At 38.5% G+C, this 144179-nt stretch overlaps 2 protein-coding genes and 1 non-coding gene across 4 annotated transcripts; 2 read left to right on the top strand and 1 right to left on the bottom strand.

The window, feature by feature from the left end:
- The first annotated feature begins 5738 nt into the window (after positions 1–5738).
- On the top strand, positions 5739–16854 carry ZNF770 (zinc finger protein 770). 2 transcript variants are annotated; one of them, XM_053593787.1, is made up of 3 exons: positions 5789–5865; positions 9766–9872; positions 11715–16854. In XM_053593787.1, the coding sequence occupies exon 3, from the start codon at positions 11771–11773 to the stop codon at positions 13817–13819; it is 2049 nt and encodes a 682-aa protein (XP_053449762.1). In that variant the 5' UTR covers positions 5789–5865; positions 9766–9872; positions 11715–11770; the 3' UTR covers positions 13820–16854. The 2 variants fall into 2 exon arrangements, with proteins under 2 accessions (XP_053449761.1, XP_053449762.1); XM_053593786.1 differs by lacking the exon at positions 9766–9872 and having other exon boundaries at positions 5739–5865.
- A 6203-nt stretch (positions 16855–23057) lies between these two features.
- Positions 23058–133793, top strand: AQR (aquarius intron-binding spliceosomal factor). The gene is made up of 35 exons (XM_053593785.1): positions 23058–23321; positions 30199–30255; positions 33201–33241; positions 39170–39205; positions 44299–44419; positions 46413–46553; positions 49241–49309; positions 50729–50829; positions 52505–52581; positions 55545–55609; positions 56567–56683; positions 57170–57283; positions 58873–58976; positions 61022–61124; positions 64355–64475; positions 71731–71872; positions 77326–77504; positions 81975–82142; positions 83489–83658; positions 87877–88118; positions 91847–91993; positions 92565–92634; positions 96369–96479; positions 100419–100528; positions 103793–103928; positions 106466–106675; positions 108844–108981; positions 116374–116445; positions 117727–117914; positions 118786–118957; positions 120787–120957; positions 123060–123145; positions 127627–127801; positions 130228–130341; positions 133180–133793. The coding sequence occupies exons 1-35, from the start codon at positions 23247–23249 to the stop codon at positions 133513–133515; spliced, it is 4479 nt and encodes a 1492-aa protein (XP_053449760.1). The 5' UTR covers positions 23058–23246; the 3' UTR covers positions 133516–133793.
- A 2865-nt stretch (positions 133794–136658) lies between these two features.
- Positions 136659–136796, bottom strand: LOC128589495 (small nucleolar RNA SNORA2/SNORA34 family). The gene has a single exon (XR_008381061.1). It is a non-coding gene; the product is annotated as a small nucleolar RNA SNORA2/SNORA34 family (small nucleolar RNA).
- Positions 136797–144179: the final 7383 nt, after the last annotated feature.

The raw sequence follows: 144179 nt of genomic DNA, 5'->3' as shown, positions 1-144179 counted from the left end.
CAAGGGGAGGAAAAGAGAAGACTTTGTTCAGTATTAGAAATGATGGCACCGGGTGGCACCTGTGGCTCAAGGAGTAGGGTGCCAGCCCCATATACCCAGGGTGGCCGGTTCGAACCTGGCCCCGGCCAAACTGCAACAACAATAAAAAAACAAAACATTTTGGGTGGTGCCTGTGGCTCAGTGAGTAGGGCTCCGGCCAAATATACCGAGGGTGGCGGGTTCAAACCCAGCCCCGGCTGAACTGCAACCAAAAAATAGCCAGGCGTTGTGGCGGGCGCCTGTAGTCCCAGCTACTCGGGAGGCTGAGGCAGGAGAATCGCAAAAGCCCATGAGCTGGAGGTTGCTGTGAGTCCTGTGACATCATGGCACTCTACCAAGGGTGGTAAAGTGAGACTCTGTCTCTACAAAAAAAAAAAAAAAAAAGAAATGAGGGCACCAGTGTGAAGAGCTGGTGGTAAGGAAAAAAGTTCAGCCACCTAACCATTGGACAGGTAGGTTCCTTACTTTGTGTCTGACAACACAACATAAAAAGCTCTGGGACCTTAAAAGAAACCATAACTTCTAAGTATTTGCCTAATGGGTATGGATCCATAACAACTAACATTTACCCCTGGAAACTAGCAGCCGCCAGAGACAGATTGAAAACTCACAGGACTACTTAGGAATGGGGCCTGAGAAGGGAATGCCTGGATCTCTCCTGGCTCTTGTGAGGAAGAGTGGTTTTTTTTTTTGGTAGATTGTTCTTGTGAGAAGAACTCTATCACCATCCTCTAGAAATTGATCCAGAAACAGGAGGTCACAATGTCAAGCTCACCTGATCCATAAGCAAAAAGCTTGATAGATAATACGGTACCTCCCTCCCTCTGACCAACCTTGACTTCTAGTTTACAGGAGTCAGAGGTCTGTTCAATGGAAAAAAAGAGGTTAATGACTGCAGGGTGAACAAGCCTGGGTCAAATTCTTATGCTGGGAATCCTGTTTGCTTTCTAAGTAATTCTGGCTCCCCAGTGCTACCGAATTTGTTTTGTTTTGTTTTTTTCTGAGACAGTCTCACTCTGTTGCCCTGAGTGGAGTGCCATGGCATCATAGCTCACTGCAACCTCAAACTCTTAGGTTTGAGCAATCAACCCTCTTGCCTCAGCTTCCCCAGTAGCTGGGACTACAGGTGCCTGCCAAAATGCCCTGCTCATTTTTCTATTTTTAGTAGAGATGGGGTCTCTCTGTGGCTCAGGCTGGTCTCTAATCCCTGTGCTCAGGCGATCCACCTGCCTAGGCCTCACAGAGTGCTAGGATTATAGGCTTGAGCCACTGCCTTAGGCCTAGTGCTACTGAATTTGAATCAACACATTGGGATTGTGGTAGGGCGGGACAATGCAATTACCTAACTAGACCCAGGAATCCAAAAGGTATTATCACCAACCAAGCTTTTGAGATTTCCAGAAATCCTTTAGCAGAATGGAGTTGGAGGTGGTCTAGTTGCCCTAAGTGAAATAGTGCAGCTGTGTAGTGGTTTCGACCCATTCCCCACACCCTCACTCCTCTCATCTCTCCCACCCCTATGCCCTGATGATTTTAGAAACTGTGTGGTGATACGCAAAAGCCAAACATATTTCTCTCCAGCGAAGTACTGTATATGATAGGAAGGAGAGGGTTTTATTCACCAAACATCCTCTTAGAAAGGAAGAGCTGTCCATGGGAGAAATTCTTCCATAATTGTTTAGGGGGAGAAACTGACACCGAAAGGGTGCAGATTGGGGGTGGTGCCTGTGGCTCAGTGGGTAGGGCTCTGGCCCCATATACCAAGGGTGGCACATTCAAACCCAGCCCCGGCTAAACTGCAACAAAAAAAAAAATAGCTGGGCATTGTGGCGGGCGCCTGGAGTCCCAGCTACCTGGGAGGCTGAGGCAAGAGAATCTCCTAAGCCCAAGAGCTGGAGGTTGCTCACAAAGGGTGCAGATTTTGGTGTACTATCTGCCCCAGGCAAGTGAATGGTTTTGTTTGCTCCACAGACAGAGGGAGGAAAGGTGAAAGATAAAGGAGAACAGATGGAAGCAGAAGTGAGTTCTCTGTCAGCCTGTCACTTGAGGGCAGGAAATGTCTTTAACAGCATTAAAACTCAGTTTGAAATTTCTGCTTTTAGGCCAGGCCCAGTGGATCTTGCCTCTAATGGAAGCAAAGGCAGGTGGATAGCCTGACCTCAGGAGTTAGAGACCAGCCTGAGCCAGAGTGAGACCCTGTCTCTAAAGACTAGCCAGGTGTTGTGGCAGACACCTGTAGTCCCAGCTACTTGGGAGGCTGAGGCAAGAGAAACGCTTAAGCCTAAGAGTTTGAGGTTGCTGTGGGCTGTGACACCACAGCACTCTACTGAGGGTGACAAAGTGAGACTCTGTCTCCAAAAAAATAAATAAAAAATAAAAGACAGGGATTTTTGACTGAAATTTATCTGCTACTCTATTCATGTGCCTAGAATGGGACTTGGCACACAAGAAGTGTGCTTAATATACAGGATAGATGGATGGATGGACAGCAGATTGAAGCCCCCAGGCAGATTTAGCTGTTCCTCCTCCCTGTATGTACATTATCATATTGTACTTGTCTCTTGCGTCTGAGCTAATTAAGATCCAAGGCCTTGCTCCTTCATCTTTACATAAGTAGTAATGAATTCTTTGTTTTTTTTTTTGAGACAGAACCTCAAGCTGTCACACTGGGTAGAGTGCTGTGGCATCACAGCTCACAGCAACCTCCAACTCTTGGACTTAAGTGATTCTCTTGCCTCAGCCTCCCAAGTAGCTGGGACTACAGGCGCGTGCCACAACGCCTGGCTATTTTTTGGTTGCAGTCATCATTGTTGTTTGGTGGGCCAAGGCTGGATTCGAACCTGACAGTTCAGGTATACATGGCTGGTACCTTAGCTGCTTGAGCCACAGGCCTAGCCGAGTAGTAGTGAATTCTTGGTGCTTGGAACATGATATATCATTGAACACATGAATGACTATGACCCCATTTTACTAGAGGAGGAAACTGAGGTTTAAAGAGATTACATAACTTCTTCCCTTTTGGGGGAGGGGACAGAGTCTCACTCTGTTGTCCCAGTCTAGAGTGCCATGGCATAATAGCTCACAGAAACTTTAAACTCCTGGGCACATGTGATGCTCCTGCCTTAGCCTCCCAAGTAGCTGGGACTAAAGGTGCCTCACCACAATGGCTGGCTAGTTTTTCTAGTTTTAGTAGAGATGGGGTCTTGCTCTTGCTCAGGCTGGTCTCCAACTCTTCAGCTCAAACAATCTACCTGCCTCAGCCTCCCAGAGTACTAGGATTACAGGCATGACCCACCTCGCCGGCTCACCAGGTAAATAACTTCTCAGGATACAACTAGTAACTTGCAGAGGTAAGACCTAAACCAAACATATGTTATGTGCCTCTTTATTATTCCTTGTCACACTCCTTTTCTTTTTTCTTTCATCCTACCACCTCTGCTTACCATGTTTAGTCTTGCCCCCACATTTTCTATTTATCCATATTTTATCCACTACTAAATACTACTTCAAATCTTAACCAATTCAAATCTTCAAATCTTAATGACTCTTATTAACATTAATTTTTCCCTTTTTTCCCAAAAGTTTTCTGACATAATTCTCAGGGGAAATAGGAGAGGTTATGAAGTGGAGTATATGGTTTTGAGGAATAGCTTATCCAAATCCTAACTGCATTTTATACTCCACATTCAGACTCTTGGTGCAAAGGCCTATTTGTTTCGCAGATAATGGACAAAGAATCAATACTACCCTCCATTGATCCACCATTTCAGGTAGTGTTCTCTCATGATCTTCTAAGGATTATGCAGTTAGTGATGGATGCAATTGTTTGCATGCTTTAGTTGAACTGAGTTCCTCAGGAAAAGCTGCAGAATGGAGTTATTTATTTATTTATTTGAGACAGAGTCTTACTTTGTAGCCCTGGGTAGAGTGTCATGGCGTCACAGCTCACAGCAACCTTAAACTCTTGGGGTCAAGCTATCCCCTTGCCTCAGCCTCCTGAGTAGCTGGGACTACAGGCACCTGCTACAATGCCAGGCTATTTTTAGAGATGAGGTCTTGCACTGGCTCAGGCTGTTCTGGAACCTGTGAGCTCAGTCAATCTGAACCTGAACAATCTACTCCCAGAGTGTGAGGATTACAGGCGTGAGCCACTGTGCCCAGCTGCTTCACCTTTTTGGTAGAGGAGAATACAGTAACATCAGAAAGTGTTGATTTTTTGTTATCAATGATCCTTGGAAACCAATGCAAAAAGTTGCCTTGGCCTCCCAAGTAGCTAGGAGTACAGATGCCTGCCACAAGGCCAGCTATTTTTGGAGACCGGGGTCTGGCTCTTGCTCAGGCTGGTCTGGTCTTTAACCCCATGAGCTCAGGCAATCCACCCACCTCTGCCTCCCAGAGTGCTAGGATTACAGGCTAAGCCACCTGGCCCAGATTGCTCTTATTTCCTCCTCTCTCAATGTGAGACAATTACCTTCAGAACCTGCAAAAATCAACAAGAAATTTCCAATGCCTTATAGTTAAAATCGTTAGTAGGCACCCTAGCAGTAGTAAATACTTTATTCAGTAACAATGTGCCACTTTAGTCTGTAACTGTACATTTGGCCCTAAATTATGTCTACATAAAATGTTGAAATGTCTATAATGGGGAAGTAGTTAGGTGTAATAACCAAACCTAAAAGTTTACACTGTACATTTGGCCCTAAATTATGTCTACAGAAAATGTTGAAATGTCTGTAATGTGGGAAGTAGTTAGGTGTAATAACCAAACCTAAAAGGTGTAAACTTTTACATTAAAAGGTGTAAACTTTTAGGTTTGGTTATTACACTGTGTTCAAACTCCATCACTATCATTTATCATCTGTGCGACATTAAGTTCTTTAACGTCTCTGAGTCTTGTTTGCTTCATATTAAAAGAGGACCCTATCACTTCATAAAGTAATAATATTTAACATAAAAACATTAATTAATAGTGATAATAGCTCTTAAAGGGCCTACTTCACTAGAAATTGGTTGAACACGTCACATACTTTTTTTTTTTTTTTTTTTTTGTGACTTTTTTTTGGCCGGGGCTGGGTTTGAACCCGCCACCTCCGGCATATAGGACCGGCGCCCTACTCCTTGAGCCACAGGCGCCGCCCCCATTTTATCTAATTGTAAGAACAGTCTGAAGAAATTTAAGATACTAAGCACAGAGTTTCGTGAATTGTATACAACCAACATAAATCGAATGAATGAGGCAGGGAGAGGTTAGTTACCATGGTCCGCAGCTGGCAGGCCACTTGTAGAACTCAGACTGGAGCCCGGTCAAGTCTGAGCACAAAGCCCATGACGCTGACTTCTACACTGTATCCACCTTGGCAATGTACAAAACGCGGAGTACAGTCCCGGCACAGCCCTCTACGTTAGAGAGGAATGCCCAGTGGGCTTTAAACCAACTCGCTAGTTTCCAGTCCGCTTTGAACCCTCTGGTCCAGGGTACAGCGTCTCTCTAAGGGAGGTTTAGGTGTGAAATGGAAATGGCACGCGTCTCCATTTCTCTATTTTCTTTTCCCTTGCAATTACCGGATGTGTGGCCTAGGGTTCGGGGTGGGGGTGGGGCACGCTTCTGGGGTCTCCGCCCCTGGGACCCGCGGGCCAAGAGGAGGCGACAACGGCCCTGAGATGCATGAGGAGCCTGTTTCCAGCCGGACTGCGTCTCCGGGAGCTCCCGCGCGCCGCGCCTGCGCGCTCAGCACGTCGCCGCGCCGGCCTTGCGGACGTGTGCTGGCTCCTTTCGCGGTGTCTGGGCCTTGAGATGCGCAGTTCCCAGGCCTTTTCCACCTCCAGGTGCGTAAAAAGGGCTTTAAAAACCTAGGTGTGAGGTGGAGTGATCCCTGGAGAGGGTCGGGGCCTGCCTAGATACCGCCTAGGACACCGGGACCCAGAACGGGGCTCTCCGACCTCAGCTACTGAGCTCCTTTTCCTTTCACACTTCTCGGCTCTTGAGTGTGTGTAACCGGCAGCAGGAATCTCTGAGGAACGCGCCCAAGGGAGGCTTTTTCCTTACTGTGTGTCGTATCACATACGGCATTTTTTTTTCTTGGTTGCGGCCAAACCAGTTTTCCCCCTTGCCCATCCTTTCATGGGGTGGGATTTTGCAATCTGTGGATTCTGCTCGACCACTAAATGTTTATTGGTAGTGGGCAGTTGGGGTGAGGACTAAATGTCCTTTGTCCAGTGTAGTTGCACTGGGAGCGAGAGATGAGTGTTCAAGGCCAAGAAAGTGTGGGCCGGGGTGAGTGGGGCAGAAGTTAGGAAGAGAAAAGGCTCTGACTAATGCCAACAGGGATTATTCCCAACTGAAAGTTGCCAGTGTTTCTCTCAAGTCTCTCATTTCCTGCACATTTACTTCGGTGATATCCTCATTTCGTTTTAATGGTATTATTCAAGACTAGAAAATTAACAGCTTTTCAGTCTTGAGGCAGCTTTAAATTTCAACGAGGTCAGTTTATACAGTCTTCCAGTGGAATGTGTCTTGCTCTTGTCAAGGTAACTTCCGGATTGAACCATTGGCGGATCTACTTTTTTTTTAAATTTCAGTTTAACATAAAAATATTACACAATCATGAGGGTTTTTTTTTTTTAAGTTATCGACGAAAATGGTCAGTGGGGAGGGCAGACAGTTGAAATGGGCTTTCGAGCTCTGTGTGCACTCGTGTATGCAAGTACGTGCGAGAACGCACTTGTAGAGGCGAGGATCCCTAACCTGACACTTAGAAATAGGAGATGAGATCACCACTTGCACCAGTGGTTTTAACAATATAGGGCTCCCAGTAAGTACTTTCCCACCTGGTGGAAGGCAGGTGACAATAGTATCGAGTCTTAGTGCTAGTGATGGTTGATCAGCCACAGTTTGGTTTTTGCACGGGAGAGGTAAGGAAGCCAATCCTTGTTTTGTGTGTGTGTGTGTGTGTGCGCGCGCGCGCGCGCGCGCCTGTTTTGTTTTGTTCTGTTTTTTTTGTTTGTTGAGATAGAGTCTCAGATGGTTGTCCAGGCCAGAGTGTAGTGGCATGGTCATACCTCACTGCAACTTCAAACTCCTGGGCTCAAGCCATCATCCTGCCTCCTGAGTAGCTGGGCCAAGCACAAGCCACCACGCCCTGCTAATTTTTTTTTTCTTTCTTTTTTTTAAATTTAGTAGAGACAGGGTTTCACTCTTGCTTAGGCTGTTCTCAAATTCCTGAGCTCTAGTTATCCTCCCGCTTCAGCCTACCAAAGTGCTAGGATTACAGGGGAGCCACCACCTGGCCAAATCCCTGTTATAATCAGAGGTAGTTGTCTGGTGTGGTTCTAGCATGTGACTTTTTTAGGCATCTTACACAAAAACATTTATTAAAGGGAAGGAGAAGTGTACAAAAAGAATTGAGGAGTTAGGCTCCAGATCCTACTGTGTGATCATTTTCAATCCTGATCTTAAATACTTTAGTAGACTTTGCTTGGCTGCCTTCATGGGGGAAGCTGCCCTGGCACACCAGATTTGGTATATGGCCAGTGCACTGCAGTTTTCTGGAGGAAGTTGCAGTCGGAGACTAACCCTTTCCTGCTTGCCATGCTTATATTATAACTTCTTTCTTGGAGGCCCTCCTATCACGACCTTGAGGCACTTTTTTCTTTATTTTTGACTCCGGTCCTTTCCACTCCTATACTTTACTCCTTCCTCTCCTGTTCTAAGGGTCTGTAGTAGCAGGAGCCTTTTGTTGGGAGTCCCTCTGCCATGAGGGGATTTCCTCATAGCACTAACTGCATCCACCTGACCCTCACCTTGTGTCCTTCTGTTTAAAGGAAGGACTGTAATTCCTAAAATAACCAGTGCCTCTTTTTACTGCTTGCTTGCACTGTTGCAGTAAGTGAACAAAGACTTACATTACTTTTAGTTTGGCTCAGTGTCCTGATTGACTACCTGGGCACCTAATTTTTCTGTGGGAATTAAATAGCTGAGTTCTTGGCAGTTCACTGGCTTCATGACTTAATTTTAATCCTTATGACTTGTTCTTTTGTGAGCATGTATAGGGATTTAGGAGGTTGATCCCTTGTAATTTCTCAGTATAGTGAAAATGCATATTCATAGCACCAACAGCTGGTTGTTGCTAAGTTGGAAATCTGGATTTTATGTTCTATTTTATAAATTAATATAGTGGCTTGTAGTCACAGTATTTTCATTTTGCATTGGATTGTGTAATATTTTCCATTTGGCCTCTTATGTGGGGGTTTTTTAATTAAATATTTTGGAATAATATGGGTCAAGTGAAGAAAACTGGACATTGTTGCTTTCTTTGGTAATCTTTACAGCCTTTATAGATTACTTGGGCAATTTGAATAAAGTGATTGATTTGTTGTAGCTCCCTTTGTCTAATCTTATGTAAAGAGATATGTTAAAAACAGCTTTCACAAATATTTTTGCCTCTTCCTACTGAAGTTTCACAATCAGTATTTATCCTTGGTACATGCTATGTACTCTGATACTATTTTGTTAAAATTATGATCATGATCCACCTGGTTCACTTCACATGGTGATAAAGTAGCTAGTAAAAGATATTTATTTTCTCAGTAATTATTTTTCTGTTTCTGATTAACATTGCTGAAGAGAACCACACTGGGTATGTTTGTGTTCAAGGTGTCTCCTAGAAGACACCTTGAACACAAATATGTTGGATGCTTGCCAAATCAGCTGACCAAAGAACTCTTGAGTTTCTGATAGTTCTCTCTCAACCACAAGATACATTGGAGAGGTCCACTATGGCATTTAAAAAAAAAGATTTTTATTTATTTATTTTTGAGATAGGATCTCACCATGTCGCCCTTGGTACAGTGCCCTGGCATCAAAGCTCACAGCAACCTCAAACTCTTGGGCTTAAGCGATTCTCTTGCCTCAGCCTCCTGAGTAGCTAGCTACAGGCGCTGGCCACAACACCTGGCTATTTTTTTGTCACAGTTATTGTTTTAGCTGGCATGGGCTGGGTTTGAACCTCCAGCCTCTGGCCTGCGCCCTACCCGCTGAGCTACCGGCACTGCTCCACTTTGGCATTTTTTTTTTTTTTGTAGAGACAGAGTCTCACTTTACTGCCCTTGGTAGAGTGCCGTGGCGTCACATGGCTCACAGCAGCCTCCAGCTCTTGGGCTTACGTGATTCTCTTGCCTCAGCCTCCCGAGCAGCCGGGACTACAGGCGCCCGCCACAATGCCCGGCTATTTTTTGGTTGCAGTTTGGCCGGGGCTGGGTTTGAACCCGCCACCCTCGGTATATGGGGCCGGCGCCCTACTCACTGAGCCACAGGCGCTGCCCGCACTTTGGCATTTTTTAAACAATCTCTGACTCCCTTATTTAAGGGCAAAGCAGTAGTGGAAGAATAATACAACAAAAATTGGCTTCTTTGATGAAAGAGAAGATAGGGTATAAGGTAGTTGAAAGTACCTGTTAAATTTTTGGTGTGTGTCTTACAGACATACCTAGGGAAGGCGTTATTATCATTGTATTAATTCTAAGACTAAAATGATTCTTTTATTACATTGCTTGACAAGTGAATCACACTGAACTTTGAATTACTTAGTAATAGATAAGTATGTAAGTGATCAATTTGTCAAACTTATTGCCTCTGTACTTGTCTTTTAGGAATTACATAGCAAAGTAGAAAGGAGAATAGAAAGAGTTGACCTAAATAATACCTTGCATTTATGTATTGTTTTGTAGTTTTCCAACAAATTCATATGCATTTATCTGCATTGATTCTCAAAACTTGATGTGGTAGACAGTCCAGGAGATGTTTTCCCCATTTTACTGATGAGAAGAAATTGAAAGTAAGTAGTGTTGGCGGCGCCTGTGGCTCAGTCGGTAGGGCGCCGGCCCCATATACCGAGGGTGGCGGGTTCAAACCCAGCCCCGGCCAAACTGCAACCAAAAAATAGCCGGGCGTTGTGGCGGGCGCCTGTGGTCCCAGCTACTCGGGAGGCTGAGGCAAGAGAATCGCTTAAGCCCAGGAGTTGGAGGTTGCTGTGAGCTGTGTGAGGCCACGGCACTCTACCGAGGGCCATAAAGTGAGACTCTGTCTCTACAAAAAAAAAAAAAAAAAAAAAAAAGAAAGTAAGTAGTGTTAATATTGTGGATAAGGACTCCAACATTGATAAGTGAAACATTCTGTTCTTGGAGAATGTTGAAATGTGCTATAATTGGATGCAGCTATGCCTTATTTTTAGTATTTTAATTCTTACACACTTTATCTTTCTAGCCCTTTTTTTTTTTTTTTTTTTTTCAGTTTTTGTCCAGGGCTGGGTTTGAACCCACCACTTCCGGCATATGGGACCGGCGCCCTACCCTTTGAGCCACAGGCGCCGCCCTCTAGCCCATTTTTAAGAAACAACAAGGCAGGCTGGGTGTAGTGGCTCATACCTGTAATCCCAGCACTCTGGGAGGCTGAGGTGGGTGTATTGCCTGAGCTCATGGGTTCTAGACCAGCCTGAGACAGAGTGAAACCTCATCTCTGAAAATAGCCAGGTGTTATGGTGAGTGCCTATAGTCCTAGCTACCTGGGAGGCTGAGGCAAGAGAATTGCTTGAGCCTAAGAGTTTGAAGTTGCTGTAAGCCGTGATGCTGTGGCACTCTACCCAGAGTGACAAAGTGAAATTCTGTCTCCAACAACAACAAAAAGAAATGACGAGGCAACAAAATTTTTTTTTTTTTTTTGACACAGAATCTCACTTCGTTGCCCTTGGTAGAGTGCCCTGGTGTCATAACTTGTGGTGTCATAACTTGCCTCAGCCTCCCGAGTAACTGGGACACCTGCCATAACACTGGTTATTTTAAAGGTCGGGTCTCACTTTGGCTCAGGCTGGTCTAGAATTTGTGAGCTCAGGCAATCCACCCACCTCGGCCTCCCAAAGTGCTGGGATAATAGGCATGAGCCACTGTTTCTGGCCTAGGGCAACAAAATATAAATTTACTTAATATTGTGAGATACGAGAATTAGAATTAAAAGATCTATTTAATGTTAAGAAATTCAACTCCGGGTGGTGCCCATGGCACAGTGAGTAGGGCACCGGCCTCATATACTGAGGGTGGCGGGTTCGAACCTGGCCCGGGCCAAACTGCAACAGAAAAATAGCCACGTGTTGGGGCGGGCGCCTGTAGTCCCAGCTACTCAGGAGGCTGAGGCAAGAGAATCATCTAAGCCCAAGAGCTGGAGGTTGCTGTAAGCTGTGATGCCACAGCACTCTACCAAGGTGACAAAATGAGACTCTGTCTCTTAAAAAAAGAAATTCAACTCCATCTTTTCAATGTAGCATCTCAGAAAATAGTTTAAAAATTAAATAGATGATTAGATAATCCTTTTAAAGACTCATCTGTGTATGAGTGAAGTTTTATGATTCTAAAGTATTCCTCTATAAATGATTAAGTTACTGGTAAACAGGAAAAATAGGAAAAGTTCAGTCTCCTTTACTCTTTTTTTTTTTTTTTTTTTTTTTTTTGCAGCTTTTGGCCGGGGCTGGGTTTGAACCCACCACCTCGGTGTATGGGGCCTGCGCACTACTCCTTGAGCCACAGGCGCCGCCCTACTCTTAAGATCTTTATCTGAAGGACAACTTATTTCTTTTGATATGAATAAAGAATTTTAAAATTAATTCATTTTTATTTTTAATTTTTAGACATCTGTGGAGTATAAGAACACCATGGAGCCCATCAGAGTTTATCACTGAAGAATATGATGGCTGAAAGCAGTTTTGATAGGCTAAAGATTCAACAGTGTGTGGGAGCCAACAAATTACCCAGAAACAGGCCATATATTTGCAATATTTGCTTCAAGCACTTTGAAACACCATCAAAATTAGCAAGGCATTATCTCATTCATACTGGTCAAAAGCCATTTGAATGCGATCTGTGTCATAAAACCTTTAGACAGCTAGTTCATCTGGACAGACATCAGCTAACTCACAATATGCCTTTTAAATGTAATGTTTGTCAGCGCCATTTTAAAAATTTGAAGCCATTTGTGAAGCACCAACAACTTCACAATGAACCCTATCAGAATGATGTTAAACAGACACGAAGATTGCTGGAGGCCAAGCAAGAAAAGCCAGTGTATGGAGCATATAATACTTTTGCCACAGAGGAGAGATGGGCATTACACCCATGCGCTAAGTCTGATCCCACATATAGCACTACGAAGAGAGGAAAGAGTATTCATGCATGTACACTCTGTAGCAAGATGTTTCCATCACAGTCAAAACTTGATAGGCATATACTTACTCATACTGGTCAGAGGCCTTTTAAATGTGTCCTGTGTAGTAAATCTTTCCGACAGTCAACTCATTTAAAAATCCATCAACTCACTCATTCAGAAGAAAGACCTTTTCAATGTTGTTTTTGTCAAAAAGGATTTAAGATTCAAAGCAAACTTCTGAAGCATAAACAAATCCATACAAGGAGTAAGACTTTTCAGACTCTCTCATTAAAGGTGAAGAGTCCAGAATCGTGCTCCCTGCCTAATAAATTAAATTCAAATCAAGATGGTTTTGAAAATGGCAATATGGATGAATCTGAGGAAAATAATCCACTTGATGTCCACTCTATTTATATTGTTCCTTTTCAATGTCCAGAGTGTGAAGAGTGTTTTGAATCAGAGCAGATTCTCAATGAGCACAAGTGTTTCCCTTCTGCCAGAGGTGGCAAAATTCCAAAAAGACTGAAAAGAAGCTACAACTATAAAACAATTCTTAAAAAAATCCTGGACAAGCTTAAACGTGCTAGAGGTAAAAAATTAGATAAATTTCAATCTGAGAAGAAAGTATTTAAAAACAGTTTCTTGAAAAATCGTGATCTTTCTGGTGAGCAGAACTCTGAACAGACCCAAAGGACATTTATGGGCTCTCTTGGCAAAAATGGAACATATAAGACAGTTGGCAATAAAAAGAAGAAAGCACTGACTTTGCCATTTTCTTGGCAAAGGCAATTCCAGAGCCAAAACATGGGAAAAAATTTAAAAGGTATTCTTACAACAGAAAACATGCTAACCATGGATAATTCAGTAAATAATAAGGACTTACCAAGCTGTGGTTCACCAGGTGAGGAATTCTTTAGTAACTGTGAGGTACTTCAGTGTGGGTTTTCAGTTCCAAGTGAAAACATACATACTGGACATAAGATATGTCCTTGTGACAAATGTGAGAAAGTATTTCCTTCTGTATCCAAACTACAAAGACACTATTTAATTCATACTGGACAAAGGCCTTTTGGCTGTAATGTTTGTGGGAAGTCTTTTAGACAGGCAGCTCACTTAAAAAGACATACACAAACTCATGTTGAAAAGAATCCTTATAGATCTCTTTTCCAATCAGAATTTGGAAATATGAACAAACTTTGCATTCATTCATGTGATAATGTTAACTGTAATGCTTCTCATCAGGTCTCAGAGACAGACCAAACATCAGAAGGAGGTGTTAAGGCAGAATCCCAGGGTTTCGTTCTTGGAACCCACTGCAGTCTTTCAGAGCAGAGCCATCATTGTTACAGTTATGCAGGGCATCAGGAGCGAACTGAGGATGGCCTCCTTTACTATTGCAGCGTTTGTTCTAAAAGTTTCCGATCCCCCTCTAAACTGGAAAGACACTATCTAATTCATGCAGGTCAGAAACCATTTGAATGTTCAGTTTGTGGCAAAACATTCAGACAGGCTCCTCACTGGAAGAGACATCAACTTACTCACTTTAAAGAACGACCACAAAAAAAAGTGGTTTTAGATTCAGTTGTATAACTGAAACAACCGCTAATAATGTGTTGTTTCTGATGATCTTCAAGCCTATATTTAAAATAGCATTTCTATCAAAAGGCCTGCATTAGATCGATTTAATAGGCAATTGCTTGTCCTGCATAGTAAGGAGGTAAAATACATAGAAAATTAATGTTTTCGGAGTAGCCAAGTTAACTTTTAGGAGGAAGAGCATGATTTTGATGCCGTGAGATAAGCATTTATTTTAGTTAATATTATAAACATGTTTTGGCTATTTTGAAAGTTACAAATCCATGAGGCTGTACAATAATACAGCCTCATTCATTTTTTAAAGAAATTATTTCTTAATACTTGCCATCTCCTTTTGCTTTTTAGCTTTTTGAGGTATACTCAAAAGACTGAGAGGCTAAAATTGGCTTTTAGTTGCAGCAAATAGCCCCATTGTGTTTCATTTATTTTACCTTTCACATGAAAGCATAATTTTGTCTATCTGCAGCTCAAATTGCATTGCAGAGTTTTTTTCTTAGAAGTTTAAAAAACTATAGAGGGAATAAAAGTAAAAAAGGATGAGAAAATTATAGCATTATTTTCATCGGTCTTTTCAAAGGTGTTTATTCTTAGAACTATGTAGTAATGTCACCTCTTTTTTCTCAGGTGATGAAGATTCTTTTATTACCCAGGCTGCAGTTGTATTTCTCAAAAGAATTTAAAAGGAGAGAGGCTAGGATGCATCCAAACACATTTACCATATTTGCTTACTAGGAATATTTTCCAAGTGCCATAGTCTTTTTTGATAATATGTACACAGTTTTATCTTTTCAGAGGATTAAGTGCATTCATCTGTTTCCTTGTTAATGATTGACAGCAGTAGTCATAGACTTAAGACTCATAGAGATCTGTATTTCCCTAAGAACTTTACATTTTAGTAAAACTTATTACGCCTCAAGTGGTCCTATAATGTAACTAAGCCTGTTCTACTAAATTTTATAAACTGGCAGTGACTAGGTCTAGTTTTAGTTTTTATTCCTGTATGTTTTTGCAAAACTCTAATGCTAAAGAATGTTATTTTGATCCTTATTAAATTTTTTTACAGGCATTCCTGTATAGGAACAAGGTGCTTATAGTGTTAAAGGTATCATTCTTCTAGACAGAATTATCACAATTCGGGAGATATTTTATTCTGAACTATGGAAAATATAATCACAACTTGTCCCCCATATTTGCTATTGTTTGTAAAAATCTTTAAAAATGATATTTTGTAGCAATAAAATAGTCATTTTGTTTCTAAGGTGAAAAGAGCAGGTGGGTATTTATCATAGCGCACTTAAATGCAACAGAACCTCTGTAAGTGGACCATCCAAGGGACTGTGACCAACTAGTCAGCATATAGAGGCAGTCAACTTAAGGAACTAGGCCTTCTGTACTGGTTCATACATGTGGTGCATGTTCAGTCTATGAAAATTAGACCGAATTAGACCACTTGAGGAAGTGGTCAACTATGGAGGTTCTATACGTATAGTGAAAAGCCCTCTACTGAGAACGTGGATAAATGAAGTTTTGCATTATATTCTTAGAACTGTCTTGAGAGGAGGGGGGTGGGGTGGGAGGTGGATTTGATCTGCTTATTTTACTATAAGTGAGTTGTAAGTAACTTGGGTTTAATTTACAGAGATGAAACATGACAATATGAGTAAAAAACCTAATGATGTACAAATGTTTATGTTTTTTAAGTAGATAGAGACATCCAACTACGCAGAGGAGAATCATACGCTTTACAGAATAATTTCTCTATTCGGGAGGCTGAGGCAAGAGAATCGCTTGAGCCCAAAAGTTTGAGGTTGCTGAGCTGTGATGCCATGGCACTCAACCCCAGGGCAACTGAGTGAGACTCTGTCTCAAAAATAAAAAAAAATTTTTTTCTCTTAGGTTTCCTTGAGATAAATTCCTCTAGTATAAGCAAGATAATTGTTTACAGAATTTGCTTTACACAAAACTCTCCAAGAACACATCTGTTACATAAAAGCAAGGAATAACTAGTTAATATTTTCTAAGAATAAATGTTCAAGAGTTTTTCCCATGTCTGGAATTAGGATTTTGGCATTTTCCTAAGCAATTTATGTAATTTTATTTTATTTGGAGAAAATGCCTTAAATATACTTTTCCAACCTAAAGGAGAATCTTGACAGTGTTGTGCTTGTACGATTATGAGATTTTTATTTGCTTAAGTGGTAATAGTATACTTTTTTTTGGCCCATGCCTTTTTAAGCTGTTTCATATTGAAAGTTGGAATATTGTAAAAATTTTGTCAGAGATGTACTGTAGTGCTATTTGAAGTACCTGTAACAGAACACAGTTGGCCCTCTGTATCCACAGGTTCTGCATCCTTGGATTTAACCTACTGCAAATCAAAAAAGATTGGGGGGGATAAATAATACAATAAATAATAAAAATAAGAATACAGTATAACAGCTATTTACATAGAATTAATGTATTAGGTTTTGTAAGTAACTTAGAAATAATTTAAAGTTTACGGGAGGAATTGTGTTAGCTGGTATGCAATTATGCCATTTTATATAAGGGATTTGAACATCCTTGGATTTTGTTGTCTGCAGAGGTCCTGGAACCAATCCCCTGTGAATACTGAGGGACAGCTGTACTTGTTTACCTTTATTGTCATTGCAAGCTTCTTATGGAAACTATAGGAATGAAAATAATGTATACATCTATGATAAGATTAAACATTAGATGTTAAAGGAGGGTTTGCTGCATGCTAGAACTGTTAGAATTGTTGAATTACTTTAGTTTTCTGCAAAAATAAACTTTATAAACATCTTTAAAGATAACTAGAGGAATTTTTTGTTCGACTCCAGGCTATAGCATGATTATGTACTGAAGTAGTTTGATTGGCTGGCTGAGTTAGTAGACCGATTGTTTTTTGTTTTGTACTACAATAAGGCCTATAATTTTAAAAATATGGATGTGTGTTTAAGAGAAGTAGATGGTGGTTAAAATTTTTGAAAAACTCAAATTTTGAATATTTTTAAAATAAAGTTTCAAGTTACATAGTTTGGACCTTTTTCTTTTTTTTTTTTAATTTTTTTTATTAAATCAAGGACCTTTTTCTTTAAAGGAAGTATAACATAATATTAGACAAAATACTGAGTGATTGCCGAATACTTTCATGAACTCACTCCAGTCCACCTTCTGCACTACATTTACATGTCCACTTAATCATTTGCTTCCTAGTTCACATTACATTTCTTTGATAGCTCTTTATCACCTGCAGAAGAGTATGTTAACTCCATTGCATGTCATACTGTCTACTTATCTATTTATCCTCTTTGGCCTTCCTCTCCGGGTTTCTACTCAAGAAATACAGAATCAGTTTCTCTAATACATAGTTATTCTTTTTGCCATTAATCATGTTCATCTCATATTAAGTTAGATACATACTGAAATCTATTCAAAGGAGAAATGTATTCAGATATTATTCCTTTTACTGTTCTTCATGGTATGGGGAAAAACGTGCTGAAAACTGACTTGCAGAAAGCACAAATTTCACTGTACGTGTTATATAAGAACAATTAGAATTACAGGCATTTTTAGGACATAGCAACAGTGTTTGAAGTCTGAGCATTTTACAAGAATCTTTTTTTTAAAAATAACATTTGCAAAGACTTTCATGATACAGTAAGGTATCTGCTTTTTAGAAGCTGTAGGAAAGGAAGGAACATTTAATCCCCATCTTGAGATTCCTCCTATTGCCATTTAGAAGGGCTTAGAATTTCAGGAGAAAGTGCTGGAATTCTATTAGCATTAAGAGAAAAAGGCAAATGAACTGGAAAGGAAAGTGGTACAATTGTATTATTAGATGGAATATGGAACATGAAATATTTTGCATCCACATTGGTAATCTATTCATTCTTTAAATTTGAGCTTAAGTTCTACTTTCTCTGGAAGCCTTAACACTCCACTCCCTGTATTCCTGCTACTTTTTGTTCATAACTATTGTCACTGTTGTTTTTCCACTAGAAACTGGTAGTTTTCAAACTTCAGTGTGCATTGGGCTTGTGGAAAGCATAGATGGAGGCCTCATGCTCAAGAGTTTCTGGTTCATGTTCTGGGTTTGGGCCCAAGAGTTTGCATTTAGTAACTAGCTGGTTAGCCCTTGTCATGAGACATCTTTTTTAAGTTGTGTACACAGGGCTCAATACAGTGTCTGGCAAATGTTATGTGTCAAGTACATGAAGGAAGAAATGAAAGAAACAGCATTACCAATATTTTATGTTTTCTTTAAGTCTATAACTTCATTTAGATCATTTCATTGACTCTTAGAAGTTTGCCTTATACTGTGTTAAGATCAAAGCCAATCCAACATGTCCTCTCGAAACGTCTCTCCTTTTCTCTTAAAAATGTCTCTTTATTGGGCGGCGCCTGTAGCTCAAGGAGTAGGGTGCCGGTCCCATATGCTGGAGGTGGCGGGTTCAAACCCAGCCCCGGCCAAAAAAAAAAAAAATGTCTCTTTATTGGGCAGCACCTGTAGCTCAATGAGTAGGGCGCCGGCCCCATATACAGAGGGTGGTGGGTTCAAACCCCGTCCCAGCCAGTGGCAGCCAAAAATAGCCGGGTGTTGTGGCAGGCGCCTGTAGTCGCAGCTACTTGGGAGGCTGAGGCAAGAGAATCTCCTAAGCCCAAGAGCTGGAGGTTGCTGTGAGCTGTGACACCAGGGCACTCTACCAAGGGTGATAAAGTGAAACTGTCTCAAAGAAAAAAAAAACAAAACTCCTTAACCCCTTCTCTCAAATTGTCTCAAAATAACATTCTGATACCTCTGAGTCTGGCTTTTCCTTGTCTGCTGGGAACTTCATTAACAGTCCCTTTTTTCTAGTATTTAGTTTCTCTGTCTTTATGATTCCTTCTTCAGAGCTTAAAAATTTCTTATGATCTCTGTTCAGTGAGGTTGCTTTTGGCTGCATATGACACAACACTTGACTAAAACTGCTTTAGCAATAACCACCTTTGTCAGCTTAGATGACTTGAAGTCCAGGTTACTTATATCTGTTCTGCCTTTAACAATGACAAGGACATTTTCCTGAGGTTTTTTGATGCTTTTTTTTTTTTGTAACCAACTCCTCATGCTTCCTTTATAGTAGTGAGTGAGAGATTCAGAAACTGACAAGAGCGAGGAACAACTTTCCTCCAAACCATTGTTTGTTGCAGCCACATCTCTTTCTCTTTCACTGTGTTATCAGCCAGGTGTCTGGGAATAGGTAACCTTGGTCTAAGCTGGAGTTTGGGGGTGAGCACTGACCCAAGCTGACTGGATCAGAGTGAAACTTTGTACTTACTTTAGTGATTGAAGAAATTGTCTCCCTTTGTGTACCATGAGGGACACTACTCTAGTGATGAAGTCAATATACAAAGAGGATGGGGTGGGGGGCAAAGACAAAAGAATCACAGAGAAATGGAGTTGGACACCTGATCAAACTGAAGACTTGAGTTTGACCGTAGATCCCTACCATTCTCAAATCCATAAATTGAACATGTTGTTTGTGATCATGCACATTTTCTTTTTTTTTGTTTTTGTAGAGAGAATCTCACTTTATGGCCCTTGGTAGAGTGCCATGGCATCACACAGCTCACAGCAACCTCCAACTCCTGGGCTTAAGGGATTCTCCTGCCTCAGCCTCCCGAGTAGCTGGGACTACAGGCGCCCGCCACAACGCCCGGCTATTTTTTGGTTTGCAGTTCAGCCGGGGCCAGGTTTGAACCCGCCACCCTCGGTATATGGGGCCGGCGCCCTATCCACTGAGCCACAGGCGCCGCCCGATCATGCACATTTTCATCTTTAATGCTATAAACAAACTTTATACAATTGAGTGTAGAGGGACAAAAAAGATTTCACATTTGATCTCCATACGTACAGACACTTTTTTCCCCCTTTCAATTGTTTATTTTTGACAGGTCAAATACGTTATAAAATTCAAAAGTTACACAATGGGGGCTCAGTGCCTGTAGCTCAGCTGCTAGGATGTCAGCCACATACACCGGAGCTGGCAGTTCGGGCCTGCCAAACAACAGTGACAACTACAACCAAAAAATGACGGGGTGTTGTGGCGGGCGCCTGTAGTCTCAGCTACTGGGAGGCTGAGGCAAGAGAATCGCTTAAACCCAAGAGTTTGAGGTTGCTGTGAGCTGTGATGCATGGCTCTCTACTGAGGGCGACAGGTTAAGACTCTGTCCCCCCCCAAAAAAAAAAAGTTACAGAAGGGGATGTAAAGTAAAAATAATTCATATCCCACTCCTGTGCCCCCTCTCATCTTTACACATAATACCCCTTTCCTGCAGGCAACAGTGTTATCAATTTCTTGCCTGTGTTCATTCAGGGAGAGTTTATTAGAAATACATGTTCAATTTATGTATGGATTTGAGAATGGTAGGGATATACAGTCAAACTCAAAAATAAGAAAACAAAACTGGAGACCATTGTTCTAAGTGAAGTATCTCAGGAATGGAAAAACAAATACCATATGTTCTCACTAATAAGTGGGAGCTAATAGATGGGTACAAGTGGGTACAAAGCCCATGAGAAACCAAGGTGGGGTGCAGGTGGGTGGATTTGGGATAAAAACTTTTTGTGGATAATGAACACTATTCTAACTGAAGCATATACAAGATATCCATGTAGGGCGGTGCCTGTGGCTTAGTGGGTAGGGCACAGCCCCCATATACCGAGGGTGGCGGGTTCGAACCCAGCCCTGGCCAAATTGCAACAAAAAATAGCCAGAGTGTGGGCGGCACCTGCGGCTCAAAGGAGTAGGGCGCCAGCCCCATATGCCGGAGGTGGCGGGTTCAAACCCAGCCCTGGCCAAAAACTGCAAAAAAAAAAAAAAAAAAATAGCCGGAGTTATGGCAGGCACCTGTAGTCCCAGCTACTTGGGAGGCTGAGGCAAGAGAATTGCTTAAGCCCAGGAGTTAGAGGTTGCTGTGAGCTGTGACACCACGGCACTCTACCCAGGGTGATAAAGTGAGACTCTGTCTCTCAGAAAAAAAGATATACATGTAATAAAAACACTTGTAGCCCCTTAATATTTTGAAACAAAATTATACTTTTTTTAAAAAAAAAAGAACATAGGGCAGCACCTGTGGCTTAAAGGAGTAGGGCCCCGGCCCCATATGCCGGAGGTGGCGGGCGGGCTATTTACTTCAAATCCAGCCCTGGCCAAAAACTGCAAAAAAGAAAAAAAACAAACAAAACCCAAACATAGACATTACTTAATAAAATAAGCAGTACATTTTTTTAAAAAGTGGCCAAAAAATCTGAACAGTTTTCCCCAAAGAAGATGAATGTTTCTGCAGAGAAAATAGGCACATGAAAAGATGTACAATATTATTAGTCATTAGAGAAATGCAGATTAAAAAATCACAATGAGATTCATCATACACTTTTTTAAATGGCTGAAATTAAAAAGATTGACCATATTAAGTGCTGGTGAGCTTGAGGAGAAACTGGAACTTTCACATGTTTCTGGTGTGAATATAAAATGGTACAACTCCTTTGGAAAGCTGACAGTTTCTCTTTTTGTTGTTTGCTTTTCTGAATCTCAAGTGTTGCCTGGGTAGAGTGCTGTGGTAACAACCTCTAACTTTTGGGCTCAAACAATCCTCTTGCCTCAGTTTTTCTATTTTTAGTAGAGATGGGGGTCTTACTTTTGCTCAGGCTGGTCTTGAACTCCTGAGCTCAAGCTAGCCATGCACCTCAGCCTCCCAGAGTGCTAGGATTACAGGTATGAACCACTTTGCCTGGCCTGACAGATTCTTAAAAGTTAAAAGTACACCTATTATATGACCCATTCACTCCACTCTTCAGTATTTACTTAAGAGAAAAGAAAATATATGTCTACTTAAAGACTGTACAAAAATGATCATATCAGCCTTATCTGTAATAATCAAGAACTTGGAACAACTTAAATGTCCATCACAGGTGACTAGGTTAACAAACTGTTGTATATCCCTAAGATGAAATGCGTACTACTAAGTAATGAAAAAAGAAATGAACTACTGATACAAGCAACAACGTGAATGAGTCTAAAAATCATTTTGATGAATGATAGAAGAAACAAAAGATAGATACATTATTTCATTTATATGGAATTCCATTAAAAGCAAGCAAATCTACAGTTACAGGAAGCAAATCAGTAGTTGACCACAAATGGGTGGGTGAGAGTGGTAAAAAGGATAAATTGCAAACACACATGAATATTTCAGGGGTTTTAGATATGTTCATTGTCATGATTTTGGTGATCGTTTCACACATATGACTATGTCAAAATGTGTCAAATTTTATACTCTGAATAGGTGCATTTTATTGTATGCCAATTTATACCTCCATAAACGAGTTAAAACAAAGCCCAAATTCCCAGGCCTTTTTTTTTTTTTTTTGGAGACAGAGTCTCACTTTGCCGCACTTGGTAGAGTGCTGTGGCATGATAGCTCACAGCAAACTCAAACTCTTGGGCTCATAGCTCACAGCAACCTCAACTCTTGGGCTCAAGCGATCCTCTTGCCTCCAGCCTGCCAGGTAGCTGGGACTACAGATGCCCACCACAACTCCGGTCTCTGTTTAGAGGAGGTCTCGATCTGTCTCAGGCTGGTCTAGAACCTGTGAGCTCAGGCAATCCACCCACCTCGGCCTCCGGGAGTGCTAGGATCAGAGGCGTGAGCCACCCCCGCTGCCGTTTTTCTTGGTCCAGGGGTTGAGTGCTATAGCCTCACAGCTCACAGCGACCTCAAATTCCTGGGCTCAAGCGGTCCCCCTGCCTCAGCCTTCAGAGTAGCTGGGACTACAGGCTTTCGCCACAACGCGCCTGGCTAGTTTTTCTATTTTTAGTAGAGACCGGGTTTCACTCTGGCTCAGGCTGTTTGCCAACTACTCAGCTCAAGGAGTCCACCCTCCTCGGCCTCCCAGAGCTAGGATTACAGGCGAGGTTACCCCGCCCTGCGCCTGGTACTTTTCTTTCACTACAATTTTCTTCAGGGCTGAAGAAAAACCAAAATTCTCACTCCTACTCCCCACCCCCAGCTCTTGCTAATCACGAGATCCACCCGCCCAATGCAGTCCACCTGGCCCCTCCCTGCGACCCCAATTCCTGCCGGGTGTTTTCTCTCTGCTGCCCGTTAGGTGGCGCCTGCGGAGGAGGTCGAAGCTCTCGCCTCTCTAGCTCTGACCCAAGACTGCAGGAACTTCCGGGCCGTTCTGTTTCGCCTTCCGGGAACCCGGGGGCTGCTAGACTCCTTCCCTCTGGTACTGCAGTGCTGTGGACGTCCGGGCTGGCGCGTTTTTGCATCGCGGGGTTAGGACCCGGAGCAGTCGCTTAGGGAAAGTGGACCAGGGTTCCCGCCTCCTGGGGCTGTCCTTCGGTTTCCACCGGAGTGAAGGGAGAGTGCGGCCATGGCGGCCCCGGCGCAGCCCAAGAAAATCGTGGCTCCTACGGTGTCCCAGATCAACGCGGAGTTCGTGACCCAGGTGAGCTCAGGGGATTTGGTGTGTGAGTGGGTAAGGACGTCGAAGCCCCGAGGCCTGGGGTTGGGACTTTCTTTGGGTCTGGGAGCTCAGGAGTCTATTGCTTCACCAGTGCATTAACTAAAGCTTTTTAACTGAGTATCTGCTATGTGCCGGCCGCTATGCTAGGTGCTGGGGATATCGAAGTGAAAGAGATTGCCCTTCCCGGAGGAGTTAAAGGCCCAGGAAAGACAGACGGACTGAAAGAAAACCACTGTGAGTGATTTTGTGTTTGTGGCAGGAGCAGTAGATTCAGAGAAGAAGGAACCTTCTGAGGCTGGCAAGAAGGTTTCGCATCAGAGTGATGCTGGACTGACCCTTGAGGGGGGAGTAGGCTTTTTCCTGGCCATAGAGTAGCCTAGGTTTTTGAGCAGTGATAAGAATTTGACAAGACATTTGCTCCAAGTAGACCCATCTGTGAAGTGATTGATCTTGTCGTTTGAGAATGTTCATTTAGAATCTGTTTATTGTCTTGTATTGTGAGCCTTTTTTTTTTTTTTTAAGAGACAGAGTCTCACTTTGTCGCCCTCTGTAGAGCGACAGCTCTGGGGCTTAGGCGATTCTTTTGCCTCAGCCTCCCAAGTAGCTGGGACTACAGGCGCCCACCACAATGCCTGGCTAATTTTTTGTTGCAATTTGGACGGGGCGGGGTTCGAACCTGCCACCTTTGGTATATGGGGCTGGTGCCCTACTCTCTGAGCCACAGGTGCCGCCCAATACTGTGAGTCTTTGGTTGGCTTTGGATAGAAAAACACAATTCTGTAGCCTCAGCAACATTTCAACTGTTCATTAGTTACTTGAGAATTGGATAAGTCTAAGTTGTTCAGTGCAGAAGTTTTTATGCCCATCTGCTTCTTTATTCTCTGTTCCTGTCTCAGCACATTTGCTAAGGCAGAAGCCTAGGAGTCATTTTGAGTCCTCCCTTTCTTTCTTTCTTTCCTTTTTTTAAGACAGTCTCACTCTGTCACCTTTGGTATAGAGTGCCGTTGTGTCATGGCTCACAGCAACCCCTAACTGTTGGGCTCTAGCAATTTTCTGGCCTCAGCCTCTTGAGCAGTCGGGGCTATAGGCATCTGCCACAATGCCTGGCGATTTTTAGAGACTGGGTCTCCCTCTGGCTCAGGCTGGTCTCCAGTCTGTTAGCTCAGGCAATCCACCTGTCTCAGCCTCCCAGAGGGCAAGGATTACAGGTGTGAGCCACCGCACCTGGCCTACTACACTGCTTTAGAAAAGTTTTTCCTGACAACATAAACTAAACATAAACTAAATGAGAGCATTCCCTATATACCTGCTTTTTTTTTTTTTTGCAGTTTTTGGCCGGGGCTGGGTTTGAACCCGCCACCTCCGGCATATGGGGCTGGCATCCTACTCCTTTGAGCCACAGGCGCTGCCCTGTACCTGCATTTTTGCAGTGAAAGTTACTTATTAGTTTCCTGTCATCATGGAATGTAAACATTTTAGAGGCAAGAGTTAAACAGATGAATAGTAGTTTCAGACATTGATAAGTGCTGTGAGGAAAATGAACCATTGTTTGGGACCATGACAGGTGTTGGGTATAGGAAAGAGAATTAAGAAAGTCCATTCTGTGCTGTGTATGGTGGCTTATGCCTGTAATCCTAGCACTCTGGGATGCCAAGGTGGGCGGATCTCCTGAGTTCATGAGTTCGAGACCACGAGACCACCTCTGAGCTACAGCAAGTCTCCGTCTCTGAAAATAGCCAGGTGTTGTGGCATTGCCTGTAGTCCCAGCTACTTGGGAGGCTAATGTCGCGGACCGCCAGTCGAATGAGTCTCAGTCTGAGGGTTTTTCAGGGCGAACGTTACAGGTTGATTGGAAGGTCGACGCAGGATGGTTTTTGACAGACTACTAGACACCACAAGTGATGATGGAAGTAGCTGCAACTTTACTGAATTTTAAGAGTGTCTTTTATACATTTTTGACAAAGCATTACAAATCACAAAAGACATTTTTATGACTTGCAGGTGGTCACAAGTTCTTATCTTGTCTTACAAACGCAGGCATTCAACCATCTATCTTTCACAGTGTTTTGCCTGCAAGGGGGAACAAATGGCAGCTGTGAGGTAGCTGATAAGCAGCAGTTACTTTTCAGCTCCTTTTATCTAAAGTTGAAATGTGTTTTTTAACATATAACACTACTTTTTTTTCATAGTTTTAGTTTCATGATTATATATAGTTGTTATGATTAGAGGTGTATTATGAATCATATAAGTGATTAAAGTGTAAAGGAAACATGAGAAATAAAAGGATATTGTATGAAAACTAAACTATATTGAAAGTGAGGTTAGGAAAGACAAGGTTAGAGATAGGGGGAAAAGGTGGGTGGATATCAGGTTGGAAACATTTTGTTTATGGTATTTACATTCTTTTGATGTACTGTATATTTTTAAAGTTTTTGTTCTAAAGAAGTGGTTTCATTAGTAACACCTGGTTGCTTCTCCTTATCTAGGAATGTCAAGGCTTGTAACTTCTCTTAGTTCTGTAATTGGTCTCAGTTTCTTATGATCTCTTTTAAAAACAGCTGAACATATTCTTTTATGTATAATGTTTGACTACTTCTATATATTTTTACTCTAATTAGTAACCATATTTTGATTTATAGTTAATTGCTTGTTAAACATTAAACTACTCTATTGATTTGTGTTACATATGAAAATTAGTGAAGTAAGACATTTTTCTAAGTAAGGTTTTACTAATTAGTGAAGTCAGATGTTTTTCTAAGTAAAGTTTTACTGCAGGAGGTGTCATGTTGGAACATCCTGTTTGCTGTGCCTGCATTCTCTCGATGTACTATTTCAATTCACTGACATTTATGGTGGGGACGTGCTGTTGTACAGGCTCTCTTGGAGCCACTGAGTCCGGCACAGCCATACTTGCTGTGTTTAATTGTGGATCAGTAAGTCACTGTGTTTATTTTTAGTTTCTCAAAACAATCAGGCAATAATCAGTCATTCAACTGAACAGACAGGTTTCAGGGCAAAAGTTTCTTAGGCTTTTATGCCGCACCTCATGACTTCCTACGTTCACTAAAAGGCATGCTAGGCAACTTATGCGCTGCTGTCGCAAGCCAGGGGGACTGGGGGCAACGCTCCGAGGAGCACCCACCGCCTTACCACAGTTTTTACAACGCGGACAGAGCCATCCCGCCACGGCTTGATGCCGGGGGTGCGGCAGGCTAAGGCAAGAGAATTGCTTGAGCCTAAGGGTTTGAGGTTGCTGTGAGTTATGATGCCACTGAGGTCAACAAAGTGAGACTCTGTCTCAAAAAAAAAAAAGAAAGTCCATTCTGAAATGTCAAGGAAGGAGTCAGTTTTGGGAAGAGCATGGAAACAGTATAGGGATAGAAGGTGCAAATGTGTTATGATATGAATGTAAAAAAGGCCAGGGTGGCTGGAACATAGAATGGTTTAAGATGATGACCAAGCAGTGTGCAGGGACCAGGTCATATGTGGTTGTCCAGGCGGAGGTAAGAAATTAGGATTTCATTCTAAATACTGTGGATTTTAATTATGGTTCGGTGAATAATTTAGAAAACTCACTCTAGCTAAAGTGTGGAAATTGGATGGGGTTGAAGGAGCCAAAATAGTAATAGGGATACCAGGTAGTCCAGGTAGGAGATGATGGTGGCCTCTACTATATATTTTTTTTTTTTGCAGTTTTTGGCCAGGGCTGTGCTTGAACCTGCCACTTCTGGCATATGGGGCTGGCATCCTACCCCTTTGAGCCACAGGAGCTGCCCAGGAGTCCTCTACTTTTAAAGATTGAAGTAGACTGGGTATGTTCTAAAGCTAGACGCAATAGGACTTGAATTCTTGTGGAGAGGTGGTGGAAAGAGACAAATTGACAGTAGTTTGAACAATTCGGTAAATGGTTTGGACATTTACTGAGATGGAGAAGATTAGGAAAGGAAGTTTAGTGGGGAATATCAAGAATTCTGATTTGGCCACATTAAATGTGAGACGCCAAGTCGACGTTCAATTGAAAATGTCGGGAAGGTGTGTATCTAGAGCACACTGATAAGATCTTGAATATAAATTGGGGAGCTGTTGATGCAAAATAATATTTAAAACTGTTGGACTGAATGAGAAGCCTTGGAGAATGTTGTTTGTGAACGTGTAACATTAATTGTATACTGCATTAGATTGTGAGAGCTAAGGCTAGGAACTCTGTTTTATTGCCCGTGTATTCCCAGTACCTGGCATTGTACTAGGCACACGTTATGTGATGAGTAAATATTTATTGAGTAAATAAGAATGAATTAGTGAACAAACATGTCAGGACATTAAAATGTAATGGGAGAAATGAAGATTCTTGGCAATCTTGGGCCATGATAGTAAATGTGTATGCCTTTCTAGGCTACAAAGAAAGGGGGATCCTTGTCTTCAATGGGTGAATGATCTGTGGAGGGAGACTTTAGAGACTTAAAAAACTCACCGTAGTTTGATGTGAAAAATACCAGAACAGAGGTATGAGAAAAGTGCTTTGAGAACAATTTAAAGTGATCACTTTTGTCTAAGGAAATAATTTCCAGGAAGAATTTTCTCACTGAGAAAGTGCCATTTCTTTTTTTTTGCAGTTTTTGGCCGGGGCTGGGTTTGAACCCACCACCTCCGGCATTTGGGGCCGGCGCCTTACTCCTTTGAGCCACAGGCTCCGCCCCGAAAGTGCCATTTCAAATGGACTTTAAGATGTAGAGAGGGAAGTAGAGGAATTGGTTATCTAGGAAGAGGGGACATCTGGGCTTAGGTGTTTCTTCTCTTTTTCAAAATGTAATTTCTGATCATGTAGCATGCCTGGGCACAGAAGGTGCTTTCAAATTATTTCTTAAAAGAATGAGATCAAGAGGTTAAAATTTAGTTTTAAGAAATACCAAGATCTGAACTTTGTGACCTCACTTTTTTTATGCTACTATATTTTTATTTTCTTTTTGTCTTTCAGTAAGGTTTATTTTGAACAATCTATGCTGTCATTGCTGTACTAAGTAGGGAATGGAAAGATTTTATTTTTCATGAGACTAGAGTGGGGGAAGGCAGCATGTACTCGGAGGTAGTAGTGTCTTAGAGATCACATGTTAGACCCCAAGGAAAAGGAGAAAGTCAGAAAAAAGAAACATGATAGGTGCTTAATGTTTTCTGGATCATTAATCTTAAAGTACAGATGTACAGTAAGCAGTTTAGATCAGAAAATAGGACTTTTTTTTTTTTTGAGACAGAGTCTCGCTTGGTCACTTTTGGTAGCGTGTCCTAGCATCTTAGCTCACAGCAACCTCAAACTTGGGCTCCAGTAATCCTCTTGTCTCAGCCTCCCAAGTAGACTACAGGCACCTGCCACAATGCCCGGCTATTTTTTTTTTTTTTTTTTAGAGACAGAGTCTCAATCTTGCTCAGGCTGGTGTTTAACTACGAGTAATTTACCCCCTCTTCCTGCCTCTCAGAGTGCTGAGATTACAGGCATGAGCCACTGCACCAGGACTTATGTTTTTATTTGTAATTCCCTGATCCTGCAGAACAGATTAGACTCAGTTCTTCTCTGAAGGGTGTGATTAAAGAAGATAACTTAGTTTGTGTGACGCTCATGAGGAGTAGAATGAGGAAAGAGAACACCACAGTATAAATGGAGGTGAGATGAGGTAGGAATTTCTGTTGGGCTAGAGTGATTGGTAATTTGGGACAAGTTTTGTTTGTTTGTTTTTTATATTTTGAACTTTGTTTCCATTCCCCACTTAATACAGCCATGACAGCAAAGTTTTGATTTTTTTCATTTAAGTAGGCAATTACTGCAGTGTTTTTAAAGGCTTTTCCTCAAGGCCAGTGTCCTAACTGCTTGTGACTCTTTTCAAGTGTATGGACTGTGTTAAGTGCTAAAGTATGTAAGCAGAGAAGATATAGGTCCCATTTCTTTAAATGTTCAGATTAAATAAGGAGGAAAGATGGATAAGCAATCAATTACTATATAGAAAGGTAAGACTATAATAGAATTATTTACAAAACAAAGAGAAGGAAACAGCAATTATTGTCATCAAGTAATGTTGAGAAAGCATCACAGAAATAACGTTTAAAATTTTATTTCGTTTATTCATGTACTCATCCATCAAACATTTGAGTGCCTCTAGTATCTGGATACTATGCAGAGTCACTTTTAAAAAATCTTTTGAGTCTTTGTGCTTGCCAGATTTTTAAGAGATTGTAGTTTAGTTAAAAAAAACAAAAACATCATTCCATGTTGTTTCTTGAATATTATACAGTCCATCTAATTATCTGGAGAGATTATACATGTATTTAAATTCCACAATTTCCTGGCAAAACCTAATCTACTGAAATGTAACATACCAACTCATTTATTCTCTGTAATAACCAGCTGATAGATCACAATTTTCTTTTAAGGTTTTGGTTGTGTGTGTCTGAGTGTGTACTAATCATTTAAAGGTCTATTACTTTACAAATTGACATTCATTAAGGTTTTAATCTAGCTTTTAATAGTTCCTCAACTATTAACTAATTGTAACTTTGGGCAGATCACTTATTTTTTCTAGACTGGGCTTTCCTTATCAGAATGCTGAAGATGTTCGACTCCATGGTTATTAACTGGGTTGTATAGATTTTCTATACACACTGTTTGCACAGTGACAGGTTGCTATGCAAAACAATGCTGGCACTTAGTAGATTAGAACCAACAACTAACTGGAGTCACTTCAGAACTACTCTGTTGCCAAATGCCAGTAGTGCCTTATCAAGAAACAGCCTATTACTAAATACTAGCACTCTTCCAGCTCTGCAACGGCATGAATCTATGACTTACCTCTTTTACTGTTTACTTTTGCAGTTAGCATGTAAATACTGGGCTCCCCACATCAAGAAAAAGTCACCTTTTGATATAAAGGTAAGTATTTTTGGTTTGCAAGATACTTTTTAAAAAATTACATTCTTTGTATCTTTTTTTTTTTTTGAGACAGTCTCAAGCTGTTGCCCTGGGTAGAGTTCTGTGGCGTCACAGCTCACAGCAACCTCAAACCCTTGGGCTCAAGCCATTCTCTTGCCTCAGCCTCCCACGTAGCTGGGACTACACGCACTCGCCACAATGCCCAGCTAAGTTTTTTTTTGTTGCAGTTGTCATTGTTGTTTTAGCTGGCCCGGGCCAGGTTCGAACCCACCAGCCTCGTTGTATATGGCTGGCACCCTACCCACTGAGCCTCAGGTGCTGCCCTCTTTGTATCTTTTTTAAGGGTTAATTCAACAAAAGTGTTCCATAAGTTTTTTAAAAGTTAAAAATGCAGATTTTTAAAAAAAAATTATCAAACTAGTAATTACTCATGTTAGAAAATTTGTAAAGTACAGAAATTATACACAAGAAAATAAAAATCACTACCCAGAGATAATTTATCTTATCATCTTTTTTGTTTGTTTTTTTTTTTTTGCAGTTTTTGGCTGGGGCTGGGTTTGAACCTGCCACCTCCGGCATATGGGGCTAGTGCCCTACTCCTTTAAGCCATAGGCACTGCCCTATCTTATCATTTTGTATTTCCTTTAAGCTTATAAAATGCATGTATATATAATTTACTTAAACATTTTTTGTTTGTAGATGCTTAGATTTTTAAAATTTATCATTATTATAAATGGCAGTGCAATAAATATCTTTGTAAATATACAGACATTTTTGTACAAGGTTTGGACAGTTTATTTAGGATAGAATCTATTGTGTTCTCTTTAGTTTTTAGGTGGGTGAATGAGATAAAGGTCTATAATGGTGGAAGAAATGAGAGTTACATAGTGTAGAGGTTAGATGACTAAGGACCAGTAAAACTCAGTGAGGGAATGGACTTATTTTTCAATGGAAGCAATTTGGAATAAAGGAAAGGAAAAAATTCTATACGTAGAATTAATTTTCATTGGTATAGGTTTTTTTTTTTTAGACTGAGTTTTACTTTCTTACCTTTGGTAGAGTACTGTGGCATCATAGCTCACAGCAGCCTCAAACTCCTGGGTTCAGGATTCTCTTGCCTCAGCCTCCCGAGTAGCTGGGACTATAGGTATCCACCACAACGCCCAACTATTTTTAGAGACGGGGTCTCGGGCTGGCTGGGACTGGTCTCTAACCAGTGAACTCAGGCAGTCCACCCACTTCAGCCTCCCAGAGTGCTAGGATTATAGGTCTGAGCCACCATGCCTGGCATCATCATTGGTATAGATTCTCTTTCTTTTTTTTTGAGACAGAGTCTCATTATGTTGCCCTTGGTAGAGTGCCATGGCGTCACAGCTCACAGCAACCTCAGACTCTTGGGCTTACGCGATTCTCTTGCCTTAGCCTCCCAAGTACCTGGGACTACAGGTACCTGCCACAACACCGGGCTATTTTTTTGTTGTAGTTGTCATTGTTTGGCAGGCCCTTGCTGGATTTGAACCCACCAGTTCCGTTGTATGTGGCTGGCGCCATAGCTGCTTGAGCCATAGGTGCCAAGGTGATACAAATTCTTTTTTTTTTTTGGTCAAACTCAGGAGTTTGAGACCAGTTCAAGGTTTTTTTTGTTTGTTTGTTTGTTTGTTTTTTATGTCGCCCTTGGTAGAGTGCGATGGCATCACAGCTCACAGCAACCTCCAGCCCTTGGGCTTAAGCGATTCTCTTGCCTAAGCCTCCCAATTAGCTGGGACTACAGGTGCTTGCCACAATGCCCAGACATTTTTTATTGCTGTTGTCATTGTTGTTTAGCTGTCCTGGGCTGGGTTCTAACCCACCAGCCTCGGTGTATATGGCTGGCACTGTAACCACTGTGCCACGGGTTCCTAGCCTGGTACAGGTTCTTTTTTTAAATTATTTTTTATTTTTTATTTTTTTTGTAGTTTTTGGCCCGGGCTGGTTTTGAACCCACCACCTCTGGCATATGGAGCCACAGGTGCCACCCATCTGGTATAGGTTCTTAAAGAAAGATCTTTAATTGAAACAGATGTGACGTTATGCACATCATTCAACAAATCATGAGTACTCACCTTGAGGCCGGGGTGGTGGCTCATGCCAGTAGTCTGAGGACTTGGGGAGGCTGAGGCTGGTGGATTGCCTGAGCTCAGGAATTCTAGACCTTGAGACTACCCTGAGCAAGAGCAAGACCCTGTCTATACTAAAAAAAATTGCTGGGTATAGTCCCTGCTACTTGGGAAGCTAAGGCAAGAGGATTGTTTGAGCCTGAGAGTTTGAGGTTGTTGTGAGCTATGACACCGTGGCATTCTACCTGGGGTGACGGAGTGAAACTGTCTCAAAACAGAAAAGACTGACTTAGCACCTATAGCTCAAGCAGCTAAGGCACTGGCTATGTACACCAGAGCTGGCGGGTTGGAATCCAGCCTGGGCTCGCCACACAACAATGACAACTATAACCAAAAAATAGCCAGGTAGGAAATGCATTGACATATGTATTTATATCCACCTTTTCAACTTATTTATTATTTTTTTTAAGACAGAGCCTCTAGCTGTTGTCCTGGGTATGCTGTGGGATCACAGCTCACAGCAACCTCCAACTCCCGGGCTCAAGCGGTTCTCCTGCCTCCGCCTCCCAAGTAGCTGGAACTGCAGGTGCCCGCCACAATGCCCGGCTATTTTTTTTTGGTTGCAGCTGTCATTGTTGTTTGGCGGGCCCGGGCTGGATTCAAACCCGCCAACTCAGGCGTATGTGGCTGGCACCTTAGCCGCTTGAGCCACAGGCACTGAGCCAATAGCAGTAATATTTGATAGCTTTCCTAAACCAATTTTGCATAATTTCACCAATGAAAAACTATCAATTTAGGATCTTCAAAAGTTGTTTGAGATATTTAACATTTTATGCTTTTTGATAACAGGTGATTGAAGATATATATGAGAAAGAAATTGTCAAATCAAGGTAGGAATGAGTTTAAATTTTTATACCTTGTGATCATGGGTGGATCAAGTTGGATCTTGTCTGAACTTCTAAATGTGATCATACTTGGAACTTTATTTCTTTCTTGAATTGATTATCAGGAACATAGTGGCTAAAAAAATTTGTATCTAGGTATTGAGTCATAAATTATTTCTTTGCTTTCTAATTATTGGTTCAGATTAGAGGGATTAAATTCTAGAGTTCTCTTTTAGAAGGAATATGAGGGAGAATAAAACTGAAGATTGTGTTTCATTTCAACTAACAGTGATTTTCTTATTTCTGAGTAATTTTTTAAAAAATATTCTTAAAAAATTATAAAACACATAATAATACAAAAGAGTATATTTTATTTATTTATTTATTTATTTTTTTGTAGAGACAAAGTCTCACTTTTTCACCCTTGGTAGAGTGCCATGGCATCACACAGCTCACAGCAACCTCCCAACTCCTGGGCTTAGGCGATTCTCTTGCCTCAGCCTCCCAAGTAGCTGGGACTACAGGCGCCCGCCACAACGCCCGGCTATTTTTTGTTGCAGCTTGGCCGGGGCCGGGTTTGAACCCACTACCCTCGGTATATGGGGCTGGCGCCCTACTCACTGAGCCACAGGCGCTGCCCAAAGTATATTTTATTATATTTATGTGATATACATTGTATAATATATACATAATTTATAAAGTAAGTGCCAAAATTTGAAGAAGAATTATTTTTGAACAACATGTAGGAAGGGATAAGTTTCAGTAAATATTCTTCCCTGCCTCTTAACCCCTGGTTTATTTTCTATGTATATATCTGTTCCTTTTCTTTCTTGCCACTCCCTCCCCCCAACACATTTTTTTTTTTTCTTTTTTTTTTTGAGACAGAGCCTCAAGCTGTCGCCCTGGGTAGAATGCTGTGGTGTTGCAGCTCACAGCGACCTCCAACTACTGGGCTCAAGTGATTCTCCTGCCTCCGCCTCCCAAGTAGCTGGGACTACAGGCGCCCGCCACAACGCCCGGCTATTTTTTGGTTGCAGCCGTCATTGTTGTTTGGCGGGCTGGGGCTGGATTCGAACCCGCCAGCTCAGGTATATGTGTCTGGCGCCTTAGCTGTTAGAGCCAGAGCCGCTGAGCCCACACATTTTTTTAAGCAAAAAGTGTTTATACTCTACATGCCATTCTCCATTATGCTTTTAAAAACATTTTTAATAATATATCTTGAGCATCTTTCCCTATATGCTCCTGTAGACATGTATGCACAGTGAGCGTTTTAAAGGAATATTTGATGAAATGCTTTGTGAACTAGAAACATACGTGTATGAATGCTACAGACTTTATAAAATCTTGTATTTGATATTTTCCATGTTTTTCAGTCTTAGGAGGTAATTTTACAGAGTATTATGAAGGCAAATCTATGGCACTGTTGAACTAGGAGCCTAGTTTTTTTGTTTCGTTGTTTGTTTTAATGATTGATTCCTAAGCTTGTAGAGGTAGGCAAAGTCAAAGGCCATGCTAACTAAGGATTTTGATCTTTATTTGATAAACAATAGGAAACCAGTGAAGAGTTGTAAACACAGTCCTGATATTTTAAAAAGAGAATTTATAAATGTCTTAACACAATAACTAAGAAAATACCAGGAAGGTTATGTTAACCAGTGTGATGAAAATATGTCAAATGGTATATAAAAACCAGTGTATGGTGCCCCATGATTGCATTAATGTACACAGCTATGATTTAATAAAAAATAAAAAAAAAAAGAGAGAATTTGGACTTGGAGGGGCAAGAGGCAGGAAATTAGATGAGTATTGAAGGAGTCAGCCAGGATAATGATGGACTGGGCTTGGGTGGAAAGTTGGGAAGGAGAATTGTCAATTTGAGAAAGAAGTGAAGAGCCTTTTGATGGTTAAATATGGTAGATGAGGGAAAGGGAGGAATCAAGGATGACCCCAGAATTTTTTGCTTAAGTTGCTGGGATTCAGTGGTACTGTCATTAGGGGTAGGACTGGGTGGATCATTAGTTCACTTTTGGATGTCTTGAATTCTAGGTACTTCAGAGCAGTGGAGATAGAGATGTAGAGTAAGCAGTTGGTGAGTATGTAGGTGTACAGCTCAGTAGAGAGTAGGTGGGGCCTACTTTGCATCAACCACTATTACGATGCTAAAGGTGCAAAGGTTAACAGGGTAGATAGAGTTCCCACCTTCATGGAGCTACATTCTAGTGGGGGAGACAGAAACATACAGATGTGATGAGATGTCAGGCAATAGTGAATGCTATGAATAAAGCGTAGTAGGGGATAGTGACAAGGGCTGCTACTTTAACTAGAATAACTAGGCACATCTTCTCTGAAAACAGGACATTTGAGCAGAGACATAAGACTTTAGTTTAAGAGTTAGGTGCAGGTGAAATTGCTTGAGAAAATTAAAGACATGGGGCTAGATGAACCCTTAAGGTCTTTTTTTTCTTTTATATTGAGGATATACCAATCTGAAAATTAGTTTTGAATTGTCAGAATAGGCTTTGATTCCAGTAAATAGAAGTTGTTTGGCTTTTCTTTGTTTTTCCTTTAAACTCTTGCTATTAAAGTTTTTCTTCAGAGATAATTTTTTTGTAACGAAACAGTTAAAAGCTGCCAGTGATTTTTATGCCTTGTAGACTTGGCTGGGTTATTTTTAATTGCTCATGGAAGTAACTATTGTTGGCAGGGCTTGCTAAGATTTATCAAGGCACTTCTAACAGCTATTTTTTCATATTGTACACATTTTTGAATACTGAATGCACTTCTTTAACACATAAACTGTAGTATTTAAAACTTTAAATGACCAGTTTCCTGGACTGGCATCTGAGGAGATTATTTTGCTGAGCTGTGTACTCATGGCATCTTCAATATTAGAGGAGTGGTTTGTAATAGTATTTATTAACTTGTTTGTAGGTTATCAAAATATGTTATAGCCATAAGGAGCTCTTAATATGATACATTAAGCTACTCATAATATACATTTTTTTACATATCAAGCCTATTTTTCCTGGAGGAATTTGGGGAAAAATTTAATAAGTGCTTAATATTCTTATGTATAAATAATCATTTGTAGGATCTTAAAATTAAGGTTATATTGTCCAATCACCCATGTAGTGTATGGTACATTATACAATTGATTCGTTTTTACTATTCTTGCCATTATCAGATTTGGGAAGCTTGTCTTAACATATTTTCATTCAAGTTTGATTTTAAAATATATTTAAAATAATTGTTGGCTGGGAGCCTGTAGCTAAGTGGTTAGGGTGCTGGCCACATGTTCCAGGCCTGATGGGTTCGAACCTGGCCTGGGCCTGCTAAACAAACAAAAAAAAAAAATAGCTGGGCGTTGTGGTGGGCACCTGTAGTCCCAGGTACTTGGGAGGCTGAGGCAAGAGAATCACTTGAGCCCAAAAGTTTGAGGTTACTGTGAGCTATGATGTCACTGCACTCTACTGGGGGTGACAAAGTGAGACTCTGTCTCAACAACAATAAAAAATAATAATTATTATTATTTGGTAAGTTCCACAACTCTATGACACTGGGAAAAATAGTGGGTAGTTATGGATGAGAAAACCAAGATAGAGAGAAGTTAAGTAATTTGCCCAAGATGTTTTCCAGTAGTTAGAGGCCCAGCCATGTATCTTGGTTCCCTGCTCTTATTCAATACTCTGTTTTTTTTGAGCTCTTGCTCACCCTAGTCTTAACTCCTGAGCTCAAGCGATCCACTGGCCTTGGCCTCCTAGAGTGCTTGGATTACAGGTGTGAGCCACCACACCCAGCTCCAGACCGCATGTTTTTACACAGGTCATACCCCAAGAGAGGAAGCAGGGGGAAGTTATAGCAGTGAAGGAAGTTACCTTTTCATGCCAACCCTCTTTTCCTTATCAGATTCAATATGCAGTTAACGGACCCAGTTTGTTGTACTTAAAGCATCCAAATTTAGGGAGGGTTTAATGAACAGCATGTTAAGTTTTTGGCACAATGTCAGGCACAATGCATGCTGTCAGTAAGGACAGATAATTTTAAAAAGCTACCTACAAATCCTTCAAGGTTTATTTGTGATTATTACTTGTAACTTTTCATACTTTTAAGTTTTTCTGACATGATGTCTAGCTCTGAGACCCATTTTTCTTTCTTTCTTTTTTTTTTTTTTGAGACTGAGTCTCATTATGTCACCAGAGTGCTGTGGCATCACAGCTCACAGCAACCTCAAACTCTTGGGCATAAGTGATTCTCTTGCCTCAGTCTCCTAAGTAGCTTGGACTATAGGCGCCCACCACAATGCTCGACTATTTTTTTTGTTGTAGTTTGGCAGGCCCAGGCTGTGTTCAAACCCACCAGCTCCAGTATGTGGCTGGCGCCCTACCCACTGAGCTACAGGTGCCAAGCCCCATTATTTTTTTTTTTTTTTTTTTGTAGAGACAGAGTCTCACTTTATCACCCTCGGTAGAGGGCCATGGCATCACACAGCTCACAGCAACCTCCAACTCCTGGGCTTAAGCGATTCTCTTGCCTCAGCCTCCCGAGTAGCTGGGACTACAGGCGCCCACCACAACGCCCAGCTATTTTTTTTGTTGCAGTTTGGCCGGGGCTGGGTTTGAACCCGCCACCCTCGGTATATGGGGCCGGCGCCTTACCGACCGAGCCACAGGCGCCGCCCACCAAGCCCCATTTTTATTTCTTACGTGTACATTTTTAGTTAAGCTGTTTATTTGTCTCAGTTCACTGGTAAGAGTATAAAATACCACATTTAATAAATACCACTAACATTACTAGAAGAGGAGCTGAGTGTTTTTTAGAGTGCTTCTGTTTTATCTTGACCTACAGGACTTCTTTTTTACTTGTTTAATCATCTAAAAGAAAAGTTGATTGCTCTCTCTCTTTTATACACAAGGAAACTGAGTCCTAGAGTGTTAAAAAGACACCGCCAAGGTGACACAGAACCATGACTAGAATATTGATCTTTTTGATGACCCAGGATTTTTCTTTATCAGGAGGTTCTGTTTGTAGTTGAAGAAATTAATTGTTCAGTCCTATGCATAATGGCCACTGGGTGAATTCTGTTATCTAACATGCCATTCAAGCGAAATGTCTGCAGCTGGAGATCTCATATTCATTCAGTAGTGTGGCTGACTGTAGAAGCCGGTGCTTTGGCAGTGTTCTTCTATTTTTGTGCTTTTGCATGGTAAAAACCTTTATTTCATTCTCACTGAAATTCGGTGACATTGCTTGCTCAGTGAAACTATTTAAGAGTTGAGAAATGAGTGGAATAGGATTTTGACAGAGTATTAGTCTCTTAGGGTGTTGCAAATTCATAATACATGCCTAATTTTCACAGCCAAAAATTATTATCAATCAATGTTCTAGTCTGGCAACTTTATTTCTAGTGTTATGAATGATAAAACTTAAATCAGTGGTCTTTTGATCCTGCCTTTGGAGAACTACCCATAATTATAGCTTTTTTTTTTTTGACACAAATTCTCGCTGGGTAGAGTGCTGTGGCCTCATAGTTCATAGCAGCCTCAAACTTTTTTTTTTTTTAGTTTATTTATTATTAAATTATAGCTGTGTACATTCAAACTCTTGGGCTTAAGCAAGCCTCTTGGCTCAGCTTCCTGAGTAGCTAGGATTATAGCACCCACCACAATGCCTGGCTGTTTTTTTCTATTTTCGTAGGCTCTTGGTCTTGCGATATAAATTCCTGTATAATGTTTGATTTCAGGAGGACATGACTCTTTAGTATCAGACGAAAGCATGTTGGTTAGTGCCTAAGAAGTTGAAACTGGGCTAGCTTTTGGCAATTGTGATCTGATATTATGTATTTTGATATGTGAGTTAATATAAAAACAAAAGATTCCAAATGCATTTGTATGAATAACTCTGATATGTTTATATTCTCTAATTTTTATGTTTCAGGTTTGCTATTAGAAAGATAATGCTGTTGGAATTTAGGTAAGTATAAAGACATTACTTTGATGAAGATGATAATGTAACTTAATTCTTAGCTAAGTTTTCTGGGGTTTTTTTTTTTTTTTGAGACAGAGTCATTTTGTCATCCTCAGTAGAGTGCTGTGGCATCACAGCTCACAGCAACCTCAAACTCTCTTGCCTCAGTCTTGCAAATAGCTGAGACTACAGGTGCCCACCACAGTGCCCAGCTATTTGTTGTTGTTGTTGTTGTCAAGTAGGCCTGGGTTGGGTTCGAACCCACTAGCCCCAGTGCATGTGGCCAGTGCCCTAACCATTGAGCTACAGGCGCCAAGCCAGTTTTCTGTGTATTTTTGTGAGTGGTTAAGGAAATAGTTCTAAATTTGTGAACATTTAAATTTTTGTGGTTGGCTTATTTTGGAATATGTATATAATAATTATTCTCAAAGATGATGCCTCATCGGCAGATTAACTTGTATTTATATTTGTTTCTCAGTGGTTGAGATAGCATGTGCTGAATAATTTCTGAACTCTTCCTTGGTTCAGCGGGAATAAATTAGAGTGCATTCTGTAACCAGTTGATTTTCCTGCTAGGCTAAAGTGTTATTATCAAGATAGCATTGTTCCAACATAGCTACTGGTAACATAAATATTTCAGACTGAAGAGAGTGCACACTTTTTAAATTATGAAGGTAGATTAGATTATGTTACGACTAAGTGTGGCAATTATGAAGAAAATAAAAGCTAGGATTGTTGATGAGAGAGGGTAGTATTTACTAAACAGACTACCTGCCATGTACTAGGCACAGTGTTAAACATTTTACATGCAGAGCACTCACAGCAATACTGTACTTGTAGCTGCAAACCTCTCTGCTAGGGATACTGTACTTGTAGCCACAATCCTGTGAAATAAGGATTGTCCTCTTAATTTACTGAAAAAAGAAGGTAAGATCGGGGAGATTAAGTAATTTGTTCAAGATGATGGCAAGTAAGTAATTAATGGAGATGGGATGCCAATGTCTGATACCAAAACTCATGGTGTTTCTAGTGCTCTATACTTCCTCGAGATTGGTTCTGCATTGGAGATCAGAGCTGTTTCTCCCTACACAACTAACTTAATCTTCACATACACAAAAAATAAATTAAAAAAAAGCATGGAGTAGATGAAGTAGGTGGTCTTATCATTTTATAGAGGAAAATTTATATTTATAATTATAAAATAGCTAGTAAATGTCTCCTGTATCCTGGGAACTATATTACTAATATTATGACAGTTGATCCTTACAATAACACCAGTAAGATCTTCTTTTATAAAGGAGAAAACTAAGGCTAGAAATTGGACCCATTTCACCATTAGATGAATATGCCCTTTTTACCATATCATGTCTCCTTTCAAGAAGACAGATAAATATAAGAGGATAGTGGTATACAGTTAGAATTAGCCAGAATTGTAGAATCCAGGAACTAGGAGAATTAAGGAGCTGAAGGAGAAAGCAACAAAACAGATTGAAAGCATCAGTGACAGTGAGAGATTTTTAATAACCAAAAAGGTGGGTCATTAACTTTCAGGAAATTTTATATAATTTTTATTACAAAATGTAATTTTCTCTGGGCCAACTTCTAGGTACAATCAATGTAAAGTTTATAGTAGAGCAGCAGTTGTCAACCTGTGGGTTGCGACTCCTTTGGGGGTCTCATGCATATCAGATATTTACATTATGCTTCATAACAGTAGTAAAATTACAGTTATGAAGTAGCAACGAAAATAATTTTATGGTTGGGGGTCACCACAATATGAGGAACTGTATTAAAGGCATTAGAAAGTGAGAGTAGTTGATGATCTCTTGTTTGAATGGAGTGTAAGATGTCCTGGAGAAGGTAGCTAGGTACAGGAAAGTGAACTGAGAAAGAAAAGGGTGGCTCGGTGCCTGCAACTCACTGGTCAGGGCGCTGGCCACATGCACTGGGGCTGCCAGGGCCTGCTAAACTTTAAACAATGACAACAATAATAAAAAAAATAGCTGGGCGCTATGGTGGATGCCTGTAGTCCCAGCTACTTGGGAGGCTGAGGCAAGAGAATCACTTAAGTCCAAGAGTTTGAGGTTGCTGTGAGCTGTGACACCAAGGCACTCTACTGAGGGTAACATAGTGAGAAAATAGCCAGTAAAGTGAGTGCCTTCTGTATCCTAGGAACTATATTCCAGTATTATGACAGTTTATCCTCACAATAAGTAAGATCTTACTGTTTTTTGAGACTCTGTCTCAAAAAAAAAAATAAATAAATAAAAAGGGTTTCTGTTGGTGGAAGGCATTGGAATGAGGTGTATTATATATCAATTACATTTGCTGAAATTGAATCAGAGAGTTAATAAACTAATTCTTAACTTTAGAGAAAAGAGATGTACTTTGAGGTAAGGGCCATGCCCGTATCATAGGCAAATCATTGACTTCCTTTGGCCTCAATTTCCTCATCCAAACAATGTGAAGACTAGATTTAGAGTTTGCTGTGTAGTCAGATGACACCCAAGACAAGGCATTGCTATAAAAGCTGTACAAGCCAATGATATCCCTAGGGCAGAGGTCCCAAACCTTTCTGACTCCAGGGACTGGTTTCATGGAAGATAGTTTTTTCACAGACTGGGGCTAGGTGGGTGGTTTTGATATGAGTCTGGAAGCAATTGATTTATTATAGTCTTTGTGCAGTCAAACCTCTCTGCTATGGATACTGTGCTTGTAGCTGCTCACCAGTGCTAGCATCACTGCTTCCGCTCAACCTTAGATCATCCGGCATTAGATTTTCATAAGGAATGTGCACCCTAGGTCCCTTGCACATGCAGTTTATAGTAGGGTTTGTGTTCCTATGAGAATCTAATGCTACCATTGATGTGACAAGAGGTGGAGCTCAGGTGGTGATGGGAGTGATGGGGAGCAGCTGTAAACACATGAACCTTCGCACACTTACCTGCTGTTCATCTCCTACTAGTACCTGTCCATGGTTGGAGGATCAGGGGCTGCAGCCCTAGAGTATCTGGCAGAAACAAATACAAAGATGCTCTGAAAGGATGTGTGTTCCAACTATACTGTAAAAAAATTTCTACAGATGGGCGGTGCCTGTGGCTCAAAGAAGTAGAGCATCAGCCCCATATGCTGGAGGTGGCAGGTTCAAACCCAGCCCCGGCCAAAAACTACCAAAAAAAAAAAAAAATTTCTACAGCTAAAATCTTGGTAAAGATGAGTTCACACACCCAAATTACAGAGCATGTTAAGGTAATAGTCCAGTACAAGTAAGAGTGAATAACAAGGGTGGCGCCTGTGGCTCAAAGGGGTAGGGCGCCGGTCCCATATGCCGGAGGTGGTGGGTTCAAACCCAGCCCTGGCCAAAACCCACAAATAAATAAATTAAAAAAGAAAATATTAAAAAAAAAAAAAAAGAAAAAGAATTAAAAAAAAAAAAAGAGTGAATAACAAATAACAGAATTAGATTCACATCCTCCCCCACCAAGAACTTCAGATAAATAATTGATACACACTGTTAAATCATCATGTTTAAAATTATTAAGGGTATAAAAGAAGAAATAGAATGTATGAGCAAGAAATAAGACACTAAACAATGAACAGACTTGGAAAATGGAAATAAAATTAAAAATTCAATGGGCAAATAAAATTAACAGGTTGGACACAGCTAAATAGGGAAATAGTGAACTGGAAGATAGATCTGAGGAAATTTATTATTCTTTTGAGACAGAGTCTCCCTCGCCCTGGGTAGATATGCTGTGACATCATAGTTCACAGCAGTTCAAACTCCCAGGTGCAAAAGATCCTCCTGCTTCAGCCTCTCGAGTAGCTGGGCCTACAGGTGCCCACCACAACACCCAGTTAATTTTTTTATTTTTAGTAAAGATGGAGATCTCACTCTTGCTCAGGGTAGTCTTTTTTTTTTTTTTTTTTTTTCTTTTTCAGGCTACTCTTGAACTCCTGAGCTAAAGAGATTCTCCTGCCTCAGAATCCCAGAGTGCTAGGATTACAGGCATGAGCCACCACATCTGGCTTACATCTGAGGAAATTAACTAGAAAGTCGCAAAGAGAAGTAAAGATGAAAATTATGAAAGGAAAATAAGAGGTATGAAGCCTAGAATGAGAAAGTCCTTTAAGGATTTTCAGAAGAGATTTAGAGGGAATCGGGGAGTGGCCATTTAGAAGAGATGATTGTTAACAATTTTCTAAAGTTGGCTGGGAGGGGTGGCTGGTGCCTATAGTCCCAGCTACTTGGGAGGCTGAGGCAAGAGAATCACTTTAGCCCGAGGGTTTGAGGTTGTTGTGAGCTATGATGCCATGGCACACTACCTAAGTTGACAGAGTTAGACTCTGTCTCAAAAAAAAAAAAAAAAGAAGAATTTTCTTGGGCTTAAGTGATTCTCTTACCTCAGCTTTCCAAGTAGCTGGGACTACAGGTGTCCGCCACAAGGTCTGGCTATTTTTTGGTTGCAGTTGTCATTGTTGTTCAGCTGGCCCAAGCTGGATTCGAACCCACCAGCCTCAGTGTATGTGGCTGCTGCCGTAACCACTACACTGTGGGCCCCGAGCCAGAAAAATAATTTTCTAAAGCTGATGAAAAACATGAGTCTTTCAGATTCCAGAGGTACGAGAAATCCTAAACAGAGCAACAAAGACAGAATAAACATCTTAAAACTGCTGGAGGGAAAAGACAGATTACTCAAAGAGGAGAAAGGACAAATTGTAGACTACTCAATTATAGTATTAGAGAAGGAATGGAGTAAGACGTTTCATTTCCTTATCTTACATAGAGATCACTTTCAACCTTGAACTCTACAGCCAGCTAAACTGTCAGGAAATAAATATTTGACAAAGGTAAATACTAGCAGTTGCTGACAGACGTTCTAAAGGATATAATTCAGAGAAAAGGGAAAAGGAAAAGGTAGCAGGTAAAAGTGACCTAGATTACGGATAAATTTATAAATTTATAAATTCAAACCATAAATATAGATTTTCAAAATGTTTTCAGAAGTTCATAAATAATACAGCTTTCCAGGTAAGTGATTTATTCCAATAAGTCATGGTAACTAATGAAATATTCTGTGACTTTTTACTCTTTACAGTCAGTATCTTGAAAATTATCTCTGGATGAATTATTCTCCGGAGGTATCCAGCAAGGCCTATTTAATGTCCATCTGCTGTATGGTGAATGAGAAGTTCAGAGAAAATGTACCTGCATGGGAGGTAATAGATTTAAATTATTTCAGAGCTTTTATACTGTGCCTACTTAGGTCATTAGAAAGTAGCAGAACTTTTTGCTGATAATAGTGCTTTTGGAGTAGAAATATATCTAGTAAACGTTATTAGTAGAACTATATCTAGTAAATATCTGTTAAACATTGAGAAAAAGAATGCATGTGAAAGATACCAGTTTTCTTTCTGTTGCTATACTGTTTTCAAACTAATTTACTATGAATTGAAAAATTATGAGCGTGCAATTATTTTTCTGTGTTGTACTTACAACTGAGAATGGCATGTATTATAACATTAGGAGCTGGCAGAGAGAAAGTTACGTACAAATAAAGTGTAAGTAGGTAATATTCAAATGAGGTATTGTTTTTCAGTGTCTTGTTTCATAATGGGGGGTATGTATGTAAATTTTACAAAGAGGTGACCAACAGATAGAATAATATTTTGTAAAGTTTTGTATCAAATATTTTTGTAAATAAAAGTACACTTGGGCCAGGCACAGTAGCTCACACCTGAAATCCTAGCACTTGGGAGGTGAAGGCGGGTGGATTTCCTGAGCTTGCGGGTTTGAGGCCAGCCTGAGTCAGAGCAAGACCTCATCTCTAAAAAATAGCTGGGCATTGTGGCAGGCACCTGTAGTCCCAGTTTCTTAGGAGGCTGAGGCAAGAGAATCGCTAGAGCCCAAGAGCTTGAAGTTTCTGTGAGCTATGACACCATGGCACTCTACTGAGGGTGACAAGTAAAATTCTGTCTCAAAAAAAAAAAGTAGACTTGGCTATAATTTCTAATTTTTCCTAGGTATGGTGACTTTATGGGTGAAATAGTCTGTATTTTTCCTTCTTAAAATTTCTCATGAACTGATGTTTTCTTTTTGTGCTGGTGCAACAGAGGCTTTGTCAGTAGGAGTCCAAAATCCAGGTTTTCTTGGCCCACAATAAAATGGTTACCTCATGAAAAGGGTTTCTCCTCTTCTAGTGAAGAAAAGGCATGAATACTTGTCATCTCTTTGGAGAAAATAGTCTCCTACATTGAAAAGGTGTTAGAGTCTTTACGATAAAACTAAGGATACTTTTCTCAAATATTTATTGACTGCTATCTCAGGGTACGTTAGAGCTCAGGGTGAATTATGGGTCTTAGGTCTTCTTGTGAGATCTGAAATACTTCTTCAAGTTGCCTTAAGCTGTAATAGAAAGGGAGAGGGAGCATTTTTTGAGCCACAGAATAAGCTGTTCAGTTTGCATGTCTTTTTTTTTTTTGAGACAGAGTCTCAAGCTGTTGCTCTGGGTATAGTGCTGTAGTGTCACAGCTCACAGCAACCTCCAACTCTTGGGCTTAAGCAATTCTCTTGCCTCAGCCTCCCAAGTAGCTGGGACTGTAGGTGCCCACCACAACGTCCATCTATTTTTTGGTTGTAGTTGTCATTGTTTTTGGCAGGCCTGGGCTGGATTTGAACCTGCCAGCTCTGGTGTATGTGGCTGGCACCGAGCCAATTTGCATGTCTTAAAGACCACTTTGGTGATTAGGGCTTGAAATAGAGAAATGACAACACAGATTTTGAGGATATACACAGATTTAAAAAGAATAATTGATTGCATTTAATAATTAAAGGCTGGACATGGTGGCTTACACCTGTAATCCTACCACTTGGGAGCTTGCAGATTGCTTGACCTCAGGGATTTGAAACCAGCCTGAGCAAGAGTGAAACCCCCATCTCCACTAAAAATAGAAAAACTAGCCGGGCATGGTGGTGCACTCCTGTAGTCTCAGCTATTTGGGAGGCTGAAGAAAGAGGATATCTTGAGCCCAAGAGTTTGAGGTTGCTGTGAGCTATGATGATGACGTTGAACTCTAGCCAGGGCAACAGAGTGAGACTGTCTCAAAAAAAAAAAAAAAAAAAGACTCCTAAAAAGCCTAACAGTGCTTCTTTAAGGGAGGAAAAAATAGGTGAGCAAGCCAGTTTACAATCATTTTTTATTTTTCTTTTCAGACTTTCAAGAAGAAGCCAGACCACTTCCCATTCTTCTTTAAACACATCTTGAAAGCAGCATTAGCTGAAACTGATGGTGAATTTTCGCTCCATGAACAGACAGTCCTACTGCTTTTTCTTGATCATTGCTTCAATAGTTTGGTAATTTTTATGTTTTGGGTAGAATCTTCAAGTTTTCTGTTGAATTTATATGAGATTACCTCTGTAGCCAAATCTTCATCATAGTAGCAGGGAATAAGGGGCGTGCTAAAAGCTCGATTTCAGCCTTCTAACACCAAAACCATTTTATACAATATGTTACTTTTTAATAGATTTAGACTTCATTTCTTCTTTTTCTTACTGACTCTAAGAAAAATGATAATGAGAAGTGAAACTATAAAGGGAGAACACAAAAATAAGAAATAGCAAGGAATTTGGTTAATATGAAGTTTGAGTAAGAGATCTGTGCCACAAGTTGCACATAAAAATGGAGTTTCATTACTTTTCAGTTATGCTTCATGCATAGCCTGGCTAGTCAGCCGGAGAGTTGTATTTTTGGTTGACTGATAAAGTCTGATTGTGAATGATTTTTGAAAATGTCCTGTGTTGGGCTGGGTGCTCAACGCCTATAATCCTAGCACTTTGGGAGGCCTAGGTGGGTGTGGATTGCCTGAGCTTACAGGTTCAAGATCAGCCTGAGCCAGAGCAAGACCCATCTCCAAAAAATAGCTGGGTGTTGTGGTGGGTGCCTGTAGTCCCAGCTACTTGGGAGTTTGAGGCAAGAGAATTGCTTAAGCCCAAGGGTTTGAGGTTGTTGTGAGCTATAATGTCATGGCACTCTACCAGAGGCAACAAAGTGCGACTCTGTCTCAAAAAAAAAAAAAGTCCTGTGTGGTGTGTGACATATCTTCATTCTTCATAGGATTGTCTTCTAAAAAATATTTTCAGTAGTATTTTATTTGAACTTCCCTACTAGGTTATCTGTAGCTATGTGCATATTTATTCAAAGATAAATACTTTAGAATTAATAATGCAGGGTGGTGCCCGTAGGTCAGTGGATAGGGCACCAGCCACATACACCAAGGCTGGCAGGCCAGCTAAACAACAATGACAACTGCAACAAAAATATAGCTGGGCATTATGGCAGGCGCCTATAGTCCCAGCTAAGTGGGAGGCTGAGGCAAGAGAATCACTTAAGCCCAAGAGTTTGAGGTTGCTATGATGCCATAGCACTCTACCAAGGGCAACATAGTGAGACTCTGTCAAAAAAATAAAATAAAATAAAATAAAGAATTGATGATGCAGTTATCAATCACCCATGCAGGAGAATGGAGTTCTTTCTTATTCTGAAGACTGAATATTGATAGATGGATGGTTATTATTTGTACCCATCCATTGCCTTACTTAGATCTGGTAAAGGCATTAAAAAAAAAAAGATTTTGATCCCCACAGTGGATACCACTGTTGCCTCATTAACTTTTATTAAAGTAAACAGCAAATAGAAATGTAAATAAATGATTCTTTATCAGAAGTTGAACAAAAGTAAGATTTAATTAGCATTAGTTTAGTGTGCTAGGTTTAACCAACTTAAAAACTTAGTTTATTATTGAAATGCTTTGTCTTGGGCAGTGCCTGTGGTTCAGTGGGTAGGGCACCGGCCTCATATACTGAGGGTGGAGGGTTTGAACCTGGCCACGGCCAAACTGCAACAAAAAAATAGCCGGGTGTTGTGGCGGGCGCCTGTAGTCCCAGCTACTCTGAAGGCTGAGGCAAGAGAATCACCTAAGCCCAAGAGCTGGAGGTTGCTGTGAGCTGACGGCACTCGACCGAGGGTGACAAAGCAAGACTCTGTTTGATTAAAAAAAAGAAAAATGCTTTGTCTTTTTATTGTGCAGTCAATTCTTGTTATTTGAGATAGTTATGTTTATTTTTGAGTTAGCTAATACTGAACCATTGCTCTTTGGAGAAATACATGGTTAAGTTCCCCAAAGCGTTGGTACGTTTTTGTCAACTTAACAGTACATAACCTTATTGTATATGTGTTTCTGTTTTAAGATAACTTACTTAATATATAGTAGAACCTCCACAATTGACCACCTCCTTAAAGTTGACCTAATTTTCATAGACTGGACATATACCACATGTACGTATCAGTATAGTAGGGCAAGTTTCTTATGTTGATCACCTCTGTATGGTGACCAATTAGTTATAGTCCCTTCGGTGGTTAACTTACAGAGGTTCTAGTCTATTTTGTTCATTCATTAATCTTGAACTAACTGCCAACAGTGCTATAACTTAATAGCTAAACAAAGCTTATGTAACACACGTTTTTTCCATAAGGCATGTCACAAGCTTCTTACACCCATGAACATTATAGAGCACTTCAGCCTTGTGCTTAGGGCCATTTTAAACGGCAGAATTACCAACAAAAGCACAAATGTGAGAAAAGTAGCACTAAATAGACCACAGAAAGGATACTTATTTATTATAATACGAGAGCTGAAAGTGAAGCAGAGTATCAGTTCAGCCTCAGCTGGGAATGTGTGCATCAAGCAACTCAAATTTTTGGCCATTTGTTACCGTCTATGAATGGCTTAAAATGCAGGGAATATTGATTGTGGAGTTAAAATACATTCTGGTTAGGTGAATTTGAAAATATGAAATCTGCAAATAATGAAGATTGGTTCTATCTTAAAAAAAAAAAAGTATTGAACTTCTTAATGCGGATATCTTCATTTTGAAAGTATTTGTAGCATGTGATCCCCTCCAGGACTTGAAAAGACAGTCTGAAGGACTTGAATAGAGATGCTGTTGTGTTTCTAAACTTGTTTTCTCCATGCATTAAACAGGAAGTAGACTTGATACGGAGTCAAGTCCAGCAGCTTATCTCCCTTCCAATGTGGATGGGCTTACAGCCTGTAAGTATCTAATCTCAGAATCTTATGTGTGTGTATGTTATAAGTGAAGCGTGTGGTTTTAGACTGCTTAATGAAATTTAACATGGATATAAAAGCGGTAGCTAAACATTTCCTTTCTTGCTTATCATAGATGTAGTTTTTATAGTTTTAAAGTTTTTGTGTGAAACCTAATATGTGATTTCAGTATTGTGAGGTGAAATAAGGTAGTATCTATTGAGCTTGTAGAGAAAGGGGGTTAATTTAGCAAAATATGATTATTATCTTTATGATTTTGGATGATAATTTTTTTTATCTCTTTACTGGAATGGATATACAGCTGTCGGAGTAGGTCTGGATCATGTTTAATATTTACGACTTCCCAATTTTTCATACAGTCCTTAGTGGATAATAAATGCAGGTGTCAAAGCCAAACTAACACATTTTAGGGAGCTGAAACTGTCATTTTTTTAGTGTAATATTTTTTTCAAAATTCTATTTCCTACACATAGGTGTTCCTGTGTATACCCAAACATGCAGGCTCCTTCACAGGCACCTGCTGTTAGGAATGAAAACACAAGGCGTACATAAATAATTAATAGCAAGTTAAAAATAGCAAGCACTGGGAGAGAGTATATGCTGATGTGGACATTTCCTTGTTTACTTCTGTTTTTTTTTTTTTTTTTTTTTTTTTTTTTGAGACAGAGTTTGACTATGTCACCCTTGGTAGAGTGCTGTGGTGTCACAGCTCACAGCAACCTCAAACTCTTGGGCTTAAGCGATTCTCCTGTCTGAGCTTCCCAAGTAGCTGGGACTATAGGTGCCCACCACAACGCCCAGCTATTTTTCTTTTTGTTGCAGTTGTCGTTGTTTAGCAGGCCTGGACTGGGTTCAAACCCGCCAGCTCCAGTGTATGTGACCAGTGCCTTACCACTGAGCTATGGGCACCAAGCCTGATAGTTGTTTTTTGTTCCTTGTTTCAGAGTCACTTTTTTTTTTTTTTTGCAATTTTTGGCCAGGGCTGTGTTTGAACCTGCCACTTCTGGTATGTGGAGCCAGCACCCTACTCCTTTGAGCCATAGGTGCTGCTATCGACTCACATTTTTTTAGACTTCAATGACACATGCTCATAGTGTTAGTGGCTACATTTTTCAGACTGAAATCCTTAATTTCAGAAATAAAGAAATTTTGTTGATTATTGAACTTAAAAATCTTGGCTAGAAATGGTACTTTCTATTGTCTTTTATTTTTATTAATAGGCATTAGAATAGAATTATTTTTTAAACTATTTCTTAGTTTTCAAGGTTTGTCATATTGCTTTCAGGTTTATCATAATGTTCCGTATAGTATCCATATCTTAGGAAAGTGTAGAATAGCTGATCTAATCCTTATCCTTGCAAACACTGGAGTTACTGATGATTTAATATGATACCTCTCTTGCAGGCACGATTGGAATTAGAATTAAAAAAGACACCTAAGCTAAGAAAATTCTGGAACTTGATTAAAAAGAATGATGAAAAGATGGATCCAGGAGCAAGGGAACAGTATGTTGGCAAAGCTTCATTCTGTATGAACTGATTATAGTGGGTTATGGTTCTTAGATGATGATGTCTGGCTTGCTTATTGCTTCCTTTTATGTAGTGCTGAGTGCAAGTAAGTTATTAATAAGTGCTTTTGCTTAGACTATCATAATATTTTTCACCAAGGTCTAAAGGAGAAGCCACATTACCATGCTTTTCTTCTTTTCCTTTTCTCTTTGCCAGTGATGAGTATATACAGTTGCTCATTGTTTTTCTTGCTACTTCTTGTCCACAATCTGGCCCTCCTGGATGGTTCTCAGTTTTCTCCATAATATTTAGGCTGTAAATAATCCAGCTTTTCTTTCTTTTTCTTACCCCTTCACTCTTTTTTGTTTATTTATTTATTTAGAAACAGAGTCTTACTACGTCGGCCTGCAACCTCAAACTCTTGGGCTTAAGTTATTCTCTTGCCTCAGCCCCACTAGTAGCTGGGACTACAGGTGCCTGCCACAATGCCCACCTATTTTTTGGTTGTAGTTATCATTGTTGTTCGGCAGACCCAGGCTGGATTCGAACCTGCCAGCTCTGGTGTTATGTGGCTGGTGCCCTAGCCGCTGAGCTACAGGCGCCCAGCCTACCCCTTTACTCTTAACAATGAGTTTTACATACTACAACTATCATTCATTTATTGAACAAATATTGTTAATTTGCTAGATATTGTTATAGACATTGGGGATATAGCAGTTTTATTAATTATATACTGTCGTATGTTACTAATTACCTTTTATATTAGATGACTTGTAATTCCAAGTAGATTTTAGTCAATCCCTCCTTTGTATTTCCAGCAGGAAATTTGCAGATATCCAATACCTAATAAATGTTTGTTGGTATATCATAAATTAGTTATGCATAGAAAATTGTTTTTTAAAGTGATATTTAATCTTTATTCATTGTAATACTTTATTTAACCTTTGAAATTTAGCAAGGGGAGGGGCGGTGCCGTGGCTCAAAGGCGTAGGGCCCCGGCCCCATATGCCAGAGGTGATGGGTTCAAACCCAGCCCTAGCCAAAAACAAACAAACAAAAAAAAAAAAAACACGAAATTTAGCAAGGGGGTTGTTGTATACCAACTTTAGTAACACTAGTGTTAATAAGTTCTGATAACCCACTTCCATTGGACCAGCCAGTAATACTCTTGTTGTATTTAATACATTAAACATATTGAAGTATGAAGTTGTTTCATTTTAACTACATTAAGTGTTAGCTTGTTTTTTTTTTTTTTTTTTTTTTTTTGCAGTTTTTGGCCAGGGCTGGGTTTGAACCTGGCACCTCTGGCATTATCAGGCTGGCGCCCTACTCCTTTGAGCCGCAAGCACTGCCCTAAATGTTAGAATTTTAATGTTGGACAGAATGTAAATGAAATTTTGAAAACTCTAGTTCTGAGGCTTAAATCACAAGTGAAAACTTCTGCAGTGAGAAAAAGCCATCTTAACTGGCTTATTAGGCCAGTAAGGTGGCTTTCCTTTTCTTCATATAACACTATATTTATATACAAAGAAGAAGGAAGTGTTTAAATTATGGCCCCACTTTTAGAGAGAAATGAAATGTGAATAATTTAAGAAAGTCTTGATCAACATTTAAAATTTACTTTTTAATAACTTTTTCAAAAATAATTTGTTCATATTCTTTCTGATTTTAGAGCCTATCAAGAAAGAAGGTTTCTTTCACAACTCATCCAAAAGTTTATCTCTGTGCTGAAATCAGTACCACTTTCTGGTAACTGTCTTCATTCACTTAGCACATTTGTAAAGTTATATAGATGCTCTATGGTATTCATTCCTATTTAGTCTAAAAACTGCTTATGGAATAATTTGAACTGTAATGACAAATTATATGTTCCCTCATTTCAAGGATATTACCAGTCTAAGTGTTGGGACTGCCTTGAAGGATTATATTAAAGGCACCAGCATGGTTATTAAAATGTTCATTTATTTAGCAATATTTTTTGCATTTAATTACTAGATCTAGGTCCTATACAGGGTACTGGTATATGGTTGTATACAAGAAGATCAATAGGCCTTATCCACATATTGTTGTATTATGTGGATTATATTATAATACAGCGCTAAATGGTGTTTTTAAGCAACATCAAATACTGTTTGGAGGGAAAGAGGAGGATTATTTTTGAGATACTATTTACAAAACTAAATGGGAAGGATTTCCCTCCATCATGACCCCCATTTATTGATGAAAAAAATATCAGTGTATACTATACAGAATACAGACTATATTAGAATATACCGTGACTGTGTTATACATACCCACATGTAGACACACGTGGGTATGTATTATAAATCCTTTACCAAAGGGGTTAATTAAATTATGCTAGGTTTGCAAGGTCTTTATAAGCATTTATTGAAGGCAAACAGAGCATTATTTACTCGTTAGAGGTATACATGCTATTAGATGACATTGTTTAATGATATTTTATTTATTAAATTTATTATTTTTTTTCAAGACTACTACATTAGGATTAATACATTTAAATCTTGTCATTAAGTGTCTTCTTTTTTTTTGCAGTTTTTGGCCGGGGCCAGGTTTGAACCCACCACCTCCTGTATATGGGGCTGGCGCCCTATTCCTTGAGCCACAGGGGCCGCCCAAGTGTCTTAAACCTGAAAAGAGGACTAAGATTGGGTTTTTTTGGCACAAAGAGTACTTTGAATTACTAATGTCCATAATAACTAAAGTTATAAAAATTGATGTCTGTAACTATGGAATGCTTATCTAGGATCATCTAGGTTTAAAAACCAAAAAGGGCCTGCAGCAATTTTAACAGCCTATAAACTGCTGGCTGTTGCCACTATTGTTTATGTGCTGTCAGAAGACAACATTTCTTTTTTTTTTAAAGGCAAGGGTGAAAGAAACAAAGTTTACTCAGAAAGAGAAAGGTAGACTAAGAAATCTTACTCTAGCGTAAGCAGGATACATATGTCATAGACCGTGAACAGGCCTCCATTGCCAGGGCAAGAAGTCACAATTTCTTAACTTTGGTCTTTAATCACAATTTGTCAGCCTGCTGGTGAAAGAACCAACAAGTTGATGAAAGTAGCATGTCTGTTTTCAGAGGGTACAAAGGTGGTTGGATTATATAGTTAGGAAACAGAAAGCTAATTTTTTTTTTTTTGAGATGGAGTCTTAGTATGTCGCCGTCAGTGGAGTGCCATGGTGGCACAGCTCACAACAACCCCAAACTCTTGGGCTCAAGCGATTCTCTTGCCTCAGCCTCCCAAGTAGCTGGGACTATAGGCGCCCAGCACAATGTCTGACACTAGTTTTTTATTTTCAGTAGAGATGGGATCTTACTCTTTCTCAGGCTGGTCTTGAACTCCTGAGCTGTGACACAACAGCACTCTTCCAGGGTGGCAGAGCGAGAATTAGAACAAATGTTCCCTAAACTGTTCTGCAGCTGTTAAATTCTATGATTCTGTGATTTCAGGGTCTGTATTATGGGCATAGACTTTCATGAAAGTTCCTGTTAACATTTCTATATTAGTCACAAAAGTATTCATGTTTCTTTCTTCACATAAAGCCTTTCCTGTACACTACAAATAAATAAGTGGATTTTTATTTAAACGTTTATAGGATGACTCCTATAGGTCTGGCATAGGGTTTGTCACTGCTGGGAGTACTTAAACTAAGCAGCAATGAGGACCCTAAAATTATCTCCATTTTAAATGAAACCATTTTGGCAGGATGGTTTTAGCTGGTTAAATTGTAGCCCATTTTCTGGCATTAGAAAAAAAAAACTTCTACTCTGAAAGTGTTTCGTGTCACAAGGTTGTAATTATTTAAAAACAAAAATAAATGTTTATAAAAATAGCACATCATCCTCATGAATAGCATAAAATAAGACAGTGATTTAAAAAGCATTTTATTGCTTTGTGTATCATTGGCCTTTTAATATCAAAAGTAACACATACACAAAGTAATACATACATGTATAAGTATATTTATATGTGTATACATCTGTTTATACATATGAGAGAACTTTGAGAAGTTTAGTATGTGAAGAAAATAAGGAAAGTGGAGCACAGACTGATGCAAAAACTACCTTCTGATTTTCTTCTATGTTTTTCAAAATTTAATCACTTAAAGTAGTTTTATAAATTTGATACTTTTAAAATATCTTTGCAAACTTGAATTTCAAAATGCATTTTTTGGGGGGTGGGAGGTATAATCTTACTCTGCCGCCCTGGATAGAGTGCTGTGGTGTCATAACTCACAGAACCTCAAATTCTTGGGCTCAAGCCATCCTCTTGCCTCAGCCTCCCAAGTTGCTGGGACTATAGGCAACCCACAACAATGCCCAGGTGGTTTTTCTGTTTTTAGTAGAGACAGGGGTCTTGCTCTTGCTCAGGCTGGTCTCAAACTCCTGAGCTCAAGCAATCCAGCTACCTCAGCTTCCTAAAGTGCTAGGGTCACAGATCTGAGCCATCATGCCTTGTCTCAGAACGCACTCTGGTCCAAGTTTGATTTTTCATTTTCTCATATTTATTGAGCTAACTATAAGGGTAAGGTTTGCCTTTGCCTTTAAAAAAAATACATGAGAGATTCTTATTCTGAACTTTAGCCCTGTTCTGATGCATAAGGGACATGTGACTCTTTAAATTATTAAATAACTGCCAGTTTTAAGAAATAGCATACAGATGGCCTAACATGTTTTCTCTCTTATCTAGAACCTGTCACCATGGACAAAGTTCATTACTGTGAAAGATTCATTGAACTTATGATTGATCTAGAGGTAAGACGTCTATAGTGACTTTCCTGCTATATAATCATTAAGGCTCTAAGATTAGGCTTATGATTATATATGAAATACTAATTTACCAAACTGGCCTCAGTTTGTACTTGTTTAAGGGTGTCACACAGAAGGAAATCACAAATAATTGCCCAGTGAAGTTTTCAAACGACCCATTTAGAATGGGCTTCTGTTTTTTTAGAAGTTACTTAATGTAGTTACTAAGCATGAGTCCAGCAATGGCAGTTAATTTTTTGTCGTACTTTATTTTAATACCCCTTTAGGTGGAGGTTTTGCAGATGGCTAAAGTCATGATTATATATATTGTCTTCTCTTTAGATCACCTCACTTTTTTGTGTTTAATGTTGATGAAGAAAAATGTAATTGCTATTTTTAATTCGTTTAATTAAGGTTCTTTAAGAAAAAGATTTCATACTTTTAGGTATGAATTTGAGGTCAAATTCAGTTGATATAATTCAGATTGAATCCATTTCCTTTCCTTTCCTTTCTTTCTTTCTTTCTTTTTTTTTTTTTTTTTGAGACAGAATCTCAAGCTGTCACCCTGGGTAGAGTGCTGTGGCATCACAGCTCACATTAACCTCCAACTCCTGGGCTTAAGTGATTCTCTTGCCTTAGCCTCCCAAGTAGCTGGGACTACAGGCACCTGTCACAACTCCTGGCTATTTTTTGGTTATAGTTGTCATTGTAGTTTGGCAGGCCTGGGCTGGATTTGAACCCACCAAATCCAGTGTATGTGGCTGGCACCTTAGCCACTTGAACTACAGGCGCCAAGCCTCCTTTCCTTTCTTTAATGTGGGAAATAGAAAGAAAATTCATTTGTTCTTGATCTGGGGAAGTAATGTGGTTTCTTGAAATGAGTGTTGGAGTATTGGAATAGTGGTCACACATGATGTCATTCAAAAATCAGTAGATTTTTACTATCATGTTTACTTTTCCTAGGCCCTACTACCCACAAGGCGTTGGTTTAATACCATCCTGGACGATTCCCACCTTTTGGTTCACTGTTACCTTTCCAATCTTGTTCATAGGGAAGGGGATGGCCATCTTTTTTCCCAGGTAAGCATTAGTGTATCAGAATATAAGTTCTTGGTTTTTTCTTTTATATATGTGTGTGTGTGTGTGTGTGTATGTGTCTATATATATATATATATATATATAGACTCTCACTTCGTCACCCTGGGTAGAGTGCCGTGGCATCATAGCTCAAACTCCTATGCTTAAGTGTTCTTCCTGCCTCAGCCTCCCAAGTAACTGGGACAACAGGCGCACCATAGCACTTGACTAATTTTTTCTATTTTTAGTAGAGAACGGGATCTCTCTCTTGCTCAGATTTGTCTCAAACTCCTGAGCTCTAACAATCCACTTGCTTCTGCCTCCCAGAGTGCTTGGATTACAGACGTGAGCCACCACTCTTGGCCTAAAACTATTTTTGTTTACATTCCAAGTTTGTAGCACTTCTGAGAAGGTATATGGTAATAAATAGTGTTATGTTTTCTTGATCTTATGTTCATGCAGTTTATTAATTTAAGTGTATCTTTTCAGCTTTTGGACATGCTCAAGTTTTACACTGGTTTTGAAATTAATGACCAGACTGGTAATGCTCTGACAGAGAATGAGATGACTACAATTCACTATGATAGAATTACTTCTCTGCAGGTAATTGAAGTGCATTATAGCCTTTACCTATGCTCCATGAAGAAGGGTTATACTAAAATTTAGGTTTTGTATAGACACAAGTAGAAGAAGGTATTACTTTCAAAATATTTTCGTTTTTAGTTTTTTTTTAATGTTTCTAATTTTTATGAATTTATAGTTTAACTCTTATGAATCAATATACTGATATTTGATACCCAAATTAGTTAGTGGACCAGTTTGACACATACATGTATTGGCTCTGCTATTATTGTTTGGTGAAAGTGTATTTCAACATGTACGTATGAGCATTTTGCACATTTTTAAGGTAAACACATGTAATGAGACTGAAATTTGCCAGTATAGTTGAGATATGCCAAAAAAGTACCTTTGTCTTCAATGACTGTTCTCTTGCTCTTAAACCCTACTCTCTGATGGCAGAGGAAGCTTTTATTTATCAATTTAATGTAATTCAGTTTTATTAGTTTTAAAGAGTTTTGGGGGGTGGTAAAGACTAAACAAACGTTAAGTTTGAATTCTTTTTTGTTACTAGTTCTACTGTGTCTCAAGTAGAATTGAGATGTGCTTGTTCTTTCTCAAAGTAGCTTCTGGATAAGTGAAGATGCTAAGATAGCATTATTGTTTTGGAAGAGGAATGAGCTCAGATATTTGCCTCTGCTTTTGAAGTTCCCATAGCTGCTGTGGCGTGTAGTCTGTTGTGTTGGCACAGGCAAGGCGTGAGGATTGCTCCCAAGGAACTTGGCTGTTTCCCCTATTGAGGAGACCCCAACTTTGGTCCTGATGGTGCTAGCCTTCTCCTGAGAGCTGACTCTCGTTCATTTCTTGGCTGATAAGGCTCAAATTCTGGCTTGGGTTGCAGGGTCATCTTGCTCTTGTCAGCAGTAATTCCACGGCAGGCTTACCCATAACCTTGGCAGCTTCTGTGTCATCCACCATGGAGCATATGAACACTTGTGAATCTTTTCTCTGCCACATGGACATTAGGGAAGACTAGGGTTGTCATCTTAGTTACTTTGTTATTGAAGCCCCATAGAGCTGCCGTGGCTATTTCCTTGGAGCCCCTTGGAGCCCCTGTTGAGAGTGTTAACAGTACACGGCTTTCCCAGGCTTCCCAGCTTACCCAAAGGGACACAAGTGTAACGTGTCAAGTACAATATGTCCAAAATCCAGTTTTAGAAAACAAAAACTGAAGCTGGTGTTGGGTGGCCCTGTCTGAGACGCAATTTCTGCACCCCAGCTTCAGCGCCTGCCTTTAAAAGAAAAATAGAAAACCCTAGAAAACTAAACAGATTTTTTTTTTTTTTTTTTTTTTGCAGTTTTTGGCTGGGGCTGGGTTTGAACCCACCAACTCTGATATATGGGGCTGGCGCCCTACTCTGAGTCACAGGTGCTGCCCTAAACACTGATTTTTGTTTTTACATTTCTAGACCAATTTTAGTTTTTTTCCCATTGTATTGATTCTGACTGAATAAGGCAAAGGTCATATATGAGAAGTGAAGGGAGAGAAGTGTGTTAATATTTTCATTACATAGTAAATAAGTTGTAGATCTTAATGTGTAGATATTAATTATTGATTTTTTTTTCTTTTGTAGAGAGCTGCTTTTGCACATTTCCCTGAACTCTATGATTTTGCTCTCTCAAATGTGGCAGAAGTAGATACTCGGGGATCCTTGGTCAAGTGTTTTGGACCTCTTAGGTAAGATGATGTGTAAGAAAAACTACATCTTCTCTTTTGGTGTCACATTTTTTTGAAGTCTGCTTTTTGTTGTTGCTTTTTGATCATTTTTGGAGAACTTTAGGTAATTTTACTTATTATTTCACTCTTTATTGACATCTAGAATTAGTGTTTCTCTTTAGTAGTTTGATATCTTTGAATTATTTAAGTGCAATTATCTATCCTTTTGGCGGAATTTATTTTTTATGACTTACACAATTTTCCTAGGTCTTAAGTTTTTCTTGGGTAGAACATGAAACTGTTCAATGCCATGGGTCATAAACAACATACAACAGAAAGCAGTAAAGATTCATCATGTGTGCTATTAGAGGTGTAATTAGGGAAGTTTTTGCATGTTTAAAATGTATAAAATTAGTAATATTTTCTGGCACTTAGTATCTGCTGACACAGTTTGTTGAGAGTGCTAGTAATAGTGGCATACATTTATTGCCTGATAGATAGCTCATAGCATATGTATAAATACCTAACTTAGTAGAAAAATTGTTTGAGACCAGCCTGAGCAAAAGTGAAACTTTGTCTCTACTTAAAACAGAAAAACTAGAATAGCAGTGCTGTGGCCGGCCTCTGTAGTCCCAGCTACTAGGGTGGCTGAGGCAAGAGGATCACTTGAGCCCAAGAGACTGAGGTTGCTGTGAGCTATGATGACACCATGGCACTCTACCCAGGGGGACAGAAGAAAATTAAAGCGTCACAAGGGAATTTTGTGGGGTGATGAAACTATTTAAGCAGTGGAAAGTGTGCTGTGCATGGTGGTGATTGCAAATTTTCACTTGGAAATTCAAATTCAGATTTACTATAGCAACAAGTAGTGGCTTATTTTATTAGATATTTGAAAAGAAATTTGCCATGTATCCAAAGGCCAAATATATATAGTTTATCAGTCATTCTTTCAAGTAAAAATTGTGTGCAGAATACATACTTCTCATTTTGTCACACAGAATTCTTTAAAAATGGATACTCATTTAGCCCAGATTTAATAGCATTAATAATTTTTTGCCACTTTATAAAAGACATTCTTTTTTTTTTTTTTAGGCCACACTGCAGCCGTGGCTTTTATTTTTATTTTTATTTAGAGACAGAGTCTCACTTTATCTCCCTTGGTAAAGTGCCATGGTGTCACAGCTCACGGCAACCTCCAACTCCTAGGCTTAGGCAATCCTCTTTCCTCAGCCTCCCGAGGAGCTGGGACTACAGGGGCCTGCCACAACACCTAGTGCAGTTTGGCCAGGCAGGGTTTGAACCCATCACCCTCGGTATATGGGGCCAACGCCTTACCCTCTGAGCCACAGGCGCTGCCCCTATAAAAGACATTCTTAAATAAAAACCTGTGTTTGTTAAGTGAGGAATACTCCGACTACTTTATAATACATGTTGGTCCCACTGCCTGGATCCATGTCTGCAGTTTTACCTGCCATTGCTTTTGCACCGCCAGTGTTTATTAAATAAAGACAGTTAGGAAAACAGTGTCTTAATATTTAAAAAGTGTTGTCCTTGTGGACGTGCTGATAGGATCTCAAGGACCACGAGAGGTATTCAGAAAGCACTTTGAGAACCTTTTATTAAAGGTGTAACATTCATTGCTGGTTGTTACTTGCTGTCAGTGTCATACTATTGTGTTCACTTTTTTTTTTTTTTTTTTGAGACGGAGCCTCAAGCTGTCACTCTGGGTAGAGTGCTGTGGCATCACAGCTCACAGCAACCTCCAACTCCTGGGCTCAAGCGATTCTCCTGCCTCCACCTCCCTAATGGCTGGGACTACAGCACTTGCCACAACACCTGGCCATTTTTTGGTTGCAGCTGTCATTGTTGTTTGGCTGTCCTGGGCTGGATTTGAACCCACCAGCTTGGGTGTATGTGGCTGGCACCTTAGGTGCTTGAGCCACAGACACCAAGCCTATTGTGTTTACTTTTTAAGCTATCTGTAGAAATACTTTTTTGAAAAGCGAAGTGAAGTAATTAAGTCAAGTAACATGCTATGAACACATTAAATGTTCTTTATCCTGCAGTTCAAACACCCTCCACCAGGTGGCATCATACCTCTGCTTGTTGCCAACGCTTCCTAAAAATGAAGACACAACTTTTGATAAAGAATTTCTTCTAGAATTGCTGGTAAGTATTAGTGTGCTCTGGATTTTGAACACGATTTTCCCTGCCTTTTAAAATCATTCATAAAGATATGATGGTTCTTTTTGACTAAAGATTATGTGCATAATTACCATGTGTTTTTATCATTTGAATACTTTTTCTCAAGTCTTTAACCTCTTAAAACTGCTTTGGGGCATGGATTCATTCTTTTTTTTTTTTTTTTAGAGACAGAGTTTCACTTTATTGCCCTCGGTAGAGTGCCGTGGTGTCACACGGCTCACAGCAACCTCTAACTCTTGGGCTTACACGATTCTCTTACCTCAGCCTCCCAAGTAGCTGGGAGTACAGGCACCCGCCACAATGCATGGCCATTTTTTTGTTGTTGTCATTGTTTGCAGGCCCCAGCCAGGTTCGAACCCAGCAGCCCCAGTGCATGTGGCCAGCACCCTAACCACTCAGCTATGGGTGCAGAGCCAAAATTTATTTTATTTTTTTATTTTTTGGAGACAGTCTCCCTTTGTCACCCTCAGTAGAGTGCCATGGGTTTACAGCTCACAGCAATGTCAAACTTAGGCTAAAACAATCCTCTTACCTCAGCCTCCCAAGTAGCTAGGACTACAGGTACCTGCCACAGTGTCCAGCCTTTTTTTTTTTTTTTTTTTTTTTAGAGGCTGGGTCTCACTCTTGGTCGGGCTGGTCTTGAACTTCTAAGCTCAAGTAATGTACCCACCTTAGCCTCCCACAGTGCTAGGATTATAGTCATGAGCCACTGCGCCCTGCCTGCTTTTTAAAAATTTAATATTGTGTTGGAGGCTTAATTCATTTGTGTAGTATTTATGTACTTTATTGTAAACTTCAATATAATATTTCATAAATTAAATAGTATTTAACCATATCCCCATATTTAGATTGTTGGCAGCTTTCACTTGTACGAATAATGATGACATTTTTGTACGTGTCTCTTTATACCATGTATGGACATTTAGGAGAGATACCTAGAAGTGAAATTATTTGAAGCATGAGCTTACTTAAAATGTCAAAGGTGCTGTCACATTATCCTTCCAAAGGTGTATATTTCCATCAACAGTGTATTAAAGTATGTCTTCTCATGCTCTTACTAGAAGTTGATGTTATTAGTCTTCAGTTTTTGCCAATTCGATGGGTAACAGAATAGTAACTTTTTTTTTTTTGTTTACTGGCAGCTATAAAGCCCAGTAGCTTTTCTTTTTTTTTCTTTTTTTTTTTTGTAGAGACAGAGTTTCACTTTATGGCCCTCGGGTAAAGTGCCGTGGCCTCACACAGCTCACAGCAACCTCCAGCTCCTGGGCTTAGGCGATTCTCTTGCCTCAGCCTCCCGAGTAGCTGGGACTACAGGCACCTGCCACAAGGCCCGGCTATTTTTTTGGTTGCAGTTTGGCCGAGGCCGGGCCTGAACCCGCCACCCTCAGTATATGGGGCTGGCGCCTTACCGACTGAGCCACAGGCGCCGCCCAGCCCAGTAGCTTTTCATATTTCAAACATTTTTGTTCCTAAACAAACATATTGTATTGATGTGTATACATGTATATGTATTTCTTATACATGCGGAACTATACTGTATATTAGATACACTGTATCAGAGTTTATTTTGGAAGCGAATACTTTCAAAAAGTATAGGATGTGAAAAGTATAGGATGTGAAATACGGTCTGTCACTGTAGCAAAGAAAATGATATGCCAGGTTTGGGGAGCAGTGATAGGAAACTATTTGTAGCAAGTGTTTTAAGCCTAGTGACAGATGTGTAAGTGCCATTTGGGGGAGAAATTCTTGGGAAGTGTTTTAAATTAGTTCAAGTAAGGAAAATACTTTTTTATTGACATGTTTACTTCCATCATGTCTTGGGTCACCATCTTCGCCTTCCTTCTTACACGTTGCTTTTTATTGCCTCTGACTATAGTGCTTCCTAAAAATTTCTTGTGCTATTTTCTGACTGGTGGATTTGAGGGTTGATGATAAACTTTGACTATGGAAAGAAATAAGGATTTTTTTCCCCCAGGAATCCTTCTAATTGAAAATAAATTTGAGTATAAAGTTGGTCTTATGCCTTTTAGGGTCTTCTAGTTAGAATTTTATCTTCAAGATTTAAATAATTATGCCAAAAAAATTTTTTTTTTTTAATTTATTGTGTTACAACATTATCTTTTATTTTTTCTTTTCCCTAAAGGATTTTCCTTAGGTTTTAGATTTTGCTAATACATATATTTCAATGTATATATATAGTTTAGATACCATGATGTCTTTTTTCTTAAGATAATGCTATCATCACGAAAGAGAATTTGACACATTTTCAAATGTCAGTATTTTAACATTGTTAATTAGGCTACAGATTATTTTTATATTTGAGGTAGATTACTATATTACGGGTACATAGAGGTCCTCAATTCCTTCTCTTATTTTACAAGGAAGAAAACTTGAGTCCAGGGAATAATACTCTTTCCCAGATTGTGTAACTAGTTAGTATAAGAATGAAAACTATTAACACTCCTATTTTTTATGTTAGTTAATACTAAGTGCTATGGTTTTTATTTTATTTATTTATTTTTTTTGGGAGACAGACTCTCACTTTGTCACCCTGGGTAGAATGCAGTGGCATTACAGCTCACAGCAACCTCAAACTCTTGGGCTCAAGCAATTCTCTTACCTCAGCCTCCTGAGTTGCTGGGACTATAGGCCTGCCACAACGCCTGGGCTATTTTTAGAGACAAGGTCTCGCTCTTGCTCAGTCTGGTCTCGAACCTGGGAGCTCAGGCAGTCCACCTGCCTCGGCCTCTCAGAGTGCTAGGATTACAGGTGTGAGCAACCACACCCTCTCTAGTGCTGTGGTTTTTACACCATTGGCATGTGCCAGAGACTTCAATACTGTGTTAGAAAATGCCATTTCATTTTCATAAGAAAACTGAGAGGTGAGTGATACTTTGTCTGTTTTACTAAAAAGGAGACTAAGGTTAGGAAGGTTAAAGTAACTTGGCCAGATTTTACATTGCTCAGAAGTAGAGGAGCTGCGATTTGGTCTCAAGTTTATCTCATTTGAAGCCTAACACTATTGGTACCTCTTTTATCTTTGATTTATGGAAAAAATGGGAAAAGTAAAAAAATAATCTCACGTTAAAGTGTTACAGTAACTGACAGATTTGAAACATCCTATTCCATAAATTGTTTTGATTGAAAAAAGATACTTCTAACTTGCCGTATGAACCCGTTTTCCTTTGTTTTAGGTATCTCGTCATGAACGTCGAATTTCTCAGATTCAGCAGTTGAATCAGATGCCTTTGTATCCAACTGAGAAAATTATATGGGATGAAAATATTGTTCCAACTGAGTACTATTCTGGGGAAGGTATGATAAAAGAAATACAGGATTCAGGTGTAACATGAAACTTAATGAAAAAGGATTTATCATCTAATTGAAAAAGTACTCCATCTAGGCTAATGTATACATTAGGATAGTTTTCTAGTATCCTACCAGTATTCCAACTTCAAATTCAGAAGCTGGATTTAGTATTTTGGAATTTGAAAGAAAGATTTAGTATTTTGAATGCTTCACACTGAGACATTTTATTAAATTTAGCTGTACTCTGCTGTGTGTGTGTATGTATAATGTATATACATACACATAAGTTTGTTACCCTACATAAAATATGCCCATAAAGCAGTAAGACCATCTTTTCAGGGAGATCTAATAATGTAGGAAGTATAGTTTTCGTTTTGTTACATGATAGGCTATATTTGCTAGTGCTTTGTGTTTCAAAGCATTTTTTAGAGCCTCTTTTGAATTCTTTGTAAAGCCAGGTAATTCCCACCAAAAAAAGACATTATAATTAGTTGATAGTAAGCCATTCGTTTTGATCCAAAATGGTATTGTCTCACCTACCTATTTCCCCAGATTTTGGTTCAAAAATGCTTTGCATTTAATAATTTGCTGCAACCAAATATATTCAAAAGTGCATTCTGGGCTCAGTACCCGTAGCACAGTGGTTACGGTGCCAGCCACATACACCGAAGTTGGCGGGTTCGGACCTGGCTTGGGCCAACTAACCAACAATGACAACTGCAACAAAAAATAGCCAGGTGTTGTGATAGCGCCTATAGTCTCAGCTCCTTGGGAGGCTGAGGCAAGAGAATCGCATCAGCCCAAGAGTTTGAGGTTGCTGTGAGCTGTGACGCCACGTCACTATACCCAGGGCAACAGCTTGAGACGGTCTCAAAGAAAAAAAAAGTGCTTTCTGATTTATTTCAAAGGCATATTTTAAAAGAAATTTCAGGAAATCTTTCGAACATTGGCTTGATTATTAGAAGTCATCACAGTTATAAGTACTGATATATGTGGGTCATTATGGAAGTTTTGAGTTATACAAAAATCAAGAAACGCAAAATACACATGGATGGAAACAAATGAAGCCCTCTCAGCAACATGATAAGCTGAGCAAGGTGTAGCATGGCACGAGTGAATCAAAAAGGACACTGTCAACTGTGTTTCTTGGAAGTGAAATAATGGACCATAACACAATCTGTCTGAAAACTTTCATAGAGACCTGCGTAGTTACTTAAGATGGTTTCTTAGGCCAGACACTGTGACTCATGCCTGTAGGTGAGGTAAATCACCTGAGCTCAGGAGTTGGAGATCAGCCTGAGCAAAAGCAAGACACCGTCTCTAGTAAACATAGAAAAACTAGCAACGCAGAGTGGCAGGCACCTGTAGTCCCAGCTACTCAGGAGGCTGAGGCAGGTGGATTGCTCAAGCCCAAGAGTTGGAGGTTGCTTTGAGCTGGGATACCAGGGCATCCTAGCCTGGGCACAAAGTAAGACTTTGTCTAAAAAAAGGATGGGGTGGAACCTGTGGCTCAGTGAGTAGGGTGCCGGCTCCATCTACAGAGGGTGGTGGGTTTGAACCGGCCCCGGCCAAACTGCAACAAAAAAATAGCCAGGTGTTGTGGCGGGCGCCTGTAGTCCCAACTAAATCAGGAGGCTGAGGCAAGAGAATAGCCTAAACCCAGGAGTTAGAGGTTACTGTGAGCGGTGACGCCACGGTACTCTACCGAGGGCGATAAAGTAAGACTCTGTCTATACCAAAAAAAAAAAAGGATGATTACTTCACGATAATATCCTAGAGTCATTACTCCAATAAACCCAGTGGACTAAAATTATCCTAGATTTCAGAATAGGCAATCTTCATATCTTTTTATGTTTCTACCATGGTTAATGTGTTGCTTTCCCATGTCTAGGGTACACACTTCAGTGATAAAACTATAAAGAAATTCAAAATAGTAATTGCTGTAGAAGTCAGGAAATGGTTACTTTCATCTGTAACTAGGAAGAGGGAGACATGAGAGGGTTCTGGATAGCTGACAAGGTGGTTACAGGTTTCATTTTTAAAATATCTTTTACTTTGCTAGTACCCTCTATAATGGGGGTGGGGAACCTTTTCATGTTGGAAGGCTGCATTAATTTAGCCATAATCAAATACGGCCACATTCAAGAAACTTCAAGTAGATATATTGGAAAATGTACATTATTTTGTAGAAATCTAAGTAATATATGCTTAATAATTTCAAAAAATGGAAACTTTTAATTTAATTAATTAATTTTTTTATTAAAAAAAATTTTTTTTTTTTTTTTTTTTTTGAGACAGAGCCTTAAGCTGTTGCCCTGGGTAGATACCATGACATCACAGCTCACAGCAACCTCCAACTCCTGGGCTTAGGCGATTCTGTTGCCTCAGCCTCTCAAGTAGCTGGGACTACAGGTGCCTGCCACAATGCCTGGCTATTTTTTGGTTGTAGTTGTCATTGTTGCTTGGCAGGCCCGGGCTGGATTCAAACCCACTAGCTCTGGTGCATGTGGCTGGTGCCTTAGCTGCTTGAGCTATAGGTGCCGAGTCTATTTTATTTATTTATTATTTTTTTGAGACAGAGTCTCAAGCTATTGCCCTTGGTAGAGTGCTGTGGCTTAGCAGGCCCAGGCCGGGTTTGAACCCCGCACCCTACGTATATGTGGCCGATGCCCTGCCAAATGAGCTACGGTACCACCTATTTGTTAATTTTAAAGTTAAGTAACCTTTAAATGATTTTGTTGTGTCTGCATTTTGTTGGAAAGTGGTCAGATACTTGGTTGCATTTTGAACTGCTCCACAGCATGGAGGTCCACTGATAACTGTTACTTGTGACCTTAAGGGTACTTTGATTTGGATTAGGTAGGAGAATATAGATTTGTAGCAATAAGTGGTTGAAAAAAAAGAAAGCATTTTTCAGGCATGTTGCTGAAGGTGTGGGTAATCTACCGCATTTTTCCATATTTCAATTTCTTTAGTAGCTTTAAACAATGACTCAAAAGTGTCATCTACTGAGAGCTCAATCAATTCTATCTTTAGTTTTTTAGGTGCTTTAGTGATATCAACTAGGTGAGGCTGAAATGATAATTTAAGTGTGATATCACGATTTTCAGAGTCAATTAACCTTTCATTGTGTTCTCCAATTAATAGGTCTGTAGCAGCTGTATGTTCTTCAAATGATTCATATAGATCACACTGCTTATCAATGCCCTTTGCTAACTGGGGAAAATGTTCATCCAAAATTTTCTTTTGATTAAGAAATATTTTGAAAGAAGATAGCTTTAGACTGGGCACGTGTAAACCTAGCACTCTGGGAGGTTGAAGTGGGTGGATTGCCTGAGCTCAGAAGTTCAACATCAGCCTGAGCCAGAGCCAGACCCTGTCTCTAAAAATTGTTGGGTGTTATGGCAGACATCTGTAGTTTCAGCTACTCAGGAGGCTGAGGCAAGAGAATCACTTGAGCCCAGGAGTCTGAGGTTGCTGTGAGCTGTGATGCCATAGCATTCTACTGGGACAACAAAGTGAGACTCTGTCTCAAAAAAGAAAAAAGGTAGCTTTTGGGGGAGCTAGGTGCAGTGACTCACGCCTGTAATCCTAGCACTCTTGGGAGGCCGAGGAGAGTGGATCACTTGAGCTCAGGAGACCAGTGTGAGTGCAACGGAGTGACACTCTGTCTTAAAAAAAAAAAAAAGATAGCTTTACTTAGATTTTTTTTTGCTGTATCATATATAGACTTAGTTTTACCTTGCATAGAAATACTCATTTTGATTTGACATGGGATCACACAAAAATGCTTCACTCCTACAGAAATCTTCTTTAAATAATTCACACTCCTGATTCTGTTCTTCATAATTTAGCTTTCTGTTCTCACAGAGACGTTGGTTTGGCTGACATCTGTCCCTGCAATAGCTAATGCACTTTAGACTGATTTGGAAAAGCCGCACTGAGTATCTCATCCTTCAACTTAGTACTTGCATGAATATAGTTAATAATACTTGTAACTTGTTGCAAAATGTCACTTAAAGTAGTAGCTTTAGCATAGAGATTTTGCTGATGCAAAATACAATGAAAAGAAATGAGAATATCTGGATCTGGTAATACTTTTTTAATATGCAATATACCCTTTATGCTTTCTTTTCTTTTTTTTTTTTTTTGAGACAGAGTCTCACTTTGTCACCCTCGGTAGAGTGCCGTGGCGTCATAGCTCACAGCAACATCAAACTCTTGGGCTCCAGGGATTCCCTTGCCTCAGCCTCCCAAGTAGCTAGGACTACAGGCACCCACCACAATGCCTGGCTATTTTTTTTTAGAGATGGGGTCTTGCTCTTGTTCAGGCTGGTCTGAAACTTGTGAGCTCAGGCAATCCACCTGCCTTGGCCTCCCAGAGTGCTAGGATTATAGACATGAGCCACCACAACGCCTAGCCCTTCATGTTTTCTTGTCGTGGAACATGCGCCATCTGTACACGCACTCATTACATTTACCAAATTCATTCCAACTTCATATTTGTCTTGAAAGTTGTTGAAGATAACCTGTTGGCTGTGCTCTGTTTTCAAGAATGCCCAAAGTGAGTAACTTTTCATTAGCAAAAAAAGTCTTCTGTTATGATCCAAATGAAACAAAGCCTGCGCTGAGTCAGTAGTATTAGTAGATTTATCCAAGGTGATTGAATAATATATATTTCCCTTTTGAACTATTTTACAAAGTTTTTCTGTTAAGTAGAAGCCTCATTCATCCTGCTGATCAGTTATGGTTCTCCTTTGGAAAACATTTCTGCTTTGAAATGTTGTTGCGGTCTAAACGTCCTTCAGCTTTGACAAGGCGTTCTTTCACAGTTTTCACGTCACTGGATGACTTTTTGCCCCACGTTTATAAGCTACTTTATAAGTTGCTTCAGGTTTTATTCTTGCTGCTTGAAAGAATTGTTTTTGCTTCTGCTTTTTGTCTTTTAATTTCTCCAGTGTAACCTTTTGCTCTTCTCCCTCTAATTTAAAAATTGGTGGTCCTTATGTGTGTTAGAATGCTGACGAGCAGTGAATTTCTTTAATGTTGATATTGCAGTATCATCTTATCTTTAGCAGAAACAGAATAATGTTACCCTTCCCAATCCTCAACAAATCTGTTTGCTTCCTTCAGTGCACTCTTGGTCTTCTTTGACATGAAGGGCTGTTAAGTAGACAGAATGAAAAAATACTGTTGAGCCATGCAACTATTCACAAATTCTACTTCAGACAGAAACACAATGCACCGTTGTCAGGACCTGGCAACAAACTGGTATACTCGACCCCCATAAACTCTAGCTAACTATTCTGGTGTGGTAGAGGGGCCAGTCACGCAGGAGAAGTTAGAACTAAACCCTGAGTATAGCAGCTGTCAATTTAGCCCTTAGGGTTTACTAATGTTATATCTAACTGTGCCGGTCAGTTTGGGAGGACTGTTTGGTTGAAACTTGTTTTATTCCTTGGTATTTTAAATATGTTCATTTAAAAAATAAAATAAGCATATAAAAACAAAACAGATGTGTTAATAAAAAGAAAAGGATTTGTTCTGTAAAATGTAAATTTTGTCAAAAGGCCACACTGCAGGATCTAGAAAACCACGTGTGGCTCTCAGGCCTCAAGTTGCCACCCTGCTGCATACATGTGGAAGGGCCTGGTTTGACCCATAGAGTTTCCCACAGTCTCAAGTTTCCTGTTTGAATACTCATGGCACAGAGCAGTGTACTCCTCTCTCTTTATTTTTCCTGAAGATTGGCATGGGAATGGAGAGGCTGATGCTTTCAGTGGCAGGAGGCTTGGTGGTGCTGTGTTCTTGTATCAGGAGGCACGTGCCGTCGGCTTGTCTTTCCTTTTGTGATAGATTTATTCATTCAGTGAGGGCTGCAAAGTGGTGACATTTTAATTGTCTTTTTTTTTTTTTTTTAATAAAAATGTGCTATCGAAAGAGATACCTTCTTTCAGCATCTGGCCTGAAAGAAATTGAGGTAAATTACAAGTCAGGGCTTATTAATATAAATGATGTGAAATTTTTCCACATAATTGTTTCTTGCCTTAAGCTCTTTATTCCTTTGATAGTATGGATAAGGATGACGAAAATATGATTTGTCAGTCAAATGTGTTTGGAGGTTCTCTTTTTTTTTTTTTTGCAGTTTTTGGCCGGGGCTAGGTTTGAACCTAGCATATGGGGCCTGCGCCCTACTCCTTTGAGCCACAGGCGCTGCCCCGGAGGTTCTTCTTTTAAACGTTTTTGATTATTGCTACTTGGTGCTTGGTCACTTAACTGTTCAAGGGAAATATTATGCAGTGAGGATAATGAAAAGAATAGTGAGCTTGGCGCCTATAGCTCAGTAGCTAGGGTGGTGGCCACGTACACCCGGGCTGGTGGGTTCGAACCTGGCCCGGGCCTGCCAAACAACAATGACAACTACAGCAACAACATCAAATAGCTGGGTGTTGTGGTGGGTGCCTGTAGTCCCAGCTTCTTGGGAGGCTGAGGCAAGAGAATCGCTTAAGCCCAAGAGTTTGAGGTTGCTGTGAGCTGTGACAGCACGGCACTCTACCGAGGGTGACATAGTAAGATTCTGTCTCAGAAAAAAAAAGAAAGAAAAAGAAAAGAATAGTGTTTATTGTTATAGTCAGAGAAGGGGGAATCTACAATAAAATATAAGCAATGCCTTGTCCTTAATTTAGCTAAAAGTTAAGTTCAGAGCACATTAGTGATCATTGGAAATGAATTTATGCAATGTACATACTGATACTGCTTTCTTGCTAAATTTTGTCATAGGCTAAGGTTATGGTTGCTGTATGCATTTCAAGATTTGCCAAATACAAATTAGGTGATAAAGGAAGAATTTTTAACTACTTGAGTCTGTATTATTGGTGTTAAGTATTTTTAAGAAGTGCTGTTTGGGGCAGCGCCTGTGGCTCAGGGAGTAGGGTGCTGGCCTCATATACCACAGGTGGTGGGTTCAAACCCAGCCCCAGCCAAAAACTGCTACAACAACAACAAAAAAGTGCAGTTTGCATATGAATCACTGATGTGCAGATTACATGTATTAATAAGACTTATTTTTCATCCTTACTTTGTAATAGATAGTATTTCTTAAATTAGTTTCAATATTTTTGTGAAAATGAAAATCAGACATTATGACATATGATATGTTTCAGATATCATTAGATTCTTATCTGTGGTGCCTTTTAAAACATACAGAACAAATGTCTGAGTAAAAGAGTAATTCAAATGTGGGTGTTATTTTTCTTTTCAGGTTGTCTGGCTCTTCCTAAGTTGAATTTGCAGTTTTTGACTCTTCATGACTACCTTCTAAGGAACTTTAACCTCTTCCGCTTAGAATCAACTTATGAAATTAGGCAGGACATTGAAGATAGTGTCAGCAGAATGAAGCCATGGTTAGTAAGTTGGTTCCACTTATAATAAAGAGATGCAAAAATAGTGATTGCTATCCATCAGAAACCTCATAAGTGTATTTAGAAATAATAGACCTGGCACAAAGATGCCCTCCAAAATAGGGAATAGATATTCTTTGAGAAATTTTTTACTGTGAATTCAAATATATCAAAAGTGGTAAAACATAAACTATCTGTGTGTTTGGGGTTGGGGCTGCGGACAAGTGAGGTAAAGGTGTCACGTTTGGGAAGGGAAGAAAGAGAGGTCGAGGAGAGTAGGCTAGACATTGGTAAGAGGATAAAGAAGACAGGGTCGGGGTTGACCCACAGGCCTGTGCTAAGGTAGGACAGTTTGAAGTCCTAGAGGAAGCATGGTAAGGGGGTGCTTTTATGGCTGTTACCAGTAGTCACAGTCAGCCCCTCTAAGGGAATTGGCAGGGGGTAAAGCTCTTGATGATACTGCATGAAGTGGTACCTTGAAAAGTCTTCTCTTCCTCCATCTATAGGTTCCCTTGAGGAGACCATTAGGTCTAATTATTTGAGAAATGGTTCTACATAAACTCAGCTCCCTGCTTGCTAGCTCATGCCTGGAACTCCTTTAGCCAAGAAAAGTCTGTCCTTTTAGTTTTTGTAGCAGCTCTGCATTACAAAGTTTGTGATGCTTAATTTTAGTTTTTCAGAAATGACTGACCTTGCACAAATGCTTTTTATTCACTATTGCATTCTAGTTATGAAATTTAAGGAGATGTTATATATCACAAGCGATTATAAATGAGTAAAATTTTGTGAAATGAATTTTTGTTACGTTATAGTCACGCCATATTGACATATACAGTTATACTGTATATGATAAATGAATAACTTAATAGTGTTAAGAGATAGTCTTACTCTGTCACCCAGGGCTAGAGTGGGGTGGCATAATCCTAGCTTGCTGCAAACTCAAACTCCTGGGCTCAAGTGATCCTCCTGCCTCAGCCTTCTGAGTAGCTGGGACTACAGGCATGTGCCACCATGCTTGATTAATTTTTCTGTTTTTGTAGAGATAGGTCTTGCTCTTGCTCAAGTTGCTCTTGAACTCTTGACCTCAATTAATTCTCTAGCCTCAGCCTCCCAGAGTGCTAGGAAGTTTAATAGTTTTTGAATGTGAGCTGATTAAGGTATCTTCCAGGCTTCTCTCCTTATTAATTACAGAGAGCTACCACAGACACTATGATTATGATCTGTTTTTTTTCACTTGTATGTTTTATTTTACATAGTGTTCTATTTTTTAATTATTATGTGAAAAGTTATTCTGGGTGAGACTATAAAACACAACACAAAATATTTTTGACTTAATAATCAGTTGAGTCAGTAGGCAGGCAAGCACTGTGAAATTTGTATGCCCACTGGCTGTTTGTCCCTGCCCACAGCTTTGCTAAAACTGTTGCCCGTTGTTTGTACCCTCGGGAGTGCTTGATCAGAAAACTTCCTTACAGTTTATGGTTACCTTGAGTTTATACGCTCAGATTCTGGCCTAATTTTGGCCATTTTACAAAGTAGGGATTTATTAACCAGCAGTTCAACCAATAGAATTCACTTATTTTTTACTTACATGCTAAGCACTACACAATTGCTTAGAGTTCTTTTGGTCTTTTAATAAAAGAATATTTTAAAAATTACATCATTTTTCTGGAAGGGGAAGAAAATACCACTTTGGGGAGTTAATTTATTCATATTTGTAATACATTTTTCTGAGTTTATAATCCTAATACCTATAATTGAAAACTAGTAAAAATGATGCAATCTTAAAAGGGGCCAGGCTTCTTTCTTTTCCATGTTTCCCGAAGGTGGAAATGTAGCCGAGGCATTTTGACTCGTTACATGATTCTAATGATTATGTTTTAAGGTTGCTGAGAACCACTAAGCAGCAGGAAGGAAGGAAAGTTGTGCTTATGAGGGGCAGAAATCTATACTTTTTAATGCTTCATATTTTAAGTAGATTTTATAAGAAGAAAAAGAAAGAGTAGATTCGTGGTTGTCTGAGGGTGGGAACAGTATTGTCTGCAATTGGAAAAGAGGGATTTCTTTTTTTAAGGATGATGATGTTCCACAGTCGGGTTGTGGTGATGGGTGCACAACTTTGTGAATTGTACATTTACAATGAATGAGCTTTGTGGTATGTAAACTGTACATACCACAGTTTGTAAAATGGAAAGGGTAATAAAAAGTTATTTCACAAGGGTTTAGACACAAGGCAATGCCTTTCACAAGTTGTCCTAGTACTAACCAAGTTATTGGACTGCAGAACTTTATTTTTAATTAGTTTCTCCCCTTAATGTTAAGAACTTATGTAATTTTTTGTTGCAACAGAAAGCCTTTACATAGGATGTATGTAGTTTATTTTTGTAAGCTTTTTGTTTTTTGGCAGTACTTTTCAATTTTGGAGTGCTGCTGCAGTTTTTATGGTATAGATTTCCCAAATACACTATTTAATGTAAAAACTAAAGCACTAGAGTAATATTAGGAGGAAAAAATGGGTATTTGGATGTTAGTGCTTCTAGTTATTACAACTAGCTTGATTTTTTTCTCCAAACCATTGCAGCATCTTTTAAATGATTTAAATATTATACTTGAAAGAGGGTATTAAATAGAAATTATCACCATTTGCTTGTTTTTAATTTTTTTTTTTTTTTTGTAGAGACAGAGTCTCACTGTACCGCCCTCGGGTAGAGTACCGTGGCATCACACGGCTCACAGCAACCTCTAACTCTTGGGCTTACGTGATTCTCTTGCCTCAGCCTCCCGAGCAGCTGGGACTACAGGCGCCCGCCACAACGCCCGGCTATTTTTTTGTTGCAGTTTGGCCGGGGCTGGGTTTGAACCCGCCACCCTCGGCATATGGGGCCAGCGCCCTACTCACTGAGCCACAGGCGCCACCCTTGTTTTTAATTTTTTAAACTTTACCTTGTTTTAAAAATGTATTTGAAGCCATTTACCAAAATACTTAAAATATAGAACATAAAATATTAACAATTGAGACCATGTTGATGAAGAGGGTAAAAACACAAAATAAAACTAAAGATATCCTTTAGAGATGAAGAAGAGAGAAAGACAAACAGAAGAAAAGCTAAGGGAGTTTATCACCACTAGTCCTGTCTTACAAGAAATGCTGTGGGAGTTGGGTCTGGTGGCTCATGCCCATAATCTTAACACTTTGAAAGGCCAAGTGAGAGGATCACCTTAGCCCAGGAGTTTGAGACTGTCCAGAATAACATAGGGAGACCTCAGCTTTACAAAAATGAAAAAAGTAAAAAATTGCAAGACATGATTGCAAGAGGGACTTTACCTAACAATTGCAATCAGTGTAACCTGGCTTATTGTACCCTCAATGAATCCCCAACAATAAAAAAAAAAGAAACAAACAAAAATAATAAAATAAAATAAAATAAATAAAAAATTAGCCAGGCATGATAGCCTAGCTACTCAAGGTGGGAGCATTACTCGAGCCCATGAGTTTGCAGGTGTGGTGAACTATGATGACACCACTGCACTCTAGCCCAGGCAACATAGTGAGACCCTGTTTCAAATAGAAGAAGAAGGAGAAATGCTAAGGGGAGTTCTTCAAGCTGAAATGAAAGAATGAAAAAGTGCTAATTAGTAACATGAAAAGATCCCAGATAGCAAAAGTAATCTTGATGAAGAATAAAACTACAGACATCACACTTCCAGATTTCAAATTATTTTACAAAGCCATACTAATCAAAACAGTATGGTACTGGGTTAGAAACAGAAATAGACCAATGGAAGAGATTAGAAAGCCCAGAAATAAACCCACACATTTGATCAAATAGTCTTTGATGCATATACCAAGAATGTGCAATAAGGAAAGGAGTTTCTTTTCTATAAATGGTGTTGGGAAAACTGAATATCTGCATGCAAAAAAGTGAAATTGGATCTTTACCTTACATTACGTAGAAAAATCAACTGCAAATAGGTTAAAGATTTAAACATGAAACCTATGAAATTTCTGGAAGAAAACCTAGAAGGAAAGCTTCCTGTCATTGGTCTTGACGATGATTTTTTTTTTTTAAATAATGGTACCAAAAAGCATAGCCAACAAAAGCAAAAAAACTAGTAGGGATTACATCAATCTAAAAAGCTTCTACCCAGCAAAGGAAACAACAAAATATAAAAGCAACCCTACAGAATAGGAGAAAATACGGTAGACCCTCCCTTTATGGTTGACCACCTCCCTACATTAATCACCTCCTTAAGCTGACTTAGTTTTGATAGACAAGATGCGCAGCACATGTCAGGAAGCCTAGATCCTTATGTCAACCACCTCCGTATGTTGACCAGTTTGTTGTAGTCCCTTGGGTAGTCAACTTACAGAGATTCTACTGTATTTGCAAACCAAGTATCTGATAAGGATTTTTTGTGTGTTTGTATATCTTCAAAATATAACTGAATATAACTCAATTCCAAAAACCAAATAGCCCAATTAAAAATGGGTGCAGGACCTGAAAAATTATTTTTTCAAAGAAGCCATAGAAATGACAGATGAAAAGGAATTCATCATCCCTAATCATCAGGGGAATACAAATCAAAACTACAATGAGATATTAATTCATGCTATTAGAATGGCTTTTATCAAAAAATCAAAAGATAATAAGTGTTGGCAAGGATGTGGAGAAAAGGGAACCCTGTTGGTAGGAATATAAATTAGTATAGCCATTATAGAAAACAGTATGGAGGTTTTTCAGAAAATTAAAAATAGAACTGCCATATAATCCAGCAGTCGCACTTTGGGGTATTTATCCAAAAGAAGTAAAATCACTGTCCTGAAGGGATTACCTGTATGGTCATGTTCACTGCAATATTATTTGCAAAAACCAAGATATGAAAATGACGAATGTGTCCATTGAGGGATAAATGGATAAAGAAAAAATGTGAAAATGTGGTGTGTGTGTGTGTGTGTATGTATATAAGACACACACACACATATACACACAATGGAGCACTGGTCAGTCCTTAATATGAAGGAAACCCTGCTTTTTTGACTAGTAGGATAAACCGAGAGTACATTATACTAAGTGAAATAAGCAGATAGATAAAAAGTTGAACTCAGAAACAGCGTTAGAAGGGTGGTTATCAGGGGTTGGGGTAAGGGAAATGGGGAGTTTTTGCTAAGGGTACAGACTTTCAGTTGTAAGAAACATAAGTTCTGGAGGCCTAATATCCAGTGTAGTAACTATAGTTAATATAGTATATACTTGAAATTTGTCAGGATGGTACATATAGATCTTAAGTATTTTTACTGCACACAAAAAATGGTAACTATGTGGAGATGGATGTATTATTTAGGTTGATTCTGGTAATGATTTCACAATGTATAAATATCTCACTAGGTTTACTCATTTAAAAGTTGGGGGACAGTTATTTTTGTTTGAGTGATCATCTATTTCTTTGGTCTTCAGGCAATCTGAATATGGTAGTATAGTGTTTGGAGGCTGGGCGAGAATGGCACAGCCCATCGTGGCGTTTACTGTAGTTGAAGTTGCCAAACCCAACATAGGTGAAAACTGGCCAACCCGAGTTCGTGCGGATGTTACCATCAATCTCAATGTCAGAGATCATATCAAAGACGAATGGGAAGGTAATTTTGCATTTCAAAAAGTGCAGTTGCCTGTTGCCTTTTTATAGGTTTTTACTTATAGCATTAGGAAAGTACTTTTAAATGTTAGCCTTTTAAACTTTTATTAGAATTTATCCTTGAAATTTGATTTAAAGAATGGCAATTGTTCTATTAGTAGTAAAAAATAGCAAAGATCATACAAAAATACCGAAGTATTCTTAATATTTTAACAAAAAGCATAAAATTGTATGTGTATCAAAGTGTTTTGAAAATTGTAGTTTGCAAAGCTGAGAGGATGGCATTTTAAGTTTTAAATTTAGCAAGATAATATTTATCAATTTGAGATCAGTGTAAAAAGAATAAAAACATTTGTATTCACCAAAGAAAGGGATAAAACCCACATATAACTTGAACACATATGCAGAATAAATAATGAAAATTGTTATTTCCAAGACATAAAGGCAGCCAAGGTGAGAAGAATAAAAATACACACTCTTTATGGAAATAAAGGTATAAAATCAAAATTGGGCAAACTTTAAAGGAATTGGGGGGGGGGGTATGTAACAATTCAGAAAGAAATAACAGTGTATTTGTACCAAATGGAGGGAGTCAGATAACAAATCAGTGAAATCAAGATATGTAAGGATATACATATAATAACGTTGCAGAGAAATTGAGTTATTCCTCCTGTTTTTTTACTAGGCAAGATTTTAGGGATGAGCTTTCTATCTCAAAATTAATTCTTTTTAGAGGCAGATATGTTCAAAGTTACTAAGTCAAATAGAGTTAAAACATCAATAACTTCTGTGCCAGAAGTAGCATATGAACTGATTTTTCATTGGCACTTTTATGCTTTCCTCCCAGCTGTCTGTGAAAGATCTTACTTGCTGCCCTGTTTTGGGAAACAGTAGCTGGTAGGTTTTATCTCCTATCTTCTTGGCATGCTAGAAGGAAAGAGATGGTACCTTGATGGATCAGTTTTCAGAAATTTTTGCTCCCAGTACATAGTATAGCTGTTTATAACTATAGGACCTATATTATATATTTATTAAGAAATTCTGAAGGAATCTAGCTATGAAGCAGGAGAAATATTTAACAAATACCTATATAATGGGTATGGTCTGTGACAAATTATTTTTGTGAGTCCTGGACTCTTGAGAAGTGTTCCCATCTGGCGAATTACACATCTAGAATAATGTATACCTTTATTGCTGAACTTTGAGAAAGACAACTGTTTTACATAGTGAAGTAATAAACTAAGATAGCTTACTAGGTATTGGGTACTCCAGAAGCAGTAATAGTTGGACATTTTATTTTTTTTTTGAGATAGAATCTCACTTTGTTGCCCCAGTAAAGTGCTCTGGCGTCATAGCTCACAGCACCCTCAAACTCTTGGGCTCAAGCGATTCTCTTGCCTCAGCTTAAGTAGCTGAGGACTACAGGTGCCTTCCATAAGGCCTGGCTATTTTTAGAGATGGAGGTCTCTCTCTAGCTCAGGCTGGTCTCGAACGTGTGAGCTCAGATGATCTGCCCACCTCAGCCTCCCAAAGTGCTGGGATTACAGGCATGAGCCACCACATCCGGCCATAGTTGGGCATATTTAAAAATGGGAAAAAAGGACATTTTATAGATGATAGGTTTGCATTTTGATGTTAAGGAAAACAAAGAAGTGTTTTACCCAAACACCCCATTTACCCCATTTACTGGTTTCTGTCAGAAGGAATGAGACAGTCTTTTTTTCGCCTTCTTTTAAACATCAGTCTCTGCTAGAATGAGAACTAGAATGGTTAAATTTTTTTTTTTTTTTTTTGTGGAGACAGAGTCTCACTTTGTCACCCTCAGTAGAATGCTGTGGCATCACAGCTCACAGCAACCTCCAGCTCTTGGGCTTAGGCGATTCTCTTGCCTCAAGCCTCCCCAGTACCTGGGACCACAGGTGCCCACCACAACGCCTGGCTATTTTTTGTTGCAGTTTGGCTAGGGTCGGGTTTGAACCTGCCACCCTCGGTATATGGAGCTGGCACCCTACTCACTGAGCCACAGGCGCTGCCTCCCTTTTTTTTTTTTTTTTTTGTAGAGGCAGAGTCTTACTTTATCACCCTGGGTAGAGTGCCATGATGTCACACAGCTCACAGCAACTTCCAGCTCCTGGGCTTAGGAGGTTCTCTTGCCTCAGCCTCCCGAGCAGCTGGGACTATAGATGCCCACCACAACACCTGGCTATTTTTTTGTTGCAGTTTGGCCGGGGGCAGGTTTGAACCCACTATGCTCAGTATATGGGGACGGTGCCCTACTCACTGAGCCACAGGCGCCATCCATTTTAATGAGCAAGACAGGGCATAATAGAGTTTTATGGGGTGAGTGATTCCTAGTATCAGGTACGATGTGGGAGAAAAGTGTTTTCCAAGAGACTGGGACGAAAAGTCAGCACCTATATTAATCGTATACAGGGTTGTAACCAAATGGAAAATGGGAGCAAAAAATGAGAGAGAAATTCTGTAAGTAGTGACAAATGTTTTATAAAAGTAGAGAATACTTTTGAAGATTTTAAACTAAGTACCATAAAGATTCCTCTTAACCGGGCAGCGCTTGTGGCTCAGTGAGTAGGGCGCCGGCCCCATATGCCGAGGGTGGCGGGTTCAAACCCAGCCCCGGCCAAACTGCAACAAAAAATAGCCGGGCATTGTGGCGGGCGCCTGTAGTCCCAGCTACTCGGGAGGCTGAGGCAAGAGAATCGTGTAAGCCCAAGAGTTAGAGGTTGCTGTGAGCCGTGTGACGCCACAGCACTCTACCGAGGGCGGTACAGTGAAACTGTCTCTACAAAAAAAAAAAAAAAGATTCCTCTTAACCGCTTCAGTCTTCTCCAATACCCTCATTTAAAATTGAGGAACTATAATTAATGAAACTGAGATAAAGGATCCTGCCTCAGAAAACACAGCTGGCATAGGGTGGATACACATGATTGGAAGGAGACAGAGTTGTGCTCTTTGTCATACAGGTGTTTTTAAAATGTAAATTTAAGATGTTCCACAGTAAAATGATCTACTTTGGGAGGGAGCAAGAGATCACTTCTGAGTGATGCCAAAAACTGACTCCTGCATTGGTAGGAACTAAACGACTTTTCAGTGCCACTTCTTTGGCTTTACCACTTGGGAATTTAATGAGTCTTACAGATCAGACACCAGCACAATTCAGGTGATGGAACAATTCCCCTTTGTTCTCATTGCTTCTCCTGCTTCTTTGCATAGAATATATTGGGAAATAATAACGTCAATGTTATGAATCAGTTATTATTTCTACCTTTACTCTCTCAAAACACTCCAAATTAAAACAAAAGATTTCAGTACTGTTACCCAGTGCTCACGTTGTTGGTTTTATTTAGTTGTACCTTGCTACCAAGGTTATGAGCAAGCAAACTGTTACATTTATATTTATGTAATTCAATGTCTTACAAAAACATCAGAAAAGAACTGAGTGGTGTGATGTTACATGCCGCAAGGTCTAATTTTATGCCCCTTGTCTTCTGGTATCTATACTTTTATAATAGAGCTGAGAAGCCATTTGAGTCCATTGTTTGGTCTAATGATTGAGAAGCTATGGACTTAGCAGAAGTGTCCTATTTCTTGGCATTCACTTTAAAAAATGTTCCATTGTTTACTAACTGAAACTATATATATTCAACCATCCTTCTCAAGGTATTGTCTGTAAACAGCACTTTGTGCCTTGATAAATTATTCTAGTTTTTTGTTTGTTTGTTTGTTTTGAGACAGTCTCACTATGTTGCCCTTGGTAGAGTGCCATGGTGTCACAGCTCACAGCAATCTCAAACCCTTGGGCTTAAGTGATTCTCTTGTCTCAGTCTCCCAAGTAGCTGGACAGGCACCTGCCACAATGTCTGGCTATTTTTTTTTTTTATTGCAGTTGTCGTTGTTTAGCAGGCCCCGGGCCGCGTTCAAACTTGCCAGCCCCAGTATTTGTGGCTGGCGCCCTAACCACTGAGCTATAAGTGCCAAACCGATAAATTATTCCTGAATTAACTTGTTTTAGTGGAATACATTAAGCTGTCAGTAGAATGATTCTGATAAATAGTTTAAACTGATTTTAGAAACCTGTAAAATATGATACAGATGGATTGTAGGCCAACCACATTTTTGGCTACTTATTAAGAATGTTAAAAATAAGAATGATGATGAGCATCCTGTTTTGGAGCTGTAGCATGACTTGGAGGGCTTATTCAGTAATGTACTCATGGCATAAAAATTTCAGTTTTAATATAAAGAGATTTTCATTTTAATTATTGCTATCCAACACTGACTATGAAAGATTATAGGAAAACCCATAATTGCGTTATGATGTAATAATAATCATTGGTCACCCATGATATTTTAAATATTTTTTATATTTCTGTTTCCAAGATAAGAGGTTGAGGATTTGCCAACAAATGAAAACAATGAAATTCTCATAAATGAAAATGTCTTTATGTTTTACCAGGTCTTCGTAAACATGATGTATGCTTTTTAATTACTGTGCGCCCCACAAAACCTTATGGCACTAAGTTTGACCGGAGGAGACCTTTTATTGAGCAGGTTGGCCTGGTTTATGTCAGAGGCTGTGAAATCCAGGGCATGCTGGATGATAAAGGGCGTGTCATTGAAGATGGTATGATGCTTTCTATTTTTGAATGAGTATGTGTATAGAATGAAAATTTTTTTTGGCTTTTTTCCCTCTTGCTTCTTAGGTAATATTTTTTGGTTGTTTTATGTACTAAATTGACACAGGATTTTGTATAAAATATGTGGAGGGTACTTACCATGTAGTTTTAGAAGTAGGTAATATGATTTCAGAATTTCTGTTAAATACTGGAAAGGACAGGATCTTTTGAAATCACCTTTATTCAAAGCTTTACCTTATTATTCCTTCATAAGTTTTACTGTTCAGATTCATTATAGCTGTGGTTCTCAATTGGGAGCAGGACTGTCGTACATTTGGAAATGCATGGTGGTATTGAGGTTGTCAAACGACTGATGTAGGGATGGGAAGTGGCAGACTATTGGCATTTGGTAGATAGAGGCCAGGATGCTAAGCATCGAAACACAACTGTCTTACAGAAGGAATTGCCCTGTCAGCTTTACCCGATTTAACGCACTGCTTTCCTGGGTTAGTCAGCATCATTTCTTATGCTTTCACTGATTATCCTTTGAATTTTTTCTTCCATTGTCCTGAATGTCTTTGTAATATTTATTATTAAATTATAACTGCATGCACGTCTAGTGCTTATTTTATTTCCCTGGAAGCTTATGTTAGCTTCTACCACCTGTGATTTCTAGATGTGCCATTGTTAAACTGCTGCTGATTGGACTATTCATCTCTGGAATAAAAGAAAATAGGAGAAGGGAATGGAGGGTGGGTAGGATAAACATGAGGCTACAAAATGAGACCAAAGTGGAAGGTCCAAGACTCCAGGGGGGTCTACTCTGGGCTTTCAGCTATTAGTATCTTGTATTTCTGCATATGTGAAATTTCCTTTCCTGCTGGTAATACTATGTATGGAAAGTGGATGGATGCGAATGGTCAACCTCTGTCAAATTAAGGAATAGGAACACTATGCCTGAAATCGTAAAATAATTCAGAAAATATTTATTGAGTAGGCAGTAGGAGGAGCTATAAGTAATGGACAAAAGGAAAGATGAGTTCTTTGACTTCTGAGAGCTCCAACTGTAGTTGAGGGCATATACAAATATTAGCAATTCACAATATTGCTTTGTAAACGTTACCTGACTATGTGGGAAGAAATAGTAAAAATTTAGAGAAGAGAGAAAATATTATAGTTTTATTAGCCTCTTGAAATTTGAATTGGATGAGTAGAGGACATTCTAGTTAGGAGAGAATGGTTGGAGTTAGGTGCAGACAATTTACCTATCATTTCTAGAAAAGAAATACTGTTGACTTACTTTGATATTTGAAAAATATATATTTAATTTAACAAACTTGTTCAAAACATCCAGGACCAGAACCCAGACCCAATCTTAGAGGAGAGTCAAGGACATTTAGAGTGTTTTTGGACCCAAACCAGTATCAACAAGATATGACCAATACTATACAAAATGGAGCAGAAGATGTTTATGATACTTTCAACATAATAATGAGAAGAAAACCAAAGGAAAATAACTTCAAGGTAATTTGGGGGCCCTGTAATGACAAGTTCTATGTGGTGACTTAAGTAACTTTTAAGACATAAATACAGGCTGTAACTGGATTATAGCTTTCATGTGAAAGCCATAAATTAGTTTCATAGTAGGGCCGAGTACACTGGATACTTTTTCCTCCATTCTTGAGATACTTTACTAAGAAGAATATGTTCCAGCTCCATCCATGTAAACATGAAAGAGGTAAAGTCTCCATCTTTCTTTAAGGCTGCATAATATTCCATGGTGTACATATACCACAATTTATTAATCCATTCGTGGATCGATAGGCACTTGGGCTTTTTCCATGATTTAGCAATTATGAATAGGGCTGCAATAAACATTCTGGTACAAATATCTTTGTTATGATGTGATTTTTGGTCTTCTGGGTATATGCCTAATAGGGGAATTATAGGATTGAATGGCAAGTCTATTTTTAGATCTCTAAGTGTTCTCCATATATCTTTCCAGAACCGGGAAGGGGGAAATGAGGGGAGGGAAGGGGAAGGTGGGCAGAGGGAGAGGGATTGGTGGGATTACACCTGCGATGCATTTTACAGGGGCATATGTAAAACTTAGTAAATGTGGAATGTAAATGTCTTAGCACAATAACTAAGAAAATGCCAGGAAGGCTATGCTAACCAGTGTGATGAAAATGGGTCAAACGGTCTATGAAACTAATGTATGGTGCCCCATGATCACATTAATGTACACAGCTATGATTTAATAAAAAAAATAAATCAAAAACATTAAAAAAAGGACATAAATACATAGATACTGGGTAAGAAAAAAATTGTTGAAAAAAATCACTTCTTTTATTCTGAATAATATTATATTCTTTTTTTTTTTTTTTGTAGAGACAGAGTCTCACTTTATGGCCCTCGGTAGAGTGCCGTGGCCTCACACAGTTCACAGCAACCTCCAACTCCTGGGCTTAAGCAATTCTCTTGCCTCAGCCTTCCAAGTAGCTGGGACTACAGGCGCCCGCCACAGTGCCAGGCTATTTTTTGGTTGCAGTTTGGCCGGGGCTGGGTTTGAACCCGTCACCCGGTATATGGGGCCGGCGCCCTACCAACTGAGTCACAGGCGCCACCCAATATTATATTCTTAACATGTGAATTAAATATAGAAATGTAAGCAAAGCAAAGTCATTTGCTAAATCCTTTCTGTATTTTGAGGAGTTAAAATTTAACATAAATAAATCCAGGTGTGATTCTAAAGGTCAGCCTCCTTCTTCCTTGCTTTTTGTATATTAGATGCTTATGTCCAGTATAAGGTGAAGAAAACTTGTTTACTTACTGAGACTCCTTTGTTAAATCAAAAGTAGATGTCTTTCCAAATCACTTTAAGAATACAGATGTGAAGTCTCAGGGCTCTGAATTATTCTGTGACTTAATATATTCATACTTTACTAGTAGGGAGGTTTGGGGACTATCGGGTTTTATGTGGGGAGAATAATTTTAGTAAAGGACAATTTTTTAAAACTATTGTTTGAAACTGTACACATTGTAAAACTTAACATTGAGCAATTATAGCTTTTGATTTGATAACATCTATCTTTTGCAGAAAGAATGCCCTTTTTTCTCCCTCTGCCAAAGTACAGTGTTCCTTACACATTCTTTTTATTTTTTGAGACAGAATCTCACTTTGTTGCCCTCTGCAGAGTGCTGTAGGGTCATAGCTCACAGCAACCTCAAATGCTTGGGCTCAAGCCATCCTCTTGCCTCAGCCTCCCAAGTAGCTGGGACTACAAGGGCCCACCACAGCACCTGGCTATTTCTTTTCTTTTCTTTTTTTTTTCTTTTTTAAGAGACAGGATCTCGCTCTTGCTTAGGCTGGTCTTCAACTGTGAGTTTAAGCGATCTGCCCATCTTATACATTCTTGGCACTTCATTACCTTTTTTTTAACCCATTGTTCTGATTTACAAAAGAAATCCTCTCAGTCTTCCCTGTTGTTGAACACATAAACAAAGGAGATCTCCATGATTTCTTTTTATCTTACCCTCCACATCCAGTGCCTTGGTTAAGTCTAATTAGCTTACCACTTCCACTGATGCCATGTCCAAGGCACCTCATATTCCTGCTTCCGTTCTTGTCTACTCCTCCCCTTACACTGCTTCACATTACTTAAACATTTTTAGTGATTTCCCACCACGTTAGAAAGTTCTTACATAGTCCAAGAAGATGCCATTATCTATTGTCTGGCTACTCTCCAACAGCATTTTCTAACAGTTTAACATTATCTAAGACTGTCTTACCTGTGGTCAGTTTTCAGCCAATGAACTTAGTCACTTCACTGAAAGTTTAAAAAAAAATCCTTTCTTATATTCATTTGACTGTTAAATTTAGTGCCTATCATGTGACTGATATTTTGCTAAGACAGAGCTTATAAAGATGAATCAGTCACAGCTTAGGGAGCTTAGACTACAAATGAGAGGAATTAGAAATATAAACAAATGACTACAGTGAACCTACTAAAAGCCATAAAGATGCAGGTAAAAGGCTCAGCGCCTATGGCTTAAGCGGCTAAGGCGTCAGCCACATACACCTGAGCTGGCGGGTTTGAATCCAGCCTGGGCCTGCCAAACAACAATGACGGCTGCAGCCAAAAAATAGCCGGGCATTGTGGTGGGCGCCTGTAGTCCCAGCTACTTGGGAGGTGGAGCAGGAGAATCTCTTGAGCCCAGGAGTTGGAGGTTGCTGTGAGCTGTGATGCCACAGCACGCTACCCAGGGCGACAGCTTGAGGCTCTGTCTCAAAAAAAAAAAAAAAGCAGGTGAAAGTATCATGGAAGTTCAAAGGAGACATTCAGGTTCTGATCCAGGAAAGAGAGGGAATGATTGACCTGCCTGTACCTGGCAGCAGCCCTCTTGTATTTCCTTCTCGCTTGTCTGGTTTGTATAGTTTGTCCTAGTCTGGATACTTGTGTTTTTTGGCCTGGACAGTTTCAGTAGTCTCCTCTTTCTGTACCCTTAGTCTCCTCCTAGTCACCTGTTTTTCAGACATTTCCTCCTACTGTGTAACACTAATCATTTTACTCTGCTTCTGAAAACATTTCTGTGACTTTCCATTCATGATGAAAGAAATCAAAGCTTCTTCACTCCAGCTAAATTAAAATGTCACTTTCCTCCATGAAACATTTTATAAAGTTAACAAGTCTCCCCTGCATCCATTTCTCTCATCTACTGAGAACGTCTTCTCATTGTATCTTGTAATGTTCTGCCTCCCAAGTAGCTGGGACTGTAAATAAAGCCGCAACATTCTATGGCTTTGTTTATCAGTTGAGGACTAGTTTTATCTTCCTACTACTAGAATTATGATTTCTTTAAAGGGTGGAGCCCTCATCTTATCTGTCATTGTTATATGAACATGCTCATCTATTTATCCATCCATTCACACATTCCTTATTTAGAACCTTCCTCTTAGGGAAATTATATTTCAGTGGGGATTAAACAAATGGTAAATAAGTAACCAAGAACCTAAATGAGAGAATTGCAGGTAATGATAAGTGCAGAAATGTAAAACAATGTAATGTGATTAACATGAATTATCCTGTTAATTTTATGATAAAAAAAATGAAGAATTGCCTTGGCTTTTGGTAATTACTTTTGATAGTGTTTATGTGTTAACTACCATAAGGACCTTTTATTGTAGTCCTCATTCTTTCATTCTGAAATTTTATTTGACATTTCCTTTATTTTTGTCATTTTGTTCGCTTTATTTTTTCTCACAATAGCAACTTTATTACTTTTAAATCATGATACATTTCATAGCTGAGGTGCACAATAATGTGCTCTGGTTGTGTGTGAAGACTATGGAATATAAAGAGGGAAAAACACCAGGAATTTCTAAGAGGAAGCATTTTCTTTAAGGGTTTGTTCTATAATGTTTTCTTGTGTTGATGAGAGTGATTTTCATCCTACTCAACAGGAGTCAGGTGGTAAGCTCATTTATGTCATTCTGTCTAAACGAACTCTTAAAAGGATAAACTGTTCTTGCTAAGTTTGGTCTTTTGTTAAAGTCAGTGTATGTATCAGCTGAAAATATAGCTGTTGATTCAGTCTAGCCAAGCACCTGTCAGCAGAAAATAGCTTCTTGCCCTGAAACACTCAGGAATTCTGGATTAGTGCAGCCAGCTTTGCATTCCAGTGAAGTGCAAATGTTTGAGATGTCTTATTGACACAACTCTTCTGTCTTTTTACTGACAGGCTGTGCTGGAGACTATTCGGAACCTGATGAATACTGATTGTGTGGTACCTGAGTGGCTTCATGATATCATTTTGGGTTATGGGGACCCTAGTAGTGCACATTATTTGAAAATGCCCAATCAGATTGCCACCCTTGATTTCAACGATACATTTCTCTCTATTGAACATTTAAAAGCCAGCTTTCCTGGTCATAATGTTAAAGTGACTGTGGATGACCCAGCTCTACAGATACCCCCTTTCAGGTAAAATAGGAACTGAGTATATGTCTTTTGAGCATTTTGTAGTCAATCAGAGTTAGGCCACCGGGACCATTAACAAATGTGAATTTTGAGCATTACTGTATTTTGCTGTGTATAATGTGTACCCATGTTTTTGGCCCAAATTTTGAGGATAAAAAAAATCTTTCGTGTTTATTTTTTAATTCAGAGTTTTCATTGTTTATATTTAGGTATTTGTTTTTTTTGTGTGTTATAAAGGAATTTTAGCATTTGTTTTTTAACATTATGGTCCAAGAAATTTTATGTGTTAAGTAATTACAAAACAAGAACAGGTAAGAGATATAAGATATATTATGTACTGATAACAAATTTATGATTATTTGTGCATGATAGAAGGCCAAGAGCTCTTCATTACTGTCAATATCAGAAGTATCATCTTCAGTTTCTTCATTACCAATGTCTTCTGAAGAGTCACTTTTTTTATCCTGTATAAATTTCATTGTCTTCAGTTCCATCCACAGCATTGTTGAGGTTTTTTTTTTTTTGTTTTGAGGCAGTCTTACTCGGTGCCCTTGGTAGAGTGCTGTGGAGTCACAGCTCACAGCAATCTCAAACTCTTGGGCTTAAGCGATTCTCTTGCCTCAGCCTCCCCAGTAGCTGGGACTACAGGCGCCTACCATGATTCCCAGCTATTTTTTCTGTTTTTAGTAGAGATGGCGTCTCACTTTTGCTCAGGCTAGTCTCAAACTCCTGAGCTTAGGATTTCCACCCGTCTTGGCCTCCCAGAATGTTAGGATTACAGGTGCCGGGCCTCATGCTGCATTTTTTTCTTTTTTTTTTTGGTTGCAGTTCAGCCGGGGCCGGGTTTGAACCTGCCACCCTTGGTATGTGGGGCCGGCGCCTTACCAACTGAGCCACAGGCGCCGCCTTCATGCTGCATTTTTTAAACAATTCCCCAACCACTTCCTTCTTGACACCACTCCGCATTCTTAAGATCCAATCACAGACCTGGTCTGTGGATACTTTCTTGATTCTACTTGTGGGTGTTACGTCTTTACCAGCTGACTGCAGCCACTTTATTCATTACTCCTTCATTAGGGCCTTTAAGGACTTGTGGCTGGTTAGCCCAACAGGTATCATAGCAAGTTGGGTGTTCAAGTCCATTAGGATTGCTATTGCACTTTGTGTAAGGTGGGCTTTCATTGCAAAATAAGTTCAACAAAACTGATTACCGTATTTCAGGGTATTATTTTGCATATGGTTATCATTGCTTTCTAGAGTTACACTTTTAATCCATAAACATAAGTAAAAGAATTAAAAAACATATAGCTATGGAATCAGTGCTATCCATGTATATGCTCATCCTTATTTTTCCCTCAAATTTTGGCCCCCAAAAGATCACATTATACATGGCAAAATACAGCGTATCTGTGTTTTGTTTCAGCACTCCTACCTTTTCCATATAATCACTGGAATAAATTTGTTATTTTTGAATCTATTTCTAATTCTTTTTTTTTTTTTTTTTTTATTAAATCATAGCTGTGTACATTAATGCGATCATGGGGCACCATACACTGGTTTTATAGACCATTTGACACATTTTCATCACACTGGTTAACATAGCCTTCCTGGCATTTTCTTAGTTATTGTGTTAAGACATTTACATTCTACATTTACTAAGTTTCACATATACCCTTGTAAGATGCACCCTAATACTTTTTTTGAGACAGAATCTCACTTTGTCACCCTCCGTAGGGTGCCATGTCATCACAGCTCACAGCAACCTCAAACTCTTGGGTTCAAGGGATCCTCTTGCCTCAGCCCCCAAGTAGCTGGGACTGTAGGCACCTGCTACAACACCCAGCTAGATTTCTAATTCTTAGTGTAGAAGTCTTCTAAGACTACAGTGAAAATAGCTTCATACCTTATAAGGTATCAGTAAATGCTGCTTCTTTGAAGAGAACTATATAGATGTATTTATAATAAGCACTTGACTTAAGAAATACCTTTGCATTTGTTCATGATCAGACATTACTTAATACTCACAGCAATGTAATTTTGAATTTTCTTTTATTTTTAGGACAAATTCTTTTTTTCTTCAACCTTGTTTGTTTCCACAAATTTTAGATATTTGCAATATAGTTATATTTATTGTTAAATGAACTCTGCTTTTAAAATTTGAGTAGTAGAATGAAGTAGATGAGGTAATTGATGGCTGTTTACTGAATTTTTTTCATATGGATTAGAGGTAAAGCACCAACTATACCTATCTGTGGTGGCCTAGGGATCTCACTTTATTGCCCTTGGTAGAGTGCTGTGCCATCACAGCTCACAGCAACCTCCAGCTCCTGGGCTTAGGTGATTCTCTTGCCTCAGCCTCCCCAGTAGCTGGTCCCACAGGCGCTCGCCACAACACCTGGCTATTTTTTGTTGCAGTTTGGCCGGGGTCGGGTTTGAACCCACCACCCTCGGCAAATGGGGTCTGCGCCCTACTCACTGAGCCACAGGTGCCGCCCAGGATTACTCTCTTTGCTGGAAATTAGAACACACAGTTTTCAATTGTCTATGAAATAGAAATATAATAATTCTATATATTAAAAATACATATTCTTTTTTTTTTGGAGATAGAATTTCACTTTGTCACCGTCGGTATAGAGTACCGTGGCATTATAGCTCACAGCAACCTCAAACTCCTTGGGTCAAGTGATTCTCTTGCCTCAGCCTCCTGAGTAGCTGGGACTATAGGTGCCCTCCACAGTGCCTGGCTATTTTTTAGAGATGGGGTCTCGTTCTGGCTCAGGCTAGTCTCGAACTCATGAGCTCAGGCAGTCCATCTGTCTCAGCTTCCCAGAGTGCTAGGATTATAGGCGTGAGCCACCACACCTGGCCTTTCCTAAGCCTATTATTGGCAAAAATTATTTTTCTAATGCTGAAATCTCATTATTTTTTAATGTTTTTATTCCCAGGAATCCTGCCATATCTCATAGATTTTGCCTTAAGTATAGTTTTTCATGTGCCATGTCCTCATTATGGCAGTGCCTTTCCTCCCCCAAGTCCATTCCCTACCTTACTGCTAGAGCCACTTACTTCCTATGTAAAAAGCTGATTGCTCCTGTTGCTTACCACTTAAGGGCTTACCTCTTAGCCTCTTTGATTCTTAGCATTTTTTGGTATTATTTATCCTTTTAGAATGTGTTAGTGTAATTTTAGGGAGGTCATCAACTTACCTCAGGTGTCTGTGGAGAGTCACTTCCTAAATGCAGATGAAGAATCTCTGCCTTCAAAGCTTCATAATCCAGAGGTGTCCTAACAAAGTGTCTGTGGTACCCTGCATTCCAGCTGCTTGTATTTGGCCTCTGCTGTTGCTCTTCTTCCAGTAATGTCTTCTCATCTTCGAATGTCTAACTTCTTCAAGACTCATATTTGATACCACCTGTTTCATCAAGTCTTTTCTGACTTAAGGAAGAACCTTATAGTGCTTGAGTATAGCACTTTACAATGCATATGGCATAAGTATTTAATGTTTCTTTAAATTCTTTCTTGATTGAATGTCTTTTTCCAATCTGAACACCCTTAACACCCATTTTAGTGCTTATAAATCTGCTTTTTTCAGCATTTATGTGCAGATAGGGAATTCCTTTTAGGCCAGAAATATTTCTTACTCATCTGGTTATCCTGCATTGAGTATCATACACAAGATAATTGCTTAGTAAATCCTTATGTAATAATTAACGAAAGTTTCGTTCTTGTAGAATAACTTTTCCAGTCAGAAGTGGAAAAGGGAAGAAAAGAAAGGATGCAGACGGAGAAGATGAAGACACAGATGAGGCAAAAACTCTAATTGTGGAACCTCACGTTATTCCTAATAGGGGTCCTTATCCTTATAATCAACCCAAACGGTAATTTCACTACTATTTCCAATTCTGATAATAGTAGCCATTTCAAATGGGTTAATAATGTTCTTAGATTTTTAGATTCTTTTAAAGTCTGAAGAAACTTCTGTTTCTGGTCCTTCTCTCTGTCAACATTTTAGGCCACTGTATGGTTATGATATTTCAAAAAGAAGCCTTTTGGGGTGCTATGAGAAGTAAAGTTTAGAGTGCTCCCGTAGTCTAAGCATAGTCTTATTCATGACTACATGTTATGCACAGTAATAGCCCTCACGCATGTGTGCTGTAACTAATTGTGTTTCATTTGTGCTAGCTTGGAAGCTAGAAGTTGGGCACACCTAGTGAGGTCTGGGACAGGCTAAGTGTATTCAAACATAACTGTAATCTTTGTGTAAGATTTTTTTGGTTTTAGTTGTCGTGTTAGGGGGAAAAGAGGAAGGAAGTCGTTCAAAAGAGATTGAGAGAACAGGGCTGGATACAGAGCAGACATTTAGACCTCTGGTCAATGTTGCTGAAATTTGTACTAAATCTCATTTATCTCTATTTTTAACTAACTTTCTATTTACCCTTTTATTTGTAGTAATACAATTCAGTTCACTCATACACAGATAGAGGCTATCCGTGCTGGAATGCAGCCTGGGCTGACTATGGTAAGAGAATTATTGTTACACATGTTCTTACAGGGATTAAGACTAGAACTAAGCAACAAGTTTTAGAGTGTGTTCTATTTAGAGTAAAAACCCAGCTGAATTTAAGTATTTGTAAGTAATTGTATTATAGCATCTTAATGCATATGGAGATCTTGCTGTTCATTTTAATATTCATCAATAAAGTTTTTTTTTTTTTTTTTGAGACAGAGTCTCACTATGTCACCCTTGGTAGAGGGTGGTGCCATCACAGCAACCTCAAACTCTTGGACTTTTACACGATTCTCTTGCCTCAGCCTCCCAAGTAGTTGGGACTTCAGGCACCTGCCACAACGCTCAGCTATTTTTGTTGTTGTTATTTTTTTTTTAATTTATTTTAATTTATTTATTTATTTTGCTGTTTTTGGCCGGGGCTGGGTTTGAACCCACCACCTCCGGCATATAGGGCCGGTGCCCTACTCCTTTGAGCCACAGGCACCACCCTTGTTGTTGTAGTTGTTATTGTTGTTTGACAGATCCTGGCTGGGTTCAAACCTGCCAGCCCCTGTGTATGTGGCCAGCGCCCTAGCTGCTGAGCTATAGGAGCCAACCCCATAAATAAAGTTTTATTAGAACTTGGTCATGGTGTTTTTTTTAAATTTTAAAAGCTTTGTTTTATTTTTAATGAACAGATAACACTATACATAATTATGGAATACAGTGTGTTATTTTGATACCTGTGTCCATTTTGTAATGATCAAATTAGGGTAAATAGCAAATCCATTGCTTGTTTTTGTATTGCCTGTGGCTAATTTTGTGCTACCAACAGCAGAGATAAGTATTTGTAATAGAGATTTTATGGCCAAGCCTAAAATGTTTACTGTCTGGCTCTTTACAGAAAAAGTCTGCTGACAACTGATTTAGAGGTGTTTAACCTCTAAGTAATTGGAGATTTTCCTCTTATCTTCCAGTTACTGATTTCTGGTTTAAGTCCATTATGGTCAGAGAATATACTTAGTATGATATCAGTTTTTTTGTTTGTCACTTTTTTAATATGTTGAGGTTTGTTTTATGGCTCAGGATCTGCTCTATCCTTGCGAATATTCATGTGCATTTAAAAGAATGCATATTCTGTTGGATTTGGGTGAAATGTCTTATAAATATCAATGAGATTCTTTAGGGTGATTCTGTTATTCATTTCTTCTCTATCGTTGCTGATTTTCTGTCTGTTATTTCTGGTGATTATTGAAAGAATATTGAAGTCTTCAACTGCAATTATGAATTTGTTTATTTTTCCTGTTGGTTTTTGCAGTCAGTCAAATATTCAACCACTGAACCGCACTTCCATTTAAAATATATCTTGAAGCTTTGTGGATGGGTGCTTACACCTTCAGGGTCGTTATATTGTCTTGGTGAAGTGATTCATTATTATTATGTAATGTTTCTCCATTACTGGTGGGTTTTTTTGCTCTCAAGTCTCCGTTGTCTGATATTAATATAGCCACTGTAGCTTTTTTTTGATTAGTGTTTGAGTATTTCTTTATCCATTATTTTATTTCTACCCATCATTTTGTTTGAAGTGAGTTTCTTGTAAACTGCATGTATTTGGAGCATATTTTTTTTAATCCATTCTGACAGTCTGTTTTTCAATTTATGTGTTCAGACCATGTATATGTGTATTTAATACAAATATTGATAGGTTTGGATACAGGCCAACCATTTTTTATTTCCTTCCAGTTTGTTCCCTTTATTTTGTATTTTTCAGTTTCCCCTTTGCTGCCTTCTCTTGGGTTATTTGAATAGCTCTTAATGTTTTGTTTTCTTATTTACTGCTCTAGGGAGTTGCAGCATACTGAAATTTTCATAGCCTACTTAGATTCAGTATTTTGTCACTTCAGATTGAATGGAGGGTACTGAATGCCATGCAGGTCCCTTTACCTTCTGCTTTTATGTTATGGATACCCTATATATTATATCTTAGTATAGTGAAGATTCCATCAGGTGATATCTTACATTTACCATTTATCCTTCATTCTAAATATGCTGTTTCCTCTGGTACCATTTCTTGTCTGTCTGAAGATCTTTTTTTTTAAAATCACTTTTTAGAACAGGTCTGCTAGCAGTGAGTTATCTTTGTTTTCCCTTTTGTGAGAATGGCTCTAATTCACCTTTATTCATGAAAGATATTTTCTCTGTACATAAAATTCTGGATTGAGAGAAGGTTTTTTTTTTTTTTTTTTTTTACCTTTCAGCACTTTTTAAAGATGTTCTTCCACTTCCTTCTGATTTCAATATTTTATGATAAGAAAACCACAGTCAGTTGAAACATCCTTTCTATATGTAATCTATTCTTTTTCTCTGATTACCATTTTTTTTTTTTTTTTTTTAGTTTTCAGCCATTTAATTGTGAATCTGGGCTTCGATTTTTTTTTTTTTTGTAGTTATTATTCTGTTTAGCACTCAGTGAGCTCAAATCTGTAGCTTTATGTCTTTTGCTATATTGCAGAAATTTTCAGCCATTAGTTTTCAAATATTTTTATCCATCCTGTACTCTTTTTCCACTCCTTAAAATTCAATGACATGAATATTAGACCGTTTGGTGTTGTCCCATAAACTCACAAGTGTCTATTTATTTTATTTTTTAATTTATTGTTGGGGATTCATTGAAGGTATAAGAAACCAGGTTACACTGATTGCATTTGTCAGTAAAGACCCTCTTACAATCATGTCTTGCCCCCAAAAGCTGTGGCACACACCAAGGCCCCACCCCCTCTCTCTTTCCCTCTCTCTGCCTTTCCTTTCCCCACCCCTCCCTCCTCCTTTGTCTCTCTGCTCTCCCCTTCCTCCACCCTCACTGTGTCATTAATTGTCCATTAATTGTCCTCATATCAAAATTGAGTACATAGGATTCATGGTTCTCCATTCTTGTGATGCATTACTAAGAATAATGTCTTCCACTTCCATCCAGCTTAATACAAAGGCTGTCAAGTCTCCATTTTTTTTAATGGCTGAATAGTATTCTATGGTGTACATATACCACAGCTTGTTAATCCATTCCGGGGTTGGTGGGCATTTAGGTTGTTTCCACATTTTGGCGATTGTAAATTGAGCTGCAATAAACAGTCTAGTGCAAGTGTCCTTATGATAAAAGGATTTTTTTTCCTTCTGGGTAGATGTCCAGTAATGGGATTGCAGGATCAAATGGGAGGTCTAGCCTGAGTTCTTTGAGGGTTCTCCATACTTCCTTCCAAAAAGGTTGTATTAGTTTGCAGTTCCACCAGCAGTGTAAAAGTGTTCCTTTCTCTCCACATCCATGTCAGCATCTACAGTTTTGATATTTTGTGATGTGGGCCATGCTCGCTAGGGTTAGATGGTATCTCGGGGTGGTTTTGATTTGCATTTCTCTAATGATTAGGGATGATGAGCATTTTTTCATATGTTTGTCAGCCATTCATCTGTCTTTTTTAAAGAAGGTTCTATTCACGTCTCTTTCCCATTGATAGATATATGGGATTGTTGGCGTTTTTCATGTGGATTAATTTGCATTCTCTATTTTTTTTAATCTTTTTTTCTGTTGTTAAGTTTGCAGAATTTCTACTGATCTTTCTTCAAGTTCACTGGCTCTTCCTCTGAGAGGAATCTATCCTCTGTTGTTGAATACATCCAGTGAATTTTTTTGTTATTTTTCATTCTTAGACTTTCTACTTTTTAATAATATGATAACTTAGTAATTTGTTATACCTTCATTTTCTTTTAAGGTTGTGGGTCCACCTGGCACAGGAAAAACTGATGTGGCAGTCCAAATCATATCCAACATTTACCACAACTTTCCAGAGCAGAGAACTCTGATTGTTACTCATTCCAATCAGGTAAATGACTGTGTGTGTGTGTGTCTGTGTGTGCGCGCATGCACACATGAAGGTGCATATTGAGGGTGAGGGGAGCAGTAAAGAAAGGAGAAGGATGCATGAAAGCACAGTGTAGATGATTTCTTCTTATATGAAAAACTGATCACAGGTACCACAGAATAATAGGAAACACTAATTAGTACAGATAGCCTCCAACTTATAATGGTTCAATTTAAAATATTTTGACTTATGATATTTTGACTTTATGATCATGTGAAAGTATTTTAGTAGAAGCCATACTTTGTTTACCCATATAACCATTCTGTTTTATAGTTTTAGTGAAATATTCAGTAAATTATATGAGATAGTCAACATTTTATTATAAAATAGGTATGGTATTAGATGGTTTTGCCCAACTATAGGCTAATATAAGTGTTCTAAGCACATTCAAGGTAAGCTAGGCTAAGCCATGATGTTCAGTTGATTAGATGTATTAAATACATTTTCAGTGTATCATATTTTCCATTTATGATGGGTTTATCATAATGTAACCCCATCATAAGTCAAAGAGCATCTGAATAGTATTTGTTATTGAGTTATTCTTAGATTATCACCACAGCACACTAAGGGACATATAAAAGTACCTTTATTCCTATTGGAGAGGGTCAAAATATGGAAAAGCTAATAATATTTGGGTATGTGGTCAGATATTTGGATTAAGTTAAATTGTCAGTTTTTCCCTTATTTTTCAACCTTCCTCCATGCTGAGCTAGAACTTTCACTTTGAGATTGAAAGAATTAACCCTTACCAGTAGCATTTTCCTTCGTTTAGTAGTATGAATATTCCTAAAAGACTGAAGTGTATTAATATTGAATTGAATTTCAAATGCTTGTGAAATATACATGTGAATATCTGTATTATATGGAAAGACTATGTGTACTGAATTAGAAGCCTTCAGAAATGAGGAAGAACAAGGAATGTGTATTAGCCCTGCTGTAAAATGTGATAGGCAGTTCTCAGAATATCCTGAAACACATTATGAAACTTGCAGGGTGTCCCCAAACTTGTAGGGAAAATGGGATATTGTTGCTAAATGTATCTTTATTTACAAAATATTCATTATAAAATTTTATAAAACATTCTCCATGTGGTGGCCACCTTTTTCTACACACACACACGAAATCTTGTCTCCCACTCATGGAGAATACATTCTGAGATGTCTGTTTTCCTATGATAGAGACTTTTAGAGCACCTGCATAAGCTCTGAAAATACTCACTTTCTCAGAATCTATTTAACAATGGTGACATCAATTGCCCAGTCTTCATAAGAGTTGATCTAGAAGCATAGAGTTTTGGGAATGCTAAACGTCAGTGGGTTTTTTTTTTTTTTTTTTTCAGTTTTGGCCGGGTCTGGGTTTGAACCTGCCACCTCTGGCATATGGGGCCAGCGCCCTACTCCTTTGAGCCAGAGGCGCTGCCCTATGGTTTTTTTTTTTTTTTTTTTTTTAAGTAATACTGTGTATTTCATTTACCTGTCATATTTTTTTTTTTTTTTTTTTGTAGAGACAGAGTCTCACTTTATGGCCCTCGGTAGAGTGCCGTGGCCTCACACAGCTCACAGCAACCTCCAACTCCTGGCCTTAAGCGATTCTCTTGCCTCAGCCTCCCGAGTAGCTGGGACTACAGGCGCCCGCCACAACGCCCGGCTATTTTTTGGTTGCAGTTTGGCCAGGGCTGGGTTTGAATCCACCACCCTCGGCATATGGGACCGGCGCCTTACTGACTGAGCCACAGGCGCCGCCCTACCTGTCATATTTTTATAATATTTTTGAAGTTTATAAATAATAGTGGCATGTTGTTCTGGGGAGAGTTGTTCCGGGTAGGGTGTCAGTTTGGACTTCGTCTTGATAAACAAAACAAAAAAAATTACAAAAAGAAGTTTCTTCTATATAATAAAATTTAGTCTGTGATAATTATACCTATTTGTAAATTTTTAGCGTGAACAAAGAAAAATTAATATGTTGTTTTAGCAATAGCTTTTACTAAGTTTTGTCATACCTTTATGTGGCTTTCTATAGATTCTTCTATGGTGTAATTGATCTATATAGCACAGTCATAGAGGAGGCTGATGTGTAGAACTAGACAAATAATTCATTACTTGCTAAGGGTCTTTCTCAAGCCTTTGAAATTCAAATCATCCTCCTTGATGTCCATCAGATTGTTGATTTTTTTCTTCAGTTGTTAACTGTTTGTTTGCCAGATCATCATTTGCATGTATGATTCGAGTAGTTCTCCAAAATTATTCAATTCATAATGAAATTTTGTAGTTTTTGTTGAAACTGTAATGCGAGGGTATTTTTTATTCACTAAATCCATGTGATTCTTGAGTTTAGATAGTGAGTAATGTCATGTAATCTGATTTGTTGGGTCCTGAGTTATGGGTGGTAAGTATCAAGAGTTTGGACAGAGTAGGGAATTTCTCTGAAATTTTATGTTAAATCTCTTCAGTTTCTAAGTTCTAATTGCCAGAATTTTGATAGTAGTGGATACTTGTATTTACATTAGATAACCTGGGTATTTATGAGATTGGATGTTGACTTGGCAGGTAGGGTTGGACTAGTGATCAATAGAGATGTTGGAATGGAGGTTGATTTTTAAATGATATCTTTATTAGTGTATCTTTCCATACTCCAAAACTCCTGCCTTTCTGTAAAACTTTGTAACTATAGAGGTTCAGATAATGTTTATGAGGATTTAGGGGAAACCTAAATTTGAACATTTCATAGGTAGGAAAGAGTGAGTTCTAAATTGCTTTCATCAGAGTATTTTGTGATAAATGACTGCTTAAAAATCTTATGATTTTTAAGTCTAAAAATCTTCAACTTTTTAGTCTAAGATTTGAATAATGCACTTTTATCTTTCCACCCTCTGGTCCTCTTAATGTAATTCACCTACATATTCACTGCCTTGTTACTGTCCTTTTTCAACTGCAAAAACTTTTTCAGTTCTCTGCAACCCATAGAAATGCTATTGAATGAAATGAAACTCAATATAGTTGCTGATCATTTTAGAAATTATTACATCTTGGGGGAAATGGCATCTGAGCCAATACCTTTCTCTTTTCATTAAGTAAAAGCAGAGATTTAATGGGTAGGTGGTTTTATGGTTTGTAATTATTTACAAGTTTACATAGATGGCAATATCAATATCAGAAATCAACAAAAAAACTTTTTTTTTCAAAATTATAAATGGCCTAATTAAGATCTATTTCCCTTTGTGTTTCAATTTTTTTTTTTTTTCAGAGACAGAGTCTCACTTTGTTGCCCTTGGTAGAGTGCTATGGCATCACAGCTCACAGCAACCTCCAGCTCTTGGGCTTAGGCTGTTCTCTGGCCTCAGCATCCTGAGTAGCTGGGACCACAGGTGCCCACCACAACACCTGGCTATTTTTTGTTGCAGTTTGGCCGGGGCTGGGTTTGAACCCGCCACCCTTGGTATATGGGGCTGGTGCCCTATTCACTGAGCCACAGGCACCGCCCTTGTGTTTCAGTTTTGATTCTTAATCAGGTAATGCTCATTCTTTTCTGTCCTTCTAAATGTCAGGGATTTTTTGTTTATTTGTTTGTTTTGAGACAGAGTCTCAAGCTGTCACCCTGGGAAGAGTGCCATGGCATTACAGCGCACAGCAACCTCAAACTCTTGGGCTTAAGCAAGTCTCTTGCCTCAGCCTCCCAAGTAGCCGGGACTACAGGCACCCGCCACAATGCCCGTCTATTTGTTGTTGTTGTTATAGTTGTCATTGTTGTTTTAGCTGGAACGGGCCGAGTTCGAACCCTCCAGCCTTGGTGTATGTGACTGGCACCCTACCGACTGAGCTACGGGCACTGCCAAATGTCAGTTTTTGTTATGTTTAAAGATGCCTCCTGATTCCTTGAAACCTACCTTGCTTTATTCTTCAGGCCCTGAATCAGTTGTTTGAGAAAATTATGGCTTTAGATATTGATGAACGCCACCTCTTGCGTCTTGGTCACGGAGAAGAAGAGCTGGAGACAGAGAAAGATTTCAGCAGGTGAGCAGATGGGAGTGAGTTGTGAAACAGTGTACAAAAGAATTTTTGACTTTTTCTTCCTTCTCTTTATTCGAGAAACACCAGGAGAAGAGAGCAATGAATAACCAAACTTGATTCTGAAAGGTTCTAGTGTAACCTAGCTAGATTATATATTGACCTAAAATTTTGTGTGGTTATGCTATTTTTTCCTCAAGTATTCAGTTAATTTAGTGAAGAGAATTATCTGATTCGTCTTTATGAAATTGTAGACTGCCATTTGGTTTCTAGTCATTGAGGTAATTTTTCTCTTGCTAGTTCAGAACTGTACAACTTTAAAGATTCTTTTTTCACATTTCATCCAGACATTTAATTTACCTGTGTTTTAGTTACCAACTAAGAGGTCAGTTTATTTAGAGAAGTGCAAATTAATAATTAATGATAGTATAAGCTTTGGGATTATAAGTGTAATTGCTGATACTTATTGCCAATTTAGCTGGGCTTTATGTTTCATATTATATATTGTTAATTGACTAAAATTTTATGAGTTAAATTTTTTCATCATTAGTATTTTAGTTTTTTTCTTTCAAAGTTGATTTATAATCATTTTATTTATATTTAAATCCAATTAAAAACCAAATTTTAGGTAATAAACATAATTAGCAGCTAGGCATATTTAATATAATCTTTGACTGAATTGGATCATAGACATTAAATGAGTTTTAAATTATAATGTTGCATCCATTTTGAGTTCTTATATTACAGAGCTCACACTTAATGACCCCTAAAAGTCATTATATTGCAAAGGGCAAATCAAAACATGCCATAAGTTATTTGGGGTATTCGATTCTTAATTTTGGATCCATCAGTGCTTCTTATGGGTATTTTGTCATGTTAAATCTAACAAAGATGGGTTAGATTCTAAAATCTAATATTTCATAATTCAGTGAACATAGTGGTGATAATGGAATATATAATGCTGTAATTACAATTATATTACACTGGAATTTATAGTATTAAAAGAATATTACAATAGTAGAATTTCTTTTCTCTTCTTTTTTTTTTTTTTTTTTTAAGAGAGTTCTCGCTCTGTTACCGAGGTTGGAGTATGGTGGCATGATCATAGCTCACTATAGCCTTGAACTTCTAGGCTCAAGCTATGCTCCTGCCTCAGCCTTCCAAGTAAGGTAGGGCTATAGGCATACACCCTCATGCTCGCCTAACTTTAAAATTTTTTTTTAGAAATGAGGTCTTAACTATGTCACCCAAGGTGGTCTCCTTAAACTAGTGGGCTCAAGCAATTCTCCTGCCCTAGCCTCCCAAAACCTAGGATTATAACCATGAGCCACCATGCCCAGCCTAGAGGTAAAATTTTTAAAATGATTTCATATACCACCAAATTTCTGGGGGAAAAAATACTTTTTGTTGTCTGATACACAAGCCGAGTCCTAGGTCTTGTTTGTATGTGTTTGTTCATTTGGTGGGCATATTCTTTATTTCTCTCTTTTTGTCATAATTAAAAAGAAAAGTAATGACTATTGTTTTATAATAAAAAGTAACTCTCTGTAAAGAAAAAATTTTAACACCTACTAAGGGAGTGATCATACATAATTCCATGGAAAACAACTTTTGTTAGTCTTTTTCTTTATTCAGACTTTATTTATAGTTTTATATATTGCTTTTTTAAAATATTTAATAAACCTTACTTTTATTTTATTTTATTTTAGAGACAGAGTCTCACTTTATCGCCCTTGGTAGAGTGCTGTGGCGTCACAGTTCACAGCAACCTCTAACTCTTGGGCTTAGATGATTCTCTTGCCTCAGCCTCCCGAGTAGCTGGGACTACAGGCACCTGCCACAACACCCAGCTATTTTTTATTGCGGTTTGGCCAGGGCTGGGTTTGAACCCGCTACCCTCAGTCTGTGGGGCTGGTGCCCTACTCACTGAGCCATAGGCACCGCCCTAAACCTTACTTTTAAAGTATGACATGCTAAATTAGCAGACAGTACATAGACTTTTGTTGTATTGCACATTACTTTTTAAATTTAGCATTATGTCACAAAATTTTGGCATTGTTTTACAAAGTCTCTAAACATTTCTAATTTTTTCTCATCAGCAAATTGTTCATTGTAGGTAAAATTTTAAATTAGAGATAAGCAAATAGAAAACAGTTAACCTGCATAATGTTTATATCCAAGTTGAAAAATTCTTCAAAACATAGATTATGTCTTACATTTCTTTTATACTCTTGATCATTTCTTGCTGCCTCAAAAGTGAATCTCTCAACTATAAAACAGCTAGGAACAAATCTTTAAGATGGTGAACAGCAGTGATTAAACCATTTAATCTTTTTTTTTTTTTTTTTGAGAGAGAGTCTCTGTCACCCTGGGGTTGAGTGCGAAGGCACTCATAGCTCACAGCAACCTCCAACTCTTAGGTTCAAGCGATCCTCATGCCTCAGCTTCCTGAGTAGCTGGGACTGTGGGCACCTGTCACAATGTCTGACTAATTTTTCTATTTTTAGTAGAGACAGGGTCTCACTCTTGCTCAGGCTGATCTCCAACTCCTTGGCTCAAGCAGTCCACCTGCCTTGGCCACCCAGATTGCTAGAACTACAGGTGTGAGCCACCGTGCCTGGCCAAACCATTTTAATCTGGTTTTAAGCATAAAGACTGTAGGATGCACTTTGTTTTGGTGGAAAAAGTGTGTCTGAACTTTAGGATCTAATTCTGGTCTACCACTCTTTCCTAAGTATGTATTTTTGGACAGGGCTCCACACTGACCTCTACACAGACACGTATGAACCTACTAGGTTTGGCTGCCAATAGTGTAAAACAGCACTATTCAAATTAGCCTATCCACAAACTATATATTCTTGGTCTGTGATGAGATTAGCTAGCACCAAAATTCACTGGACTGCTTCCTTGTGAAAGTCTTGTTATGAAAGAAAGAGAAAGAATGATAGCTAGATTAAAGTGGTGTCTTTAGTGACACTAGATTAAAATGGTATCTTTAGTGACATAGTTGGTTTTCCCTCCTCACACACCAGTAACACAATTGCAGGTCAGCACTGCTGCATGAGATACTCTCCAAATAGCTTTTGTGTAAAATGACCCAGGAATTACAACTTCTAGTAAAATATAAATTATGTTTTCTACTGTTTTTTTTTTTTCTCCCCTCTTTGGCCATTTATAGTTTCTATCATGATTTTCTTGAATTTTCCTGATGATTTTCTTAAAGTCTCTTCATTACATAGTTTTGCCTTTTTGCCTAATTGCAATTTCTAGGTATGGAAGAGTTAATTATGTCCTGGCTCGAAGAATAGAACTTTTAGAAGAAGTCAAACGATTGCAAAAGAGTCTAGGTGTTCCAGGAGACGCCTCCTATACCTGTGAAACTGCAGGCTATTTCTTCTTGTATCAGGTAAGATACTAGGGTTGTTAAATCATACTTTCTTAATGACCTCCACTTAGAAACTTGGATGGGTTCTTGTGATCCTTCTTAAAAGATTTTTTTGTCGAGTAGATTAAAGTAAGTGGTATTGCCAAACCTATATTTATAAACATTAAGTGCTTATATTTTCTATTTTTTCAGTTTTCTTTGCTAAATAACTTTGGTTGATGACTCATTCAGTGAAAGGCCAATGTTCCTACTTTTTAATTTTTTTCTGTTCTTTCTATTCACAAAGCTTCCAGTCTCTTTTTTTTTAATTACTGGGAAAATATAAATAAATATTCTAGCCATCCAGTGGTAACAAAGTACCATTAACTTTCATCATGCACTATAGCTAATAAAGGAAAATATTCCTCTTTCAAATTTCCAGAAATAAATTATGTCTTAGAACTAATTTCACTGTCAGACTTCAAGTAAAAAATTCTCTGTCTCTCTTTGTTTTGTTTTTTAAAGACAGAGTCTTAAAAAACCTGTCACCTTGTCACCCTGGGTAGAGTGCCATGGCATCATCATAGATCACAGCAACCTCAAATTCTTGGCCTCAGTTGATCCTCTAGCCTTAGCCACCCTAGTAGCTGGGATTATAAACTAGTAGCCCAACTAGTTCTTTCTTTCTTTTCTTTTCTTTTCTTTTCTTTTTTCTTTTCTTTTCTTTTCTTTTCTTTTCTTTTCTTTTCTTTTCTTTTCTTTCTCTTTCTTTCTCTCTCTCTCTTTCTCTCTCTTTCTCTCTCTCTCTCTCTCTCTTTCTTTCTTTGTCAAGTAGAAAGAATTTTTTGTTTTGTTTTAAAAGAGATAAGATCTTTTACTCAGGCTGGTCTTGAAATCCTGAGCTCAAGCAATCCATGGCTTTCCATAGTGCTAGAATTATTGGTGTGAGCCATTGTCCCTGGCCTAGAAATTCTTTTGACTTCAATTTAAAAGTGCACTTTAATTTTTTTTAGGGTTAATTTGGGGACTATGAAAAACAGTGAGAAGTAAAAAGCCAAAGAAAGTGAATAAAAATAATATTTAATAAATGTAGTAAGGTAGATTATTAATAATTTAAATGGATGAAGATGGCAGATAATAAAGATTGTTATAACGTTGTTCTCTTTGTTCTAATGTCAGTTATGTATTTTAGACATAAATTACCACATTGAAATTTTTAAATATATATGAATGAATGGGCTCATGCTCATTATAATTGGATACACAAACCAGCCAAATCCATTCAAAATTATTAGGTTTCATGGTTTCCTGTGAAACAGGAAGTCATGCATCTTCTTACAATGTGGTCTACTTAGATTTGGGTTGCTAAGAACTTTGGATAATGATCATGCTTTAAATGCGTATTTGACACACTTGGATCTTACAGAAAACTACTTTGAAAAGTATGAGAGATAATCTATAGGTTGTGTAGGTTTACATGATAAGTTTGGGAAGAATAAACTTAAGGATAGATGAGCAGTTTTCAACATATAAGAACCACATTTGGAAAGTTTTTCAAAAGGTCAAATACCCATGCCCTGTTTTCAGAGATTCCCATGCAGTAGGGGTGGATATAGGAATCTATATTTTTATTTGGTTCCTCAGATATTCTGCCAAGGACTATACTTTGAGAAACACTAAGATTATAACAGAAAAATATTTGAGAGCATTATAAAAATTGAACCTAAGTAAGAACTCAATTCCTCCTTAGAACTAAGTAGAGGTAGTGGCAGAGCTCACATGCACAAAGACGTATTTGAGCTGTAGCACAAAAGTTAGAAGGTGCACTTTCAAATATATACTCAACCCGAAGTTTTTTTTATAAAGGTTCTAAAGAGAGTTAGGAAAATTATAAAGGTCTGGGAGAAGGGCTGACAGGTGCCAAATTGATTAAAAAGCTGCTAAAGCTGAATTTCCATATATGGAGAGAAACTGAGATAATGAACAAAAAAGAGAGAAATTTCTTTTGTCCAGAGAGCTTTCTTTGCTTTGCTTTTTAAAACATCTTAACTGCCATGTGAGTTATGGACACTTTTTCAATTTTTCATGTACTTTTTACATTACTGGTTTTCAAGTTTTTATAGTACTTTTTATTCATGCATGTCTTAGGATCGTTTTGTTTTTAAAGTTTTCATTTTATTTTTATAGTAAAATACCATAGGCCCAAGGAAAAAATTGTGTATGTGTGTGTGTATGTGATTGATGTGTTAAAGAGGAATGGTAATATACTATATTGAATAGACATGAAAAATCTGAAATATCTGAGATTGAATCCCTTGGAATGACTTTAAAATTATTTACAGTTTCTACATTTGCTATTAAGGAACCATTTTTCTCCAATCACAAAGTTACTTTTATCAAAGAAAAATAATCTATCAGTGACTTGAATGAGGAATAGTTATGTTGGGTCAATGATTGCATTTCCTTTCCCTTTTTTTTTTGACCTAACCATCTTATTTTTACTAGATTTCTTTTTTATTATACTGTTTCAAATATAATGATTAGTTGCCAAAGTTAACCTCAAATCATTTCTCCTACAGGTAATGTCTCGTTGGGAAGAGTATATCAGCAAAGTGAAGAATAAAGGTAGCACATTGCCAGATGTTACGGAAGTCTCTACTTTCTTCCCTTTCCATGAATACTTTGCAAATGCTCCTCAGCCCATTTTTAAAGGCAGATCTTATGAAGAAGACATGGAAATTGCTGAAGGTTGTTTCAGACATATTAAGAAAATCTTCACTCAGCTTGAGGTGAGGATTCTTAAGTTCTTTGGCCTTTCTTTTAATGGTTTTTAGTGTAGTCTTTTTTTTCTTTTTAGTGAAATAAATGTTTACCTTTCAAATCTTAGATTGTCACTTTTAAGTAAGATTACTGAAAACATTTATGGTTTTAATTCAAGAAATAAGTCTGAGATATGAATTAGATCCCTCTTCTGGCTTTTCTGCTGTAAAGATGTTAGTATTTAAGAAAAGAGTGCTTCCTTCAGGAAAATCAACAGTGCTTCTTTGAATTGGAATTTGAGACTGCCATATGGGCATGCTAAGCTCCTCGTGCCTCTTGATTAGTAGGCAAAAGGTGAGGTTGCTAATGCTAGCCAGGATGATTGATAATATGTGGACCCTAGTGACCTATACCAGTTTAATCTCATCCCCGAATTCTCTAGTAATTTTTGCATTATTTTACTTACTCATCATTATTTACTGTTAATCTAAGAGAATCTCTTTTCACTGATACTCAACATCAGCAACCAATAAGTAAGTGAACTGGTTTAACCAGGCTCTCAGGATTAAGCCATTGTTAATGAATATAGGAATATAGGAAAAGATGGTAAAACCAGTTTTTTAGGTTCTTGGGATCATAGTGTTAAATAAGAGAATCATAGCTACATGATGGAATAGAGACTATGTCTGGAACCCAGGCTCCGAGGGATGTCTCCTAGTTTTTGCATGCCTAAAAGCAAACATTATTGCAAAACTACAGCATTCTTGAAAATAATCTCAGATTTCTCAGTAAGAAGGTTTAGGATTACCTTTTTACCCAAGTAAAAAGGGCAGGGGCTTTGTCTCTTTTATGTTTATGTCTTTTAGACGTGATTATATTCCTACTTCCTAGAACAGTATCTGGGTGAATAGTAGGTCCAAAATAATACATTATGACAGCAATAGAATGCTAAAACCTGTAGAGAAGTGGTGTGTTATGTTTATGATTACAAGATAGATAGTAAAAGAACAAAGGGAAAGGTTAAAAACATACATGATTCAAATAGTAGCTGCCTTGGGAAGGCATGGGGAGAGGGATATATATATATATAACAGAGTAGCTTATTTGTATCCGTAGAGTTGTAATTATTTAAGAAACAAAATAAAATGTTTAAAGTGTTTGAAATAAGTATGGATAAAGTTTAGATGTGATACAACTTTTTTTTTTTTTTTTTTGTAGAGACAGAGTCTCACTTTATGGCCCTCGGTAGAGTGCCGTGGCCTCACACAGCTCACAGCAACCTCCAACTCCTGGGCTTAAGGCGATTCTCTTTCCTCAGCCTCCCGAGTAGCTGGGACTACAGGCGCCCGCCACAATGCCCGGCTATTTTTTTTTGGTTGCAGTTTGGCCGGGGCCGGGTTTGAACCCGCCACCCTCGGCATATGGGGCCGGCGCCCTACGGACTGAGCCAATACAACTTGATACCGTATACCCTGCTCGGGCCTGTTTGCTCCCCACATTCATGTATTGTCTATCCCCAGTTGTGATCTCTGGGGGATCCTCTGCCATGGTTGATATTTAGGCTGATCCCTGCAGATGTAATTTCCCAGCTTCCCTGTCAGCTGACTTCTGGCTAAACTTAGCCAATGAGAGATTTGGCAGAAGTTGAAAGAGAGAATGCAGGGTATTTCTCCACTAGTCCTCTCCTGGACCCTGCCTTGGGTTTTATCTTTTCCATGACTTCAGTTTCTGCTGGACTGGCCCTTTGTGGTTCCTGCTTGTTTTGTGTTCCCAGCTCTAAAATACCACTCTCTCCATTTATTCTTTCTAGCCTAGGAAAAGTGACTGCCGGTGTCACTGAGTTACTTCACCATTCCCTGGTTGGCTTTTTAGCTCCTCTTTCACCAGTACAACCAGTTCCTTGCTTAAATTCCGTTTGATAGGAATACTTATCAGTTTCTGTTAAGTGTATTTGATCTTTTATTTATTTTCTTGTTTATATTGTAAATATTTTACCTTCTGTAAAACCCAGTCCAAATTATAGCTTTCATACCGACTATTATTTGAATAATAATGGAAAGAATTATGATTCTTTAGGCTTAGTTTTGATGTATGTTTATTAATTTATCAGGAATTAAGTCTGATCGACTAGATTGTATGTCCATATGCATAAACTATGTTTTCCTAAAATAATCATTGACTGCCCTCACTCCCATAGGAATTCAGAGCTTCTGAGCTTCTTCGCAGTGGACTGGACAGATCTAAATACCTTCTGGTGAAAGAAGCCAAAATTATTGCTATGACCTGTACTCATGCTGCCTTAAAACGACATGACTTGGTCAAGTTAGGTTTCAAGGTAAAGGCTTATTTCAGTTCCTTAATTCATTGTCTATTCAGCCAGTAGAGTAGACAAATTTGTTTCTTTACTTTTTTTTTTTTAAGATTACCTAGGCCATTTCCCTTGGAGATTGACTCACTTCTTATTCAAGTTCTTATTTATTATCATGTGTCTTTTAAACGTAGTTGACAGGCTAGGCATGGTGGCTTGCACCTATAATTCTAGCACTTTGGGAGGCCAAGGCAGGTGGATTGCTTGAGCTCAGGAGTTGGAGACCAGGCTGAGCAAGAGTGAGACCCCGTCTCCACTAAAACTGAAGAACTGAGGCAAGAGGATCGCTTGAGCCCAAGACTTTGAGGTTACTCTGAGCTATGACTCTACAGTACTCTACCAAAGTGAGACTGTCTCAAAAAGATAAATAAAGTGGTTGATGATATCACATGCTTATGTGATTAGTGAACTCTAAATCTAATTTTTCTAAATCTAATTACTGGCAACATGTCCATTAAGTAGCATTAGTACTGTTATAAATTTGGTTGTCTGACCAGATTCTCATATCAACAAGTATGGTGTTTTAAAATCTCCAAACAGGGCTCGGTGCCTGTGGCTCAAGCGGCTAAGGTGCCAGCCACATACACCTGAGCAGGCAGGTTCGAATCCAGCCCGAGCCTGCCAAACAACAATGACAGCTGCAACCAAAAAAATAGCTAGGCGTTGTAGGTGCCTGTGGTCCCAGCTACTTGGGAGGCGGAGGCAGGAGACTCACTTGAGCCCAGGTGTTGGAGTGTTGGAGGTCAGCTGTGATGCCACAGCAGTCTACCCAGGGTGACAGCTCGAGGCTCTGTCTCAAAAAAAAAAAAAAAAAAAAAAGCAAATAAATGAATAAAAAAATAAAATAAAGTCTCCAAACAGAATTAAAAGCTATAAAAATAACCTTTTATAATGGTTTTACACCTGTTAGTCATGTGTATTGCATGCGTTGTTCACATATTATTAGTTCATTCAGTAAATGAAAAGCCTTCCTTATGAGCCTCTGGAATACTATTATTTAGATGATAAAATGAGATATTAAAATGACCATCATATGATGCATGCAGGTATGACTTTATCATATGACACATACAGCTGTGACACATGATAGCCTGTTAGTGACTCATTTACAGTAGAATGTAATGACTCATCAGTGAGTTTGAATTTGCAAACTCTTTGTGACTTTGCTAGTGATACCTGAACTCTGATTTTAATACAGATCATTTAACTCTTCTGCAACTGGTTTATCTTGTGTTTAAAATAAGGTTGAGTATTGGTTTGATTCAAAATTAGCAGTTTCATTTGTGTTGAAAGTAACTGATAATTTTAAGATATTATGAGCTCACTGAAAGGTGCTAAATAAATTCAGGGTGATAGAATTGCTGTTATCTTGGATGAAAGTTTCCTTAGCTGCAAGGTAGGACAAATACATTAATTTATCAAAAGGTAGTGTGAACTTACCCAAGTGGTGTGAACTTACCTTTTTGCAAATTATTGTGAGAATTTTCACCTAAATATTTTGTTCTTGGCACTGACATATAGAATATACTTTGAATTGATATTAAGTCATATCATTCTAATAACAAAGGGAAATAATGTAGTTATAATTAGCATTTATTGCTTTTATGCAGCTTTTCACATGTGTTCTAAGAAAAATCACTAGTACCTTATCAAACTTTTTTTTTTTTTTTTTTTGGGCCGGGGCTAGATTTGAACCCGCCACCTCCGGCATATGGGACCAGCGCCCTACTCCTTGAGCCACAGGCACCACCCTCAAACTTATTTTTTTATTTTTTATTTTTTTTTTGAGACAGAGTCTCATTATGTCACTCTCAGTGGAGTGCTGTGATGTCACAGCTCACAGCCACCTCAAACTCTTGGGCTTAAGCAATTCTTTTGCCTCAGCCTCCCAAGTAGCTGGGACTCCAGCACCTGCCACAACACCCAGCTATTTTTTTGCTACAGTTGTTATTGTTGCTTTAGCTGGCCTGGGTCGGGTTTGAACCCTCTAGCCTTGGTGTATGTAGCCAGCGCCCTACCCACTTAGCTATGGATGCTGCCTCTAACTTTCATTGATCATTTTCTGTACTTAAATCATACTATACCCCAAAGGTTGTTTGAGTACTGATAGGGTTTTTTTTTTTTAATATTTTTGATTTTGAAGCTTTATTTTTATCAGACTTAGAGTTTTAACATAAAAAGGGCAGTCCCTACTCCCTTGACCTTCCCGTTATCCAGTCCTTCAACTCTTTAGTATTTCTACTATCCTTTTCATCTATATCGGTAAAGAATGTTAAATTTCGGTCAGGCACAGTGTGTTATGCCTGTAATCCTAGCACTCAGGGAGGCCCAGATGAATGGATTACTTGAGCTCATTAGTTGAAGACCAGCCTGAACAAGAAGGAGACTCTGTCTCTACTAAAGGAGGGGAAAAAAAAATAGAAAAATAAATCAGCTGGGTGTTGTGGTGGGCACCTGTAGTCCCAGTTACTTAGGAGGCTGAGGCAAGAGCATTTCTTGTGCCCAAGAGTTTGAGGTTGCTGTGAGCTGTGATGCCACAGCAATTTACCCAGGGAGACAGAAAAACAAAAAAAGACTGTTAAATTTCCATTTTAAACTTTGTCTTTTGACTCTGTCATCTTCAAGGACACACACACACACACACGCATGTGCACGCTTTTCCTTCTTTTTAATACTCCTAATATAGTTATAATTTTGGATTGCATCAGTATTGAGTGTTTATCTTATTATTAACATGTAAACACTTTTACATTCAAGCAGGGATATATACAATGGTTACTTTCCCTTTCATGCATATGTTTTTGTTTTTTCTGAAATTTTTAAGTGTCATTTTCATTGTTTTTGTTTGCTTAGTTTTCTGTTTTACTACCAGTTCAATCCAGAACTCTCCTTAGTACATTCAAACATATACATGGTTTTGGAGACCTCTCTCCTGGATTCTCCTGACCCATTTCAGTTCAGATTGTGTCCTTTCTAAGCCTTTGCCTTTATTGTATGCCAGATTCTCTGTATCCTGAATTTGTTTTTGTTTTCTTTACTGGTGCACATACTCTAGTATCTTTCATGTAAAAGGGTGGATAGGAGGGAATCATTTCTAGGACTTCCCATGTCCAAAGAACATCTTTAATCTACCCTCACATTTGATTAGCATGGCTAGGTATAGATTTCTAGATTGGAAATAATTTGCCTTCAGAACATATATATATATATATATATTTTTTTTTTTTTTTTTTTTTTTGAGACAGTCTCACTATGTCATCCTTGGTAGAGTGCTGTGGTGTCACAGCTCACAGCAACCTCCCACTCTTGGGCTTAAGTGGTTCTCTTGCCTTAGCCTTCCAAGTAGCTGGGACTACAGGTGCCTGCACAATTCCTGGCTATTTTTTATTTTTATTTTTATTTTTTGTAGTTGTCATTGTTTGGCAGACCCGGGCCAGGTTCAACCCTCCAGCCCTGGTGTATGTAGCCAGTGCCCTAGCCGCTGAGCTACAGGTGCCAAGCCTTTCCTTCAGAACTTTGAAAAATTGTTTACTTTTCTCTAGCTTCCAGTGTGGCTATTGAGAAGCCTAAAGACATTCTGATTTTTTATTTGTTTTATTTCACTTTTTTCTTCTCTCAGGAAGCTTTATAATCCTGTATTTGCCCTTAGAATTCTGAAGTTCCACAATGGTTATGTCTTAGGGAAGCAGAGGAGGAAGTAAGATATGTTTTGACTCTTAACTCCTGGCTCCCAGGACTGTGGGAACTGCATGGAGAAAGAGGGCTGGGCTTCTTCACATGCCTTGAATGCACAGAGTTTGATAGAATTCCTGTATTCTGTATGTGCTCATTTCTCATCCCACTCTCTTAATTCTGCCTGCTTCTTCCAAGTTCCCAGATCCTCTTCAGACAATCTGTCTTCTACTGGGAGTGAGAGAGGATGGCCTTTCAGTTGGTTTTTTGAAGTGGGGAAGTTTCACTGTCTCTTTAAACCAATCCTCTGTAAAGTCCAGAGTTATTTTAGGGAATTCCCAGGGGTAGTGGCAATCATTATTCAGTTCATTACCTATTAGCAGAAGTCTGTCACTTTTGTTTGAATTCTTATTTTTTGTTTATTTGTTTTGTTTTTTGAGACAGAATCTTACTTTGTCGCCCTGGGGTTGAGTGCCACGGCATCACCATATCTCACATCCTCAAACTCTTGGGCTCAAGCGATTCTCCTGCCTTAGCTTCCTAAGTAGCTAGGACTATTAGCACCTGCCACCATGCATGGCTGGTTTTTCTTCTCTTTCTTTTTTTTAGTAGAGACAGGGGTCTTGCTCATGGTCAGGCTTGTCTCAAATGCTTGCGCTCAAACAATCCACCTCCCCTTGGCCTCCCAGAATTCTAGGATCGCACAGGTGTGAGCCACTGTGCCCGGCCTCCAATTTCTATTTTGTAAATCCTTAACTTACTACTAACACAAAGTTAAATGCTGGTTCTGATTTACATATCTGTTTCCAAGGATTGAAAATATGATGTTGATTACCTTAAACTCATTTTAAGTTGTAGAAATTGTGGAAGGACATGCATTAGAATAACAATCAAAACAACAGTAATAATAGCCATTATTCATTGGGTGTCAGTTATATACCAAGTCCTGTGTACACTGTGTCCTTTACAATAATCTACTTTCTTTGCAGTTAGATTTTTATATGTGATATCATGTCCATTATGTAGTTGAGAAAGTATAACTCCAGAGATATGATTGCTTTAGAGTCACAGATTGCTTTAGAGTCAGTTACAGAACTAGGATTAAAACATGGCTTTCTAAGAATTGAAAGTCTTGTGCTCTTTGTCTTAAACAACCCTAACCTTATCCTAGCACATACATTTCACTAAAGAACCACACAACTGTAGTAACAGAGGCTATAGAATTTCTAAATCTCTGAAAGGTTAGGTCACAGTGAAGTAGCTCCTAGCCTGGCCTCTAGCATGGAGCAACTAGTGCCAACCTGGCATTTGGCAACTTAGTAGGGATTTGTAAGGGTTCAAAGAATCAATGATCTAGCAGTTAAATACAGTAGAACCTCTGCAAAGTGATCACCCGAGGGACTGTAACAAATTGGTCCATATACGGAGGTCTTCAACATAAGGAACAAGGCCTGTTGTACTGATACATACATGTGCATGTCACATTAATGAAAATTAGGTCAATTTAAGGAGGTGGGTCACTGTAGGGAGGTCAACTATGGAGGTTTTATTGTACTTGGAAGAACTAGATGAAGTGTTGATAATTTTGCTTTGTAATTAAAAATCTCCTTTTTTTAAAGCAAAATCTATAAATATGTTTTTATAAGTTAAATTGCACAACATTTTCAGAGTCATTTTTTGGAAAGCAGACCCTTTAACCCGTCTTTTTTTGAGCTGCTTTTGCTCTGTTTTGCATGTAGCATTTATTATCCTGAGTCTACACAGGGATTCCTTAGAAACAATAGCTCTTTGAACTCCTTCTCTTCAACTCCCACCAAAATGACTTTAATCATCGTATGAGAGAAAATTCTGCACTAAAGCTTGAGAAAAAACCCATCCACATCCCCGAACCTTCAGGTAGTTTCATGAACAGTGCTTTTAATTTCTGGTGGAATCCTGCTCAGCCTCCAATCCTGGATAAATACAGCATCTTTTGGTAAACATGAGTAGCACAGAAATTACAGGGCATATAAACAATTAGTTTGAAAGAAAAGAGGTAATTAAGCATTTAAACTAAATATGCTCCTCTTACACTCTGTGTCCCTAGAAAATAAAATAAGGGGAGAAAAATTTAAAAATAAAAAACAGAAGAACTCTAACTTGTACTTGGTGAGTTTCGTGAAGAAGATATTGCACCAACAAAACAAAAAATAGAATGTTATACTATGTAGTAATCAGAATTAGAAGTGAAAAGAAAAGATTAAAACAGGTGGAAAAGAAATCAAGGAGAGAATTGGGTAGGTAGAAGAAGCAGTAATTATCAAGGAAAGAACGAAATTTCCTTATGTTAGAGAAAGACTTGCTTTTTCATTGGGTGGTACCTAACATTACAGGGAACATTACAGGGGAATGGATACAGACATCAAACAAGTAAACATAATGATAGAGTATTATAAATTGTGGTATTCTGTAATACAAAGAAAACAGTATTGTGAGATCAGTTTTAGATTGGGAGGTCAAAGAAGGCCTGGATAAGGTGGTTTTCAGGCTGATACTTGTACTCATGAGAAAGAGTCAAGTAGACTAAAAGTGAAGTGAGAATAGCATGTGCAAAGGGCTTGTAGCAGGAAAGATTTTGCCTTCAGAGAAACTGAAAAGATCAGTATGGTTCAAACTTAGTAAGGAAGAAGGTGACAGTTAAAGTAGGAAAGAAAGTCGGGGGCCAGATTGGATATAAGCCCTTGTTAATACCTCCCAGCAGGCCATATTAAGGAACTTTCCCCACCTAAAACAATAGGAGGGTTTGAAACCGGTAAGTGACATGATCCTATGATTGGTATATCCATGGCTTAAGAGAAGTCAAGACAGGAAAGGGAGGAACTAATAAGGAGATTGCCAGCAGTACTCATAGTGATGGCTTGGACTTTTAGAAGGGTAGTGCTGATAGAAATAGAGAAAAGTAAATGGACTCAAGAGGGAGTCTATTTAAGGTTGACATGTTTTATGCTGATGGATTGAATGGCTGGAGGTAAGACAGAAGTGGACTGTTGTGATGGGTAGGATTTATAAGAAAAAAAAATTACTCCCAAGTACTACTACCTAGTGTGGAAGTACCAGTGGGAATAACTTCATGTATAATTATAAATTGATCGTTGCTGATGTAAATTGATATTGTAATCCAAGAAATGATACATGATATTTCCTTGATGTAGAGTAGTAGGTATAATTAGAGGGCTTTCCTGAGGATTAAGGACTTGAATTGGACACCCAGGGGCATAATGATAAATGAGATCAAGAACTTTTATTTGAATAATTTGTACGTTATTTTTATCTGAAATTATTTGGGGTTTGGGGGGGATGGTTGTTATGGTTGTGGTGGTAGTCTTGGCTTTTTTTTTTTTTTTTTTTTTAAAGAGACAGAGTCTCACTTTGTCACCCTGGGTAGAGTGCCGTGGTGTCACAGCGCACAGCAACCTCCAGCTCTTGGGCTGGGGTGATTCTCCTGCCTCAGCCTCCCAAGTAGCTGGGACTACAGGCGCCCGCCACAACGCCCGGCTATTTTTTCGTTGCAGTTTGGTCGGGGCTGGGTTCAAACCCGCCACCCTTGGTATATGGGGCTGGCACCCTACCCACTGAGCCACAGGCGCCGCCCAGTCTTTGGTTGCAATTTTAAGCATAGTTTGTGACAACTTTTCCTCTTTTTCTCAGTATGACAACATTTTAATGGAAGAGGCTGCTCAGATTCTGGAGATAGAAACTTTTATTCCTCTTCTTCTACAGGTAAGAAATTAACATCTGAAACAAAGAAAATAGAATTTGGGGGAATTTTTAAGAATTTGAGGGAACAGCATCAGAAAGCTGCAGTTTGGGATTGGTGATAGCCACAATTATATGGGGTTGGACAATGAAGTTCGTGAACTCATCCTTAAAAAAGTGCTACATACCTCATTGCTTGAATATTATTATGTTCACCTTTAAAGGACCCCACCTTGGGAAGTTATGCACCAATGCCAGTGCCTGGTCCACCCTTCAAAGCACTTTTTCTAAGGTGAATCTGTGAACTTCATTGTCAGCCTTTTACGATGACAGTGCTGATGGCCATTCTAGGGAAAGAGTTCCAAAATTGGTTTGAAGGATGTACTAGATCCTGGCATCAGTGCATAGTTTCCCAAGGTGACCATATTTATTAATATTATTTGTAGGAGTACTATTTAAAACTATAGTCTATAGAAATAGAGTAGTTCTGAAAAGACATAGTAATTTTATTCAAGAAAATCATATTGTTACACAGTTTGAAGGGAAGATGAGCTGTTTATTTCTTTTGTTACAAGTTTATCTAGAATTATTTTTTATGTTCTTTGAGTGCAGTGCCTTTCTTTTTGCCTAAGTTTTTGAGCTAAATGGTGATATTTAAGAAATTTCTTACTGTACAATATTCTTTACTATTGGAGCATTAGAAACAAAATGTGGAATTCCCAATTTAAGAATAGAGACTGCTTTAATATACAGATAAATTGAATGCCAAAAGTTGTTTTTAGAAACCAGACTATTGTAACTTGGAATGAATTTTATCAGGATATGTTTCAAAGAAGAAGGAGACAGACAGAGTAGGAAATTGAAGAGTAGTTTAGAACATTAAGGAAGATACAGTTTTTATTGCCTTGGTGGGTATAGAGCTAGTCCTCAGCAAGGTATTTACTTTGCATTTCTCCATTTCTCTTGGGCTTCTCTTTCCTTCTGTACATTGTTAAATGCCCATTGCTGACCTCAGCCTTCCAGACCTCTTTGGGTTATTCTGCCAGTTAAGAGTACAGTAATTCCATGTTTGACTTTTCAGTGCCTCCACCACCCCCCTTGCCCTCTCAACCAAGAGCAGTGGAATACATACTTGATTCACTTGTTCTGTGAATTTGGCAGACTCCTTTGTGTAGAAGGGACAAAGATTGAGAATTTGTAAGCTAAGGAAGCCATCTGATTAAGTCTTTTATGCAGTAAGTTGGAGACTAATAGGATAATGTGTTGATTACAGCATTTAGCCACTTCTTCACTTTTCATTTCTAGAATCCTCAGGATGGATTTAGCCGACTGAAACGATGGATTATGATTGGTGATCATCACCAGTTACCTCCAGTCATTAAGAACATGGCCTTTCAGAAGTATTCAAACATGGAGCAGTCTCTCTTTACTCGCTTTGTCCGTGTTGGAGTTCCTACAGTGGATCTGGATGCTCAAGGGAGAGCCAGAGCGAGGTAAAGGAGGCAAAAAACAAATCACTCCTGTTTAAGGAAGTTAGTTCCATGATCCAAGTATTTGTAAACATCTTTTATATAGGCTTTAGCATTCCCTGCCATCCGGGAACTTGCCATTTATAAATCTCAAATCGCCTTTATTACTTTCTAGATGAGATACTAATTGACCAACTAAATAATTTTCTTCATTTTAATCACTGAGGTTATAATGCCTTACAGAGACTTCTTTTCACTGTCCCTTCCCCTTTCTTTGTATCCTCAAAAGATATAGTTAATGGACCAGCACTTTCAGAGGTCTTCCCCCAGGCAATAGGGTCAGGGTTTGGTAGCTGGTGCTGTAAGAAAGCACTGGATTGCCTCCTTGCCATGAAACTGTACTAGTGGCAGCTGTCAGTGATAAAGAGACCATTCTGTGACATCTTACTCTACTTTGTGCCTTTCTCTTCTTATTCCAGAATAGCTGGGACCATAGGTGCCTGCCACAGTGCCTGGCAATTTTTAGACACAGGGTCTCACTCTTGCTCAGGCTGGTTTCGAACTTCTGAGCTCAAGCAGTACTCCCACCTTGGCCTCCCAGAATGCAAAGGTTACAAGCATGAACCACCGCCCAGCCCTTGTTCCTTGATTTTTTAATTTAAGAAGCTAAAGATAGCATTTACCTCAGCACAATAGAGCTATCATTTTTATAATGTCTTCAGTCTTCCGACCCTGGGATTGAAGTAAGGAGAGTAAAATCAAAAAAGCATTATTATTTAAAATGAGTAACATAGAAGTAAAAAGGAAGTACAGTTCTTAGAAACCTCCTGAGGTATATGAAAAGAGATTTTACGTTGCTAATATTTCCTGTTGGGGGGTATTTGTTTTTGGAAAGCTTGTGCAATCTCTACAACTGGCGATATAAGAATCTAGGAAACTTGCCCCACGTGCAGCTTTTGCCGGAGTTTAGCACAGCAAATGCTGGCTTGCTGTATGACTTCCAGCTAATTAATGTTGAAGATTTTCAGGGAGTAGGAGAGTCTGAACCTAATCCTTACTTTTATCAGGTAAGAAAAATCATGAAGCTTTAAAGTTTATTTTGTCTTTGTCTGATGTACTACCTAAATCAGTGATATTGAACCATTTGGCTAGCCATTGATAAAAGGAAAGTTAGAGCCTCACCTTATTAGAAAAATCAATTTCAGATGGATTACAGATACATATGCTAAAGAAAAGAAACTTACTATAAACATAGTAGAAACTATTAGAAGAAAACATTGATGAATATATATTGGGATGAGAAGAGTCTTCCTAAGCTTGTTACCAAAGCAGAAGTCATAAAGAAAAATAATGATTAATTTATTTTCAATATTTAACAAGATTAAGTTAAATTCTGAATATATATGACTCCTATAAATTACTTTAAAAAAAAGTCAGTACCTTAACACAGAAATGCGATAAGGATAAGAATGTGCACACCAAAAAAGATTTATAACAAGTATAAATTACTGGATCATATTTTCACCTCTTTGAATATACTCACTGTTAGGGTAGGTTTGGGAGATGCTATACTTACACAATGTTAGCAGGAAAATAATTTGGGGGCAGATTGTTAGTATGTGTTAAAAACAATGTTCTCACTTCTAGGAATTTATCTTAAAAAGATAAAATGGGTGAGTTTACTAAAACATATGCTTAAATAATCTTCACTACAAATTATTTTTGAAATGGGAAACAACCTAAATATCTGTCATTAAGAATTAATTAACATTATTCCCTATTCCATGTAAAAGAAATACTGCATAGCTACTAAGAATGGTAACATCTTAAAGTGTTTACTGATGGGAAAAATGTTTATGCCTTATCAAATGAAAAAAAGCAAGTTGCAAAGTATATAGTGTCTCATTTTTGAAAAGAAACAGCAAAACATAAATATAGAAATATGTCCAGATAATCTAACATAATATAAAAAGGTCTGGCAGCAGATACCTCAAAAGATAAGATTCTTTGGGTGGGAGCATTTAGGATTATTCAAAAAGTTTTTTCCTTTACAGCAAATAGCTAATATATTTTGTTAGTTAAATTAAAGATCTTGAATCATTCACAAAAAATTGTATTACCGGCTTAAATGTGTATGTGTAGCTGTAACTTGTAAAGATCTTATTTTCCTTCCAAGTACTTGGTTATATTAAATCAAATTATTGTATTTGTATATTTGTAGCCTGAGAAGAGGTGTGACCTATAGATGTTCTACTTTGTATCTTTACTATCTATGAATTGTTGGAGTCTAATTTAGCCAAAATTCAGCTAGAGGTATATGCCATTAGACTGGATTTTGTACTGGCTTCTTAGATAGTTACTTTGTTCCTTTATGTTAAAGCTTTATTTTATGATTATTCCATGTATTGCAAATATGTTGCAAATGTTAAAGTTTTCTTTTATCCGTGTTAACCTAGAGTAAAGTTACCTCTCAGTTTCATGAAAGATGTTCACTTATCTAGGTTATTAAGTCCTCACTTCTTGTGATGTGCTAAGTGAATAAGCCATTTTCTTTATAAAATTGACACACAGCTATGGCCCAGGATGAAGGAGGGAGGGGAGGGGGGAGGTCACATGGAGGGAGGGTGAATGGTGGGATCACACTTATGGTGCATAATGCAAGGGTACATGTCGGATCTATTAAGCATAGAGTACAAATGTCTTAACACAAGAATTAAGTAGACAAAATGATATTAACCAGTGTGATGTAAGAGTTCCTAATTATATATGAAATCAGCACATTGTACCCCATAAGTACATTAATGTATACATAATCTATGTGTTTATGATTTAATAAAAAAAATAAAATTGACACAAAAGGAAATAAATGTGCAATCTGATTGTGTTTGCATTACAGAATCTTGGAGAGGCAGAGTATGCAGTGGCACTTTTCATGTACATGTGTTTACTTGGTTACCCTGCTGACAAGATCAGTATTCTAACAACATATAATGGCCAAAAACATCTTATTCGTGACATCATCAACAGGAGATGTGGGAACAATCCGTTGATAGGAAGACCAAATAAGGTAATTCTGTGAATGTAATATGTTCTGTTATTCATCATTTTAGCATGATGGAAAGGTTTATGTTTATCATGAGATATTTATATTGTTCTACTTTGTGTCTTTACTGTCTCTTTTTAAGATATGTGAGAAAATGAAATAATAGCTACTATAAATATCTGGCAACGCTATCTGCCAATTTAATGGTTTGTTGTGAATTTGTCTCTACTAAGGTTTTTTTTTTTGATAGTAATCAGAAATAAAACTTTCAGAAACTTTTGGTTGCTAAAGTAATAGGTAACATTTTAGTTTATGTACTGTTACAAGTAGAAATATGTTTGTTTTATTTTCCAAAAGTGTGATTTGACTGCTTTTCATTATATAGAGGGGAGGCTATCTTGGAGATAAGGAAAGATTGTAAAATGTATGTAGACCTTAGGGGATTTAAAAATATATATTTCGTGTGTAATAAAAAGTGATACGTAATATCAAATAAGAATGGTGCTTGATTCTATTAATAAAGTTGTGTAAATTAGAAAATAATAAAACGTAATATATGTAAATTTAGTATTTAAAGTGCATACGAACTTTATGTGCACATGAGCTTTATTTCTAATGGTAAATTTAGGACTTTGGTTGTGAGCATGGCGATGTAAAAGCCTTTTCACCTTTTTTTGGAAATCACCCAGAAGCAACAGAGGAAAATAGGAGGAAGAGGGGACAAAGTCCATATTTATTGAGATGATACAGATCAGGAAGAAAACGTGAGAGGAAGAGAATTTAGGGACTAGTCCTGAAAGTGCCAGAAAGAATACTTTCTGAAGATGAGAAGCATACTCTTAGGTATAAGAGTCACATCCCTGTCATTCAACAGTGGGTGCAGGAATTGGGGTGAGCAAAAGCCCTGCTGTTCCCAGATTGGTTCACAGGAGCTGAAAGGAAGAACCTAAAGGTGAGCTGCATTTGCAAGAAGCAGACTATCTCAACAGTAGCAGAAGAGAAGAAGGCATTTTGTTGCAAAAACCATCCAGCCTTGTTCAGAAAAGAGCTTTATGGACCCCAACTTAACCTTTTAAGTGTAGCTAATTTAAACTGATTTAGTGATGAATAGTAAAAAAGGAACTAGCATAAATTCAATTTATAGGGGAAATGAGGAAAAGAGCATTAAAACATACACAAGACACATACTCTAAAAAGTGTGCTGGCCTGGAACAGATGAAAATTTCACGTACACCTTGATGTGATAAAAATTTAGAAATATTTAATGAAGTACCCATTTCTGTCAGGAAAAGCTATAAAACAGGGAAATGGGAGAACTCAGATGAAAAGTGAACTGGTAAAAAAAAATCATGGAATGAAAACAAAAAAGAATACAGGGAAGAGTAGACACTGCAGAATACTCCATGAATATGGAGAGTAAAAATAAGACCCTAGTAACTTTGAAACATAGAACGTTTAGAAATCGGCCGGGTGCAGTGGCTCATGCCTATCATTCCAGTCCTCTGGGAGGCGGGGGCAGCAGGACCCCAGGAGTTCGAGATCAGTCTGGGCGCTATACAAAGACATACCAAAGAAAGCTCAATGCCTGAGTGCCGGTACTGGAATTTTGTCACTAATACAGTGACTGAAGTCTTACTGAACTTTCCTATTTGTACATACATTTTCAAATTGAACAAAAAGTACTATAAAGATTTATTTTTTCATTTGACAAAGGAATGCTATAGATAAATACTGGTTATATGTTAAATGATAAACGAGTGTACTAAGTTTGATTGCTGGGCATCAGACTGGGGTGCCAGTTAATAATCTTAACATGGTTCCTGGTTGCATAGAGTTTGGCATTCTAATGGGGGAATTAATTCCAAAAATAGTTATTTCGTTATTGGCAGAGGTACAGACAAGTTCTGTAAGTGTGAATGACATAAAGACATAGCTTAATGTGGTTACTATGGTTTATTTAATAGTGTTCATTAACTTGTTCTGGGAATTCCAAGCCTACGATTATATTTCTTTTCGGATTATTTTAAGGATCAGATGCTTGCTTCTAGGACATCATTTGTAGGATGTCTAGAGGCTTTTCATTGTGTTTTTGAAAATATATCATAGTTCTCCTTTGTTCTTCTTAGGTAACAACTGTTGATAGATTCCAAGGCCAACAGAATGATTATATTCTTCTTTCCCTAGTACGAACCAGGGCAGTGGGCCATCTGAGGTATGTAGGAAAAAACTTCCCTAATATTACTGAACTTTACTGTCTACTTCAATTTTGAACTTCTACCACTAATTGTTTTAAGTTTAAATTATAATTAAAATTGAAGTAGCAAGAAAAATTATAATTAATTGTTATGGTAACTTTTGGTGCTTTTTGTTGGAATGTAGCATTATCAGATTCCTTTTATAGTTAACCATTGCCACTGAGGTGTTTTTTTTTTTTTTTTTCTCTTTGCAGTTTTTGGCTGGGGCCAGGTTTGAACCTGCCACCTCTGGTATATGGGGCCGGTGCCCTACTCCTTTGAGCCACGGGCGCTGCCCCTTCACTGAGTTTTTTTACTCTTAAATACTTTAGTAATTTTAATATTTTAACTCTTTAGTAACATTCAGAGTATTTTATTATAAAATCTTAACCTATCCTATATCTGTTAGAAACTTGGTATCAGAAATTAAAGGGCATAAAGAGGTAAAAACTCTCTTAGGAATAAATTTTTTTTTTTTCAAAGAAATTAACTTTTATTTGAAAAACTACATTTCCAGGAATAAATTTTCATTGTACAAGTTTTCTGATTTTTTTCCCACACACATCTTTTAGCTTCAGTGTTAGAGGATGAAGGAGCCATTTGTTCTCTTAGGATTAAGAATTGTCAAAACAAACAATAATCTATTTTTATCATTTATTGTGATGTATTTATGAGCTAGAGATTTATGGGAATAATGTCTACTTTATACAAAGCAGCTGTTTATTTTTATATAAACCTTCATCACGAATGACTTACTAGCAAAACTATAAGGAGAGTTTATTTTATTGGGTATATGTAAAAAGAAAATTCTTCAGGCTCTCAAAATGTCATTAAGTCAAGATCTATTTGGAGCTTAACCCAATGATCAGATTCCATTAGACTGATAACTTTTATGTAAGAGTAAGCAAAAATGTAGTGTTTCAGAAATTTTTTCAAACAATAGCATTCTAAAACAGTGTTTATTTTTGCTTGTTTAACTTTTCTAAAAAGGAAAAATTATTTTTCCTTGTTAAGATTTGTAACTGGCATCGGATGAGCCATTATTATGACTTATATAATGAAAATCTCAAATACTTAGAGTGAAATTATATGATAGTGCTTCTTTATCCCTTTTCTCTTACTCTATGGTAGTTTTTTCCTGTGTGCTTTTCAAATTCCGGCCACTTTAGTTCTGTGCTGTTCTTTGCCTAGTATTTCTGGAAACTTAAAAAGATTTTGATGATAAAATGCTTATATAAATGGAGGAGTAAAAGAAACCTTTATTTTAGTATTATGTTGCATTTCAGAATTTTCTAAGCAAAAATACACTCATCCAAATAACCCCCTAAACCCTTGTCACCATTACTACTGTCTGTTTCTGTAGATTTGCCTAATTTGGACACTTCATGTAAATGGGATCATACAATATGTGATCTTTTGTGACTGGCCCCTTCCACTTAGCATAGTGTTTCCGTTTAGCCTTTTAAGGAGCTGTTGTACTGTTTTCCAGGTGCCTGCCATACTGTTTTTACTCACACCATTTTTATCCTGGGTAGACTAATGGGGTAGGAGCCAGCTTCAGTTCCAGAGACCTGTTTTGGGATGTGTGGAGCTGTTTGGAAGCCAGAGTAGGGGAACATTTCTAGTCCTTGTCTAGCCTTCATTGTTCTTGTCCCTAACTGATATGCATAGCTTAGGTACGGGTAGAAACGCTTGGGACCTGTTCAGAAGGAGGTAGTGAGGCTGCAGCTTTGTCTTATTTCCTCACAGAGTTTCTCATGGGGTGTTGGTTCTGTTGTTTAACAGTGCTCCTTCTGTTGAGCCATTTTCTGGGGAATAAGAAAGAAGATGCTAATCTCCATTGCCCTGCTTTTAATATACAGCTCCAAGAAACCCTGCCTCTCACTTGTTGCTTTTTTTTTGCTTGGCAGTTTGATCATTCATTTAACAAATAGTTTCAGGTCCATTTATTATTTGGCAGTGTGCTAGGTTCTTGATACACAGTAATAAATCTAACAGTCATGATCTTTGCCTTCATGGAGGTTAGAGGCCAGTGAGGGAGACAATAAATATATCCTTGGAAGATACTATATGTCACTCTGCAGAAGACTTAGTTCCTATCTCCTTATGTGTAGTAGAGATCATAATTATAAAAGCTGCCATACTGCAGCGTACTGGTCCCTGTAATTGCAATGTATCTGTGCTCTGTCTAGAGATAGAAACCTTCTGGATGTGAGGGGGGAGACTGAACATAACACAGTGATCACCATGAAAACAACACTTCCTTCCACCACCACTGCTTTCTTCCCCTGACAATATAAACTTTAACCATACTTTCCTTTATAAAATTTGTGTGAGAACTCATGCTCAGTATTTCTAGCAGTGAACGTTCATTTTGCAGTATTGAAACCACTCACCTATAGAATGACTCCTTGGGGTTCCAAGGAAATACGGAGAACATAATAAATAATTTAGCTTACAGTAACCTAGAAGATAAAGATACTATTTCCTTTATGAATCCATTGGCTCTCAAATGTAGAGATTCCTCAAAATTCTTATAAAGGAGCATGTTTTCCCCTTCTACCTAAGTTTGTGTGTGTGCTGGAGAAAGGGTACAGATCCCCACCTTAACTCCCCCTTCCCCCCAAAACACACACTCCTCAGACCATAACTGATAAATTATGTAATGGTATCATACAGCACTTCCTGATAAGGGAAGTGATTCTTTTTAAGACCATCAAACACCATAGAAAATGAGACCGAATTAGAGGTATTCCCAAAATAACTTGCCGCAGAGACAAAGAAAAACTATCAGATAAACATTCTAAATCCTGGTCCTCTCCGGGGATGGTTTTATGATCTCTGCAACATTAAGTGTAAACAGTCATTAACACTTTCTTTCAGGGATTGGGGGTGATTTTTTTACACCTTATTATTCTTCATGAAAGTATTCTCTTTTGTAGAGTACTAAAAAATTTAAATAGCCAGACAACAGCGTCCCAAGAAAACAAACTGTCCTCTGTATTTAAAGTCAAAGGTATCTTTTCTTACTAAAGCACATTCTAATAGTGAGATGAAATCTTAATATACAGCCATCTTTTATGAATTTATTCAATCCAAGCCATTTTGAAGAAAACTTTTTCTATTTATTTATTTATTTATTTATTTATTTATTTTGGAGACAGAGTCTCACTCACTATGTTGCCCCCAGTAGAGTGCCATGGGGTCACAGCTCACAGCAACTTTAAACTCTTGCTTAAGCAATTTTCTTGCTTCAGCCTCCCAAGTAGCTGAGACTACAGGTGCCCGCCACAATGCCCTGCTATTTTTTGTTGCAATTGTCATTGTTGTTGCTTGAACCCACCAGCCTCGGTGGTGCATGTGGCTGGCACCATAACCACTGTGTTACGGGCACCGAGCCAACTTTTTCTTTTTAAACAATAGACTAAAGAAAACTGACATTTTCCATCAGTTAGCCAGTGACATGTATAATTGAGTCATTCAGTTTAACTATTTTTATAACTTTTCATGTGAACATTGAATACCTTTAGAGTCTTAAATAACCAGGGAGGCTTGTGATCAATTCTTTGCAGAAGTCTCATGACATAGAATAGATTAAGTTTTAACATTGAATACCTTTTGTAGGCCAGGCATTGAATCTACATACTAGAGTAAATACATGAATAAGACTTGATATTACAGGTTGAATATCCCTTATTCAAAATGCTCAAGACCTGAAGTGTTTTGAATTTCAAATTTTTTCAGATTTTGGGACATTTGTAAGTACACGATGAGATATCTTGGGGATGGGACCCAAGTCTAAACACAAATTTATTTTATATACCTTATATACATAGCCTGAAGGTAACTGTGTTTTCCCTTAGTAAAACGGAATAAACTGTGTTGTGTGCTTGTGTTTTGAGCATGACACCTCATGGGATGTTTCAGATTTTGGATCTCCAGATTAGTGATGCTCAACCTGTGTTGTTGTATCATTATACTATATTTTCATATGTGCTTATTATTATAAATAAGTATAAAACAGTGTGGTAAGAGTTTATCTAGGAAGTAAAATTGAACTTTAACGAGGCCTGAGAATTTGGTAGGTGAAGTGGATTGACTCAGTGTTAGTGGTAGAGTAAATGGTGACTGACAACTGAGCTGTACCATAATACTGTTACTTAGACCTTTTAAATCAGCGCAGTGGTTATTTTGTGGGGATCTCCCCCATCCCCACAAATGAGAACCAACAAGAGGTTAGTAGTAATAAACTATCAACTTGTAGTAATAAACTATCAACTTATTTGGTTTACTAGTCACATAATATTGGTTAGCTTTATGTGTATTCTATTAAGTTTTTAAGAAGTTTAACTTTTTATTGCCATGACTAAACAAGACTAGTGGAATATGGAAAAAAAGGGAAAAGTATCTGCATAACTATGTTTATTATAAAGTGTGCTAATTATTTTGTTTCCTAAAGGGATGTTCGTCGCTTAGTGGTGGCCATGTCTAGAGCCAGACTTGGACTTTATATCTTTGCCAGAGTATCCCTCTTCCAAAACTGTTTTGAATTAACTCCAGCCTTCAGTCAGCTCACGGCCCGCCCACTTCATTTGCATATAATTCCAACAGAACCTTTCCCAACCATTAGAAAGGTAGGACTTCTTTCTTCATTGTATGGGACAGCATTCTCCAGAGCGGGAAGTTGGGCTTCTCTTATAGGCAACCACATTCACTGTTTTAAAGTGCTCCTTGCACTAAGAAACTGAGTTAGGTTTTCTAGATACAAATAATATCTGCTAACATTGATTGAGTACTTACCATGTATCAGGTAATTAGCTTCTTACATACATCATCTCATTTCATCTCTGTAATAGCCCTATTAGGTCTTCTTATTAACTTCATTTTACAAATGGGAAAACAGAGGGTCAGAGTAGTTAAGGTGGAGGATCCAAGATTCGAAAACCCAAGCAGTCTGGCTCCAGAGTCTATGTTATTTATCATTGTACTGTCTTGGCTCTCTAGCTCGGTAGGGAGAACATAACTATTTCCTTGAAAACAGTAAAAACAGTAGAGTTCTAAGAAGCTTAAGTTTCAGGGGAAATAGGGCAGGGAGAGCACATACACTCAGTAGAAAGGCAGAGTGGAAGAAGGGCTCCTCCCTCTTATCCTCTCTTCTTTCTTCCCTTTTCCTCCTCCCCCCATAGGTAACCAGTTTCCTTGATTTCTGATATATTCTTATATTCCTTTTGTAGATAGTCGTAGAAAGGAACAGATACTTATTTTCTTACATGAAGGTTAACACACTATGCACTTTTGAGCTTTGCTTTTTTCATTTAATGAAATGTTCTGGAGGTCCATTGGATTTTAAATAAAATTATCTTAAATATTCACAGTATACTTCTTTGCCCAATCCCTCTTTTAAAAAAAGGTCAAATTCAGTGTGTTTGTTTTATAATAAAAATTTTGAGTACTTTTTAAAAACTGCACCTTTTTTTTTTTTTTTTTAAGAAATATTGATGTGGAGGAATAGGAAGAAAGGGATGGAGAGAAATGATGGGGTGGGGTCTCATAAAGCCTTTATGTGTCAGGCTGTGGAGTCTGGGCCCAATCTTATAGCTCTGAGCTTCTCAGTTTTTTGTGGGCTGATTCCTGATAAGAGATCTGGAATAAGGCCGGGCATGGTGGCCCATGCTCAGGTCCAGCCTGAGCAAGAACAAGACCCTATCTCTACTAAAAATAGAAAAATGTGGCTGGTCCTTATAATCCCAGCTACTCAGGAGGCTGAGGTAAGAAAATTGCTTGAGCCCAGGAGTTTGAGGTTGCTGTGAGCTATGACACCCGGCAATCTATAGAGGGTGACAAAGTGAGAGTCTGTCTTCAAAAAAAAAAAAAAAAAGAGGTCTGGGATAGAGCCTTGAAACCTGGATCAGGCAATACTGCTAAACAGGAGGCTTGCAAAATGATGCTTTATATGACACTCATACAAGTTGAGAGCACTCCCAATCTTCTGCTCAAGAAACAGTGTGAGGGGCGAGAAGGGCTACATCTCAAGAATAGCCACTAGGAAATAAGCAAACAGACTCTGTCATACCTCACTGCTGAATATCATTGTGGTCACCAGATAGTCAAGTCACTTTGAAGGTGACTATAGTGATTGACACTCAGCAATGAGGTGTGTAGCACTTTTTCTAGGATGAGTTTTTGAACATCATTGCCCGACCTCATACTAAATATTTCTAACTTCATGTACTTTAAGTAACTTGTCACTTTAAGGTAGAATCATTTTTCTTGGTATATGTTTTTTTCCCTTTATGGTTTTCTAATTGGTTCTACATTAAGAAAGGTTAGAACTTTCTAAACATTTTATTAATGACTACAAATAGGAAATTTGTTAACCTCTATTCTAAGGTAGTTTAGGAAGAAGTACAAATATTGTATTCATTTGCTTTTCTACTTTACCTGTACCAATATATCAGTGTTTCCCAGGCTGTTAGAAACAACTCAAGAATCACCTCATTCTGTTCCAGACCTACTGAGTCTGAATTCTTAGGGTCTGGAGCCCAGCCATTAGCAATTTAATAGTTTCCCTTAGATGATTCTGATAGATGCCACAATTTAAAAAGAATGTTTGAATTATTCATCCCTATAACTAATAGTCTATATATTAAATAATAGTAAATGTTACCCGTTATTCTTTAGAAATATATAAATAAGAAGAATAGTTTTAATAATTTTCTTTCTGAATAACCTTGAGATCTTCTTTGGAGCATACATGGTATGGAAAACTACTTTGAATGATGTTTATTTTTCTATTTAAATGATTACTTATCTCTTATGAGTTCGTCTATCTTAGCTAATAGACTAAAACTCCTTGTTTTACTTACTAGCTCAAAATTGTATTAAAAGCTCATGACTCTTAGCTGTTCAAATCTCTAGCTTTTCCCAGTGTAAACACACTTGCTACCCTTCATGAAGACCTCATTAAACTGTTACACTTGCATCTAATGGGCTTATATTGAAATGTTAGCTTCTAGAATCTTTTCACTAGATACTTAACTTTCTTTTTTCCTTGCTTTAGAATGGAGAAAGAACCTCTCATGAAGTGCAGATAATAAAGAATATGCCCCAGATGGCCAACTTCGTATATAACATGTATATGCATTTGATACAGACTACACATCATTATCATCAGGTGAGTTTTCTTAAAATTGGCTCTTATTTTTCTTGCTATTGAAATAAGCTTCTCTTTTGCAGAATAAATCTTTAAAGTACCTCATTCCTTGCAGGAAACCAAATTTAACTGAAATAGGCCTCTATTTATGCATTCTTAATTTTTAATCGTCTTTACACAGATAGAATGTAACATACCATAAAGTACACATAATTAAAGTATGCAATTTGATATGCTCTTACGTAGGTTTAGACCTGTGAAGCTATCACCATAGTCAAGTCAACACATCCATCGTCCCAGAGGGTTTTTTTTTCTCATTTCTATTGGTAACCCCTCCTTGTCTTTTATTAGTTCCCATTTCTCCTTCCCCAAGCAACCAGGGATCTGCTTTCTGTCACTGTACATTGGTCTCCATTTTCTAGAAATGTCTATAAATGGCATCATACAACATGCTAGGGCTTTTTTTCCAGGCTGTTATTCAGAATAATTGTTTTAGGATTCATTCATGTTGTTGTGTCCTTGCTTTTTTCTTGCTGAGTAGTACTCCATTGCGTGGATCTACCATAATTCACTCATTCACATATTGATGGACATTGGGTTGTTTCCAATTGTGACTGTTACAAATAAAGCCACTGTGCACATTCTTACACAATTGTGTACACTTTTTCTTGGGTAAATACCTAGGAGTGGAATAGCAGGGTAAAAAGTTAAGGATGTACTTAACTTTTTAAGAAAATACCTGTCTTTCAAAATGAATGTACCACTTTCCACCTCATCAGCAGTATGAGAGTTCTAGTTGCTCCACGTCCTAACCACACTTGATATGGTACATCTTTTTTTATTTTGGCCATTGTAATAGGAGGCTTCAGTGTGGATTTTAATTTTTATTTCTCTAATGACTAATGATGTTGTTAAACACCTTTTAATGTGGTTATTTGCCATCAGCATATCTTTTGGGGGGGATGTGTCTGCTTAGGTTTCTTGTTATTTTTTTTATTGAGTTTGTTTTTAATGGGTTTTAAGAGGTTTGTATTTATTTTCACTATAAGTCCCTTAGCCAGTGTGTGTTTCCAAATACAGTAGAACTTCTGTATTAGCAAACAGCTTTTCAGTGCAGTGTATAGTACAATTGTATTTAAATGGCATTCAGTAAACTTTTCACTTCACAATCATATTTTTTTTACTTCAGGGAACACACATTAATACTTACAATTTATAAAAATCACAGGGGAGCTGCAGGAGTGATGCATGAAGCATCAGCTTGCTGACGGCACAGCACACCAAGTTTAAACTCTTGATTTATTTTTTGGCTGGATAGTTTGGCGGTTGCTTGAGAGTACCAGTTGCTTAGGTTCCGGATACCAGGGAGTTTAGTGTAATTTTAGCTTTGATATTTAGAAGTATGATACATTTTGAGTTAGTTTTTTGGTACAAGATAGAATTGAGTTTTATTTACTTGTGTGTGAATATCCAATTGTTTCAGCACCATTTCCTAAACAAACTGCTTTGTCTGTTGAGTTGCTTGTCACTGTAGTCAAAAAAATCAGTTGACCACCTATGTGAGTCTGTTTCTGGGCTCTCTATTTTGTTCCATTGTTCTGTGTATCTGTCTTTTTGCCATTACCACACCTCCTTGAGTATAGTAGCTTTATAGAAAACCTTGGAATGAGATAAGCTAAGTGCTTTAGCTTTGTTCTTTTTCAAAATTGTTTTAGCTATTCTAGTTCCTTTGCTGTTCTATCAACATTTTAGAATCATCTAGCCAATTACTACCCCAAAAAGCACGCTGTAATTTTAAGAAGAATGTTTTGAAGATTAAGATTGTTTAGAATCTGTTGGGGAAGATTAACATCTTAATAATATTGTCTTCCCTTTTATGAATATATATGTTTATTTAGATTTGCATTGAATTTTCTCATCAGTTTTTGTAGTTTTTAGGATACAGATTTTACACATATTCTGTTAGCTTTTTTGCTAAGTATTTTATATTTTTGGCTGCTATTGTACTTGAAATTTTTTCAATTTTTAGCCTGATAAATATAGTCCCTGAGCAGAACTAAGCCACTAGATGCCATGGGATAAAGGAAGGTTGAGCATCCAGAGCTGCTCCAGTTTTCAGTTTGAGTGGGACAGAGCCTGTGCCCTGGTCCTCCCTTCCTGCCATGGCCTTGTCTCAGGCTTGGTTCTTCTCTTCACCTCCCAGACCTCCTTGAATGAATTTGGCCCTTCTTGAGTTGCTATTGTAGTCAGTTCTTTCCACCTCCCCCGTCCCCTGTTTTCACTCTGTTGCCCTGAGTAGACTGCCAATGCATCATCATAGCTCAAAGCAACCTCAAACTCTTGGGCTCAGGTGATCCTCTTGCCTCTGCCTCTCCAGTAGCTGGGACTGTTGGCACCCGCCATGCCATTTGCCTAATTTTTCTATTTTTAGTAGAGATAGTGTCTCACTCTTGCTCAGACTGGTCTCAAACTCCTGAGCTCACGCTATCCATCTGCCTCGGCCTCCCGGAGTGTGAGGATGGACATTAGCCACCACGCCCAGCCTATTGCAGTCAGTTCTAATCACCCATTTCTTTTCACAGAAGTGTTATAGCAGATTCTTTTGCTTAAAAATCAAATAGCTTATCATTTTGTTTTCTTCTCTGAAGATTTAATGTGTACTTTCATCATTAATATGTGACATCTAGGTGGTGCTATTGTCATCAGAGATGTTACATCTGTAAAATGGCCAGCAGTGCTTTGGAGCACTGTAGGGTGAAGAGTGTCTGTTAAGAAGATGATGCTGATGGGAGAGCTTAGCTTTATAGACCACAGTGTTTTTCATTTGAGTTTATGTTGTTATCTCTCTTTTTTTATTAGACTTTATTACAGCTACCACCTGCTATGGTAGAAGAAAGTGAGGAAGTTCCAAATCAAGAAATGGAATTGGAAACAGAGGAAGAAGCCATAGCTGCTCAAGTCGATGTCATACCCAGTCCAACAGACACCAGCTCCAGTCAGGAAACCCCAGTCTTTCAGTCTGATGCTATCCCCGGTTACACTGAGGCCACCACCAATCAGACAGGAGCCGGTTCCAATGCAGATACCATCCCTGCTCTACCTGAGTCTACCGGTACTGTGGCAGGAGCTATGACTGAACCAGCAGAGGCTGACACCTCTCATGATGCCACACCTGCCCCAGCAGACACCAAGTAGCCAAACTGTGGCCCTCCTTAGGGAGGACATGACATTCATAAAGTTTAAGTAAAGTTGCTTTTTGTATTTTATATTTGCTCTGCCATTTCAGTGGCAGTAACTAATGTTCAGTCTTTATTTTTGTTAACTGTTCAGTGTCTTGGATGTATTTTAAAAAATGGTGTATGAACAACTCCATTTTCATTTGTTTACTTTGAAGGACAAATAACCATTCCTTTGATACCTGATCACTGAGTCCATATATCTGTAATCTTATCTACATTAAAGAACTTTTCTATAGAAGACACAAAACACACTACTTTTTTAGTGAACTTCTCTAAAGAAAAGGATGGAAAACACATTAGAATTACCCATAAATGCCCTTAAGCATGTGTCCAAATTGGGGAGGAAATTGTTTTTTCTGTCATACTATCAGATGCTTGATTTCTGTTCTTTTTTCTTAGTTTTCTTTTTTGTCTTCCTTGATGTAAGACCTAGGTTTTTCCAATCTATCAAAGAGATTGCATGCATTTCCTTTTCCAAAATCTCAAATTGTATTAAAAATCACTCAGGGTGTCTGTTTATACTTGGGGCCTACCTTAGACCTAATGGATGAGAATCTCCGGGTTAAGGCTCTGGAATCTAATCTGTATTTTAGAAGGTTTGGTTGCTGGCAGAGCAGCATCAGACACCCTGGTGAGGCTGAGCCAGGATTTGTATTCAACTAAATAGGAAAAGTATGGCACATTGATCTGGGTAGGAAGCAGGATCTAGTCTGGGCAGTGAGAGTCAGCAAACTTAACTCCTGTGTACAGGGTAGAATTTTCCCACCACAGAGATTCTGAGTTTTCTGCCCTGTTAATCTTCTCCATAGATAACCGCCCATAAGGAGACTGTCAGGTGAAATGAGCTGCCAATATGAGAGGACAGAGGCACTAGGACCTTGCTACTCAAGTGTACTCCGGTGCGGTTGGTGAACCAGCGACATCAATGTCGTACTGTAGTTTTTCAGAAGTACAGAAGTTTGGGCTCTACTCCAGACCTTTTAAATCTTAAATCTGCATTGCAGCAAAGTCCCCTGGTGATTCACATGCACTTTGTAGATTGGGGAGTGCTGCACTGTGCTGTCCTCACACGAATGAGGCTATAATGGTAGAATTAACACTGAGTGTGACTGATGTTTTCTGACAGGGACCTCTGCTTAGAAGGTCCCTAGGCATGGTGCCCAGAGTTGAAAAAGAAAGATGAGTATGTGGGGAGGGAAAAGGTACACACTAATTCTCCCTCTCCCATGTTGATCATCTCATAGAGTGGCTAAGGGGGAGCCTTGCCCCAGGTATCCCCTCTAGTGCCTCTACTTACGGGCTTGACCATGTCCAAGGAGTCTTTGAAGAAATAAGCATTTTGGAGAAATGATTCATTCATAAGGAGACGAAAACCCAGTCATCTGTGTTTTTGAGTGACTAGGGTTTTCTCGACTCTGCCGGGCCGTGGTGGGTGTGATTCGGACCCTCTTCTTGGTGCATCAGAACACTCACGTCAAGATGGGGAGGAGGAAATGAAAGGACAAGATGTGGGGAGCAAATGTCAAGGAAACAATGCTGGGAAACCGAGGTCTATTTGTCACCAGAGTAAGGACCAAGCCAGAAAGTCTGTCACATAATTTCTCTGGTAAAAGATTTTGGGAGCAGGTGCTGTGGGCGTCTATATGGGGAATAGCACTCACAGAATTATTTTCATTTGTGAATATATGGTATCAGGCTAAGCGAGGGAAAGAAGCTTTACTGTATTACCGTCTTTCCTGGAAAAGATTGATTTTTCTCTCTACCCTTTAGGGAATAATGAATTATGATACCTACAACCAAAATAAGCAGACTGTTAAGCTGCTTTCTCATTAAGTACACTATTTTCCAAACACTATACATCACTCTTGTCTAGCTGGGCAATAGTACTTTTTTCTTTGCTTGTTTGATTTTCTATCACACTAAAAAGTAATTTTAGGTAAAAGACTGGTTAAGTCTTTTGCTTTTATCAAAGGAATTAAAAAACGGGGAGATGGTGCTGGGATTGGAATTATTTTAAACTATTCATTAGAAAGGCCAGTAAGTTGCAGTTGACAATAGAAACATGGATTTTTAAAGAAATTAAAAATCTCTTATTTTATACAATGAGGGAACAGAATCATTGAGATTTAACAAGGGTGGCAATTGTGGAAGAGTGAGGTAGAATCCAAGTCCAGTCCTTGGGCAGTATTTTATTTATTTTTTCAGTCAAATACACGAGCGATTGCTTCACAGATTGTGGAAATTTCTGTGTAATTTGGGATTACTCCAGACGCAGGTACCAACCTTGTGACTATTTCAGATTAGTGTTCCCTTTGCTCTCCGTCCTCTTTTTCATATCTGAATATGTCATGATTTTGGAATCTATTTTTAAAGAAAAACCAAAAAGATTCATGGCAAGAGAATGAGCATGAAATGAAGCACTTCAAGTATTTAGAGGGTTTTTTTCCCCACAAAATGCTGAGTTAAGAAAGTTCATTGCCAGCAGTGACAATAAATAACTCCATTGATGGAGGCAAATGAATGAGAAGATCTGAACACTACCAGGACTCCTGGAGCTGGTGTAATGATAGAAGTTGAGGTGTTTTGCTGGCTATTGAGAGAAGCAGCATAAATGGGCCATTCCTGCGCCTATAAAAAATGAAGTTTTTTTATGATCAGCTTGATAGTATAAAAGACTTCATCTCGTCCAACCTGACTCAAGTTTTACCCAAGATAAAAGTTTTACTTATCGGCATTTGGCTTGACCTTAGAGAAATTGTGTAACTACTGTATGTCTCAGTTTTCTTTATAAGGCAGGGAGAAGATCTTGTTTGGTTGGGGGGAGGGAGTTGTTGGTTTTATTTTTCTCTTTTTCTTTTTTTTTGCAGTTTTTGGCCAGGGCTGAGTTTGAACCTGCCACCTCTGGCATATGGGACTGGCGTCCTACTCCGTTGAGCCACAGGCACCACCTGAGTTGTTGGTTTTAACCGAGGTAATGCTGAGGAGAGTATCTAGCACTCCTAGATCCTCAACAAATACCAGTCACTGTTTCTCTCCTAGGCTTTGTGACAATGTAGTATATTGCTAGCTAATGTTTTTTTTTTTTCTTTTTTTTTTTCATAATGTTTCTTCCGACCGAATTGGCCATTCACACAGGGATATCAAATAGCCAACAGACCACAAGGAAGACATCACTCTTCGCTCCTGTTTGAAACCAATAGCTACAACAGCAAACCACTGGTCTTGATTCAGGGCCAATGCTAGCTAATGTTTTGAGGAGGGTTTAGCTGTGCCCCTATCCAGAGAGTATAGAGGATGATCAAGAAGAGGACTTTGGATGGCAGTTAATCCTTGGGGATCTATCAAGCTCTATTGATTGGGGACCTCTGCGTCAGTATATTGTAACATTGACAGTGTATTGACAAAATGATACAGGGAAGATGCTAGGTCCTGTCTTGCTTCTGAAATGCAGAGCTGATAACTTCAGTGAATTCTGAATTCTGTACCATCTCACCCCCAAATCTACTTAGCTTTGTGCCTCTAATGTGTTGTATTTTTTTTTATCTTGCAGCCACTCAAATGATATTTTTAAAGATATTTCTTCAATTAAAATAAGATTTAAAAGATTTTTTTCAAAAACATTGACTCTTTTGCATGAGCCAGAAGAATCATCCCTGCTTCCTGTGAAAAATGGCTGGATGTGGTGGCTCACGCCTATAATCTTAGCACTTTGGGAGGCAGAGGTGAGTGGATTGCTTGAGCTCAGGAGTGTTGAGACAGCCTCAGCAAGAACAAGACCCTGTCTCTAAAAGACAGTCAGGTATTGTGGCTGGCGACTGTAGTCCCAGCTACTTGGAAGGCTGAGGCAAGAGGATGGCTTAAGCCCAAGAATTTGAGGTTGCTGTGAGCTGTGACACCATGGTACTCTACCAAGGGTGACAAAGTGAGACTCTGTCTCAAAAAAAAAAAGGTTTGGTGGTTAGCCCTTGTAATTATTAGGCAGTCATATTAATAGATGTTCAAGAACAGTGGAACTTTTTTCCATTAAGCAAACAGGCTGAAGTAACATAGCTGAAGAAGACACTAGAGGTAAAGTGATTTGTACAAAACGTCACATTATAGTGTAATTTGTTGAGTGTCATCTGGTATTAATAGCAACATCCTGAAAACACAAATGACTAAAAGTTTGATCAATGTACCATGACGTTTCTTCATATTGAGCTGCCTAAGAAAAGGTCACTGAGCATTCTTTGTTTACATTTTAATTTTAGGCTTCAGGATTTCACACTTTGCTTTGCTTCTCATTTCTTCTTCATGAAAGAAGAGTGCATATTTTTGATGTGTCTTCTCTGTTCTTTACATTTTTGTCTTCAAAAGTTTAAATTCAAAAAAGAAAATTATTTAGAATAGCTAGTAGGGGTAGGCCATAAATAGTAAGAGATAATTTTAAGGCAAATATAAAAAGTAAACATAGTTTTCTTCTGTTAAAACACAGAGGACCCCCAAAGTTACTTTGCATCAGAAACGTTGAATTCTCTCTTGATTAATCTCCAGAAATGACTGTCCCCTCAACCTCAAATCTCCTTCCCTTCTGCCTTTGACTTAACATTGTATTCTGTCTTGCAATCTAAGTTCAAGAGCCTTGAAGACAGCTGCCAGATGCCTGGTGTAACATAAAAAGCTCTTCTGAGAAGGTAAGTTCATTGACATTTTCAAAATTTTGCCATTCTTAATAGAAAGTGATTGTGTAAACACCATCTTTTTCTGCTCTAGTCCATGGGTTTATTTGGGCCATTTGTGGTCTGGGCAAGTACCTTCTTTTTTTTTTTTTTTTGTTCTAGGCAGAGTTTCACTATGTTACCCTCAGTAGAGGGTGATATCACAGCTCACAGTAACCTCAAATTCTTGGGCTTATGTGATTGTCTTGCCTCAGCCCCCCAAGTACCTGGAACTATGTGCCTGCCACATTGCCCACCTATTTTTTTTTTTTTTTTATTGTTGGGGATTCATTGAGGGTACAATAAGCCAGTTACACTGATTGCAATTGTTAGGTAAAGTCCCTCTTGCAATCAGGTCTTGCCCCCATAAAGTGTGACACACACTAAGGCCCCACCCCCCTCCCTCCATCCCTCTTTCTGCTTCCCCCCCCATAACCTTAATTGTCATTAATTGTCCTCATATCAAGATTGAGTACATAGGATTCATGCTTCTCCATTCTTGTGATGCTTTACTAAGAATAATGTCTTCCACTTCCATCCAGGTTAATACGGGATGTAAAGTCTCCATTTTTTTTAATGGCTGAATAGTATTCCATGGTATACATATACCACAGCTTGTTAATCCATTCCTGGGTTGGTGGGCATTTAGGCTGTTTCCACATTTTGGCGATTGTAAATTGAGCTGCAATAAACAGTCTAGTATAAGTGTCCTTATGATAAAAGGATTTTTTTCCTTCTGGGTAGATGCCCAGTAATGGGATTGCAGGATCAAATGGGAGGTCTAGCTTGAGTGCTTTGAGGTTTCTCCATACGTCCTTCCAGAAAGGTTGTACTAGTTTGCAGTCCCACCAGCAGTGTAAAAGTGTTCCCTTCTCTCCACATCCACGCCAGCATCTGCAGTTTTGAGATTTTGTGATGTGGGCCATTCTCACTGGGGTTAGATGATATCTCAGGGTTGTTTTGATTTGCATTTCTCTAATATATAGAGATGATGAACATTTTTTCATGTGTTTGTTAGCCATTTGTCTGTCGTCTTTAGAGAAAGTTCTATTCATGTCTCTTGCCCATTGATATATGGGATTGTTGGCTTTTTTCATGTGGATTAATTTGAGTTCTCTATAGATCCTAGTTATCAAGCTTTTGTCTGATTGAAAATATGCAAATATCCTTTCCCATTGTGTAGGTTGTCTCTTTGCTTTGGTTATTGTCTCCTTAGCTGTACAGAAGCTTTTCAGTTTAATGAAGTCCCATTTGTTTATTTTTGTTGTTGTTGCAATTGCCATGGCAGTCTTCTTCATGAAGTCTTCCCCCAGGCCAATATCTTCCAGTGTTTTTCCTATGCTTTCTTTGAGGATTTTTATTGTTTCATGACTTAAATTTAAGTCCTTTATCCATCTTGAATCAATTTTTGTGAGTGGGGAAAGGTGTGGGTCCAGTTTCAGTCTTTTACATGTAGACATCCAGTTCTCCCAGCACCATTTACTGAATAGGGAGTCTTTCTCCCAAGGTATGTTCTTGTTTGGTTTATCAAAGATTAGGTGGTTGTAAGATGTTAGTTTCATTTCTTGGTTTTCAATTCGATTCGAAGTGTCTATGTCTCTGTTTTTGTGCCAGTACCATGCTGTCTTGAGCACTATGACTTTGTAGTACAGACTAAAATCTGGTATGCTGATGCCCCCAGCGTTATTTTTCTTACTAAGAACTGCCTTAGCTATACGGGTTTTTTTCCGGTTCCATACAAAATGCAGAATCATTTTTTCCAAATCTTGAAAGTACGATGTAGGTACTTTGATAGGAATGGCATTGAATAGGTAGATTGCTTTGGGAAGTATAGACATTTTAACAATGTTGATTCTTCCCATCCATGAGCATGGTATGTTCTTCCATTTGTTAATATCCTCTGCTATTTCCTTTCTGAGGATTTCATAGTTTTCTTTATAGAAGTCCTTCACCTCCTTCGTTAGGTATATTCCTAGGTATTTCATTTTCTTTGAAACTATGGTGAAGGGAGTTGTGTCCTTAATTAGCTTCTCATCTTGACTGTTATTGGTGTACACAAAGGCTACTGACTTGTGGACATTGATTTTATTTCCTGAAACATTACTGTATTTTTTGATGACTTCTAGGAGTCTTGTGGTTGAATCTTTGGGGTTCTCTACGTATAAGATCATGTCGTCAGCAAAGAGGGAGAGTTTGACCTCCTCTGCTCCCATTTGGATTCCCTTTATTTCCTTGTCTTGCCTAATTGTATTGGCTAGAACTTCCAGCACTACGTTGAATGGTAAAGGTGACAGAGGACAACCTTGTCTGGTTCCAGTTCTAAGAGGGAAAGTTTTCAGTTTTACTCCATTCAGTAAAATATTGGCTGTGGGTTTGTCATAGATAGCTTCAATTAGTTTTAGAAATGTGCCACGTATGCCTATACTCTTCAGTGTTCTAATTAGAAAAGGATGCTGGATTTTATCAAATGCTTTTTCTGCATCTATTGAGAGGATCATGTGATCTTTATTTTTGCCTCTGTTAATATGGTGGATAACGTTTATGGACTTGCATATGTTAAACCAGCCTTGCATCCCTGGGATGAAGCCTACTTGATCATGATGAATGACTTTTTTGATGATAAGCTATAATCTGTTGGCTAGGATTTTGTTGAGAATTTTCGCATCTATATTCATGAGTGATATTGGTCTGAAATTCTCCTTTTTGTTTGGGTCTTTTCCTGGTTTTGGTATCAGGGTAATGTTTGCTTCATAGAATGTGTTGGGGAAGATTCCTTCTTCCTCAATTTTTTGGAATAATTTCTGCAGTACAGGAATAAGCTCTTCCTTGAAGGTTTGATAGAATTCTGGAATGAAGCCATCTGGACCAGGGCATTTTTTGGTTGGAAGATTTTTTATTGTTTCTTTGATCTCAGTGCTTGAAATTGGTCTGTTCAGGAGGTCTATTTCTTCCTGGCTAAGTCTAGGGAGAGGGTGTGATTCCAGATATTGATCCATTTCCTTCACATTGTCAAATTTCTGGGCATAGAGTTTCTGGTAGTATTCAGAGATGATCTCTTGTATCTCTGTGGGATCAGTTGTTATTTCCCCTTTATCACTTCTGATTGAGGTTACTAGAGATTTTACTTTTCTATTCCTCGTTAGTCTGGCCAATGGTTTATCTATTTTATTTATTTTTTCAAAAAACCAACTCCTTGTTTCATTAATTTTCTGAATGATTCTTTTGTTTTCAATTTCATTGATCTCTGATTTGATTTTGGATATTTCTTTTCATCTACTGAGTTTAGGCTTAGATTGTTCTTCTTTTTCCAATTCCATAAGATCTCTTGTGAGATTGTTGATGTGCTCTCTTTCTGTTTTTCAAATGTAGGCATCTGAAGCGATGAATTTTCCTCTCAAAACTGCTTTTGCAGTATCCCACAGGTTTTGATAGCTTGTGTCTTCATTGTTGTTATGCTGAAGGAAGTTAATGATTTCCTGTTTTATTTCTTCCTGCACCCATCTGTTATTCAACAGAAGATTGTTTAATTTCCATGCCTTTGGGTAGGGTTGAGCATTTTTGTTAGAGTTGAGTTCCACCTTTAGTGCCTTATGGTCTGAAAAGATACAAGGTAAAATTTCAATTCTTTTCATTCTGTTGATATTTGTTTTGTGTCCCAGGATATGATCAATTTTGGAGAATGTTCCATGGGGTGATGAGAAGAATGTATATTCTTTATCTTTGGGGTGGAGTGTTCTATATGTGTCTATCAAGCATAGTTGTTCTAGGGTCTCATTTAACTCTCTTATATCTTTGTTTAATTTCTGTTTAGAGGATCTGTCCAGCTCTGTAGGAGGAGTGTTAAAGTCCCCTGTTATGATGGTGTTATCAGATATCATATTGCTCAGACTGAGTAAGGTCTGCTTCAAGAATCTGGGAGCATTTAAATTGGGTGGATAAATATTTAGAATTGAAATGTCTTCTTGTTGTTGTTTTCCCTTGACCAGTATAAAGTGACCATCTTTGTCTTTTTTGACTTTAGTTGCTTTAAATCCACATGTGTCTGAAAATAAGATTGCAACTCCTCTTTTCTTCTGAATTCCATTTGCCTGAAAAATTGTCTTCCAACCCTTGACTCGGAGCTTTAATTTGTCTTTTGAAGCCAGGTGTGTTTCTTGCAGACAGCAAATGGATGGCTTGTGTTTTTTAATCCAGTCAGCCAATCTATGTCTCTTCAGTGGGGAATTCAAGCCATTAACATTTATTGAGATAATTTATAAGTGTGGTAGTGTTCTATTCGTCTTATTTGGTGAGAGTCCATTGCTTAGTTTTATCTTTTGCATCAGTGTGGAGGTTAGGTTCTGTCCTTTGATTTCTGAGTTCTTACTTTGCTGCTGATCCATTGTGGTGGTCAGTGTGCAGAACAGGTTGAAGTATTTCCTGTAGAGCTGGTCTTGTTGTGGTGAATTTCCTCAATGTTTGTATATCCGTAAATGATTTGATTTCTCCGTCAATTTTTAAGCTTAGCTTAGCAGGGTACAGAATTCTGGGCTGGAAATTGTTCTGTGTAAGTAGATTAAAGGTAGATGACCATTGTCTTCTTGCTTGGAAAGTTTCATTAGCGAAGTCTGCGGTCACTCTGATGGATTTGCCCCTGTAGGTCAACTGGAGCTTACTCCTGGCAGCTTGCAGAATCTTTTCTTTTGTCTTGACTTTGGACAGGTTCATCACAATGTGTCTTGGAGAAGCTCGGTTAGAGTTGAGGCGACCTGGGGTCCCATAGCCCTCTGAAAGCAGTGTGTCAGAATCTTTGGTGATGTTTGGGAAATTTTCTTTTATAATATTCTCTAGTATGGCTTTCATTCCTCTGGGGCATTCTTCTTCCCCTTCTGGAATTCCTATAACTCGTATGTTGGAACGCTTCATAAAGTCCCATAATTCTGACAGTGAACATTCTGCTTTCTCTCTCTTCTTTTCTGCCTCTTTTACTGTCTGAGTTATCTCAAGAACTTTGTCTTCTACCTCTGAAATTCTTTCTTCTGCATGGTCTAACCTGTTGCTGATACTTTCCATTGCATCTTTAAGTTCCCTAATTGACTGTTTCTGTTCCTTCAGGTCTGCTATATCCTTTTTATATTCTTCATATCGTTCATCTCTTATTTGATTTTGTTTTTGGATTTCCTTTTGGTTATTTTCCACTTTATTAGCAATTTCCTTCATTGTTTCCATCATGTCTTTCATTGTTTTCAACATGTGTATTCTAAATTCCCTTTCTGTCATTTCTAACATTTCTTTACAGGTGGAATCATCTGCAGTAGCTACCTCATGGTCCCTTGGTGGGGTTGTTCTAGACTGGTTCTTCATATTGCCTGGAGTTTTCTGCTGATTCTTCCTCATGAGTGATTTCTTTTATCTGTTTCCTTGCCCTAATTTTCCTTTCACTTCCTCTTGCTCTTTAAGTTCTTGTGCCTGTGGACTAAGCGTTACAGGACCAGAGGGGTGAGAAGGTTTACGAGCAAAAAAGGGATGAAAGAAAGGAGGACCGAGTGATAAGAAAAAAAAGAAAGATAGAGAAAGGAGAGGGGGTGGGTATAAGGAATATTGACAAAACGAAGAGAGGCACAGAAAGAGGGAGACAGGTCAATATAGGTGTACAGTAGGGTACTTTGACACAACCTTAAAAAAACCCTCACCTTCTGGGGGTGCCCAGTTGGGTGGTTCCCTTGAGGTCAGCAACTCTTTGCTAACCTGACCAGACACAGTACCCCACCTCCACCAAGTAGAGAGGAAAGACAAAAATGGTATAAATCAAACCAAAACAAGCAAACAGAAAACTTTACGGGGATAAAACTGGGTGAAAAACTAAATGATAGCAGTAGAAACACTAGCAAAAATGAAGTTCTAGTTATTAAAAAAGGCAGCAATGGGAAATTATAATGAAAGT

The sequence above is a fragment of the Nycticebus coucang genome, chromosome 6 (assembly GCF_027406575.1).
Source record: "Nycticebus coucang isolate mNycCou1 chromosome 6, mNycCou1.pri, whole genome shotgun sequence".
NCBI classification, from domain to species: Eukaryota; Metazoa; Chordata; class Mammalia; order Primates; family Lorisidae; genus Nycticebus; species Nycticebus coucang.
This window is presented reverse-complemented; position numbering and strand designations above follow the sequence as displayed.

Coding starts and splice junctions, on each gene's coding strand:
- AQR (XM_053593785.1), top strand. CDS start 23,247: ATGGCGGCCCCGGCGCAGCCCAAGAAAATCGTGGCTCCTACGGTGTCC. Junction 64,476..71,730: donor TGAGTACTATTCTGGGGAAG/GTATGATAAAAG, acceptor TTTTCTTTTCAG/GTTGTCTGGCTCTTCCTAAG. Junction 130,342..133,179: donor CTACACATCATTATCATCAG/GTGAGTTTTCTT, acceptor TTTTTTTATTAG/ACTTTATTACAGCTACCACC.
- ZNF770 (XM_053593786.1), top strand. CDS start 11,771: ATGATGGCTGAAAGCAGTTTTGATAGGCTAAAGATTCAACAGTGTGTG.